Raw genomic sequence first — 144179 nt, forward strand, 5'->3', positions numbered from 1 at the left:
CACATGTCAGCAGCCCACCCCCCCCTCACGTCAGCAGCCCATCCCCCCTCACATGTCAGCAGCCCACCCCCCTCACATGTCAGCAGCCCACCCCCCTCTCATGTCAGCAGCCCACCCCCCCTCACATCAGCAGCCCACCCCCCTCACATGTCAGCAGCCCACCCCCCCTCACATGTCAGCAGCCCACCCCCCCTCACATGTCAGCAGCCCACCCCCCTTCACATGTCAGCAGCCCACCCCCCCTCACATGTCAGCAGCCCACCCATCACATGTCAGCAGCCCACCCCCCCTCACATGTCAGCAGCCCACCCCCCCCTCACATGTCAGCAGCCCACCCCCCCTCACATGTCAGCAGCCCACCCCCCTCATGTCAGCAGCCCACCCCCCCCTCACATGTCAGCAGCCCACCCCCCCTCACATGTCAGCAGCCCACCCCCCCTCACATGTCAGCAGCCCACCCCCCCTCACATGTCAGCAGCCCACCCCCCCTCACATGTCAGCAGGCTACCCCCCCTCACATGTCAGCACCCCACCCCCCTCACATGTCAGCAGCCCCCCCCTCACATGTCAGCAGCCCACCCCCCCTCACATGTCAGCAGCCCACCCCCCCTCACATGCCAGCAGCCCACCCCCCCAAACATGTCAGCAGCCTACCCACCCTCACATGTCAGCAGGCTAACCCCCCACCTCTGCACCAGCCCGTTTTTCACACCCACCCCCCACCAGCCCGTTTTTCACACCCACCTCCCACCATCCTATTTTTCACACCCACCCCCCACCAGCCCATTTTTCACACCCACCCCCCACCAGCCCATTTTTCACACCCACCCCCCACCAGCCCATTTTTCACACCCACCCCCCACCAGCCCGTTTTTCACACCCACCCCCCACCAGCCCGTTAGCCCGTTTTTCACACCCACCTCTTAGCTCAGCACATCCTCTCCCCGGTACTAAGCACCGCCCCTGGCATGCTGCTTTTCTGCTGCTGCCCCCGCGCACCACAAAACCCGGGGCTGGGAGGGAGAGGGAGGGGGCTGGGAGGGAGGGGGATGGGAGGGAGAGGGGGGGGGCTGGGAGGGAGAGAGGAGGAATGAATCGCCGCCATTTTTAAAAACTATTTTTTTAAACTTTTTTTTTTTAAATTTATTTAATTAATTAACTGCCGCCCGGCCGGAGTCATCGCGGGCCGCACAGAGAGGCCAGGTGGGCCGCATGCGGCCCGCGGGCCGTATGTTGTGCAGGCCTGCTGTAGAGTAAGCTTCTCTGCTCTCCTGGAACCGCACCCGTGCGTGCACAGAAAATATCAGCATCCAGGTTTAGAAGTCTTATTTGGTGTCTTGCAATCAGCTATGCTGGGCAGAGCTCAAGACCGGTCAGCTCCAGAGATGTGTGTTCTCTTGGTCAGACTCTCCTGGGAGTCTCAAGAACACTCCTCTGTCTCTCCAAAGGTCAGCTCTCAGTCAGAGCTAAGGAGTTACTTCCTGTCTCAACAGACAGGCTTTTGCAAGCAATCAGGCAGGTGGTGTTTATTAATTGACTACCAGCAGTTAACCACCACACTGCCAGATTAAAGGCACATTACTTGAACAGGGATAACTCCCCTGTTACATACCTCCCCTGTTTGTGGGAAGCTCGGGCTTGCCACGGCCAAAGCCCATCCTTCCACTCTCTTTCTAGATATCTCAGTGACTTGAATGAGAGTGGATGGAGAAAGAGAACCCACAGTAATGTTGGGATTGTTGCCCTTTCTCCAGTTTATTCGTGTCTCCTCCTGAAGGTGTTTGAGATCAGCACCCCTCAGTCGCTCGAGGAGGACTTTCCCAAAGTATAGTCTTTTTTCTACGTGCGCGGTCATAAGATTTCCCTCGCGTCGGGTGCTCGTCTTATTGTAGGCATACTGTATGGCAGCAGTTGCAGAGCATTTAAAAACCGCCCTTTTCCCACTCAATGGGGTTGCTAGTTTAGCCTCTTTTAGATTAAGTTGCAATTCCACACCCACTTCCAGAGAATGTCCCATCTTTTCAGCTTCATCAGCTAAGGATTCTTCTGGTTTTAATTCAGCACGTGTACCTTCTTTTGTTGCCTGCTGGGTGGCTAAAGGTTTTGCTAGTGCTTGTTTAGGTGGTTCAAATTTTGCAACCTTGTCTTTCAGATGAGCGGTATTCCCAGCTCTCACTGTACCCTTGTCTTCATGGGTTTTTGAGGCTGTGGGATACTGATGCTTAGTCAGGGTCAATACTTGTCCTTGTAGGACTGTAATCTTATCCGCGAGAGATCCCTGTTTTTTGAGTGCGTCTTGCAAGTCTCTTCTCAGGGAATTTATCTGCATGCTTTGCTTTCTCTGAGCCTGCCTCCACAATTTTATTGCATTGTGGAGCACTATGAACTTCTTTGCTTGGGCCGCATTTACTTGTTTCAGTTTCTGGACCTTCTTGTGCTCCCTTTTGTGCCGCGTCACCTGGGTTCTAAGCTTGGATTTTAGCGTTGCTTTGGTGATGCTCAGGGTAGCCTTCAGTTTCTCATACTGCTTTGCGGGGACATATTGGGTCATCAGACGTTCCTGCAGCAGCCTGCAGCTTTTCTTACTGCAGCATTTGCTGCTTTTCCTCAACATACTGGAGGTGTTTATGCAGACCTTGCAGTTGGTTCTGCAGTCGGTGCTCTGCTTCAAACTTTTCCTTGACTTCTTCTGTCAACTGAAAATTTTCTTCTTTCAGTTTTAAGTTTTCTCTTTTTAATCTTGAATTTTCTCTTTTTTCAGTCTCTGTATTCTCCAGGGCTTCTTTGCAGTCCTCCTTCCATTTACGCACATCTGCTTTGAGAATTACACTCTCCTGGCGTGAGACTTCCTTCTCTAGGTTGAGGGTCTGAAGCTCCTTCTGAGAGACTTTGAGATCTGTATCAAGATTACCAATAGTTTCTTTAGCAATGTCCAGCTCCTCAGTGAGACTGTGTAGTTCCTTTCTGGAAACTTCCAGGTCTGTGCGGCAGCTGTTGGTCTCATGATGTGAGGCATCAATCTCTATACGATGAGTGTGAACCTCTTGCTGGAAGACTGTCATCTGCTTCAGTGCCTCCTCATACTTCCGCTTTAGCGTAGCCACCATTTTATCCGATTGGCTCTGCTTTTCATCCATGGCGGAAATAGTAGCCTTTGCAGTATCTAGCTCAGTCTTGAGATCCTCCAATTCGGTCTTGGCCGCAGAGTAAATTGCGAGCACAGTCTTCTGTAGCTCAGCATTATTTTTTCTCTCCCTTCCCAAATCTTCACAGAGCAGATCACAGTCATGCCTGGCAATTTTCAGGGCGTCTTCAGGGCTGGTCAAGGGATCGTCACTCACTGGTTCCGGCTCCGCTTCCCTGGGATGACTGGTTGAGGGTTCCTCACTTTTGGCACTGGACAGGCACTTCTTTGGGGTACACGACTTCTGCCTTGGGCCCTCTGGATATTCGGTTAACCGCGTGACGAATTCTCCATTTTCTCTAGGCTGCAGGGCAACTCGGTCCCCCTTTTCCTCCACAGGATCTGCGGACGTGTCTGTTCCTTCCATGGTAAGTGAAGAACTGCTTTTCTTTTTCTTTTTCCACCTTTTTGATTTGGATGACACCGTCCCTTCAGGGATATTGGGGTCTCCATCTTCATTTGATATTTTAGCGGCTTCATTATATACGCCAGGCTTTTCTTGCAGTTGCTTTAGCTGACAGAAATATTGGGTGATCTGCTGCTCCTGCTCCTGCTGATCATATTCATCAAAGGGAGCGGTCTTTTCTGTTCGTGCCGAGTTCAGGCAGTTCGTGCCGAGTTCAGGCACCCCCACCATTCTTGGGGTGTTTTGTGGGTGTGACTCGGATCGGATTCCCCGTAATAAATAAAAGCTCTTTTGTAAATACAAAGTCTTCAGATTGTAACTACGGCACTTCCTAAAACGCAGGGCGAGAGGAAGGTCTTCCTCTTTATTGGACTGGAAGGGCCACTCTTCCGTGGGGTAGGGTTCATTACAGGAACGCTGCATCTTGTCCTCCATTTTTAGGCTATCAGGTGTAATTTTCTTCCTGACCTCAGGAGGCACTATTACAGCTGTTGCCACTGTATTTTCTAGAACCTCCAATTGTGGTAGTCCTACCGATGGGCATATTTTGCTTGTAGAGGTTGTAGCTCTCACAGGCATCTCTGTAGACTTTCTTTCTTGGGAATTTTTTTTTTTTTTTTTTCAATATCAGCAGTGCTGTGCATGCATTTTCTCTTATCAGGTATACAAGATGTGCAGTTGCTAGGTAAAAAAAAAAGTCTATTTGCTCTACACCATTTACTTGCTAGGTGCAATCTCTCCGCTTCAGCAACAGAATTTGGTTTTCTGCCTGAGGTCAGTAATTTTCAGTCTCATCTTTGGGTATTATGGCATTCACACTTCACACTTTGGGTGTCTGTTTTTGCTCCCAAGATATATAGGCAGACTTTTTTACTTGCAGGAAAAAAAACATTCTTTCATTCCCGGCAGGGTGACTCAACACTCAGCATTTGTTTGCTAAAAATTCCCCTGCTTCAGCACAGTCATATCAATTTTCACACTTTTCTGCCTAAACTCCATTCACAGCTGGTAGCCCTATGCGGTGTGGCAACCTTTATTTGCAAAATCAGTACCACTCGTGGGTCACCATCTGTATTCACTGCTTCAGCGAAACCTATCCCTTTTTAAGGGCTGACTCACTTCTTGAACTCTGACTATGGCTGGAAGGCAAAACCCCTATTTCAATGACCATTTTACACTTTGTGATAGGCAAAATAAGGTTTAGCTACTTCAGCAGTCTTTCTCCTCTAGGGATTGGGGCAAAGAGTCCATCTGTGGTTTTGTAAGTTTCAGTGCAGTGTGGTTTCAGTGGTGTGTCCCTTTAACTCTGATCTCTGCTGCATGAGGTTTTTTTTTCTAAGTTGCTTGTAGGCAAAAAGCATAAAAAAAAATTTCACATAAAAATCTCCTGTCCTTTTTAACTACAAAGACACCTCTTGTCCCACCTCGGACACCATATGTAGATGGACGTTCACAGAGGTACACAATTGGAGACTTTATAAGGTGAAATTATAATAGGCTTTATTGTGCCTTTTCCTTTTCATCAGAAAATCATCCAAACACAGGGGGGGGGGGGGGGACAAAGCTTCTATTCACTTGGGAGTATCTCTAGTGAAAATACCATGCAATTAATTCAAAACTCCATAAGTCAAGCATGTCTCGCAGCCCCAAAACATATAGCATGAAATAAGCAGATATAAGCAGTCTCTTAATTATGAAAGTCTTATCTGTTTCTTGCTGTAGAGTAAGCTTCTCTGCTCTCCTGGAACCGCACCTGTGCGTGCACAGAAAATATCAGCATCCAGGTTTAGAAGTCTTATTTGGTGTCTTGCAATCAGCTATGCTGGGCAGAGCTCAAGACTGGTCAGCTCCAGAGATGTGTGTTCTCTTGGTCAGACTCTCCTGGGAGTCTCAAGAACACTCCTCTGTCTCTCCAAAGGTCAGCTCTCAGTCAGAGCTAAGGAGTCACTTCCTGTCTCAACAGACAGGCTTTTGTAAGCAATCAGGCAGGTGGTGTTTATTAATTGACTACCAGCAGTTAACCACCACACTGCCAGATTAAAGGCACATTACTTGAACAGGGATTACTCCCCTGTTACACCAAGTAATATGTTTTTTGATAATGTATTTAAAATTAGACCATGTTATCATCACTGTTATCCAAATGTTCCCGGACATGAATATTTGTTATTTCTTCTACATTATTCGATATTGCCAAATCCAGTATTGACCCTCTACTGGTTGGTTCCTCGATAATTTGAGTGCAGGGATGTTATCGCCACGCAGCGCGCACCTGCTATGCGCGGCACCGACGCATACGCGCAGAAGCTTCCTCGCTCCTCTGTCTAAACGGCTACACCTGTGCTGTCTCCCTCAGCCAACCACAGCCAGGCATACTCCCGAGTATGCTACCAGCTATTTGGACTGTTCTGCCTTGTATGCTGAGCCTGCCCTCTGGCACATTGGCTGAGCATAACCTTGTTAATGTGCGCTGTTTTCACTGCAGTCCTGCCTCCTGTCTGAGCCTTGCCTGTCTTGTCCTGTGTTGCCTGACCTTGTTTGTTCTTTGAATTTGGGGAAGAACAGGTGGCCCCACATGGGGGCACCACGGACCTGTAGGGACCACCCGAGGGCCCCTAGACCCCCTTGGGAACCACCCGAGGCCCCTCAGACACCCGCGGGCCTACCCGTGGAGACCCCATTGTGGAACACGGTGACCTGCGGAGACCACCTGGTGGACCACGGCACTTGACGGGGACCACCCGTAGGCCTCCAGACTCTGTTTGAATCCTTTTGATGGGTCACTGTGAGGTCTACGGACACCCGTCAGACCCACCGGGGACTCCCGTGGGCCTGGGCTATTAACCCTGTATGTAAAATAAAAAATCATGTATTTATGGGGGGGGGGGGCACAGGGGGTGGGTTGTGTATTTAATAAATATAATGATGTTCATTGTGGGGCTGTGTATTGTTTTTATTGTGGGTACTGGGGGTGGGGGAAGGGGGTATTGACCCAAAGGGTATGTGGGTAGGCCTCCCGCCTGGGTAGTGGGTGAGGGTGGTTAGGCCTCACGGGATGGGTAGTTGGGGAGGGTATTTAGGCCTCCCGAGTGGTGGGTGAGGGTGGGTTAACCCTTTAATGACTATAGCGGTTAATGACCGCTATGGTGATTAAGGGGTTAGGGGACATTACATTGGCTCGTTTGACTGTTTTGTATGTTTTGCAGCACCGGTTGTTTTGTGTATGGCCACCCTCAGATCGTTCATCTTATGGCCAGAGTCAGAGAAATGTTCACCAACAGGACTGTCTCTTGTTCTGCGTGTGATGCTGTTGCGATGCAGGTTCATTCTCTTGTTTAGCCCCTGTCCTGTCTCACCTATGTGGTAGCAGCCCCCTGGGCATTTCATGCACATGATGAGGTACACAACATTGCTGGAGGAACAGGTGAACCTTCCTCTGATTTTGTACTCCAGATTCCTGTGTGGTATTTGTATTGTGTCTGCTGTATGGAGCATTGCGCAGGTTTTGCATCTTGGGTCCTGGCATGGTTTTGTCCCGCATTCAGTTGTACTGCTGTATACTTTACTCCTCACTATAATTTTCTTGAGATTATGAGGTTGTCTGTATGATATTAAGGGTGTTTCAGGGAAGGCCTTTTGCAGTCTTGTATCTTCCTGGAGGATGGGTTGTAGTTCCCTGGCGATCTTGCGCAGAGCTTCTAGGTGTGGGTTATATGTGACCACCAAAAGTACCCTGTCACTTGTCTCTTTCTTTTTGTATTCAAGGAGATCACTTCTTGGTATTCTGATGGTTTTGTGAATTTGCTGGTCTACAATTCTGTGGTTATAACCACGGTTTATGAAATCTGATCTCAAGGCTTTAATCCGCTGGCCCCTGCCGGCTGTGTCGAAGCATATCCGGTTGTATCGTATGGCTTGACTGTAGATGGTTGCATGTTTAGTGTGTGTCGTTCTGGAAGCTGTTGTCCCTCAAATAGCTGGCTCTGTCTGTAGGTTTGCGGTATACAGAAGTCTGTAGTTGATTGTTCATTATGGTGATGATGGTGTCTTGGAAATATACTTTGTCCGGGGAATGGGTGAGTTTGAAGTTGATGGTCGGGTCGAACGTATTGAAGTTCTCATGGAACTGTAGGAGGCCCTGTTCGCCAGAGGTCCAAATCAGGAGGATGTCATCGATGTAGCGAAGGTATGTAAGGGGTTTCAAGTGACATGTGGAAAGAAAGTCACTTTCCAGTTTTGCGCAGAACAGATTGGCATACTGTGGCGCCATCCGAGTGCCCATAGCGGTCCCGGTTGTGTGGAGGTATGTGTCATTTCCAAATGTGAAGTAGTTATTTGTCAGAATAAATTCAATGCATTTAGTCACTGTCTCTGTGAGTGGCTCCTGTGGTCCCAGAAAGTATCTGTAGGCTGAAATCCCATCCTCGTGGGCAATGTTGATATAAAGTGACTCTACATCCATGGTTGCTAGTAGTGTTCCTGTTGGGAGGGGGCCAATGGCATTCAGTTTGTTAAGCAGGTCGGTGGTGTCCTGGATATAGCTGGTTGTGTTCCTGACAAGTGGTTTTACAATGCCCTCCACCCAGCCAGAAATGTTCTCAGTCAGTGTGCCAGATCCAGAGATAATAGGGCGCCCAGGGTTACCCTCTTTGTGAATTTTAGGGAGCATGTAGAATGTGCCAGGTTTTGGGTTAGCTGGTATTAGGTCCAGAATTTGTTCTCTTGTGTGGATCGGGACTGTTTTATGATCCTGTTGAGTTTCTCTCATGTGTTTTTTTGTTGGATCCTCCTGCAGTTTGGTGTAATACTTTGCATCAGAGAGTTGTCTGTGCACTTCCCGCAGGTAGTCTGTGGTGTTCATTATGATCCCTGCTCCTCCCTTGTCCGCAGGTTTGATTGTTATGTTGTGGTTGGCCTTTAGCGATCCTCTTAGTGTCAGATTCAGATCAATGTCAGATTATATGTTTGTTCCTTTCTTTGTTCAGGATGGTGGTTTTAGCTCTGTGTCTAAAGCTTTCGATGTACCGGTCCAGTCAAGGCACCACCTTGAGAAAGGTCCCACTGGGGGACCGAAACGTCGGTTTTTGTGTCTTCTATCAAATATAGAACATTTTTGATTTACTTACCTGCGTGCTGTCCCTTGATGTCGTGTTGCAACCGGTATCGTATGGTCTGGTACATATATATATATATATATATATATAACAACAGGGGGTGCCCAGTGCTACATCCAAATGACAAAACATACATGGTAATAATTACAAGAAATAATGCTTCAGTACTAATAATAATGCTAATACTAATAATAATAAAATATGTTTTTTTAGTTAGATATTTTGGCCATATATATACACACGTAAGTACAATGTTTGAATCAGAGAGTCTCCGGAGCTGTTTCCCCTTAATTTCAGGTCTGGGAACCCACTGCTTCCCGAACTAAATAAAGGAGAGGCTAAAGAAGGAGAGTTTGAAAGTTAAGTTGGGTTTCTACAGTTTCGCATGGGAAATACTAACTTAGGCTTTTGATTTAATTTATTTTAAAAGGTGTTCTGTAATAGATGAGGGGGAAAATAAAGATAATAGTATCCTAGTCTTTCATAGTTACTGCTCCACTGAATCAATGATTTCCTCACTCTCTGGCCCCACAAACCTGTGCTGTTTTGTGCTGGGTTCATATTTTCTACAAGAGCAGGAAAAGTACTAAGATAGAAGGAGTATGGAGTTACAGTATGTTTTAAATGCACAATGAAAGAAATGTTTCAGTGTACATTCCCAAACTATATTATGGAGCATTAAAACAAAAGGCAGAAAGAAGCAATATTTTAAAACTTCCTCATGATATATGGATTTTGTTTGAGTGCGTGTTGTTAATTAACTATGCATAGTGCTTTTTCCATCCCCTTAAGACTGGAGTAAGGTATAAAACCTTTGATAATGGATCCTTATCATTTTAAAGACACATTCACCGGGCTTCTCATGGTGCGGGATTATTGCACCACAATCCCACGTTGACTTCCAATAACTTGAATGATAGCCAATATTCCATAACCCATATCAGAGGTTTGGAAAATCTCCCTTGTTGTGAGTGTAATGGTGTTTCCCCCACCCAATCACAGATAGGGGCCATTACAGTGTGTGTGGTGCATATACCTGCTGTCAATAAGAGGGCTGAGTCGTCTGCTTATGGTAGTGGGGACACAGGAACAGGCTTCTGTGGTTCATACCCCACATATCTCTCTAGCAGTGCAGCGCCTCCATCTGCCGTGGACTCCAGGAGCTGAAGGTGATCTCCCACGGCAGAACTTATTACCTCTCACCCAAGTAAGGTCACGCACCAGGCAGGAGTTATATTGCAAAACAGGAACAAGTTTATTACTAGTCTCTGCAGTAACAGTTACTCAGCAGTCTCTTGCCGGATACAGTCTGTCAGCATTCACTGTATGGTGATCCGTAGACCGCCACTACGGGCCAAGGGCACCCGAAGCCATCCTAACTCTTCCCCACCTTCCTAGCGGAGACAGAGGTACTGTATAATCACACCCACTCCTCCCTGCAGGGAAGAGCACATGGGTAGGCCCCAATCTCAGGCTCCCAATTGTGTGACCTGCCTTCCTCAGAGAGAAGGCACAACCCCTAACTTTTGGCCGGTCCTGCCCTTAAGTACAGCCAGAAGGTGGGCACCCCTTTGTCCCAGCTACAACAGGATATACCACCCTCTGCTGTCACTCAAGTGCAGTACCAAAAGTGAGGGGGAAGACCCCATACCAACTACAGGCAACCTGATAGTACAAGGGTTTACTGCCAGCCCATTGGATAGAATAGTAGCCCAGGGGATACCCTGCTACATGAGCAAAAGAGGTTGTTTACCCTATACATTATAGTGTTTTTTTCACAGAAAAAATCCTAATTCACACAATTATCAAAGTTTGACAAACAAGACCACGCCCATGGTGGGGCGTGCACTTGGGCAACCGTGCGTGTGGCTTCACGCGCCTCTCTAGCAGGAGCGATTTGTGCCCTCTAGGTGGATGAGACCAGGGGGCGTGTTGTGAGCGAGTCGTGGGCGTGGCTGTGACATCATGGAGCTGGTCTGCCCTCATTGGGCAAACCGCTCACGTGACAGCAACAAATTTGTTTGTTTCCTTGCGCATCGCGGGCGCCGTCACTTCTCGTTGTGCGCTCTAAGTTCAGCCTCATAGAGGCACTGTATTTTGATTGCGCTGCACGCACCACCTCGCGCTCCATCACGCGTTTTGTCGTGGTAACCATGGAGGCGGCCTAAACATAAATTCCAACCAGACTCTGAAAATAGGCTTTAGGAGGGTGAGGACATTTACAGGCGTTCAAGCCAATTTCGATACAACATTGTGTAAGTTCCAGCAATATTTATAGAGTTTCTAGGGATTTGTAAGATATTTCTGAGATGTTTGAGTGTATTAACAAAGGAGGGAGAGGGAGGAGGGGGTACGATACCTTTTTTTTGACCAACAAGAACAGGAGGGCCCCGGGTATACGGTGGGTTCCGTTCCAGAGGCCCGCCGTATAGTGAAAATTGCCGGAAAGCGAATCCGGCGATTTTCAGTTCTGCGCATGGCAAACCAGCATTTTCGCCGTTCTATGCTCTGCGCGTGCAAACTACAGTATGCGCGCGCAGGGCGGTCTGCACATGCGCGCAGGGCGCAAACGCCCGTTCTGCACATGCGCGGCATAGGATCCAACAAGGCGGCCCCCTTCTCGGTGCCGCCGTATCAGAGGAGCGCCGAGAAGCGGGGCCCTGCTGTAGTTGATATGTTGCAAGCTTTCCAACCCCTGTGAACTATTTGTTGGTCCAAAAAAGTATAATTATACCTACCGTTCTTTATTATTATTCTTTTTTTCACATTAAACTTCTCTCCGGCTAGTACTTTTCACATCCCAGGATTGCACACCTTTATATAATTAATCTTATCTAAACTAGTAACATTGATATGGGTTCTACCCAGCACATGCTGGCCTTATCTCCACACATCTCAAAGTAGACCGAAATAGTTTTCAGTACCAATGTACGACAATACTTGTTAGATTAAGGAGCGCAATGCCTACCAAAAGTCGCTTTTACCGGATCAATATGACTTCATCGTTGCAGAAACATACAAGGCTGGGTACACTGAGCAAGAATCTAACCTGGCCGTTAGAGTGGTGCAAACGCATCACATGTACATGAACTTCACAGTTATACAGTGAAGTAACAATAGCTAAGTTGAGGTATATATGTAAGTTGTAGTTCAACGTTCTAGTTGCCATATTGGTCATAGAGAAAAGTAGATTCGGTGTAGGTTGAGCATGTGACCTGTATATGGGACACGATAGGGGACAATCCCATATACATTGTACGGGACATCTGAAAACCGTAACACACAAAAAAAAGTTGTAGCAAAATGTGTCTGAAAAATATACTTTACTCTCCCCCAATCGTGCAACAGTTCAATCAGAGCCCAAAAGCATTATTTATTAAAGCTTTGCTTTAATATGCAAAAAAATACAGTCCTTAGATTACAGATAAAATATTATCACACGAACATATACAGTAGTTACAATAAATGGAGACAGTTTCTTAAAATATCAGGATAAAACATAAGCAGAAATACCTCTACAGTATGTTACAATATGTCATAGGTCCCTCCCAGAGAGGTCACTGGAGTAGAAGGGAATTCACGAGTCTGATCCCAACACACACCTCTGTTAAATTCTAATTTTTTATTCACAAACGCCAACAATTATGCGCAGAACTTTTTATGTTGAAGCACACATAAAACCCACCCCTGTCGTAAATCAGATACTTGGTTGACATTTACGACTTGAAACAAAAAAACATTGTCTTGCAATGGCCTCATGACTTTGTGGCCATAATACTTAGACCCCCGGGAGTCATATCAATAGGTCCATGCGAGTTTTCTGAATGTAACAATACTCATTTTGACCAGACTGCTCTTAAATTTGAGCGACAAATGGATATCTGTCTCTTGCCACCTCCTAAACATTTCAAAAGGGCAGTACAAAGGACTCAGGGTCATCCATTAAGGTTGGAGGAAAGGAGATTTCACCAGCAACAAAGGAAAGGGTTCTTTACAGTAAGGGCAGTTAAAATGTGGAATTCATTACCCATGGAGACTGGGATGGCAGATACAATCTTCAAAAAAAGTTTAGACATCTTTTTAGAAAGGAAAGGTATACAGGGATATACCAAATAAGTAAACATGGGCAAGAGGTTGATCCAGGGAGAAATCTGATGGCCAATTATTGGAGTCAGGAAGGAATTTATTTTCCCCTTATGAGATATCATTGGATAATGTGTCACTGGGGTTTTTGTTTGCCTTCCTCTGAAACAATAAGTAAGTACAGATATAGGATAAAGTATCTGTTGTCTAAATTTAGCATACAGTAGGTTGAACTTGATGGACGTATATGTACTTCTTTTTTAGCCTTATTGCATTCGTCTTTTTGCAACTGTTCTGAATATCTATTTGTTATATTTAAGAATATGTGCAGATCCAGGATTCATAGTTCATATCTTTTGAAGGATAAGGTTAGTCACGTCCTTTGGCACTCCATATAACTCTTCCAGGAAAGCCATATTTTAATCTCATCTCTGGCAAAACAAATGTTCTTATCTCTAGATTTTATCAGTCCTTTAAAATAGGCCTGCTTAAGGGTTTAACAGGCCATACAAGCATTTCTTGTATTGTTTAAAGGCAATCTGTAAACAATGTTAACCCCTGAAGTATCAGATTGACTCAAATACTTAATATCTCATGATATTATCATGACATTCCCTATTAACTAACGGGCAAAACAATGCTGCAGATAAATATTTGCTTTCTCCAGAAGCTGAGAAACTAGAAGCGTGCAATTAATTTCTTGCCAAGTTTGAAATACCAAACTTTTAGGGGAGCAATGAATTAACCCCTTCAAATATACGATGTTGTTCTGAAATATCTTTTTTTAATTAGGTTTGTATAAAGGTGTATTATGGGTAATTGTATCATCTGTATATTCTGTTTAGTAAAGTTCTGTGTCCATATACATACGATATTTCAGAAAGACTTGGTATATTTGAATGGATTAGTTTACCTTTCTTATCCATTTCTGCCTGATTAATGGTATGTGTGATTTCACACATCCCTGCAATTATCAAGTCCACATGATTGTAATTATACATCAATTGGAGACAGCTGAGAACCTAGGGTATTTAAGGGCTACCTGTAATGGGTAATTCATACTCCTGAGGAATCTGAGTGTATCAGCGAAACATGTCGAGTTCCTGGTCTGCAGGAAGAATGGAGAAGGCGTATCTGTGTTCCCCCGGATGACCAAAACCGGAAATGCTGATCGAGCGGTCACGGTGAGTGACCGAGCGGTGAGATGCCGAAAGGCAGTGGAGGTGGTGAGATTGCGGCAAAGCTGTCACTTTGGAGATTTTCTCCGCAATGTTTAAAAAGGCTCTTTCTTCGTGAATGCACATTTTTTAAAAATTTGTCACAACGTTTTTTATACTGTCTGCACTATTGTGTTTTTCTCCACTTTCCCCCAAGATTGATTGCAGTCCACAGATTGGCGCACAGTTTGGGATATGTTTATTTAATCCAACTACACGTGAGTAAACACTTAATAATAATAATAATAATAATAATAATAATAACATGTTCTTGTATAGCGCTGCTAGTTTTACATAGCACTTTACAGAGACATTTTGCAGGCACAGGTCCCTGCCCTGTGGAGCTTACAATCTATGATTGTTTTTTTGTGTGCCTGAGGCACAGGGACATACTGTAAAGTGACTAGCCACAAGGAGCCGACACCGGGAATTGAACCAGGCTCCTCTGATGCAAACTCAGTGCCAGTGTCTTTATGTGTCTTTATTCACTGAGCCTCTCCTTCTCCTCTTCAGATGAATTTGCAGACCACAGACCCAGTGTGAGGATATTGCACCATTGGTTTTCTTCTATATTAAACGACATCCACTGCTCCCCTAAAACGTTGAGATTCTATGTGTTTGGGACCAAGGAGACGGTTCCTTGGTGGGGTTTGAGTCAGGGATTATTTTGTCTATCCCCAGTGCCTTTATACACTTTTGTTGTCACAGATTATATTGATCTATTCACTTTTTATTAGTGTGTTAGCACTTTTATTTTCACTTTTGAATACTATATTATAATATCGCAGTTATATGTAGTTATTTCACTATATAAATGATATATTCTAATACTGTCACTTTAATATAATTAATATTCAAGCACTGGGAAGCGCCAACTGAGACCCTTTTAGATCACACAATTGAAATACGCTTTCTCTGTTCCTCTCCTCATGTTCTTTTCTTGGGCTGAAGAAATGTGTCCGGTTGAGCGATGTCTGCTGACAGTCTAAATAGCTAAAACTGACATGTCAATAGGGCATCAATGAAGGGGACTGCTGGTTTTCAGGCGTATCTGGGTGCTTTATAAATAGAGACACAGTGGCCGGTGCTATTCTGTCAGATAACGAGGGTGGATTAAAGCGTTATGAATGGAGATTTGAACATGGCTAACAAAAGAACTTTGGTCAACTCACTCCTGCTTTGTAGCGAAGCTCCATTTCCAAAACCGCCCGGGTGGGGGCTACCCAAAATTAAACTATCCCGAGCAGGCTTTATAAAAAAGTGACTCTCTTTGATGTTTTTCCTATAATTATGTAGCCCTGGTCTCCAGCAGCTCCTTGAGACCCCCTTCCCCGACGGCTGCTTCCAAGGGTGGGGGCCGGAGCAGGGAGTAGTGTTCTGCCTCCGCGAGCGGGCCGGTTGCCGGGGACGCGAACGGGCCATCGCTAGGGCCGCGACCGCGTCTCTAAGGTCCCGGCGGCTCGGTAAGCAGAGCGCCGCCATTACAGTTGCGTTGCGCATGCGCAAGGGCACCAGAGCGCCGGGAAGACCCCAGATAGATCGCGCATGCGCAGGAAGGGCACTAGAGTCAGTTAGAGTCGCGCGAGTGCCGGAGCAGAGTCGGGAAACAGTGAGGCAGCCCCAGATAGACTGTGCAGGCGCAGGACAAGGCACAGAAAGCCCGCGAAGCTGTAGCCTATTAGGGAAGGCTCCAGGCAAGGGACTACAGATCCCAGGAGCCTCTGTGTGCCCCACGTGATACCAGGGCCAATAGGGCTTAGGAAGTCTCAGAAGGTAAAGAGATACATTTCGTGGGTTTGGACCACGCTAGGAGTCAGAGTCAGGAGCAGCCCAGGGAAGGAGGTAGGGTGCAGGAGCCAGCAGCCCTAATGCCCAAGTTAGCCCTGATTCCCCACCAGGTTAGTGAGTGTTGCCAGGGACAGCCCTCAGGTTAGGGACCCTGTCACTTACTTTAGTTAGAGCTGGGGAACAGAAAGGGAAGAAAGGGACAAGTGGGCTTAGTGTTAGTCTGCAGTGCGTTGCTGCAGGAACTAGGGGGGAACTGCAGGTAGCGTGAGGCAACCGGGGGGTTCATAGCGGTAACCAATACGGGGACCATAGCCCAGGGTCCGCGTTGCGAGTAGTGTGAGGCGACTGGGGGGTTCATAGCGGTAACCAATCCGGGGACCATAGCCCAGGGCCGCGGTACGAGTAGGGTGGGTGCAGGGACCTACCTGCATAGGATAGGCAGCCCCGCAGGCCCTAGGAGTTTCCCCTAAGCCACCTAAGGTTGCTGTGCTGTAGGGACGGCCTATAATACAGTGAGTGTCACGTTGTTACATAGTTATATATGGACACAGCGGACGCTGCGTTTCCTGCTAAGAGGTTCGGACCCAAGTTGGGGTCCACAGAGACTATTTCCAGGGTGGGATCGCCCCTGGCAGTCCTCGTGCAAGGAGTCTGTCTGGTTGGGGATCAGATGGAGTCATCCTACAACTGATACTTTGCGAAGTGTTGCTGATCCGAGCACCGGAGTGCTCGGCAGGTACTATACGGTCATAAGTGCACCAACGGGCCCTTAGTGTAATAGTGACTGCGCAGTCACCCATTGCCTCTCTCTGCTAGAGTGCGGGACATTGGGTGGGATTCTTTGGACACTGGGTGGGATCACCTGGTGTTGGGGAAGCGTCCTGCGCGACGCTGTAGTAAGTGTCCCCTCGAGAGAGAGAGAGACACCTGTCATGATATGTTGCATGGTATTGTGTTATATGCTGTTCCCAGTAAATGGTATTAGTTATTAGACATCACTGTGTGTGAGTATTGTGATTGTCCTGCGAGGAACCACTCCCCCTCTGGTGGGAGCCATCGTAGGTGGAGGCGCTGGACCGAGTAAGTGATTACCCCTAGTATATAATTGCCCCAGGTTCCCCGTGGCGGAAGCTCAGCCCTCCTGCGAGCCAACAGGTAAAGCACCACACACCTGATAACATGGTATGTTCTCTGCACCCCCACACTATATCTGAGATTGGGGGGGGGGGAAACCCGTTACAATTATATGAGCCCATTGCTTTTTTTTGTCTTTTACATTATATCAGTAGAAGGATCGCCCTATAATTACTGATGGGGAAGGAATACCTACTCCTGGCTTTGCTGCTACTGTTACATCTAAGTGTAATGAAACTCTAAGGTGAGAAAATATGTGTAGCTTAGAATGTTTGAGTAACACCGCCGTGCTACAAGGTATCTTTAATGGTCGAGGTGGCTTAAAAAAAAGGGGCGATGTGCTGGCGGGGATGTGGTCAAAGGGGTGACATGTCCCACATTTGGTGGACATGCCCGGAGATCCAGAGGTTCTGGACCCGGATCCAGGGCCTCCTGATTGAGACTTTGTACTTAGAGGTCCCCTTGGACCCTCTGACCTACGTGCTGGGGAAACCAATTGAAGACCTCCCTGCCCCTATAGCCAGACTTTCATCTGCGATCCTTACGGCCGCCAGATGTTGCATCGCTGCGGCCTGGAAACAAGTTAAGGCCCCCTCCAGGAGAACAGTAATTACAAGGATAGATGGGGTCATGAACATGGAGAGACTGCAGCCATGCTGAGGCAAAGAATGCCTCAATTTTATAGAACCTGGGAGCCTTGGCTGGGGTCGGGAGCCCCGACACTGGTGCAAGCCCTACTGCAACACTAGAACCCTAACTACCGAGGGCCGATGCGCCCTCCCTGCCACAATCCCCCCTCCCGTCACCCCTCCCCCCCCCGCTTTTTCCCCATGTCGTTCCCAACTATCTACCCGCCCCTCGTCATCCCCTCTCTTTTCACCACTGTAAATGGAAAATAGGTTTATTGTGTGTCTCCAAATGCCTCTCTGTTATGTGCCGGTAATTTGTTTCTTTGACAAACTGTTCTGCCATGTTGTGATTGTGACAGCCTTCTGAAGAATTCTTCCAGGTCACTGCACTTCTTCAGAAGGCTGCGTCTTAAGGAGTTCTTCCACAACAGACACAACCAAGATTATGCCAACACGGCAGAAGGAGAGCCGCTGCACATGAGCAGGGAGAAGCAAAAATCAAACTGGATCCCACAAACTGGGCGCAACCCCACAGTGGAACGATACATTGAAAGCTTCAGACACAGCGCCAAAACCACCATCCTGGACAAAGTAAGGAAACAAACATATAATCTGACACTGATGGAGAGGAGAGCCATAGAATCGCTAAAGGCCAACCACAACATAACAATCAAACCTGCGGACAAGGGAGGAGCAGTGGTCATAATGAACACCAGAGACTACCTGCGGGAAGCACACAGGCAACTCTCTGATTCAAAGTATTACACCCAACTGCAGGAGGATCCAACTAAAAAATACATGCGAGAACTCAACAGGATCATTAAAACACTCCCGATCCGCACAAGAGAACAAATTCTGGACCTGATACCAGCTAACCCAAAACCTGGCACATTCTACATGCTCCCTAAAATTCACAAAGAGGGCAACCCTGGGCGCCCTATTATCTCTAGATCTTGCACACTTACCGAGAATATTTCTGGCTGGGTGGAGGGCATTCTAAAACCACTTGTCAGGAACACACCCAGCTATATCCAGGATACCACCGACCTGCTAAACATTCATTTGGCCTTCAACAGTGGACTGCAGCCACAAAGATGGCCACTACCTAGACCTGGTTTTCACTAAACTTTTCTCTCACCGATTTCTCCATTTCTCCTTTTCCTCTCTCTGACCATCACCGCATCTCATTTTCTCTCTCTCGCTTCAACCCCTCTCCATCTCCATCTAGCCCTCGTTTTTGCAGAAACCTGCGCTCTATTACCCAGCCAGCTTTTCATTCCACTTTACATTCCTCCCTCTCCTCTCTCAGTTCTGCTTCAGACCCTGACAACCTGGTCAGGAACTACAACTCTGCCTTATCCTCCTCTCTTGATCTACATGCCCCGCTTTCTCTCTGCCTTCCTCGCCCTTCCAACACCAGACCCTGGCTAAATTCCCACACACACATGCTGTGTTCCTTCACTCGCTCCTCTGAACGCCACCGGTGGAAATCTCATACGCTCGCAGACTTCCTTCACTACAAATTTATGCTGTCCTGTTTCAACTCTGCCCTCTGCCCTCTGTCAGGCTAAACAAACCTACTACCATTACTAATCAGCACACACAAGTCTAACCCACGCCGACTCTTTTCTGTCTTTGACTCTCTACCCAGACCACCCTCTACTGCTTCCTCTTCTTCCTCCATCTCACCTCAGGACTTTGCTGACTTTTTTAAGGAAAAGGTGGAATTAATACATCAGAACATCCCATCTGTTGCCTCCTCCCATCCCACACAGCTTCCTAACTCTCCTCCTACCTTTCTTGACTCTTTTTCTGCTATCTCGGAAGAGGATGTGACACTGCTGATCTCCTCTTCTCCCTCTACCACCTGCCCTCTTGATCCCATTCCTTCCCATCTCCTAAAACCTCTTGCTTCTTCTATAATCCCTATGCTCACACAGATTTTTAACTCTTTCCTCTACTTTTGAACCTTTCCCTCCTCCTTCAAGCATGCAACCGTTACTCAAAAACAGCAAACTTGACCCTACCTGTCCTTCTAACTATCGACCTGTCTCCCTCCTGCCTTTTGCCTCCAAACTCCTTGAACATCTTGTTTTCTCTCGCTTGCTCCACTTTCTCAACACCCATTCTCTCCTTGACCCTCTACAATCTGGCTTCCGCACTGCTCACTCTACTGAAACAGCCCTCACTAAAATAACCGACGACCTCCATGCTGACAAATACAGAGGTCATTACACTCTGCTCATATTACTCGACCTCTCTGCAGCATTTGACACCGTGGACTACCCTCTTCTCCTCCACATTCTCCATACTCTTGATATTCGTAACAACGCTCTATCCTGGATCTACTCTTACCTCTCTCATCGTACTTTGTGTCTCTTTTGCTAACACCTCCTCCTCTATTGATCTCTCTGTGGGGGTACCCCAGGGCTCTGTCCTGGGACCCCTTCTCTTTTCTCTTTACACACTCTCTCTAGGTGACCTAATCACATATTTTGGGTTTAAATATCACCTCTATGCTGACGACATACACATTTACTTTCAACCCCTGGCCTTACACCTGCTATACAGATCAAAGTTTCTGAATGTCTCTCTGGAATATCATCCTGGATGGCCATCCGCCGACTGAAACTTAACATGGAAAAAACAGAGCTCCTCATTCTTCCTCCCAAACATGGCCCTACTACCTCCTTCCACATTACTGTTGGAAATACGATCATTCACCCAGTAGCCCAAGCACGCTGCCTAGGGGTCACACTCGACTCCTTTGTCACATTCTCCTCTCACATTCAAAACGTTTCTAAAACTTGTTGCTTTTTTTGTAGGTTCCTGCTAAACGGAGGTTACCGTGTCTAGGTTGGCAGCTTGAATCATGTTTTGATCAAAAGATGCAACCAAATTACTCCTTTGTTACACAGACTTAGGTTCTGAATGTAAACATGTCACTAGTATATTTTAGCCCAATTAGTAGGAGTGGAAGAATTGTTCTTTGTTTTCCCTAAATGTAAGGCGAATCCTTTTACTAGCAGCATACTTCACAAAGGGAGGAGCACAGGTTACATAGTTATATAGTTACAGTTACATAGTAGATGAAGTTGAAAAAGGACATACGTCCATCAAGTTCAACCTATGCTAAATGTAGATTACAGATAATTTATCCTATATCCCTATTTACAGTATATTGATCCAGAGGAAGGCAAACAAAAACCCCAGTGACATATCACCCAATGATATCTCATAAGGGGAAAAATAAATTCCTTCCCAACACCAATAATTGCTAATCAGGTTACTCCCTGGATCAACATCCTTCCCATGTATACTTATTTGGTATATCCCTGTATAAATTTCCTTTCTCTCTGCCATCACAGTCTCCATGGGTAATGAATCCTACATTGTTACTGCCCATACTGTAAAGAACCCTTTCCTTTGTTGCTGGTGAAATCTCCTTTACTCAACCTTAAGGGATGGCCCAGAGTCCTTTGTACTGCCCTTGGGATGAATAGTTAATTTGAAAGCTCCTTGTATTGTCCCCAAATATATTTGCATATAGTTATCATATCCCCTCATAGATGCCTCTTTTCTAATGCAAATCTAATTTAGCTAGCCTCTCCTCATAAGTTAGATTGTCCATCCCCTTTATTAATTTGGTGGCTCTTCTCTGCATTCTCTCTAGTTCCATAATGTATTTTTTAAGGAGTGGTGCCCACAATTGTACTCCATATTCAAGGTGTGGTCTTATAAAGGGGCATAATAATGTTTAATTCACTTCCATCCATTGTTGCCCGCTTAATGCAAGATAAGATCTTGTTTGCCTTTGCAGCTACAGTGTATATACTGTGTATATATATATATCTATATATATAGATATATATATATATATATATATATATATATATATATATATATATCTATATATATAGATATATTTATATATATCTATATATATATATGAGCCTTGGGAAAGTCACTTCTGTGACGAAACGCATTGGAACGTGATGTCATTAAGCAGCTACGCAGTTGGACACACTTGGACGAATTGAATTCAGATTGATGCGCTACATTCGGGTACAGAGGGAAGCGTTGGATATACGCATCTGGTGCCCAAGCGAGGTCTGATATGATCATGTTGAGGAGAATCATTCCGTGCTCCACTAGGTCTGCACCGATTTGACATCTGAGACGTATTATACTCTATTGGTGACTATTATTTTCCGGCTGTTGGTTACTATTTGGACTGCCATTAACCAATATCTTCATCAGTGCTTATCCTCCCCCTCTATTTTGGCCTCCTTGCCCAATCTGTTTTATATATTCATGTATGTCACTTGCTTTTGATGCTGATTTATTTTATTGCATATTGATTGCTTTTAATCACACCAGTCTAGCATTAGTCTTTGGGACTACTCTGGTTATCTTAAACATTAAAATCTATTTAATATTTCATATACGGAACTGGCGCTTCTTTTTGTTTTGTTTCATGTAAATATATATATATATATATATATATATATATATATATACTCTGAAACTAATAATTAAACTAAACCTACGGTAAGTGTACTTAGGGATAAAGTGTGGTCTAAATAGATAAAATAATCACTCGCTTTGTATGGATGATAGTGATATGATTAAATCTTCCAATTAGAAAAATGCAATCAATTCTAAGTGCTATGTATATGTACAGTATACATAAATGTAAGTATAAAAATGATACCAGCTGAATACGAATGTATGGAAATCGACTAGAAAGTCATGTACCAAAAGGTGGATTTGTTGAGGAGTTCTTCAAAAGCACATGGAATAGTTCATCACTGGAGATGTTAGGTGGCTTCTTTAGGCCCGGGCCATAGATGTGTGGGGAGAGCGGAGGCGCGCTAACGCTGAGGCTCGCCTGCTTCAGTCAGCGCGATTGCACGGACTTGCAGGCGAGCCAGCGTGCGCGGGGGGAGCCGGGGGGAGGTGGTTGGAGGCGGGGCAGTGACGTCGCTGGGCCAATCGCCCGCAACGCACTGATGTCAATGTCACGGCGCCGACGTCACGGCGCTGTGACGTTGACGCTGCTGTGCAGTGATTGGAGGTTTTCAGCCGACAGCGCGCTGAAAAACAGCTTGGCGCTCGGCTGAAACCTCCAACGCCTCAGCCCGCCTGCGGACGCTCGCGTGAGCCCCCTCTCAAGGCATCCTCATTGAGGATGCAGGGGCTCAGCGCGGAGCATCCGCACGCCTCAGCACGGCTGGTCCATCTATGGACGCAGCCTTAGAGGATCGATACAATAAAGGGCAAGTGTAACCTAGTCTGGGCACTCTTGGATCACCTGGTTGATTTATGAGTAAATTAAAACAATAACTTTGTCAAGGAAAAATGTGTCCACTCCCAATTAAGCGATTTCTATACCAAGACAAATTTCCCTAGCCAATTCCAATCTGAGTTTCGTCCCAAACACTCCACCGTAACTACCCTGCTTAAAGTTTGCAATGAAATCCAGTGTGGAATGGAACGGGGACAACTCACTGGTGCAGTATTCTTAGACTTTGCAAAGGCTTTTGACAAAGTTTATCATGCTATCCTGCTTAACAAACTCCAGAGCTCTGGAATAGGGAAGCATGCTTTAAGCTGGTTTCAGTTCTACCTATCAGGAAGATCCCAACATGTGTCCATCTCAGGCTCTAACTCCAACCCCCTGGATATCACCTGTGGTGTCCCGCAAGGCTCTGTTCTGGGGCCCCTACTCTTCTCAGTGTTCATTAATGATCTTCCCACAGCTTGTAAGGAAGCCTCAATACACATGTATGCAGATGACACAATCCTATATGCACACAGCCATAGCCTCTCTGACCTTCAACACATACTTCAGTCTGAATTTTTGAGACTCGAAAATTGGATTTCCCAAAACAAACTGTTTTTAAACACTGACAAGACTGTAACAATGGTATTTGGGACCAAGACTAAATTTGTAAAGCTCCCAGTGATTGAGCTCCTGATTAGAACCAACGCTAACACCACCCTAACTCCTGTTACTAGTTTTAAATACCTGGGCTTATGGTTTGACTCCCACTTAACATTCAGAATGCACATTGATACCCTGACAACCAAGACCTATGCCAAACTAGGGGTACTTTACAGGAACAAATTCTCCCTACGTCTCCTGGTCAGAAAGCGTATCGCACAGCAGATGCTAATGCCAATTATTGACTATGGAGACATAGTATATGGCTCGGCACCTCAAACCCACCTTAGCAAACTTGACACCCTCTACAATTCAATTTGTCATTTTGTTCTCCAATGCAACTACAACACACATCACTGCGAAATGCTCAAAGAACTAGATTGGTCAATACTAGAATCTAGGCGCAAAGTTCACCTTTCCTGTCTTGCCTTTAAATTCTTCATGGGCAAGCTACCCAGCTACCTGAACAAGCTTCTAACCCCTACCACTTGCAGCACTTATCACCTGAGATCAGACTCCAAAAGACTGTTCATGGTCCCAAGGCTCAACAGAGTATCCGGACGTTCCTCCTTCTCCTAACGTGCACCCCAAAACTGGAACAACCTACCAGAGACCCTCACATCCACCACCAGTTTAAGTTCTTTCAAATCTAAGTCTGTCTCACATTTTAACCTGGTCTGTAACTGTTTCATACGCTCATAATATATATTTTCTTTAACTGTGCACGCAATGTCTTGTATATAATGTATACCCTGCTCATTTTTGTAACTGTACTTGTAACCATGTATTATTTGTTTTACTCTGTGCCCAGGACATACTTGAAAACGAGAGGTAACTCTCAATGTATTACTTCCTGGTAAAAATATTTTATAAATAAATAAATAAACTTTAATGATATCCAATTCAAATATAGGTGATTAAAATGATGATTAAACAAAGTTGTGATCCTGTTGTATAGACACTGGTAGTGTGTCCAAGATCCAAAGTAGAAGCGATAGATCAATATGGAATCTATAACCTGCTCGACTGTAGAACAGCTAAAATAGCCTGGGATACCAATGGTCCCACTAGGTGGCGTATAATAACTCGTGCCTAACGACACACTAGAGTGAGTATAATCTCACAAAACAAAACAAAAATAAAGACATTTTTATTAATTACATCAGCGACGACATTAAAAAATCTGTACATAGCGCACAGAATGCTAAAAGCCCCTATGGGGCGATTGGTGACAGAACCAGACTGAAAAAATAGCTAGCATGAAGACATCTATTAGGGAAGTATGCAACAGCACACATTGTAACTGGGTATAATACCAATGGCTAATCCACCCCAAGTATATATGATATATGCAGATGGTGCTTGTTAGTGTCTTCATGTCTATAACTAATATCAGTCTAAGTCAAAAGACGCGGTGGGTAATGTGTAATTGGAACCTAATATGTAATGAGAGCTCAGACCCCGTGTGACCAGTATTAATATAAGCACACTCAAAATGAGTACCTAATGTGTCCGTAATGAATACCGTATATAACCACACTCAAAAGGGATTTAGTAGTGTAGTGTAGAGTCTGTGAGGTAAATAGCGTTGCTAAACATAGTGTAATTCATATATGGCAACACAACTCTTCATGGCTCAAAATAGACACAGTATAATCACATTATTTACATAAGAACTGCGGCTAGAATGGTTATTTAATCACTGCCTACAGTAATGAGCATGATAGCTACACGTACATGAGCACGTATGTTATTATGGCTTAAATCATCACACGTGATATAGTGTTAGACAGAAGGACTCATTCCAGTATCAGTGAATAGCAATGGACAGATGAAATTAAATATATCCTGAATATGTCCTTGCAGTGTTGCCAATAATTAGCTACCAAACGTTTAGCATTAAACCACCGGTATTGCAACAAAAAAAACACTTATACAACCTGATGTGTCCTGGTGTATATACTACATTACCATCCGTAGGTTACCCAACACGCGTCAATCATATAAATAATAAAAATAACACATGTAACCCATATTCCTCCCCCCCTCTGGGAGAAGGACGGCATTACTATGTTAGTGTGGTGCTGAGGCATACCTGCTGGTTCAGGAGAGCTGAGTAGCCGCGATGGTAAGGGGCAACAGGACAGGCTTTTGGGTGGTCTCTAGGTTCTGCTCCTTGGTTCAGTGCCTCCAGCTGTGATGGGCTCCTGTTCGCAGGATGTCAGCTCCCACCACAGCACTCCGTACCCCTCCTGCCCAGGAACTGACACCCAGACAGAGGTATAGTGAACAGACAGCTTTATTGGACATGCTGCAGCCGCTCTTCATACAACAAAGGTGTTGAAGTCCAAAAACCCAGGACTTCAGGATGGTGCTTGCCCCGGTAGAATGGGGCCTTGAGTCTTGATGGTCCTCAGGCCTTTTGGCCTAGGGTGGGCCAGCTCATCCACGCAATGGGAGAGTCTCACAGCCCATGCTCTCACCTTGGAAGGCAGATCAAGACTACTCTAACTTTGCAATACCCACTGGTTAGCTTCAGGAAGGGGCGGGCTCATGGACTGTACCCATCACTGATAGGCACACACAGGCCATGAGTCACCACCTTGCTTCCATCACTTACAAGTGGGTGGACAGGGGGTAAATGGCCATAGATTAACATAGATCAACCCATGAAGGCCCTGAACTTATTAGGGACTTACATCACAGATACACTGTGGGGGGAAAGAGAGACCACTATACCCACCCTCTACCCATTGATTGGCATAGTGGTACATCATACCCATATAATATGGGTATGATAAGCCACTATAGCAGTCAATGGTCACACTAATAAAAAAGGCCAAAAGTACACAATAATAAAAGAAATACACAAGCACCTAAACACCCAATTCAATAAATAAAAGCACCAGCCAACCAATTAAATAAATAAATGCACTAGCCAACCCATTAAATACATAAATAAAAGCACTAGACAACCAATCAATTATATAAATAAAAGCACTAACCAACCAATAAAAATAAATAATTTAAAAAGTTTAACAATCGGAATATGACATAAAAACAAGCCATCTAAATTATAAACAATTTAAGCCAAACAATAAACAGTCAATAGAAAAAGGCATTAGCCAAAAAAAATGCATTGGCAGTCACTGTATTTATCTGTACCCTAAACGGCCACTTATTAATACATTATCAGTCAATGGGGAAATGAAAAACATAAAACTAAAAAAATAAAATAAAAAACCTGTACAACTAAATTCCATACATTCAATATTTTTCTTACCTTTAGAAGTGTTGACCCTCCGAATCCTAGCGATTCTGCAAGCTCTCATACCACGACGTCATCAAATTCAATCCAACGCCATCCACCTTGAAGATCCGGAACAGGTAACAACATTCATCTTTCTTTTATTTTCTATCACCGTGTTCTTCTTCATCTGTCATTATTTTTATCTTTTCTTTAATCTTCTATCTTCATCTGTCAATCCAAAACCCAATGGTAAATCCAGAACAGGATATTCTCTCGTCGTATTCTTCCTGTTAAATGAAGCGTCCAGGCCTTATATAGGGTCTGTGACATCACATTTTCAGGTCAGATGGTACAGCTGCAATCTGATTAGATGCTGTATCATGTGCTGCCTCCTTTTTTGTTAAGGATGTGACGTCATCTCCGAGGGAGGTACGTCACATCCTTAAAACCACATGTCAGTATCACATGGTATTACAGCCAATGGAATTGAAGACAATCCCATTGGTTGCTGTAACATGTGATAGGTTACATTAGTTCAAAAGGATGTGACGTCACTTTAAGGGATGATTTTCTGATTAGCTTGCTACACTACCTTTACATGACATCACATCCCCTCAAAAATAGTCACATGGTTATCCTAGCCAATCAGATGGTGTGGGAACCATTTCTCACTCAAATGTGACATAGGGCTATGCATACATACAGTGACAAGCAATACATTTTTGGCAAATGCTTTCTTTAATTTCTTTTAAATGTATTTTGGTTGTTTGATTTTAAATATTTATGCTATTTATTTTGTGTTTTGATTTTGAATTATGGGATGTTTTGTTGTGTTTTCAATTGTTTATTTCTGTTTTTTTGGTGTTTGCTTTTTAATTGAGGTTTATTTTTGGCCTTTAGCTTTTTAATAATGGTGTTTATTTGGAGTTTTCTTTTATTTATGTATGTTTTTTTTGGTGTTTTCATATTAAATTATGTTGCTTATTTTGTTTTTGCTTAATTGATTTCTGGTATTTGTTTGTGTTTACTTTTGTATTTTTGTTTATTTTGCGATTGTTTTGATTCAATTGGATTTTGTTGGTGGTTATAAATTTTTTAGGTTGACCATTGACTGCCATAGAGTTAAATCATGTCCATATTATATGGCCATGATGTACCACTGTGCCGATCAATTTGTATATTGGCATTTGGAATGTTTTTATTTTTTTAAGTGATGTGTTTAATTTCCGTCTGTTTTTGATTTCTTCGGAAAGTAAGAATGTTTTCCCTCATCTGTGGCTCTTAAAACAGTAATACAAGCTCTTTATTTATTGTTTTTTTTTTAGCTTCCCCATTTATTGCTATAGTGGCAAATTATGCCCATGTATGGACATGCTTTAACACTGTGCCAATTAATGGGGAGTGGGTTAACGGGTAGGGTGGGTGGGTAGCGGGGCAGGGTGGGTTAACCCCTTAATTACTATAGTGGTAACTAACCACTAAGGTGATTAAGGGGTTAGGGGCCATTAGATTGTAATTTTAATTGTATTGTTGATGCCCACGGAGGACAAGGATGGTGATGAGGATGAGGACGGCCTTCATCATGACAGGGGTAAGTGCAAGTTTTATTTACTTTATGCTGCTGATTTATGTTTTATTTTAAATGGGCAAATGCTCTATTATCCATATCTGGATAATATTATCCATATCTGGATAATAGTAATTAAAGACCATTGCTGAACTGTATTCATTGTGGGAGGGGGTGTATTTATAGCAATATATTGCAATTATTGTTTTTTCGGCACAGGATTGGTAATGCAGGCCAGCGTGGACCCCTGGATACCCGTGGGGACCACCCAAGGATGCCCAGACACCCGTGGGGACTACCCAAGGACCCCCAGACACCTGTGGGGCCCCCAGACACCCTTGGGGACAACCTGGAGGCCCCAGACATGCCTAGGTACCAGCTGGAGGCTCCTAGACTCCTGTGGGGACCACCCAAGGACCCCTGGACACCCACGGGGACCACCTGGAGGCCCCCAGACACCCACAGGGAATACCCAAGGACCCCCAGACACCCGCGGGCACCATCTGAGGATCCCCGGACAACCATGGGGCCCCCGGACACACACGGGACCACCTAGATGCCTCCAACACAACCGGAGGCCCCCGCCAGCCTCAGGATTGATACCAGTGCTGAATAAAAACCATGATTTTATGCACGTCTCAATATTTTTTTGCGCCAGCCTTTAGCATGTGAAAAAATATGGTGAGCTTTTAAACTCCGACAAACTTATCACAGCTTTGTGAATAGCAATTACTGGCAAAAAATGGCGGTTTTGCCATTTTTTGCTCTATCGGATGACTTTTTTTGTCTCTGACTGTTTAGGGGCGTAAAAATGCCATTATAGCATGATACTGTACTGTTATCACTGCTTTGGGAATAGCAGATCAGGCAGTATCACGCTATAAAGGCATTTATCGCCCACTAAAACAATTATCACTGCTTTGTGAATAGGCGCCGTAGTAGACCAGATTTTCAGGGTCTGGAGCAGAGCTGAGAGAGGACGGAGGAGCGTAAAATGCAATCAAAAGCTGGTAGGTTAATAGAGCGCAGGTTTCTGCAGAAACGAGGGGTAGATGGAGACAGAGAAGGGGAGAAGTGAGAGAGAGAAAATGAGATGAGATGGTGGTCAGAGAGAGGACAGGGGGAAATTAAGAAATCAGAGAGAGAAAACTTTTTGGTGAAAATCAGGTCTAGATAATGGCCATCCTTGTAGGTGCTGGCTGCAGTTCACTGTTGAAGGCCAAAAGAAAGGTTAGAGAAAGCGGGAAGCCCAAGGGAGCGAGGGGTCATTCATATGGCAGTAACATCTACAAATGTAACACCTGTCATTGTCGGCCATGGTGGGAGTGCACATTTACTGCAAGAATATATATATTTTTTTTTAATGTGCTGCAAAAGTTACACAATGTATGTACGTTCAACAAAGTATCCGGCCGCTCCTCCGTCTCTTACCGTGCACCCCAGAACTGGAACAATCTACCGGAGACTCTCACAGCCGCCACCAGTCTAAGTTCTTTCAAAACTAAAGCTGTCTCACATTTAGTAACTCACAGGTCTATTGTTTATCCCCACTCCCACTGGTGTCTCCATGGATAGTGTTATATTGTGTTATATACTGGATGAAGTTGTCTGGGGTTTGAGCACCCTAATAATTTTTTCTCACTGTAGCCATGCATAATAATGACTGCGTACATCTTCCCTGTTGGCAGTAAGCCCTGGTAAGTACAGGCCTGCCAACAGTAGTTATGGAGGTTTCCCCTCACACCCTGGTGTGGTGCCCTGTGTAAGGAAGGGAGTGGCTGTATGCTCTGAGTCCCTGGATAGTGACATCAGAGATGCGCCTGCCCCCTGAGGTACAAAGGGCACAGCACTGTTAGTTCGTGATGTTAGCCAGCAGTTGTGTGAAGCAGCTGGTCAAATGTATGCTACGGCATAAGGGATTGGAGGAATACTTTTGTGACCCTAGTGCAGTAACTAGCGGTAGCAGAGTGACCAATCAAGCCTGTCCAAGCCACACTGTGTCCAGGGACCTGGCGCAGTGGTGATCTCCCTAGGAGAAAGGGAATCCCACTTCAATACGGGAGGGCGTACCTGGCAAAGGGACAGCACGGAAAGATGTGCAGCTAGAGCCGGCAGCTGCATGGGGCAGTCTGCGACATCCAAGTCTATAATAAAGATGCCTTGTTCTAAGCAACCCCCACTGTGTGAGTGTGAGATTACTCTACAGTGGCGGTCACCACCGAGAAGGAGTTCCTCACCAGGACCATCTCCCTGCGGAAGCATAGATCCTGATGAGGTGGAGGCGCTGCACGTGAAGTAAGTTGGACTCGTAACCACTACCTCAGCGCCCTGTCCTAATGATATCCTCTAATAACACCAAGCGGGAGACTCAGGAGTCCTGTTACTTGCAGGTGCACCACCACACACGACCTTGTAATGGGGACCGGTTAGACCACACGGGCCAATGTGAGATTGGGTGGGTCAGACAAGGGGGGTCCAGCCGTTACATCACATTTTAAGCTGGTCTTTAATTGTTACACACGCCTACAATATATATTATCTCTAACTGTACATGCAATGTCTTGTATAGAATGTATAACCCTGTTAAGATGTATATATATATATCTTTATTTATATAGCGCCATTAATGTACATAGCGCTTCACAGCAGTAATACACGTCACAATCATATAAATAACAAATAATACAAATAACAGGTAATGGGAATAAGTGCTTCAGACATAAAAGTAACATTGTGGAAGAGGAGTCCCTGCTCCGAAGAGCTTACTATCTAATTATGTAAAGATGTGACAGGGAGTGTATGCAGTGGCACTGAATTACAACCTATTTGTCTATTAACTCAATGGTTCCCATTCCAAACAAACAGACATATGTAGTTAAAAAAAAAGAAGCAGAAGCAGCTTTGAATTTGGTGCTCTGGTGACTCAGTTGTCCCTCGTGCAGATCTCTCTTTGCTGAGCTGTTAGCCGGAGCCCAATAGCTGCATTTCCTCTTCAGTTCCCCGCTCTCCACGCTGTTAACCTGCAGAAATTGCTAAGTCAATGCTCTATTGATCAGCATGTTTCAATCAAAAAGACCAAGCCAGAAAACCACTTGCTCATCTGGTAGCTGTTATATCATTCAGATCCATAGGACGCTACTCAATGGTGACAGCTAAGCAAATTAGAGAAATCGTTCAGGCCTGCGCCGTGTTTCACTGTACAAAAGCTGAGCTTAGCATTAGGGGCTCCTAGGGCATATCAACCAATCAGGGCATTGCTTTGTGCATACATGTCTGGAGGAAATAACTGAGAGGGCATGACATCTAAAATGTTTGTTAACAAGTTATGGATGTTAATATATATTATATATAGAATCAACAGAGACACTCCGACTTCCGTGGTAACTTGCCTGGGGGCTGCAGATATTGGATAGATGAGATGTTTCTACAGATGTAGCAAGACTTACTGTCCCCAGCACTGTGGATGAAAAAGCAAAGGTTTGCAGTGCTGGGGGCAGTCTGTGGTGATCACGCTATGTGGGATCCATGCTTCTGAATGTGACCCCCTGTTTCTGTGCTGTTCAGTCTTGAGAAAGATCTTGGATAGAGATGGGCGAGCCAGTCCAAAGCCGAATCCAAAACCCGCCATTGGATACAATCTGCTGGTGGATATTAATATTCCACCTACGGATTCCGCAATCGATTGATGGATTTTAAGAATCCAAATTGAATCCACAGATTGGATTCTTAAAATCCGTCAGTGGATTGCGGGATCTGCGGATGGATTGTTGGTGTAAAAAAATAAAAAATCGGCAAAAGGAGAAACACTATTTTTTTTAAAACTGAACGGATTTTGACAATCGAATCTGTGGATTCCACAATGAATCCACCCGCGGATTGTATCCATTATTCGGCTGAATTTTGATCCACGAGGATTGAAACTGTAACAATCCCGTCTGCTGATTTTACACCTCTGGACGGATTTTAAATGGAAGACTCAGGAAACGGAGTTGGACTGGTTCACCCTTCTCTAACTAGCACCACGTTCATTGTAACAAAATGTAAGGATATGAATGTGCACAATGATGGATCATATTGATTATGTGTTAAATCACAAGGTTTCTTTAAATGTGAGCACAGAATGTCCTTACAGCGATGGAAACAAAAAAACAACCTTTAGACCTCAGGGTAAATCTGAAGAATTCCAAATCTCACAGATTATTGATTTCACAGTTTTATGATGTAACTTTTGGAAAACCCGTGGGGAAAACTGCGCATTGGCCGGACCAAACAATTACGTAAAACAGGGACGCTCAACTCCATTGAAGTTCCCGCCCACCCCCCAAGTCAGGTTTTCAGAATATCCTAGCTTCAGCACAAGTGGCTCACTCAGGGGCTTAGTCGAAGCACTTGTGCTGAAGCAGGGACTCATAGAGCCACCTGTGCTGAAGCAGGGATAATCTGAAGACCTGACCTCTTGGTGGGGGAGGGGGGTCCTGAGGACTGGAGTTGAGCACCCCTGACTTAAGCAACCAATTCATAAACATTAGAAAGGAATTTCATTGACACAGTGTTTCGAGACATTCAAAATTCCTGTGGCTTTAAGTATAAAGGGATTGAACACATTCATTTGGATTAAAGAGGAGGGGATACAAATAAGAAACTTTCCAAAAGAGAAACTTGCTGGATTTTTATGTAGCCAGGTCCCCCAGGTTTGCCCTCACCTCCGCTGCAGTGGGAGAGTCAGGGAGGGTTGCAGAGTGTGCAGGGAGCGCTCCGGTGTATAGGAGGCTCCGCGGCAGCCCGGACGCTCAGGGCGACGCCATTTTGATATTCGCACATGCGCAGTAAGTCTGGTAGGCGACGCCGCTTGAGAAGAGTTAGCGCATGCGCAGGAAGTGGCTGCAGTAGCGGGCGAAGCCCGGACCAATGGGAGGAGGGCTAGAGCAGGGGACAACAAGTCCCATCAGCGCTAGGGAGACCATGTGATGCCAGGGAGCCAATAGGGCGATAGGGGCTCTGCAGGAAGGATATAGAAGGTTACACAGGGGAGCACGTTGGGTCAGTCAAGACCAAGAAGGGGAAGAGGTAGGAGCTGTGTGTAGAGAGGCAAGTAGCCGCTACACTAGACCAGAAACCCCCATAGGCCCCAGATAGGCCCCTGAGTCACAGACAGCTGTGGTTGCCGTAGGGACAGGCCCTAGAATAGGAACCTGTCCCAGTAGTGTACAAAGTCAGGGACACAGTGGTCGCTGCAGTTCTTTATCAGAGGTTTGGGACCAAACCTCCTCAGAGACATTCGTATGTACCTGGGTGGGATCGCCCCTAAGGGACGTCACGGAAGGCATCGCGTCTGCGGATCCTTTGTGAAGATTAGTCTGCTGGTCCGAGTGCAGGATAACCCTACACCAAAGTGCACCAACTATAACATTCTCACTCTAGTGGCTGCACGGTCACCACACATTTGGGGTTTGGGTGTGGGACATTGGTCACGGTGGAGTGTCGCGTCCTGCGAGACGCTGTGGCTAGTTGTGTCTCTATTGGGAGGAGTACGTGAAGTGTATGCATATGGTTTTATGATTACCGTTAGTAAAGATATCTGTTATTTTATGTACCTGTTTGTATATCATTATAGTGGTGTCCTGCAAGGAACAACGCCCGCTCTGCTGGGAGCCATCGCAGGTGGAGGCGCTGCATCTGATGAGAAACAACATATACATATCGCCCCACGCTCTCCGTGGCAGAGGCGCAGGCCCTGCGAGCCAACAGGTTACACCGCATTAGCAGTCATACTGTGTTCTAGGGGAAACAGGGCTACATTTAAATTGAACACTTTGATTCCTAATGAACTAGATGAGGACGTAGATTTGATTCCCTTCATTCAAGATAACTAATTAAATTGATCCGTTCTCTATTTGCACACATACATTATGATGCAATTATATACAGATTTGGCATGATCTAACTGTTCTCTTGTTGATATTTCTCATGCTAGTTTATTAGGAATTTTTATATATGTACGTATAATACTTTATTCTCTGGGGGAGTATTATTTGATGCCCCCAAAGGGAATACTGTACTAAGGAATATTCCAACATGAAACTCGGTTGTGTATAAGACACATTTACGTGTTTTTGGTATACAGCAGATGATGATGTAGTTCCACTGGGCACAGTTGCAATTCGTTTTCAAAAGGAATTTACTCCTTGATAATTAGAGAGATTTGCATACTTTGTAAGGAATATGTATAGGTATATGTATAGGTATCTGTACCATGTTAGCCGAGTTTAATAATCAAAAACGAATAGACGATACCGTTCTGTGGCTAACGAAATGCTTTTATTTGTGCGAGCTTTCGAGACACTGATCTCTTCTTCCGGCGGTTTTACAATGGAAAAAGCAAGAAAGGTTTTTACTTAAAAACAGTGCGTCCTGGAATGTATCTGTGACTGAAGCCAATCCCTCCCCCCTGTGCAGTATGTGATTTATGACTTAAGATTGTAGCCCTTTTTCTGACACTCTAAAGAGACTACGGGTAACTGCACGCAACCTGTGGCTCCAGAAGATCTGAGCCTCCGCTAGCTGGGAGCCTGGGGTAACACTTATAGCGCAGCGCCTCCACTTACCCAGGATCCCCGTGATGTGAGATTCCCCTGGGCAAGAAACATACCAACACGATGCGTGCAACCAGTTTTACTGTATGCAATAATAACCTTATACTTTATATGAACCGTGGCAATAACACAATATGCATACACTTATAATACACTACTATACGTGTACTCTAACGCCGCTAACTGATAATGTCCTTATAGCATAAGTGGCTCGGCCACACCCCTAGGGAATATTGTCCTGTACAATAGTGGCTCAGCCACGCTCTTATGAGTATGTCTCTGTCCCGTCACCGCGTGCCCCACACACCGTGTCCATGAAATAATGATAGAACGATAGCTTTGTGTACTTAGGCCTTGGCCACTCACTAGTGTCCCCAAAGAGTTATGCCTAAGGCGGGATCAGCGCCTGTTTACCGGTGTTGGTGCACTTGATGTAATTTGTACCTTCCGGTCACGGCCGTGACCGGTACCACTTCGCAAAGGATCAGACGCATCCGACCCTTGACCTCCAGATGTCGCAGTGTCCAGCCGTCTGGTCCCAGATGACTGCAACCGCCGCAACTCTGTGCTTTGTCCCTAACCAGTATACAGTAAGGTGACACACTCTTCCACTATAGGACATCCCTGCAGCACAGCACAGCAGCCTACTGTGACTCAGGGGATACTCCTAAGGGCCTGTGGGATAGCGCTCCTATGCATGCAGGTCACGGACCCCCTGCACTCACACTACCTCCTTCAGCTCCTTCCAGATCTCCTCTGCCTAGCGTGGTCTCTCCCCCATGCTTCCCTTTCCTTTTCCCGTAGTCCTAGCCTTCTGATTGGTTCCTCCCGTCAGGTGACCACTCTAGGGCTCATGGGAGTTGTAGTTCCTCCACAGAGCCTTTCACTTACAGGCCCAGCGTTTGCGCGCTTCCATTGCGCATGCGTGACCTTTCCACTCTATCAGTGCCCTCTGCAAGGTTGTGCAACAACATGGCGGCGCCCTGTACAACCGTGGCGCCGCGGAACCTGCCACACTCCCTCCAAACACACATATGGTTCCTAACACACCCTTACAAGATGTTAAATGGTCCCTGAATGTTAGTGATGTAAGAGTGTGTGTGTGTTTGTGTATGTGTGTGTATATATGTGTGTAAATATAAATGTATAAAGTGCCCATAGTGTACTGGATAGCACGTTACAAAAGGTGTGTGTGTATACCAATGGTGTGGGTAGGTGTATAAATGTAAGAGGGTGTTGCATTACTATAAATGTGTGTAGATACTATGTTGTCCCTATTGGTATATAGAATAGAATTACATTGTACATATGTATGTGCAAGAGACCACTGTGTGTGCATTCATATAGCGCAGTATGTGTAGTCATGGCCTTTAGCAGTCATGGGAAGAGAGTACTCTTGTGTCAGGGTAGTGACTCATGAAGCTGCGGTCCCGGTTTGGGCCACCGCTAAGTGTCCAAACCAGTTGCATAAATTTGTATTCATGCAACCGTCTCTCTTTCGGTGTTCTAAGATTACCTTTGAGTATGGCCAGGACGCAAGATGCAAAACCTGTGCAATGCTCCACACAGCGGGCACAATACAAATACCACACAGGAATCTGGAGTACAAAATCAGAGGAAGGTTCACTTGTTCCTCCAGCAATGTCATGTACCTCATCATATGCATGAAATGCCAGGGGGCTGCTACTACATAGGTGAGATGGGACAGGGGCTAAACAAGAGAATTAATCTGCATCACCAGATCATCACACGCGGAACAAGAGACAGTCCTATCAGTGAACATTTCTCTGACTCTGGCCATAAGTTGAACGATCTGAAGGTGACCATACTGATTATTATTTTGCTTCTAGACAACACTACTCAATTTACATAGGAATGACACTTGCTAACATTCCTGCCTTTCATGAGTGTGTGCATGGCCCTTGATGAATGGGACCCCCATTGTGATCCTTTACTTTAACTCCATGACTTATCATGGCAGCTTAAAACCTTACTGGTCCATGCCCGGTGGGGAACTGCCATTTCCCCAAGGTTACTGGACACTTGACTTTCCGTCATGGAACTGCCACTTCCACAGGGGTATTGACTGTTGATCTGCTGGCCAGGCAGCTCCCATGACATCCTGGGGCCTTCTGTGTGTTACCCTCTGTTGCATGTCTGCATTCCCTTTAACATAGGGACATGCATCTCTCTTTTGGTCATGCTAATGGATCCTGACTACATGGGTACTGTCCCTGACTGAACACATAATAAATGGGGGTTCTGATCTGCACTCTAAATGTGGAAGTACATGCCCTACCTTTATTCCCCGAGGTCCCACCACTCCGGCCATTCTGACTTCTGACACTCCTGGAACCTGCCTCCCCAGAAGTCTCTCTGCCTTTTGTACCCCCTTTGATACAGCACCTCTGTGTCACTACTGGGCGGGCTAGCATCTCCTCTCTTATTAACCCTGACATTACTTCTAGTAAACCCAACAGAGGGGGGAGTTACATAAAATGTATAACACCTGTTCATTTAATGTAACCATGTATTTGACACAATACTGTAACTTGAAAACGAGAGGTAACTCTCAATGTATTAATGAGACGGTGAGGAGGTAACCAGGCAAACAATAAAGGTATTATGACCGGCTAGTTTTCTCTGATCCATATTAAGGGTTTCAGAGTGTCAGCTCTTGAACCTGTCTGTTGTACATGAAATGCATATGATTGTATGACAATAAAGAATTTGTGTGTTTTATCTTTCCAGGAGTGCTAACCAGTGGAGATTCAGAAGTTATGAGTTTCAAGGGGATTTTTGCAGTAAAAGTGTTGTCAGATTGTGTCTAGGTAGTCGGGGTCCAGGGTTGCTGGCCACCCCAAAAATGTATACGGGAATCAGGTCAGATTCTTGGAGACATATAGACACATAACCCCAGTCAAAATCCTCCCTTGAAAACAGTTACATTACTCACCGCCAGGGTTCTCTGCTTCAGCACAGACCAGGAAGGTAAATGGGGGCATAGGGTTATGTGTATCCAGGTTACAGTCAGGGGTCCCTAATTTATTTATAAAATGTTTTGCCAGGAAGTAATACATTGAGAGTTACCTCTCGTTTTCAAGTATGTCCTGGGCAGAGAGTTAAGACAAATAATACATGGTTACAAATACAGTTACATAAGTGAACAGGGTTATACATTATATACAAGACATTGCATACTGTACACAGTTAAAGAAAATATAGATTATAGGCGTATGTAACAGTTACAGAACAGATTAAAATGTGAGACAGCTTTAGTTTTGAAAGAACTTAGACTGGTGGTGGATGTGAGAGTCTCCGGTAGGTTGTTCCAGTTTTGGGGTGCACGGTAAGAGGAGGGGGAGAGGCCGGGTACTTTGTTGAGCTTTGGGACCATAAACAGTCTTTTGTAGTCAGATCTCAAATGATAAGGGCTGCATGTGGTAGGGGTGAGGAGCTTCTTCAGATAGATGGGTAGCTTGCCCAAAAAGTATTTGAAGGCAAGACAGGAAAGATTAACTTTGCGCCTAGACTCAAGTGATGACCAATCTAGTTCTTTGCGCATTTCGCAGTGATGTGTGTTGTAGTTGCATTGGAGAACAAAACGGCATATTGAATTGTAGAGGTTATTGATGGTCCCCCAGTATATGCCCAGGTTCCCCCGAACCAGTATAGAGGTTCTGGGGGTTACTCCAGTTGCAATTTTTTGGAAACCTAAATCCTATTTTCACTAAAAGAAGGAGATACAGCCCTGAGAATGAACCTAAGCATCTTTTCATTCTACTTTGGGACTTAGAAGAAATATGGTGAAAAATATTTTGTGTTTCATAAATGTGTAATAGCCCAGAAGGCTACGAGGTCTAAGTCAGATTTGCAGTGTGTGAGGGATATGGCTAGTGGGAATAAAAGTATAGAGTCCCTTTCTATCACTCATAGCCAAAAGACAGACAGAATAAAAGTGTAAAGTATATTTTATTAAACAGGCATGTTTAAAATGTATTATGCTTGTGCACTGTAAAATAAGCTGGGACTTTCAAAGCTGGTATCTGAGTGAGCCAGATGGCTACCAAACTGTGGTCTACTCAGGGTCCGGACTTGAAAGTCACAGATGCTGCCTGAGGTGTGAAGAACATTTGGGCAGGATGGTTAGGTGAAGTTCCCACGTTCTGGGATCAATACAAGCCGTTCGGCTAGCATTCACTCCCCAGACCTGGAGGTACCTAGCCCGTCGGGTGGCTTCTGCATGACAAGTGGCTAAGGTGGCAAACTCGAGCATGCCCTTGTTTCATTCAGAAGACCCGTTTGCCCGGCTTCAGAAGAATGGCAGGCATCTGATTGGCTGGTTGTAACGTTCCCAGGCTGGGATTGGCTGTAGTATTTTATGAATGAACTCCAAAATACTATAAGAAACCCTGCAGCCAATCCGGTGTTGAGATTCACTAAGGTTTGAGCGCCAAGACAGCAGCGGCAAATTTGAAATCACCAAAAGATGCTCTTGGAGAAATAGACGTGAGCCGGCATCAGAAATATCAAGGCGAGACATTTTCTAAGTCCCACTTTTCGGGGCCAACCTCTGAGAAGAGAACGTAGAGGTCGTGGCTGGAACTATAAGCCGGAAATAGTACCAGGATGTTTGGTGCTATCTCCCGGTCAAGGGATTTCAGTGTCTCCTGAGCGGACAAAGAGGTGGCGTCAGAAACTTCATGCCAATTTGAGTTCCAGGACTTTTCGGGCTAAATCCCGGTCAACTTCAAACTTTGTTTTATGAACTGTAGAAGCTAGGAAAGTTTATTTTTTCCCCCAGAACCCCAGGAAGTGTCTTTCTCTTGTAATTTGTAATCCACTGTGTGTACGTCTGTTTCAATGAAATAAATGACAATTTGTTTTATCATTTGGTTTTGCTCAGTGATGTGATCCCGGTATAAAAGTGTCTCCCGTGACAATTACTTCCTGGTAAAAATGTTATAAAATAAAATTACATGACGTGGCTGACGATTGGGAACTGACGTAGTCACAAGAAGTGTGGGACCGAGACGTTGGGGGTCAGCTCATTCCATTGGATTTCTGCGTTGTGGAAGTATTTTCTTCACCTGGACAATGCTAGCCAGCTGCATCAAGGGATCCAGTTTTCCACCTCAGAGGGATCTATGTTCTGCGCATTTACTTCACTACTCCTTGTTGAATAAGATAAATGGAGTCGTTAACTGCCAACATTCCAAACACCCTAATAACTATATATATATATATATACACATTAGATAAGTTACGGTGCGTGAAAAAAGTGACAAACAACCCTCCACTGTATAGCATATAGCAAATGAACTATAACTTGTGAGCACATTCTCATGTCTTAGACAGGTCTGCAACCCGGCGTTTCACCATTATCGCCTAGCATACAGTGCTTCCACTGCAGCAAGGTTATTCTGGGAAATTACATGCAAATGAGCAAAGTGTCACCTTTTGCCTCAAATCCATTTTCAGATGAACCCCTATAAGCTGCATTACCCAGCCTTTCAGCACCGCCTGGTTTAAGATTAAGGTTGCCTATCCAAGCTTCAAAAATGTTGACTAGAGAGGCTAAATGTATTAAATATAACATAGAGTAGACTTCGGCGTGACAAATTCCAACCCTACAAGTCAGCAGTATCACTAGTCAGCAATTCTACATTAGCAAGTCCTGGCCCGGGTAAAAGATAAATGAACTATTATGTCCTTTTTATGTCGAGGTTTAGGGACTGCCTTCAGAGGAGTATAACATTCACTGGTTTAGAACTGTTACTGAATTTGGGAACATTTTAGGTCACTTTGGGAGCAGTATATTTGGGGACAAATCTATTTTATTGTATACATACCTGTCACAGGAGACCAGGGATTTACACCTTTATACCGGGATCATATCACTGAGAAAAACGAAGGAGTAAAACAAATCGTGATTTATTCCTTACAAACAGATGCACACACAGTGGATTACAATATAGAGGAGAAAACACACTTACTGGGGGTCTGGGCTACAAAACTAAACTTTCCTAGTAGAAATAGACCATAAACAAAGTCTTTATGTTGACCGTGACTCAGCCTGAAATGTCCTGGAACTCAAATCGGCATGAAGTTCCTGACGCCACCGCTGTATCTCTTCCGGAGATGCCAAAATCCCTTGACCGGGAGATAGTAGCAAACGTCCTGGTACTCTTTTCAGTTTGTATTTCCAGCCGTGACCGCTACGTTCTCTTCTCAGAACTTGGACCCGAAAAGTGGGACTTAAAAAATATCCAATCCAAGCCTGAGAACTTTACAAACAGCCAATCAAAGGGCTGCCAGTCTTCCAAAGCCAGGCAAGTGGTTCTTCTGAATGTAACAAGGGCATGCGCGAGTTTGCCACCTTAGCCACTTGTTATTCAGAAACCACTCGCTGGGTTAGGTGCCTCCAAGCTAGCTGCAATGGCTGGCATTGTTTCCCGGATGTGGGTACTCCACCTAAGCATCCTGTCCAAATGGCTTTAACACCCCTGGCAGCATCTGCAGCTTTCAAGTAAGGACCTAGGGTAGAATTAGTGGCACCACAAATAGGTAGTTCACTAGCCCCCCGTAGAGTATAGTTTTTAAAGTCCCAACTTATAAGTATAACACATTTATAAACTTCACAGTTTAGTAAAAATATACTTTTACACTTTTACCTTGTCTAAGTCTTTTGGGCTATGAGGGGTGAAATGGGACTATATATTTTTATTCCCACTAGCCATATCCCTTGCACACTGTAAACCTTATAGCCACATTGGCTATAAAACATTTTTTGAAACAAGAAAATTATTTCTTATTTTTCTTCTAAGTCCTACAGTGAAATGAAAAGATGCGTAGCTGCAATCCCAGTGCTGTAGCTCCTTCCCTTAAGGAAACCTAATTTTCATTAGAACCTAAAAAACGCTTGGGCACATTCTCAGGGCTGTATCTCTTTCCTTTTCTGAAACTCGGACTTAGGTTTCACAAAACCTCTCGCAACTTAATATACAGTTGGAGAAACCCCCCATGGCATATACTGGGGGAAAATCAATAGAAAAGGGTGATCTGGCACACAATCAATGAAGCACTATAATGTCACCTGCCGGTGCCCACAGATCAAGGGGGGTCGTCCTACCAGGTCCCCAAGTGGTATCAGGGTAAAGAGAATAGTCCAGGCACACGGTCTTATCACAAAGTAGAGCATTTAATCCAGCATAAATCCAACGTTTCGGCTGGACACAGGCAGCCTTTGTCAAGGTGAGCTACTTTGTGATAAGACCGTGTGCATATACTGGGAGAACCTCACTAACCTAGGAAACCTTGACTGTTCCCAGGATACATGAATCTCTATGCCCTCATTTACCTTTCTGGTCTGTGCTGAAGCAGGGAAACCAAGCGGTGAGTCGCGTAACTGTTTTCAAGGGAGGATTTTGACCGGATTGATGTGTCTATATGTCTCCGGGAATCTGACCTGATTCCCGGATACATTTTTGGGGTAAGCCACAACTCTGGGCCCCTGTGACGATTCAGGGGATTCCTGCTTCCCAATGTGTCCCCGTCACCCCTATTCTCCCTGCCTCTGACCCTTTTCCTCCCCCTCCTCGTTCATCTCTCCCTTCCTCCTCCCGCACCCGTTCCTCTGCGCCCTGCCCGGACGCACGTCCAGCTGTCACGCGCGTTCCCCACAAGGTGCGCGTTTATCCCCAAACTCCCGATCCCACCTTCGGCACCCAGCGCTCGCGGCAACTCTCTATTCCCTCTCCCGTTATGTTACCTCCTTCTGCTGCGCCTCCTGCCCCCTTGCAGTCCGTGGCGAGCGCCCCCGCGGCCCGACGCTTCTCACGCTTCCTTGCACACTGTGCGCGCGCATCCAGCTCTAACAGAAGGCGCGCGCACACTCTCCACTTGTAGGTCTTCCCTGAGCCCTGGTTCCGCCCCCCATAGTGTGCAAGCTATTTCCCTGTCGGATTTACCTGTCTCCTCCTCACTCTTTCTGACCTATCTCTGCAACCCCTCTCTCTACCCTCTGCTCCTCCTCTCTCTCATTGGTGCTCAACCCCTCACTCTACCCTCTGCTCCTCCTCTCTCTCCCATTGGTGCTCCCTCCCTTATAATCCCTGCCTGTCCTCTAGCTCATTGCTCTGCGTAGCTTCTTCTGACCCCTGTGTGTACAGTCTCTATGCTTGGCTCTCTTGTCTCTTTCAGTGCTGTTTCCTGTCCCTATTTACCTTTGGATCTCCCTGGCTTGAACTCTGCTTTGAATTGGATTACCCTGCCTTCTCTTATCCTCGAACACTGGCTTATGGACTTGTTTACGCTGCTCTCTATTACCCCTGAACTCTGGCACACGGACATTACTATCCAAACTCTCATTCCCTGGACATTGCAAGTATCTGCTAACCTTTTCTCTACAGGCCCGGCAACGCATTACCACACTCCGGGCACGCCCTCACTGCTGTGGGTGCGTGTTATAACCTTACCCACCTCAGTACTGGGGACTGGCCAGGTCTGCGGGCATACAGGCGTTACATTATGCAGAGCCCAATAAATGCAGACCCCCCTGAGGTGGGCCAAAGTGTTTCCTTGGAACATTTACAATTTGTCAGTAGCCAGTTAACCACTGTTTCGCAACAGCTTGCTAACCTGTCTCTCCAGGAAACCCCAGTGGCTCCGTCACCTCCTGTCTCAGTGACCTACGGTAACTCAGGACCACGTATACCACCTCCCAACCGGTATGATGGGGACCCTCTCGCTTGCCGTGGATTCCTTAACCAATGCGAGGTGCAATTTGAAATGTCCCCCTCTCTTTTTCCTACCGGCCGTACCAAGGTGGCCTACATTTACGCCTTACTAACCGGCGACGCCCTCGCTTGGGCCTCTCCCCTCTGGGAGCACAAACCTGAGTTGACCCAAGATTACCCTAAATTTAGGCATGCATTCCAACAAGTGTTTGGCACTCCCGCACGCCGGGAGACGGCCGCCTTTTCTTTGTTTCACATCTCACAGGCACGAAGATCCGCAGCTAAATATGCTATAGAGTTCCGCACTCTCGCCGCAGAGACTCAATGGAACGACTAGGCACTTGCCGCAGCATACTGGCACGGTCCGTATGATACGTTAAAAGATGATCTCGCAACTCACGCCCGGCCGTCCTCCCTGGAACACCTGATTACTCTCAGTATACGTATGAATCAACGTACCTGTAACAGGGGAGTAATCCCTGTTCAAGTAATGTGCCTTTAATCTAGCAGTGTGGTGGTTAACTGCTGGTAGTCAATTAATAAACACCACCTGCAAAAGAAGGTCCAGAAACTGAAACAAGTAACTGTGGCCCAAGCAAAGAAGTTCATAGTGCTTCACCATGCAATAAAAATGTGGGAGCAAGCTCAGAGAAAGCAAAGCATGCAGATAAATTCCCTGAGAAGAGACTTGCAAGACGTACTCAAAAAACAGGCATCTCTCGCGGATGAGATTACAGTCCTACAAGGACAAGTATTGACCCTGACTAAGTGTCAGTATTCCACAGCCTCAAAAACCCATGAAGACAAGGGTACAGTGAGAGCTGGGAATACCGCTCATCTGAAAGACAAGGTTGCAAAATTTGAACCACCTAAACAAGCACTAGCAAAACCTTCAGCCACCCAGCATGCAACAAAAGAAGGTACACGTGCTGAATTAAAACCAGAAGAATCCTTAGCTGATGAAGCTGAAAAGATGGGACATTCTCTGGAAGTGGGTATGGAATTGCAACTTAATCTCAAAGAGGCTGAACTAGCAACCCCATTGAGTGGGAAAAGGGCAGAGAGACAGCTTCAAGAGCGGAAAACTCAAAGGGCTGTTTTTAAACGCTCTGCAACTGCTGCCATACAGTATGCCTACAATAAGACGAGCACCCGACGCGAGGGAAATCTCATGACCGCGCACAAAGAAAAAAGACTATACTTGGAAAAAGTCCTCCTCGAGCGACTGAGGGGTGCTGATCTCAAGCACCTTCAGGAGGAGACACGAATAAACTGGAGAAAGGGCTCCAATCCCAGCAGGACTGAGGGTTCTCTTCCTCCATCCACTCTCATTCAAGTCACTGAGATATCTAGAATGAGAGTGGAAGGATGGGCTTTGGCAGTGGCAAGCCCGAGTTTCCCACAAACAGGGAGGTATGTAACAGGGGAGTAATCCCTGTTCAAGTAATGTGCCTTTAATCTAGCAGTTTGGTGGTTAACTGCTGGTAGTCAATTAATAAACACCACCTGCCTGATTTAGATTGCTTACAAAAGCCTGTCTTGGGAGACAGGACATGTGTTTCCTTAGCTCATACCTGAGCTGAACTTGGGAGAGAGAGCAGAGATTGTCTTTGACTCTCACAACAGTCTTGAGCACTGCCAGAAGAAACAGCACAGCTGCTTACAAGACACAGGGAAAACTTCTAAACCTGAATGCTGACACACCCTGAGGGAAGGGAGCTGAACCAGAGAAGATTTTCCCTCCAAGGAACAAATAAGACTTTCATTCTTAAGAGACGTCTTATATCTGCTTATTTCATGCTATATGTTTTGGGGTTGGGAGACATGCTTATCTAAGGGAGTTGTGAATTAATTGCATAGTATTTCACTAGAAATACTCCCAAGTGAATAGAAGCTTTGTTTCCCCCCCCCCTGTGTTTGTATGGTTTTCTGATGAAAAGGAAAAGGCACAATAAAGCCTTGTTATAATTTCACCTTACAAAAGTCTCCAATTGTGTACCTTTGTGAACGTCTGTCTACAGTACCCAAGAATGACGTCACGAGCGACACTGTTCTCGTTCTCTTTCTCCCTCCTCTGTCTCTCACAGGTCTCCTGCTACGACCTTCCTGGCTTTGGATGCTCCTGAACTGATGCAAATCGGTAGCCAACAACTACAGGCTGCGGAGAGAATGAGACATCATCAGAAGGGTCTCTGTTTCTATTGTGGTCCCCCAGAACATCGGCTCCAGAACTGTCCCCTGAAGCCAGGAAACGGGAACACCCAGTAAATGTAGAGGGGCTTTTGCTGTGTACAATCTCTTCTTGCCCCTCTCTCCCTAAGGATCTCCCAAAGAAACTCCTCTTCCTGTAATGCTGACAGGCCCTAACCTTCTATTAGAAGTAAAAGCTTTCATTGACTCCGGGTCTGGCGGCAACTTCTTGGATCACACCTTCGCCTCTGAGAATCAAATCCCTTTGGTCAAGTGAAAAGCGACTATTGGACTTGAAGCTATCAACGGACGTCCGCTTCAGCCAGCCTTCATCATCTGGGAGTCCATTCCTCTTATGTTGACCACGGCAGATGGCCATAAGGAGGTAATAGTTTTTGATGTCTTCCATTCCCCCACGGTTCAGGTCATTCTAGGATTGCCTTGGCTGCAATTCCACAAGCCACGCATAGATTGGACCGACACCTTACCTATCCAGTGGTCTTCTTCACCTGAGCCTCCGTCTACCACTCCTCCTGCTGCTGTGCTCGCTGGTATGGATTTCGTTCCTTCCAACCTATCTATTCTGCCGAAGGTGTATCACGAGTTCCTGGATGTTTTCAACAAAGTTCAAGCTGAGGTACTGCCTCTCCATCGTCCCTACGATTGTCCGATTGATTTAATTCCAGGAACCATCCTCCCGAAGTCGAAGTCATATCCTTTATCCGTTCCTGAAACTGAGGCTATGACATCTTACATCCAAGAAAATTTGGAGAAATGATTCATCCGTAACTCTACTTCCCCCACTGGGGCAGGATTCTTCTTCGTGAAGAAGAAGGATGGATCCCTAAGGCCCTGTATCGACTTTCGCGAACTCAACAAAATTACGGTAAAAAAAACGATATCCTCTTCCCCTAATTTCTGAACTTTTCGACCGTCTACAAGGAGCCTCTATCTTCTCCAAACTCGATTTAAGAGGGGCCTATAATCTCTTCCGTATAAGAGAAGGGGATGAATGGAAAACCGCGTTTAATACGCGATCTGGACATTATGAGTATCTAGTGATGCCCTTCGGGCTATACAATGCTCCTGCCGTTTTCCAAGAGTTCATGAACGATATCTTCCGGGACGTATTAGGAACATTTGTTATCATATATTTGGATGACATTCTCATTTTCTCTAAGGATTTAGAAGAGCACATTCGCCATACCAAACTGGTACTCTCTACGCTTCGTGCTAATCGCTTATATGCCAAGATGGAGAAATGTTTGTTCCACCAAACGGCCACAGCCTTCCTAGGCTATATTATCTCTAACCAAGGTTTTTCTATGGACCCAGAAAAATTTAAATCTGTCCTCGACTGGCCGCTGGCGATTTCTCTCAAGGTCGTGCAGCGCTTTCTTGGCTTTGCCAATTATTACCGGAAGTTCATCCGTTATTTTTCTTCCATTCCTCTACCCATCACCCCCCTGACTAAAAAGAGTGCTGACCCTACGACTTGGTCTCCTGAAGCCATTGATGCCTTCGAGTTTCTCAAAAATGCCTTCGTCTCTGCACCCATCCTACGACATCCTGATACTTCGCTTCCCTTCACGTTAGAAGTTGATGCCTCTGATGTAGGAGCCGGTGCAGTACTCTCTCAAAGATCCTCTCCCCAGGAGAAGCTCCATCCCTGCGTTTTTTTCTCTCTGAAATTCTCGCCAGCCGAGAGAAATTATGATGTTGGGAATCGTGAGCTACTGGCCTAAAATTGGCTCTTCAGGAATGGAGACATCTTTTCGAAGGTACCAAGGAGCCTGTTGCCCTCCTCACCGATCACAAAAATGTATTATATATTGAAGGGGCTCGACGATTAGGATCTCGTCAGGCTCGGTGGTGTTACGATTGTGCTCGCCACAAACCGGGACCGGACAGCGGGGCTGAGGTGGGGTTATATAATCACCGACCTTAGTCCGCGCAGACTGATCCGGAGTGCGCAGTTCGTAGTCGTACGTAGCAGGGTCAGGATTTGAGAAGGCAGCATCGTCGTTATTCAAGCAGGAGTTCGGCAACAGGTAGTCAGGAGTTCCCCGCTTCAGCTTAGGAGCGTGAGCGCGGGAGTGGCCTCTTCGTGAGGAACGGCCTCGGCCCATGACGCGGTCTCAGCAGGAGGAGACAGCAGGCTGGCCGTAGTACACCGCAGGGCAGCGTCGGGAAACCAACGCTTCAGCACAGAAGTCAGGAACGGGCCCCCGCATGGGACTAGCAGGCGGCCTCAGAAAACAACGCTTCAGCAGAGAACTCAGGAACGGCCCCCCGCATGGAACTAGCAGGCGGCCTCAGGAACTAGGAACTAGGGATAAGAACTAGAGAAGTTAGTACACCAGGATACAAGCCAGAGCGGCTTGTGGCAGAGACTGTAACGTCCAGGGTAGGAATTATGCTCGGCACTGTTTCAGAGCCAACGCCCAGGGTATAAAGGGCGGAGATCCAATCACAGGAGGAGGGTGCCTGAGCACAGAGCAGAAGCTGCAATGAGAGACAGCACATGTGCCATTGATTGCCAGAGGAAGCTTGCAACTGCAGATGTCTGCAAGGCTATAGTAAAAGCCAGGAGTGGATTCCTTACAGTACCCCCCCCCCCCCCTTTAGGTGACACCTTCGGACGAACAAGGTCCATCACAGATTTGGGGGACATGGAGTTGTTTCTAAACCTCCTTAGGCGAGAGGTGGTGTTGAAAGCCCACGGTTTGTTGGGATTCCTTACAGTGCTCCCACCACTGGGTGAGAAGCCTGGGTGGGCAGGACCATTCATAGGTCTGGGAGACATTGAGTTGTTCCTGAAGTGTCTCAGGCGAGATTTAGGTCCAAAATCCAGGTGTACATTGGCGAGTGCCGCAAAGAACAGTGGTGGCACTTCGGTTTTTGGTACACGGGCAATGGGACCAGGGAACTCCGAAATAGCGACATCAGAAGGGCAGCAGCCAGGTGTCCGGAACACAGGACACTGATTGTCGGACAAAAATGACATTGGGGAATTCGGTGCAGACAATGGCTTTGGTGGAATCAGCATGTAAGAAGTTGCGAGAGTCTGTTGCTCCCAAGGAATTCAGGGCGGTGGTTAGCGAGGGTATTGGGCGGGCGGGTTCACTGCAAGATATTGGAGCAGTAGTCTTGATACGAACCAGACTTGTAATCCCAAGCAATTCGAGAGAGCTGGTAGTAGTGTTTACGTAATTGTTGGTTGTGGTACATGTAGTTGCAGGATCCGCCTCCTTTGGCCTCTGAAATTTTGGGGGAATCAAATCCGAAGTTATGGCCTTGGCGAAGGGCATAGTAAGCATCATGGAGACAGTAGGGGATAGCACATCCAAACCCATAGTGGGATATCAAGAACAGGGATGGACGCCTCAGGCAAAGCAAACAGGTCCAGCATGAGTATCTTCGTCCTAGAGAATGAAGACATGCAATCCAGAAAGGACACTTCAGACACCGCACAGAAACCTGCAAGTAAAGACTCTGTTTGAAAGGTGAGAAAACAGATCTTATCCGAGAAAGCAGGAATCCAGGTAAGTGGTGCAACCAGCTTAGGAATAGAAGTCTTGGGGTTAACACTGGGTACCTCCAACACAGAGAAGGAAAACAGAGCACTAGAGCTTGGCTTAGGAGTGGAGGTCCCAGGTACCCAGGTCTCGCCTGATACTGTGGGAGAAGAAATGCGAGATATTACTGTTTTAAACATAGGGTTCTTAACATCGGTAGCTCCAGGCACCTTCCTGAGAGGTAACCCAAGTTTTGTAACAGGACAGTCAATAGTAAGTACCCCAAGTATTGTGGGAGACACAGGGAAATATAATTCCGTTTTAAAGACGGGGTCTTTTGAAAAAAGAGACACAGCGGGTATTACTGAAAGTTCCAAATGCGATACCCCTGAGTTCGTGGTAGTAGACATACAGTCAGTAGTGGATACCCCAAATACTGTGGGCAAATCAGTGTGAAACAGTATTATTAAAGGAGTGGATATCCCAGACTTAACGTCATCTTTAATCATCCCGGAGGCTGTGGCATGATCCATGAAAGAAACTGGGGTAGACTTTCCAATAGAAACAAGGGACATCTTGTTTGTCACTGAAGTGGGTGATTGAAAACCAGCAGGAACTGAACTAGCTGCTGTAATAAGATCAGAGAACATTGTGCTTGTTTCTAAATTGGGTCCCTGAGAAGCCCTAGTGAGAGCATCAGACTCCATAGGAGACTCAGTGACAGGGGTCTTAGAACCAATTAAAGGAATTGCAGGTATCACAGACTTAATAGGAGAAATACCTTGCAAAACAGGAATCTTAGAAAAGGTGATAGGCATCTCACAGACTACCATAGAGGTGGAGAGCAGGCAGTCAGTCTCTACCTCAGGAGTCAGAGAGAAGCCAAGGGTTAACACAGGGAGTGCTGGGGAGACCCTAGAAGCCATAAGGGGAGACTCGGAGCGTAGTAAGGGATCAGGGGCAGATAAGCTGATCTCTGAAGTGATAGCCTGAGGGACCGTAGAAGGGACGCTAATAGCTGTCACCAGTCCCAAGGAGACAGACTTAGAGTCAAGGACAGGAAGTGAACCAGGGAAGGTTGCTTCTACAACAGAAGTTTTAGCAGCGGCAGAGCTTAACTCAGCGGCTGCTGGATAACCTTTAACTACAGTGAGAAGGGACTGCAGGTTCACAAAATCAGGGGAAAAGGGAGTTTGAAATTTGAAAACCTGATCCATCAAAAAGGAGGGCCCTAACTGTAATTGTACTAAGTGAGTCACAGCAGATACGCTGATCTCAGAAGGGGTCACTTGGAAAGGGGCATAATATGTACTGTTCGCTTTTAACCCTAGGATTTGAGAAGAGGAGAACACAGACAGTACAAGGGGGCAACCACAACTGTGCTGGTCTCTGAAGTGGGTATTTGGGAAAAAGAGTCTGGGACATCAGAAACGACTACAGATTCCACGGAAACGGGTCTATGCTCAGAAGCAGGGATTTCAGCTCTCTGAGTGACAGACTGGGTAAGCGACATACCTAGGAGTGGGGATTCTGCTAACAGGCTTAGGGAAGCAAACGGTTCCAGAATACTTTTAACTGGAGCCAGTATTATTGCCGAAAGTTCAGGGGGCAAAGCCCCGAGAATTTTAGCTGAGTCAGGGGACATAAGGGGTTCATCCTCTGAAATTAAGGAGGTGCCCTTGACTGGCGGACTACAGGGATTTACCAAGGGAGGTTCACAGGGCTGACCTGCAGGGGTTAACATAGGAAAAACCTCAAGGGTTAAGTTAGGCTGTACCTGAGAATCAGGAGAAGATACGCTAGTCTCCGAGAGTGGGGACATAGGGTTTTCAGCTTCTTGCCCTAGAGACCTCAGCTTAGTCTGCGGGATACAAGGGTTAACAATGGGGACCTCAAATAGCAGACTAGCAGGGGTTAAAACAGAAATAACCTCGGGAACAGAGCTTAGAAATTCTGGTTTAGAATGAGAGGGCAAACAGGATTCATTCTCTGGTGCTAGGGAAGACACACTGACCTGGGGGATGCAGGGATTTACAGTGGGGGACTCATAGGCCTGACTAGCAGGGGTTAAGACAGGAATAACTTCGGGGAAAGAACCCAGGGAGGTTAACTCAGGACTAGGGACCGTGGCAGCTTCTTCCTTAGTGGGGAGTGACAGGGAGATGGTTTGACCTTTCTTAGGAGAGGGTGGAAACCCCACAGGTTTAGTAACAGGACTGGCAGCATAGAAATTGTGATTAGAAAGTGCGTAGGCAGCGAGAAGAGGGTCCCGCTCACTTAAGATTAGGTCAAAATCTTGGTATAACACACGGGCGGCATCTAGAATCTGATCTAGAGTCTTTCGATCTGGGGTGGAAATAGCAAGGTGCATCTGGGAAGACAGGACCTGTTGAGTCTTTCTTTCCTCTTTAAATTGCTGAGATCTAGTAAGGAGTTCTTTACGAATCAGTCTTTCCAGAGGGGTTAAACCTTTATATAAGAACTCACTCTCAGGCGGAGGCAGTCTCTCAAACTGGTATGGTCTTCCAAACAGGGACTGGTCCGCAGCCTGGGACATAGGTACAGTAAAAATTTTACCAACCCCCGCCACGGCGCAGTCCGGTTTTGTGGGGCCGAGCATACTGTTACGATTGTGCTCGCCACAAACCGGGACCGGACAGCGGGGCTGAGGTGGGGTTTTATAATCACCGACCTTAGTCCGCGCAGACTGATCCGGAGTGCGCAGTTCGTAGTCGTATGTAGCAGGGTCAGGATTGGAGAAGGCAGCATCGTCGTTATTCAAGCAGGAGTTCGGCAACAGGTAGTCAGGAGATCCCCGCTTCAGCTTAGGAGCGTGAGCGCGGGAGTGGCCTCTTCGTGAGGAGCGGCCTCGGCCCATGACGCCGGTCTCAGCAGGAGGAGACAGCAGGTTGGCCGAAGTACACCGCAGGGCAGCGTCGGGAAACCAACGCTTCAGCACAGAAATCAGGAACGGGCCCCCGCATGGAACTAGCAGGCGGCCACAGGAAACAACGCTTCAGCAGTGAATTCAGGAATGGACCCCTGCATGGAACTAGCAGGCGGCCTCAGGAAACAACGCTTCAGCAGAGAAGTCAGGAAGGGGCCCCCACATGGAACTAGCAGGCGGCCTCAGGAACTAGGAACTAGGGATAAGAACTAGAGAAGTTAGTACACCAGGATACAAGCCAGAGCGGCTTGTGGCAGAGACTGTAACGTCCAGGGTAGGAATTATGCTCGGCACTGTTTCAGTGCCAACGCCCAGGGTATAAAGGGCGGAGATCCAATCACAGGAGGAGGGTGCGTGAGCATTCCTCCAATGATAGGGCACAGAGCAGAAGCTGCAATGAGAGACAGCACATGTGCCATTGATTGCCAGAGGAAGCTTGCAACTGCAGATGTCTGCAAGGCTATAGTAAAAGCCAGGAGTGGATTCCTTACAGGTGGTCTCTGTTCTTCTCCCGTTTCAAACTATACTATTTCTTATATTCCCGGTACCAAAAATATCAAAGCAGGTGCTCTCTCTCGCCAGTTCGCCACGGAGAACGACTCCAATGAATCCGCTGAATCTATCCTCCCCGCCAAGTGCATAATTTCTGCCAGCAATTTTGATATTTGGATGAAATCAACAAAGCCTAGGTTCACATTCCCAGGAGACTTAAGGTGCCTGAGGGACGCTTATACGCAGCTCCACGTTTTCACCACACAATTCTTCTTTGGGGACATTCTTCTAGATCTGCCGGCCATCCAGGCTTCAAGAGAACAGCGGATCTTATTAAACGGACCTTATGGGGATCTGGGATGAACAAAGACATTTTTGATTTCACCAAAGCTTGTCCGGTCTGTGCCCAGAGTAAATCCGCTCATCACAAACCTTCTGGGCTTCTCATGCCTCTTCCCATTCCGGAGCAACCTTGGAAACATATCTCTATGAACTTTATTGTTGAGCTTCCCAATTGTAACGGAATGAATACCATTCTTGTTGTGGTAGATAGATTTTCCAAGCATTCACACTTTATTCCCCTCAAGGGCCTCCCTATTTCTGCTACTTTGGCTGATATTTTTTCCAAAGAAATTTTCAGATTACACGGTGTTCATGTTTCAATTGTTTTTGACAGAGGTTCTCAATTCATCTCTAAATTTTGGCGTGCGTTTTCTCAGAGACTTGGGATTTCCCTTCTATTTTCTTCCGGATATCACCCTCAGACCAACGGTCAAACTGAGAGAATGAATCAGACCTTAGAGCAGTATCTCAGATGTTTCGTCTCCGAGTCTCAAGACAACTGGGTGGATCTTTTATCATGGGCCGAGTTTGCAATTAACTCTCTTAAAAATGAATCTACGCAAGAGTCCCCTTTCTTCATTAATTTTGGATTCCACCCTAGCAGTCTTCCCCTCTCATCTTCTCCTTCTGGTGTTCCCGCAGCGGATTCTCATGTCTCTACTCTTCAAAACTCTTGGAGGAAGATTCTGAAGACTCTACAAACTGCCGTTTCTAGACAAAAAAACAAGGCAGATCGACGAAATCAACGGGTCCTTCATTTAAACCCGGAGATAGAGTGTGGTTGTCTTCAAAAAATATAAGGCTCAAGACCCCGTCTCTGAAATTGGCCCCGAGATTCTTGGGTCCCTTCAAGATACTGGAAAAGATTAACCCAGTCGCTTATCGTTTGGCACTTACACCACCATGAGGATTCCTTCTATTTTCCATGTGTCCCTGCTCAAACCTTTCATCCAAAACTCCCACTTTCCGGACCGTTCTCGTAAGCCAAACCCTGTGACCATTCACGGACAGCAGGAATACGAGGTTCATTCCATAATCGACTCCCGTTGGTCCAGAAACAACTTACAGTTCCTCGTTCATTGGAAGGGGTATGGCCAAGAGGAGCGTTTATGGATTTCTTCTCGTGATCTTCATGCCCCCAAACTCCTCTGGCAATTTCATCGAAAATTCCCCCAGAAGCCATGACAGGATCGCCCGGAGATCGATCCTCAAGGGGGGGATACTGTGACGGTTCAGGGGATTCCTGCTAACCAATGTGTTCTCGTCACCCCTGTTCTCCCTGCCTCTGACCCTTTTCCTCCACCTCCTCGTTCATCTCTCCCTTCCTCCTCCCGCACCCGTTCCTCTGCGCCCTGTCCGGACGCACGTCCCCCACGGCACGACGCTCCTCATGCTCCCTGGCACACACTGTGCGCGCGCATCCAGCCCTTACAGAAGGCGCGCGCACACGCTCCACTTGTAGGTCTTCCCTGAGTCCTGGTTCCGCCCCCCATAGTGTGCAAGCTATTTCCCTGTCGGATTTACCTATCTCCTCCCTCACTCTTTCTGACCTATCTCTGCAACCCCTCTCTCTACCCTCTGCTCCTCCTCTCTCTCCCATTGGTGCTCAACCCCTCACGCTACCCTCTGCTCTTCCTCTCTCCCCCATTGGTGCTCCCTCCCTTATAATCCCTGTCTGTCCTCTAGCTCATTGCTCTGCATAGCTTCTTGTGACCCGTGTGTGCAGTCTCTATGCTTGGCTCTCTTGTCTCTTTCAGTGCTGTTTCCTGTCCCTGTTTACCTTTTGATCTCCCTGGCTTGAACTCTGCTTTGAATTGGATTACGCTGCCTTCTCCTATCCTCGAACACTGGCTTATGGACTTGTTTACGCTGCTCTCTATTACCCCTGAACTCTGGCACACGGACATTACTATCCAAACTCTCATTCCCTGGACATTGCAAGTATCTGCTAACCTTTTCTCTACAGGCCCGGCAACGCATTACCACACTCCGGGCACGCCCTCACTGCTGTGGGTGCGTGTTACAACCTTACCCACCTCAGTACTGAGGACTGGCCAGGTCTGCGGGCATACAGGCGTTACAGCCCCGACTACCTAGACACAATCTGACAACACTTTTATGGCATCCCCCCCCCCCCCCCTTGAAACTCACAGCCTGAGAATCTCCACTGGTTAGCACTCCTGGAAAGTTAAAACACACTTAAAATCTTTATTGCCATAGAATAACATTAATTGCAGGCACAATACACAGGTTGAGGAGCTGACACTCTAAAACCTGAAACAGGGTTCAGAGGTAACCAGCCGGGCATAATACCTTTATTGATGGCCTGGTTACCCCTTCACCGTCACAAAACCAAAATGCAGTAAGAGTTTAAACGAAGTTTATACTAATAAGTGTTCACAAATTGATATTTGTAATCCAATATCTAGTCCCTCGCTTAAATTAAATGACTAAATCTAGGTAGTGGTCCTGTGTGCCTTTCTTGTTTGTGGGAGGGTTCTACCAGTGGAAAGGTTGTTATTAGCAATTTAATACATTTCCTCTGTTCCTTAGGTCTAAGGTGGTATAAATTTCAGCGGCAAAAGTGACCCAGCACAAAACAAAATATATACCGTATGAAAAAAGAGTTCAATGTTTTAATTTTGGTGCTAATTATTTCCCCGGAGAGAAGTGGAAGAAAAACAATTGAATTACTCTGGGGCCTATGTACCGAGCACATCACAAAACTGCACAATACTCGCACCATGATGTGTGTAAGTGGGAAACTGCGCAATACTCGCACCGTGATGTGTGTAAGTGGGAAACTGCGCAATACTCGCACCGTGATGTGTGTAAGTGGGAAACTGCGCAATACTCGCACCATGATGTGTAAGCGGGAAACTGTGCAATACTCACACCGTGATGTGTGTAAGTGGGAAACTGCGCAATACTCGCACCGTGATGTGTGTAAGCGGGAAACTGCGCAATACTCGCACCGTGATGTGTGTAATGGGAAACTGCACAATACTCGCACCATGATGTGTGTAAGCGGGAAACTGTGCAATACTCGCACCGTGATGTGTGTAAGTGGGAAACTGTGCAATACTCGCACCATGATGTGTGTAAGTGGGAAACTGCGCAATACTCGCACCATGATGTGTGTAAGCGGGAAACTGTGCAATACTCACACCGTGATGTGTGTAAGTGGGAAACTGCACAATACTCGCACCGTGATGTGTGTAAGTGGGAAACTGTGCAATACTCACACCGTGATGTGTGTAAGTGGGAAACTGCGCAATACTCGCACCGTGATGTGTGTAAGTGGGAAACTGCACAATACTCGCACCGTGATGTGTGTAAGTGGGAAACTGTGCAATACTCGCACCATGATGTGTGTAAGTGGGAAACTGCGCAATACTCGCACCGTGATGTGTGTAAGTGGGAAACTGCACAATACTCGCACCATGATGTGTGTAAGCGGGAAACTGTGCAATACTCACACCGTGATGTGTGTAAGTGGGAAACTGCACAATACTCGCACCGTGATGTGTGTAAGTGGGAAACTGTGCAATACTCACACCGTGATGTGTGTAAGTGGGAAACTGCGCAATACTCGCACCGTGATGTGTGTAAGTGGGAAACTGTGCAATACTCACACCGTGATGTGTGTAATGGGAAACTGCGCAATACTCGCACCGTGATGTGTGTAAGTGGGAAACTGTACAATACTCACACCGTGATGTGTGTAAGTGGGAAACTGTGCAATACTCACACCGTGATGTGTGTAAGTGGGAAACTGCGCAATACTCGCACCGTGATGTGTGTAAGTGGGAAACTGCGCAATACTCGCACCATGATGTGTGTAAGTGGGAAACTGCGCAATACTCGCACCGTGATGTGTGTAAGTGGGAAACTGTGCAATACTCACACCGTGATGTGTGTAATGGGAAACTGCGCAATACTCGCACCGTGATGTGTGTAAGTGGGAAACTGTACAATACTCACACCGTGATGTGTGTAAGTGGGAAACTGTGCAATACTCACACCGTGATGTGTGTAAGTGGGAAACTGCGCAATACTCGCACCGTGATGTGTGTAAGTGGGAAACTGCGCAATACTCGCACCATGATGTGTGTAAGTGGGAAACTGCGCAATACTCACACCGTGATGTGTGTAAGTGGGAAACTGCGCAATACTCGCACCATGATGTGTGTAAGTGGGAAACTGCGCAATACTCGCACCGTGATGTGTGTAAGTGGGAAACTGCGCAATACTCACACCGTGATGTGTGTAAGTGGGAAACTGCGCAATACTCGCACCGTGATATGTGTAAGTGGGAAACTGCGCAATACTCGCACCGTGATGTGTGTAAGCGGGAAACTGTGCAATACTCGCACCGTGATGTGTGTAAGTGGGAAACTGCGCAATACTCGCACCGTGATGTGTGTAAGTGGGAAACTGCGCAATACTCGCACCGTGATGTGTGTAAGTGGGAAACTGCGCAATACTCGCACCGTGATGTGTGTAAGTGGGAAACCTCGACCTCAGAACCAGACCTGACTACCCTTTGCCTGCCACCTGCCTTGACCTTGGAACCAGACCTGACTACCCTTTGCCTGCCACCTGCCTTGACCTTGGAACCGGACCTTACTACCCTTTGCCTGCTGCCTGCCTCGACCCCGGAACGTACCTGATTACCCCTGCATCCCAGGCCTCTGATCCCAGGCCAAGGTCGGTCTATTACCCCCTACCTCTGCCCTGTGGGTCAGTATCCTGTTTGCAGTCAGCAACGTTACAAAGACTAGGTGCCGTTCTTGCTCAACTTCAACTTAAATTAATTATTAACTACAGAAATGTATTAAGGGCAAAATCTGGAGATTTAAATTGAGTGATACACCTAAATTCAGCTAAAGTTACTGTGTTGCTGAATGGAAAAAATACAGATTGATAAAACGTGCTTTGTGTACTTATAGCCCTTTTCCAATAACATTTGCTTTCATTTGTATTAGATTTATGCAGCTACCTACGTATCTGTAAAACAAGAGGCACATTTTCTACGCTGAAACATCCAAATAGGAGGGTGAAAAAGGATGATTAAATTATTATCCAATGATTTTCACAAATTCATAAATGTGTGTATTCAAGACACAAAAATTCCAAAATGATGATATATGACAAGTGATTTACAGAAAATGATAAAGTGAGTTACAGTAAGTGGCCCTGTTTGGAACCAAACCCACAATCGAGTATGTTTTGAACTAACACCTTAACTTATTCACCACAACATTCTCCTTGGTAGATAGGTATCATACAGATGTAGCGAGAACAACTGTGTCCGAGATCTACTGTGTCCGACACCTACTGTGCCCAACACCTACTATTCCAAGACCTACTGTGTCAAGACCTACTATGTCCAAGACCTACTGTGTCCAAGACCTACTGTGTCCAAGACCTACTGTGTCCAAGACCTACTGTGTCCAAGACCACCTGTGTCCAAGACCTAACTGTGTCCAAGACCTACTGTGTCCAAGACCACCTGTGTCCAAGACCTAACTGTGTCCAAGACCTACTGTATCCGTGATCTACTGTGTCCGGCACCGGGGCAAGCTATGTGAGCACAACTGCCCCAGCGCTGGAGGATTATTGCTCGGAAACATGTCCAGAAACATGGACCCCCCACCCCCCGTGGCAGCAATGCAGGGGCAGGCATTGTGTTCGAAGCCGAGGCGTTATGCTTTTCCAGCTGCGGCTCGAAGACATTGAGTATCGCTCCATTTGTATCTTTCATGGATGGTAGAACATTGGTTTAAGATAGTAAAGGATGTTCTCATTGAAAGTAAAAATTCTTCAAGGACTTCTAAGAACTCTTGTTTCTTTCCAAATCACAGCAGTGGTGGGATCTTCATTTGCGGAAGAGGAAAAGGACATTTATCTTGAGAGGAGGTCATACATTACAATGCCTTTCCCATAACTTTTCCTGATGGATTTCCATCCGATTGGTGATCTGAAAGTGATGAAGAGAAGACCGAAGTCTCTTGAACACACCACAGACTCTGAGCCTTGCTCAATAATCCCTTAGATTTATGGCACCTAAATGGCAGGGAGAATGGAGCTCAGGGCAAATTGGAGTTTATTTAATACAAACTGCATTAGCGAAGCATACATTTCTCTCCCTAAATGAGAAGGCAGCAGAGTCATCTTCTGCTGTATATAACCGTGCATCATTTTTATTCTTCTATTCTGCCCACTTACAGTGACTGATGCTTCACTCCTTAGAGGTGGAGAGAATTACACCTGCTGTAAACACCACACTGCTGAATTGCCTAGACTGACACGCCACAGGTGAATGAATGGGAATAATGCATTGTTAGAGAAGAACTAGCATAAGAGAAAATACTGATATTATATAGTCACCGATGTACACACGGTAACAGTTTTTTGAATCATTATCATTGATTTATAGAGTACCAGCATATTTCAATGAAAATATTATATATTAAAATATAAAAGACAAAACTGTACTCATATAATTAATTTCTGCACTGATGCCTCATTTTCAAAGAATACAGTATGTATTTGAAGTAACTTTTGGACATTTCATGTGAAAATGTTCCTAAATATCTAACTTGACTTTTAGGGTGGTTTTATTGGCCTTAGCTCTGTCCTAACAATCTCTTGTTTCCTTTCCTAATTGGTCGACTGATACAGATTTAATTATATGTTTCCTATTGTTTTTTTTATTGTATTATACTTATTTGATTTCACAGTAAACAGCAAAATATAATCCATTGAATATGTCAAAGCCATTCATTTATTTTGATCCTATACGGGTGTAGCAGATATAATTGCACTCATTAACGTGGGAAACCCCATTTTTTGCAATGTTGTGTGTGTTGCGTTCCATTTTCTACATAGCGCGTTCCATAGCATGTGTTTTTATACATCTTTATTGTCACCAGGTGATACTGGGAGTAAACGCTATTGCGCATGCGTGCCGTTTGTTAATGGTGTCCGCTTTGTAATATACACACTGTTTAATCCTTACAGTAGGGACTTCACATGTTTCTGTACAGCATGAATGCGCATGTGCAAACACTATCCCCATTCAGTACTTTACTTTTATCATCTTTGCCCATGCGTTGGTTTGTGCGTTCAATCCTTACATGATACAATTAGAGCATGCACATAACATAGCACTCACTAGCTTGTGCAATTAAACTGCACTGCATACTGCAGTAGATATGAACAGCATCTACTGTCCCGTGTTCTAAAGGGTCTTCTATTGCAGTACCAAAGAGCAATGCCATAATTATACCAAAAAACGACGGACCGCGCAGCGCAATAACAAATGGCTTGAATGCAATAAAAGTTTACATACCAAGGGCAACGCACGTGCAGACATGAACTGCAGGGCCGCAGACCAGAGAACAGGCCTGGGATTTTGTTTTCAGAAGGCGACGGCCACGTCATGTGAGCAGTTCAGCTATTGAGGGCAAATCGCTCACGGCCACGCCTCCGCCACACCTCCCTGTCTCCTCCGGTTGCCTCCTGTCTGCATTATGCATTTATAAAGATCCCTCAACATGGCAGCTGAGGCAGGACATGTGCCTCTACCAACATGGCCGCCGAGGCAGGAAGTCAGCCTCATTCAGGATCGACTAGGATCTCCCAAAATGGCCACCGAGGCACGATGTCTGCCTCTACTAACATGGCCACCGAGGCAGAAAGTTAGCCTCATTCTTGACTTATTGCCTGCACCTGCCAGCTACCCTCATAAGGCTTCATTTGAATTTGACTGCAGGGCCCCCCGCTGTGTTAATCCAATGGGCCATTAGTCTGGCTGCAGAAATCTCAGAGAAATGTTGCAGCTTTACTGTGAGATAGCCCCAGATTTTCCAAGGAAAATAATTTGTTTACATTGACATGTCTTTGAATTTGAGTGTGTTCATGCATAAATATACCGTTACATACACCACACTTCATGGAGGAGGTTGTATTAATATTAAGCAAATGAAAATCTCCCCTCCGGATCATTACTGTCATCAGGTCACTATGGGAGAACATCAGATGAATGACCTGATTTCTTGTCTGAAATCAGATCTCTGCTATTAAACAAATCCAATTTATCAGCACTGTCCCCAGGCATGTAAATTCAGTGTAAGATAAAAGAAGGAGTGGGGGAAGGGTTAGGAACAGTACCTGTGAAGAGGAAAAGGCACCCAAAAAATATTATAAGCTCACGCGCCTGAAAAATGTTATATACAGAACTGCATAAATTATCAGTACTGTATGTATATATATTGCTGCAGTGGAAGTGCTGTGTGTTGGGTGATAATGGGGAAAGGCGGGGTTGCAGACCTGCCTAAGACATGCAGATGAGCATACAGCTGTATTTACATTTATATATATATATATATATATATATGTGAAAAGAGAAAAAAAAGAAAACAGGCGCACACCTAGTGCATTAACGTTATAACAAGTGTTTATAGAACATTAAAATCAACAAATGCCCACTCACAAAAGTACGATTTAAAATAGCAGATATGAGATTGGCTCTCATGTGCCAGAAGTGCTGTCCGATCAGGGTAATGGTGTCCGCTCGCGTCTCTCATCCATGCAGTCAGATACCGGAAGTGACGATTCTCCAATTCGGCGCCTCTGCACAGGAAGTCCCTCCGGGAACCAGCAATAGCCACACCAAGTTCTTAGTGCTAGTAAACCAACACGGGGGAGCAGGAACCAAACTTTAGCACCAGCAGCAACAGATAGACATGGGCACGTGACGGCTTCTCACAAACCACGCCCTACGCGTTTCGTCATCAATGATGACTTCATCAGGGGTGACCCATTGGGTGCCCTCTTACAGTATTTATAGGAAGGCAATTTGCATAACTAATTAGTCAATTAGCTACAATAGCAACACATGCATTTTAATAAAAACAGAATAATGGTTTAAACGGACCCAATTGAAACTTCTGAAAGTATATCATAAAGATCATGACACAAAGGTATATATATAGCCCTATTTGGGCTCATGAATTGGTAATAACAACTTTTTTTACATAAGTTATTTGACCCACTGTCAGTCTAACTTTTAGAGGGATAAAGAGTGTAATCATATTCAGACAAGGTACAATTACATAAATTGGATGAAGTTAATGATTATAGACAGTGCTCGACAAACCCGGTCGCCCACTCGCCAGGCGCGAACGGAAATTGGCTGGTGGCCAGCTACTTTTTCCCCCTGCTCTGCGCAAATTTTTTTTTTTTTAAATAAATAAATAAATACAAATATCCTCCTGGCTGATTGGCCAATTGGTCGTGACGCGGAATGGAGCCCTTCTCTGCAGGGGTAAGTAATGGCTGCTCCCTGTCTCCTGCCCGCGCTTCCCCCCTCATCCCCTCCAGTCTCCGCTCCTGTCGGGCAGGAGATGACAGCAGGGGATTTCCCCCCCTGTCCCACGGTTCCGCTCCTGTCCCTGTGGCTGCACGCGCGGGGCAGGAGATGACAGCAGGGGATTTCTCCCCCCTCCCCTGTCCCGCTTGCCCTCTGGTTCCGCTCCTGTCCCTGTGGCTGCACGCGTGGGGCAGGAGATGACAGCGGGCGATGTCTCCCCCCCCTCCCTGTCCTGCTTGCCCTCCGGTTCCGCTCCTGTCCCTGTGGCTGCATGCGTGGGGCAGGAGATGACAGCGGGCGATGTCTCCCCCACCTCCCCTGTCCCGCTTGCCCTCCGGTTCCGCTCCTGTCTCTGTGGCTGCATGCGTGGGGCAGGAGATGACAGCGGGCAATGTCTCCCCCCCCTCCCGTCCCGGTTGCCGTACGATCCCCGCTTTCCCCCAGTGCCCGTGGCTGCTCCCGATGCCAGCAGGGGTGTTCCCCTCGGTCCCCGTGGCTGTCTCCGCTTCCCCCTCCATTTCCGCCCCCCCCGCCCCCCCTCAAATGTAAAAATAAATAAATAACAAAAAAATATCCTCCTGGCTGATTGGCCAATTGGCCGTGACGTGGAATGGAGCCCTTCTCTGCAGGGGTAAGTAATGGCTGCTCCTCGCGCGCTCGTTCCCTGTCTCCTGCTCGCGCTTCCCCCCTCATCCCCTCAATCTCCGCTCCTGTCCCTGTGGCTGTGGCTGCTCGCGCGGGGCAGGAGATGACAGCGGGGGATTTCCACCCTGTCCCGCGTGTGCTCCGGTCCCGCTCCTGTCCCCGTGGCTGCACGCCCGGGGCAGGAGATGATAGAGGGGAATGTCGTCCCTCTCCCCCTCCCCCTCCCGAACCCGCTTCCCCTCTGGTCTCTGCTCCTGTCCCCGTGGCTGCTCGCGCGGGGCAGGCTATGACAGCAGGGGATTTCCCCCCCTCCGGTTCCGCTCCTGTGGCTGCACGCGCGGGGCAGGGGTGTTCCCTTCAGTCCCCGTGGCTGTCTCCACTCCCCCCTGACCTCCCCCCCCAACGAGAGAGAGTGTGAGTGTGTGTGTGTGTGTGTGTGTGTGTGTATGAGCGAGAGAGAGTGGTGTGTGTGTGTGTGTGTGTGTGTGTGTGTGTGTGTGTGTGTATGTGTGTGAGAGAGAGAGAGTGGTGTGTGTGTGTGTGTGTGTGTGTACACGTGTAGGACACCAGAGGCAGTCATCCCCCCAATCAGTCAGTCATCCCCCCACCTCACCCACTCAGTCAGTCATCCCCCCACCCCACCAAGTCAGTCAGTCATCCCCCCACCCCACCCACCCAGTCAGTCATCCCCCCACCCCACCCACCCAGTCAGTCATCCCCCCACCCCACCCACCCAGTCAGTCATCCACCCACCCCACCCACCCAGTCAGTCATCCCCCCACCCCACCCAGTCAGTCAGTCATCCCCCCACCCCACCCACCCAGTCAGTCATCCCCCCACCCCACCCACCCAGTCAGTCATCCCCCCACCCCACCCAGTCAGTCATCCCCCCACCCCACCCAGTCAGTCATCCCCCCACCCCACCCAGTCAGTCATCCCCCACCCCACCCAGTCAGTAAGTCATACCCCCATCCAGTCAGTAAGTCATACCCCCCCACCCAGTCAGTCAGTCATACCCCCCCACCCAGTCAGTCAGTCAGTCCCCCCACCCAGTCAGTCAGTCATACCCCCCCACCCAGTCAGTCAGTCCCCCCCCCACCCAGTCAGTCACTCCCCCCCCCAGTCAGTCACTCCCCCCCCACCCAGTCACTCCCCCCCACCCAGTCAGTCAAAAATCAGTCATCCCACCCCCCTGCCCCCTGCCCCCTGCCCAGTCACCCCACCCAGTCAGACAGTCAGTAATCCCCACCCAGTCAGACAGTCAGTAATCCCCACCCAGTCACAGTCAGTAATTCCCACCCAGTCAGACACCCCGTCACCCCACCACCCCACATCACCCCACCCAGTCACCCCATCCAATCACACAATCCCCACACCCAGTCACCCCATCCCCACACCGTCACCCCATCCCCACACCGTCACCCCATCCCCACACCGTCACCCCATCCCCACACCCAGTCACCCCATCCCCACACCCAGTCACCCCATCCCCACACCCAGTCACCCCATCCCCCCACAGTCACCCTCTCTACGTCTCTCACCCTCTCTCCGTCTCTCCCCCTCTCTCTCTCGGTTTCTCCCTCTCTCGGTTTCTCCCTCTCTCGGTTTCTCCCTCACTCTCTCTCACCCTCTCTCCGTCTCTCTCTCACCCTCTCTCCGTCTCTCTCTCACCCTCTCTCCGTCTCTCTCACCCTCTCTCCGTCTCTCTCTCACCCTCTCTCCGTCTCTCTCTCTCACCCTCTCTCCGTCTCTCTCTCACCCTCTCTCCGTCTCTCTCTCACCCTCTCTCTCACCCTCTCTCCGTCTCTCTCACCCTCTCTCTGTCTCTCTCACCCTCTCTCTCCGTCTCTCTCACCCTCTCTCTCCATCTCTCTAACCCTCTCTCTCCGTCTCTCTCACCCTCTCTCTCCGTCTCTCTCACCCTCTCTCTCCGTCTCTCTCACCCTCTCTCTCCGTCTGTCTCACCCTCTCTCTCCGTCTGTCTCACCCTCTCTCTGTCTCACCCTCTCTCTGTCTCACCCTCTCTCTGTCTCACCCTCTCTCTGTCTCACCCTCTCTCTGTCTCACCCTCTCTCTGTCTCACCCTCTCTCTGTCTCACCCTCTCTGTCTCCCAATCTGGATCTGGATATTTTATTTACCCTGTATATCTTAACTGCCCTATACTACTCCGAAATAACCTATACTGCTTTCTTCCAAATCTGATTCAAGCTTCACACGGAAGACATCGGAACCCCCCCCTAACCCAGAAGACAGGTAGGGAACACCTCCCCTCCAATGTATAACATTGCGGAAATGAGGTACCTGGACATTGAGGGTCTGCGGATCAGGTAAGATCCCAGGTGGGATTGCTGCTTTAAATATTGTGAAGCAGGGGCATCCAGGCACTAGTTAAGGGGTGCAGGAAACTAGTCATTCACATCTGGCTTTTTTTTCTAGATTCGACATTTATACACACACACACACACACACACATATACACACACACGGAATAATTGTAGTATAATGTAATACAATAAATAAACTTATGTCAAAAACGAATGTTCTTACTAGGAATTGATTACATTTATTTCATTTATGGTTTTTTTAAAATGCGGGGCTGGGGGCGGGATTGGAGGCGGGGTTGGGGGCGGGACTAGAGGCGGGGTTGGGGCGGGACTAGGTGGCGAGTAGATTTTTTGGTTCGGCGAGTAGATTTTTGGGTGATTTGTCAAGCACTGATTATAGATGATAAAGTAAAACAATTATAAATTGATTAGCTATGAGAAATCTATATAGTAACAAAGAGTTAAGCAGAGTTAAACAACTTAGATTGTTGTTGTCCACGCGCCTAAACGGGCACAGATTAATACATTATCAGTCAATGGGCAGTGAAAAGCATAAAAAGAAAAAAAACTATTAAAATACAATTACATACATTCAATATTTTTCTTACCTTTAGAAACGTTGACCCTCTGAATCCCGGCGTTTCTGCAAGCTCTCGTACCGCGACGTCATAAAAGTCAATCCAACGCCATCCACCTTGAAGATCCGGAACAGATTACAAAACTCTTCCTTCTTTTATCTTCTATCACCTTCTTCTATCTTCTTCTGTAATTATTTTAATCTTTTCTTTAATCTTGTATCTTCTGTCTTCATCTGTAAATCCAACCCCATGGTACATCCCAACGGATGTTGTCTCGTCGTCTTCTTCCTGTTAAATGAGGCGTCAAGGTTTTATATAGGGCCTGTGACGTCACATTTTCAGGTCAGATAGTACAGCTCCAATATGAGTGGACGCTGTATCATGTGTGTAACAGGGGAGTTATCCCTGTTCAGGAAATGTGCCTATAATCCAGCAGTGTGGTGGTTAACTGCTGGTAGTCAATTAACCAACACCACCTGGCTGATTAGGTTTGTTAGAAAAGCCTGCCCTTGAAACAGGAAGGGAGATTTTCCTGAGTCTCACAAATTGTGGGACTTACCATAGGAACAGATGTCTTGAACCTGCCAGAAGAAACTGCACGCTGCTTGCAAGACATAGGGAAAGCACCTCTGAACCTGAATGCTGATATAGCCTGAGGAAAAGGCAGCAACCCAGGAACAGAGAAGACTTTCCCTCCAACTACAAGAAAACAGATAAGACTTTCCTTTATAAGACTTTTTGTATATCTGCACATATCAAGATATATGTTTGGGACTGGGAGACATGCTAATCTAAAGGGAATTGTGGACTGCATAGGTTTCACTAGAAATACTCCCAAGTGGAACAGAAGCTTTGTTTGACCCCTTATTTGCATATGTTTGGATGATTTTCTTATGTTTTTTAATTTCACCTTAAAAAAGTCTCCATTGCTTACCTCTGTGCACATCCTCCTACATATGGTGTCAGAATTAGGACTGAGGTGGCCCTTGAAGTTAAAAGGGGCCCCGGAGATTGCCTGTGATTTTTTTTGTGCTTTTTGCCTACAAACAGCCTGAGCAACATAAATAAAGATCTCATGCAGCAGAGACCAGAATTAAAGTGATACACATCCAGGCAGGAAATCTACACTGCACTGAAGAAAACCACAGATGGACTCTTTTCCCCAATCCCAAGAGGAGAGAGAGACTGCTGAAGCAGGTAAGCCTTACTTGCCTACCACAATAAAGTGTAATATGGTTGTTGAAATAGGGGTTTTGCCTTCCAGCCGTAGTCAGGGTTCAAGAAGTAAGTTAGCCCTTAAAAGGGATAGGCGTTTATTGTTTTCAAATGTTTAGCTGAAGCAGTGAATACAGATGGTGACCCACGAGCGGTACTGATTCTGCAAGCAAAGGCTGCCACACCACATAGGGCTACCAGCTGTGAATGGAGTATATGCAGAAAAGTGTGAAAATTGATGCAAGACTGTGCTGAAGCAGGGTAATTTTCAGTAAACAAGTGCTGAGGGAAAAGTTGCCCTACCGGGGGAAAAGGAATTGCTGAGCTGTGTAAAAGGTATTCCAAAGCCAATTGCTGAGTGTTGAATCGCCCTGCCGGGAGTGAAAGAAATATTCCACAGCAAAGAATATATATATTTTTTTCTGCAAGTAAAGTCTGTCTATGAATCTTGGGAGTAAAACAGGCACCCAAAGTGTGAAGAGTGAATGCCATAATACCCAAAGTTGAGACTGAAAATTACTGAACTCAAGCAGAAAACCACATTATTTGGCTGAAGCTGAGGGATTGCACCTAGCAAGTAAATGGTGTAAAGCAAACAGAAGTTTTTACCTAGCAACTGCACATCCAGTATACCTAATGAGAGAGAATGTGTGCACAGTACTACTGATATTGTAAAACTTACCCAAGGAAAGAAAAAGAAAAAAAGTCTACAGAGATGCCTGTGAGAGCTACGACCTCTACAAGCAAAATATGCCCACCTGTAGGACTACCACAATTTGGGGTTCTAGCAAATACAGTGGCAACAGCTGTAAAAGTGCCTCAAGAGGTCAGGAAGAAAATTACACCTGATAGCCCCAAAATGGAGGACAAGATGCAGCGTTCCTGTAATTAACCCTACCCCACAGAAGAGTGGCCCTTCCAGTCCAATAAAGAGGAAGACATCTATTACGGGGAACCCGAACCGAGTCACACCCACAAAACACCCCAAGAATGGTGGGGGTGCCTGAACTCGGCACGAACCGAAAAGACAGCTCTCTATGATGACGAATATGATCGGCAGGAGAAAGAGCAGGAGCAGTAGATCACCAAATATTTCTGTCAGCTAAAGCAACTGCAAGAAAAGCCTGGCGTATATAATGAAGATGCTGAAGTATCAAATAAAGAAGGAGACCCCAGTATTCCTGATGGGACGGAGTCATCCAAAACAAAAAGGCGGAAAAATAAAAAGAAAAGCAGTTCTTCACTTACCGTGGAAGGAACAAACACGTCCGCAGATCCTGTGGAGGAAAAGGGGGGCCGAGTTGCCCTGCAGCCTAGATAAAATGGAGAATTCGTCCCACGGATAACCGAATATCCAGAGGGCCCAAGGCAGAAGTCGTGTACCCAAAAAAGTGTCTGTCCGGTGCCAACAGTGAGGAACCCTCAACCAACCATCCCAGGGAAGCGGAGCTGGAACCAGTGAGTGTCGATCCCTTGACCAGCCCTGAATATGCCTTGAAAAATGTCAGGCATGACTGTGATATGCTCCGTGAACAATTGAAACAAAAGAAAGATGATTACACAGAGCTACAGAAAAATAACGTGAAGCAACAGAAAGATGTGCTCACAATTTACTCTTTGGCCAGGACAGAATTGGACGATCTCAAGACTGAGCTAGATGCTGCAAACACTACAAAAGCCACCATAGTGGAAAAACAGAGCCAATCCGATAAAATGATGGCTAAGCTGAAGCGGAAGTATGAGGAGGCACTGAAAGAGATTGCAGTCTTTCAGCAAGAGGTTCACACTCTTCGCGTAGAGCTGAATGCCTCACAACAGGAGGTCAACAGTGTCCGGACAGAGGTGGACGTATCTCAGAAAGAGGTTCATATACTCCGCAGAGCACTGGATGCCTCACACCATGAGACCAACAGCTGCCGCACAGAACTGGAAGTCTCCAGAAAGGAACTTCACAGTCTCACTGAGGAGCTGGACATTTCAAAGAAAAATATCCTCCATCTTAACTTAGATCTCAAAGTCTCTCAGAAGGAGCTTCAGAACCTAAACCTGGAGATGGAAGTCTCACGCCAGGAGACAGCCCGCCTCCAAGCAGATGTGCAAAAATGGAAGGTGGACTGCAAGGAGGCCCAGAACAGTACAGAGACTGAAAAAGGAGAAAATGTAAGATTAAAAAGAGAAAACTTAAAACTGAAAGGAGAAAATTCTCATTTGACAGACTACGTCAAGGAAAAGAAAGAAAAGCTGCACGAGCTTAAAGAAATAAATAAACTTTTGGAAGATGAGAAGTTTGAACGACTGCAGAACCAACTGCAAGGTCTGCGTACGCACCTCCAGAAGGCTGAGGAGAAGCAGCAAACTCTGCAGGAAGACAATCTGCAGGCTGCTAAAGAAGTACAAGTGCTGCAGGAACGTCTGATTACCCAGTATGTCCCCGCAAAGCAGCATGAGAAACTGAAGGCTACCCTGAGCATCACCAAAGCATCACTAGAGGCCAAGGTTAGAGCCCAGGTGACTCGGCACAAAAGGGAGCACAAGAAGATCCAGAAACCGAGACAAGTAACTGTGGCCCGAGCAAAGAAATTCACAGTGCTTCACAATACAATGAAAATGTGGAAGCAAGCTCAGAGAAAGCAAAGTGTGCAGAAAAATTCCATGAGGAGAGACTTGCAAGATGCACTCAAAAAACAGGGATATCTCGCGGATGAGATTACAGTTCTACAAGGACAAGTATTGACCCTGACCAAGCGTCAGTATCCCACAGCCACAAAAACCCATGAAGATAAGGGTACAGTGAGAGCTGGGAATACCGCTCATCTGAAAAACAAGGTTGCAAAATTTGAACCACCTAAACAAGCACTAGCAAAACCTTCAGCCACCCAACAGGCAACAAAAAAAGGTACACGTGCTGAATCAAAACCAGAAGAATCCTTAGCTGATGAAGCTGAAAGATGGGACATTCTCTGGAAGTGGATGTGGAATTGCAACTCAATCCCAAAGAAGCTGATCTAGCAACTCCATTGAGTGGAAAAAGTGCAGAGAGACAGCTTCAAGAGCGGAAAACTCAAAGGGCTGTTTTTATACGCTCTGCAACTGTTGCCATACAGTCTGCCTACAATAAGACGAGCACCCGACGCGAGGGAAATCGCATGACCGCGCACCCAGTAAAAAGACTATACTTGGAAAAAGTCCTCCTCGAGCGACTGAGGAGTGCTGATCTCAAGCACCTTCGGGAGGAGACACGAAAAAACTGGAGAAAGGGCTCCAATCCCAGCGGGACTGAGGGTTCTCTTCCTCTATCCACTCTCATTCAAGTCACAGAGATATCTCGAATGAGAGTGGAAGGATGGGCTTTGACCATGGCAAGCCCGAGCTTCCCACACACCGGGGAGGTATGTAACAGGGGAGTTATCACTGTTCAGGAAATGTGCTTCTAATCCAGCAGTGTGGTGGTTAATTGCTGGTAGTCAATTAACCAACACTACATGGCTGATTAGGTTTGTTAGAAAAGCCTGCCCTTGAAACAGGAAGGGAGATTTTCCTGAGTCACACAAATTGTGGGACTGACCATAGGAACAGATGTCTTGAGCCTGCCAGAAGAAACTGCACGCTGCTTGCAAGACACAGGGGAAAGCACCTCTGAACCTGAATGCTGATATAGCCTGAGGAAAAGGCAGCAACCCAGGAACAGAGAAGACTTTCCCTCCAACTACAAGAAAACAGATAAGACTTTCCTTTGTAAGACTTTTTGTATATCTGCACATATCAAGATATATGTTTGGGCCTGGGAGACATGCTAATCTAAAGGGAGTTGTGTACTGCATAGGTTTCACTAGAAATACTCCCAAGTGGAACAGAAGCTTTGTTTGACCCCTTATTTGCATATGTTTGGATGATTTTCTTATGTTAAAGAAACAGGCGCAATAAAAGCCTTATTTAATTTCACCTTAAAAAAGTCTCCATTGCATACCTCTGCGCACGTCCTTCTACAATGTGCCTGCCTCTTTTTTTTTCTCTAAGGATGTGATGTTATCTCCAAGGCAGGTATGTCACATCCTTAAAACCACATGGCTATATCACATGGTATTACAGCCAATGGGATTGAAGACAATTCCATTGGTTGCTGTACCTTGTGATAGGTTACATTAGTTCAAAAGGATGTGACATCACTTTAAGGGATGATGTCACATACTTTTGAACTAATGTGACCTATCCAATCAGATTGGAGCTGTACCCCACATATAACGGGAAGAAGATGACGAGACAACGTCTGTTGGGACTTTCCATGGGGTTGGATTGACTACTGTTGGCTTGTGGTTTTATAAATTAATTGATTTGTTGGCTAGTGCTTTTACATATTGAATTGCTTGTATGGCTAGTGGTTTTATTTCTTGAATCGTTTGTTTGGCTAGGTGTTTATTGAATTGTATTCTTATATTTTGGAATAACATATTATTATTCTGCTTATCTCAAAATTCGATTTTGAGATAGATAAATGTTATTGATGTGGCTTACTATTAGGCTTTTTAGTTCTTTTATTGTTGGGGTGTTTAGGTTCTTGTGAATATATTTTATTAATGTGTATTTTTGGCCTAGAGGCCTCTTTATTCGGGTAACCATTGACTGCTATAGTGACTAATCATGCCCATAATATATGGGTATGATGTACCACTATGCCAATCAATGGGTACAGGGTGGGTATAGTGGTCCCAGGGTGGGTGGTGAGGCCTCCCAGGTGGGTAGCAGGAGAGGGTGGGTTAACCCCTTAATTACTATAGCGGTTGATTAAAGGGCTAGGGGCCATTATTTTGTATTTTTTCTTGTATTCTTTCTGGCAACGGAGGACATTGGCCTGGAATATGCTGATGAGGATGCCATTCATGATGGCAGGGGTAAGTAGAAAGGTTTATTTACTTTATTTATGCTGGCTGGCTAATGTTTTATTTAATAATGGGCAAATTAGCTATTGTCCATATCTGGATAATAATTATTTTGCCCATTACTGTATGTGTTGGGGGGGTGCGTTTGAGGGGGTGTAAATATTTAAATGTATTGCAAAAAAACCAGGATTGGTACCGTTGACCAGCGGGGACCCGCGGGAACCACCCGAGGGCCTCCAGACACCCACGGGGACCACCCGAGGACCCCCGGACACGCACGGGACCACCCTAGTGCCCCCAGACACCCGTGGAGACCACAGAAGGAGCCCCAGACAACTGCGAGGAAAACCCGAGAGCCCCCAGACACACGCAGTTACCACCCTAGGGCCCCCAGACACCCGTGGGGACCACCTGAGGGCCCCCAGACACAAACAGGGATCACCTGAGGGCCCCCAGACACCCACAGGGACCACCCGAGGACCCCCGGACACACACGGGACCACCCTGGAGCCCCCAGAAACCCATGGAGACCACAAGAGGACCTCCAGACAACTGCAGGGAAAACCCAAGAGCCCCCAGACACAAGCTGGGACCACCCAAGGGCCCCCAGACACCCGCGGGGACCATCTGAGGACCCCCGGACACCCACGTCCTCTGGCATTAATCATGTGGGGGTAGAAGTGAGTATTAGTGTTTATTGTGGGTAGAAGGGGTGGGTGAAGGATGTATTTGGCCCTTGGTAGGTAGCGGGAGGGGTTAAACCCTTCATTGCCTTAGCGGTTAGCCACTAAGGTAATGAAGTTGACTGTAAATGCATTTTTATTGCATGGGATTCATTGTGCTGGTATTATTGGGTTTCAGCTCACCAGCCTCACTCCAACTTTTCCTGGCATGAGGATTTTGGGAGAAACTCGCCATTTTAGAGCCGCGATTAGCCTCGATAAGCTAATCACACCTACTAGAATTGCGCGAGTTTCAGAACCTGCTGATAAATGGCTTATCGCAGCTCACTCAGCGATATTTTTTTTTGAAGGCTCAAAAATTTGGCGATTCATTTTTTTAATCGCCCACTTATCGTGGCTCATTGAATTGTAGTAGGCATTTTGGCCGAAAAGTGCTCGATAAGTGGCTTATGAACGCTTAAGCATAGGCCCCATAGTTACTGATTTTATCACTGCTTTGTGAATAGGCCCCTTAATCTCTAAATGCGCTATTCCACACTATCTTTGTGAGTGTGCTTATCTAGAGGGTTTTAATTTTTTGTACCAATAAATTTGAACACAGATTTACACTATGTGGCATGCACTTTTTCTCTCCTCATTTATATAGCATATAAAAAGATCACTTGTGAGCACATTCACATGTCTTAGACAGGTCTGTAACCCTGCCTTTCACCATTGTCACCAGTCTACAGTGCTTCCACTGCAGCAAGGGATTCTGGGAAATAACAAGTCTACGGCGCCCGGGATAGCATCTGCCACAATTGTGGCTTCTCAATCAACCAGCCCCCCCTCCCCCCCCCCCGCAGCATCAATCCATCGGTGCTACACCCACCATAGTCACGTGACCACAAGCAACTGCGGCATCAAAAACGTTGTCTCGCTAAGCCTGTATGTTAGTTAAATCTTACATATTAACTGTACTATTACATTCATCCAGACACTGCAACAGCGTTTGGATGTGAGTAACGTCAAGATTAGCTATGACTTAATCATGTTTTTGGGATTACCATATGCATTGCTTATCCCTAAACCTGATGTGGCTGGGATCCCTGAGGAGTTCGCTGGCATTGGCCACGTTGGCGGCTTCTAAAAAATCATGGAAAGATTGGTGTTCTTTTCTGGGGTACTTCACGAGGCAGATGATAACACGTTGTAAGGTATTATTATTATTTTTGTTCTGGCTAAAATAGAGGTTGAATTAACTTGGGTTTCTGTTATTCAGCTATCCAGATGCTTTCAAATATTTTGTTATTAATGTAACACCCCTACCCCCCCATGGAGATTTGCAGGTCTTATGGTGTTAGTGGTACTGTGGTGCCCACTTGTTGGTTTTAAGGAAGATTGAGTCTCCGCAATGTTGTAGGGAGTGGGACATAGGACAGTCTTTTCTGGATGGTGCAGCGCCTCCATCCTACAGGAACCTTTAGAATATGGTACTCACAAGCAGAGAATGGTACAACTGGATTTATTGGTGGACCGGCACATACTCCATATTCCTCTCATGCAAGAGAGATGAATTCCCTGAACCCCTTCTCAATCCAGGTCACTGCCACCTCGCAGCTTGCACTCCTTCCAGTGGTCAGAGCTATGCTCGCAGGACCATTTTCCCTTGACTTGACCCCCAGGAGCTTGAGGCCCATGGGCTAGTCTTAACTCCCTTACCCCCGGATGGGGCAAAGTAGACACACCCCCTACTCCCTAAGGAGCTAGCTATACTGGGAAAGAGCCACTACATTTGAAAGGGATCCATCTTTTATACCAGGGGAGTGTCCCACTCCAATGTTCCTCAGTAACTGGCAAGTACCACTGCAGTGAGACCCCCCCCCCCCCCCCGGCACATGATCCAGCGGTTTCCAGACAAGCACCTGGAACCCGCAACAAAATAACATCCCGGTAATGAGGCTCACATGCTGGCCCATGTGAGAGGAGTTTCACCCCAACACTGCCTGCTCATTACCAGGACTTATAATAATAGGGCCAGGAATGTATAGCATGTGGCGTATGGCTACATTAAATTAGTTCAAGGTTAGAGAGGGGGTAGTTACGGGTGAGAGAAGGCCAGTTACTCCTCCCTTGTTGATATATTCTCAAGTTTGAAAAACGTTTGATACTTGTTTTATGGGTCAATTTTGTTTAAAGCAGCTTCTGCATCATTTGTTATCTTTGCAGCGTTGCTACTGAGTATGTGGCTGCCAAAACCCCCAATGTGGGTGGTTTTGCCTTCAGGATTTTAATTGCCAGGAGATTGTTTGGTCTGAAGTGGTTCCTTGTTTTAGGTGCTAATTTTGAAAGGAGTTTAAACCCTTTGAAAGATGTTGCAAAAAAAGTTAAACATGACCATATTTGTTTTTATAATATCTTTGAGCCCTTTTAACTCTTTGAGTTCCGGAAGGGCTGTTGCACCGGAAGTGACTGCAACGTCACTGATGACCTCTGGATGACCTCCTCTTCTGTTCCTGTTTTGGCAAATGAAGTTCAGCCACAAGAGAGCAGAATGCGACCCCCCTCACCCCCACCTATACAACGAGCGCAAAGCCATAATGTGTTGTGGCGCCTGGAGTGCCAGACCCCGCGACGATCATTGGGCACCCAAAGGGTTCAATTAAACATATTGATATGGAAACGGGCGGTATGGGCCTTCATTGAAATGATTGATTCCATTTTGTCAGGATATATTTAATTTCGGTTTGCAGGGTGACATTTAGAGCTTTATTTGACATTGGCGGGCAAGGTGGGTCTGAGTCCAATTTGATTCTTCAAATGGACTGGGGGTGAAGTATTTTATTGATGTCATTTATAAATTAAGTGCTGGGCTCTTGGCTAGGAGGCAGAGTTTGGCGTTCTAAAAATATTAAGATTTATTGTCCCTCATGGTTGGTAGGCGAGGGATGTCTTGTTGTTAAGTTTAATACTACATCCGTGTTACAGATAACATGTAATGCTGTGATCCTACCAGCATCGTTACCTTATTGCTGTCTCTTTGTTAATAAAGTTATTTGGGTGAGAGGGAGGGCCGAGGCGTTCTGTACTGCACACCTACTGTATTATTGGTAGGGTTATTTACAGTATCAAAGCCTGCTAGCTACAAAGCTGGCCCACATTTATGAAGGAAAAACATTCCCACTGAAAGCAAAATATTTTTTTTGGGGGGGGGGGGGGGTTGAGAAATCCGGTGCTCTGGTTTTGAAGTGAGGAGTAGAAATGGATGAAAGCTCAGCTGGGGTTCACCAACATGGCAACTTTTTTTGTGTGGAAACTTTGCCCCAAAATTATTTGCCATGCTACAAAGGGCAATGTTCAGGTGAAAGACCCCTAATTGGGCACACTGCCCTTTATATATTGCCATTATCCCCAAACTCTCTGCGTGATGGTGATTCAAACGACCATAAATGTAGAGAAAAAGATAACATACAGGGTGCAGTAACGTAATCTCTGTAATCGTAGTCTCTGTTTTATGTTGTATAAAGTTTTTATTACGTTATTGCACCATGTATGTGTAGCCCTGCTTCCTAGTGAATGCAGTACGCTACCAATGCTGTGTACCTGTAGGCTCGCAGGGCCTATGCCTCCGCCACGGAGAGCCTGGGGCAACTCGTATGAATTTTGATAACCTTTACTTGGTGCAGCGCCTCCACCTGTGATGGCTCCCAACAGAGTGGGAGTTGCTCCTCGCAGGACACTAATACATATATATATATATATCACTCCACACACACACAGCATGTAAAATAACCAAGAACTTTACTACCGCAACCATAACCTTGCATATAATCAACGGGTGTCCCTCCCTAGAGGAGACACTATACTACTGCGTCTCGCAGGACACGACCCTTTCACCGTGTACTCCCACACTGTGTGTGTTTCCCCACCCTCAAGTGAGATATGTGTATGTGATTGCGCAGCCACTATGTCCTGATGTAGATATATGGTATAGTTGGTGCACTTGATGGTGTTACCTGCCGGGCGCTCGGGCGCCCGGGCCTGCCAAGGAACTTCACAAAGGATCAGTCGACGGATGAAGTCCGGGACTACCTTCCGGGGCGATCCCACCCGGTCGGCTGCGGCTGCTGCTGTTGAGGTCTGAGCCCAAACCTCCAGCTGGATATTGCAACAGTCTCTGTGGGCTGTACTTACTTCTCCGGTGAACACTAAGGGGAACTGCAACCTATCTGAGGGCCGGTCCCTACTTCCGCTCCACTCTACAGAGACTCAGGGCCTAACTGGGCCGGGGTATGTGGCCTAGTGTAGGGGCTGATGGCCTCCCTACACATAGAGCTCCTTCTCCTTCCTCCTCCGGTGCGGCTCTGCCCCCGTGCTCCCCTGCGCAACCTTCAAACCCCGTCCTACCGATTCCTGGCTGCCCTATTGGCTCCCTGGCGTCACCTGGTCTCGCTATGCCTGCTGGGACTCGTAGTCCCGTGTGCTCCACCCTATAGGAGCCGCTCCTCTTTAGCGGGCTTTGCAACCTCGGACTGCACATGCGCGACCTCTGCTCCATCGCCACCTCCACGGCCCGCCGCGCTTGCGCAAACATCCAACATGGTGGCGCCCTGATCGCTCAGATCACTGCGGAGCCCCCGCATACATAGATATATGGGTGTGTCTGGGGGACCTGGCTACATCTGGTATCTTTTTCTCTACATATATGGGTGTTTTAATCACCATCAAGCATACTCCTGGAAGGGAGAGTTAAGTATTCCAGTATCCCAGCATTGTATTCACTTGCATGAAGACTGGTGTTACTACGGATCCCTCTATACAGTTTGTCCTACCTGCTAACATCACATTCCGGAATACTCTTTTCAACATCTTATCATCACTACACTGTGTGGGAATAAGAAGTTGGTCACATTCATCCATTGAAGTTATGTTTTCACTGTTAGGTGATTTATATTAATAATTAAATGTATGTATCACACTGAGACAAATTTTGTGTCATTTTTATAACATGTCCGCACAATTTTGTGAACTCATCCGGAGAACCAGCGCCACTGAGGACTTTCTTTCTTTCTTTCTTTCTTTCTTACAAGCATCTCAAAAATTGGTATGCCAGAGCCTGTTTCAGAAGTGGAAGGGGATGTGACTTTGTAAATTGTTGCTATAGAAACCAAAAATCCTTGTTACATTATAATACATTAAAAATGTCATTCAGAGTTGTTTTTTAAAAAGAAATGGTACACGTATTTTCTCATAGTACAGAACTGATTTATTACACACGTAGGATATTGCTTGGGCTGCAGCTTTAACGCAAACAATCCTACTGTATCCTCTGTCTGATAAATCTGGTGCCATATTTGTGTCCCTCTTTTGCAGCCAGGATTATATGATACATAACCCACGTAGAGGGGGATGACAAAAGACTCCCGGATGAAAAACAGGGGTCGGGTTTAAACACCAGATTTATAAACGAAGAAGATTCCACTGGTTTTAATAAGAATGTTTTTCAGTCTACATTTGGTGCACTTAATTTGGGGAGACTTTACTACATCCAGCAGACCACATACATGTAATAAAAACATAGAGAGATCAGAGGGTTCTCACTCATTACTAAAGTCTTCAGCTGCAAAACCTCTGTAAATGACGCGGTGGGAGGCGGCCCCTACTGACTCTGTACGTTCTGCCTACTTACCACTTACATTGTAAGCTCTTCGGGCGGGGACTCCTTCACCAAATGTCTACTTTTACGTATGAAGAGCGTATTCCTATTATATCCCGTGTATTACTGCTGGGAAGCGCTATGCACATGGATGGCGCTATATAAATTACAATGTACATCCACACATACAAAACCAGAGCAAAAGCAATGCAGAATATTACAGTAGGGGGCTCAACTCCAGTCCTAAGCCCCCCTCAACAGGTCAGGTTTTCAGAATCTCCCTGCTTCAGCACAGGTGGCTCAATCAGTCCCTGTTTCAGCACAGATGGCTCAATCAGTCCCTGCTTGGAAGACTGAGCCTCTGATTGAGCCATCTGTGCTGATGCAGGGGTTTCCTGAAAACCTGACCTGTTGGGGGTGGGGGGTGGGAGGGCGAGCGCTTGAGGAAATGGAGTTGAGTACAATACCGTGCTAACAAAGGGATTCCTTGTTGTAATGAATCTCATTGAAAGCAATAGGAGTTTTTCTCTCTCAGAATGCACGGTGACACACGGTGGAAAACAGCGGCAGAGACCATAACACATGGACGTTAAGAGATGAAAATTATGCAATGTGTGCCAATTTTGACCTTGATACATCACCCCATATTGGTGTCCCGATTGGCACTATTGCAGCTTAATGAATAACTCCTAATCTGTTCAATAGTATAGAAACGAAAGTGTGTCCCTATATCATGTGCGACTGTGACTGTGTGAGTGTGTGAGTGAGTGTGTCTGTGTGTGACTGCGTGTGTGTGATTGTACCTGGGTGTGTGTAAGTGTGTGACTGTGTATGAGCGTCTAACTGTGTCTGACTGTGTGCAAGTGTGTGACTTTGTGACTGTGTGTGATTGTGTGAGTGCTTGACTGTGTGAGTGTGTGACTGTGTGAGTGTACTGTATATGTATGTGTGTGATGAGATGTCTGTGTGTGACTGTGAGTGTACAGTATGCATCTGTTTTTGGTGTGTCTGCATGTGAGTGTGTGACTGCGTGAGTGTACTGTATGCATCTGTGGTTGATGTGTCTGTGTGTAACTGTGTGCCTATGCTATGTGTGACTGTATGTCTGTGTGCCAGTGTGTGACTGCATGTGAGTGTGTTACACTGTGAGTGTGCTGTATGCGTCTGTGTAACTGTGTGTTCGTCTGTTACTGTATGTCTGTGTGTGTGTGTGTATTGTGTTTGGTGTGTCTGTGTGTCTGTATATATGTGTGTGAGTGTGACTGTGTGTAACTGTGTATCAGGGTGTTACTGTATGTCTGTGTGAGACTGCGAGTGTATTGTATTTGTCTGTGTTTGTGGTGTCTGTGTGTGACTGTGTGTGTGTGTGTGTGTGTGTGTGTGTGTGTGTGTGTGTGTGTGTGTGTGTGTGTGTGTGTGTGTGTGTGTGTGTGTGTGTGTGTGTGTGTGTGTGTGTGTGTGTGTGTGTGTGACTGTATGTAACTATATATCAGTGTGTTACTGTATGTCTGTGTGTGACTGTGTGTGTGTGTACTGTATTTGCCTGTGTTTGGTGTGTATGTGTGTGACTGTATGTCTATGTGTGAGTGTGTGACTGTGTGTAACTGTGTGAGTGTGTGACTTCATGTAAGTGTGTGAGTGTGTAACTGAATGTAACTGTGTGAGTGTGTGACTGCGTGTAACTGTGTGTGTGACTGCGTGAGTGTGTGACTGCGTGTAACTGTGTGTGTGACTGCGTGTAACTATGTGTTTGTGTGTGACTGTGTGTAACTGTGTGAGTGTGTGACTGTGTGACTGTGTAACTGTGTGCATGTGTCACTGTGTGTAACTGTGTGAGTGTGCGACTGAAGTTAACTGTGTGAGTGTGTGACTGCGGGTAACTGCGTGAGAGTGTGAATTCGTGTAACTGTGTGAGAGTGTGACTGTGTGTAACTGCGTGTGTGACTGCGTGTAACTATATGTTTGTGTGTGACTGCGTGTAACTGTGTGAGTGTGTGACTGCGTGTAACTATGTGACTGTGTAACTGTGTGCCACTGTGTGTAACTGTGTGAGTGTGTAACTGTGTGAGTGTGTGACTGCATGTAACTGTGTGACTGTTTGTGACTGTATGTAACTGTGTGCAACTGTGTGAGTGTGTGACTGAGTGTAACTGTGTGAGAGTGCGCATGCGTGTAACTGTGTGAGAGTGCAAATGCGAATGCGTGTAACTGTGTGAGAGTACGAATGCGTGTAACTGTGAGAGTGCGAATGCGTGTAACTGTGTGAGAGTACGAATGCGTGTAACTGTGAGAGTGCGAATGCGTGTAACTGTGTGAAAGTGCGAATGCGTGTAAGTGTGTGAGAGTGCGAATTCGTGTAACTGTGTGAGAGTGTGAATGCGTGTAACTGTGTGAGAGTGCGAATGCGTGTAACTGTGTGAGAGTGCGAATGCGTGTAACTGTGTGAGAGTGTGAATGCGTGTAACTGTGTGAGAGTGCGAATGCGTGTAACTGTGTGAGAGTGCGAATGCGTGTAACTGTGTGTGTGTGTGTGTGTGTGACTGTGTGTAGGGGATGTTTTTCCATGTACAGGTATCTGCTGCTCTAACGTGTATTCTGCCACAAAGAGAAAGGAGGGAGACATCTCACCGTCCCTGTACTCTGCTCCTCTCACTTTGACAGGCTCTGAGCACATTTAACATTAAAAAAAAAAACCCCAGAGGTAAGCAGGACGCTCCGAAAAAAAACAGCAGCGTGGGGGGATAAAAATAAAAATCCCTGACCAGGCAAAACAGAATCCCCAAACTTCCAGCGATAAAGCTTCCTTCATTGTGTGAGAAGGCCCCAGGAGGGGCGTCAGCGGTGATTCCTAGAAACCTCATGCAGCAGAATGCAGGATACTGCTGGCAGGTCTAATGAAGTTAGCAGCAGCAAACGATTAGGTTAGCAGTTCCTCGGGGAGCAGCCTCCGAGCTGATGGAGTTGAAAGCAAAACGGCAACTCAATTGCATTTCATTTCAATTTGGTCACAGATACAGGGATGGAACTGGGACATCGTGGGCACCACATCTTTCAAGATATCTGCACTTTTGCTTCACTGTCTGATCTGCTTCGTGCTCTGGGCTCACCCACAGTTCAGTCAACGAGTGTCTTATCAACAGGCAGATGCTGTAGGGCTGCTGTTTCTCATTCTTTGGGATTACACTGATTTATGAAGCCAATGTTCCCATATTTAAGGGAATTACCCACTTCTCTGGTGTAGCTAGATCACTTTATTGACCCTGTTGCTGCCCTAACTCTGTAATACATTTCTGGATCTGACACATAACTCTACCTCCTTAGCAATGTTTTATGCATTAGGGATATGGAGTAATATGCCACTATTGTTCGATTCAGAGATCCGGGGGTCCGGGTATCCAGGCAATCTTAGCATAAAACTGGGGGCAGATTTCCTATTTCGTCCCGTTTTCCTATTTCTTCCCGTCTATCCAAGTGTGCCACTTGTGTCAGTAGGAGGGGTTGGGAAGGAGGTAGTTAGTGCACATACTGTATTATCATGAGATGTCTCACATTCTGCACTGTTCTTTTTCTCTTTCACTTGTCCCAAACAATCCTTTCTATCTACAATGGTGTAACTCTGCATCAGATGTGGAGAAACTGTTCTTACCTACTGTATGCTGCAGCTATGCTGTGCTATGAATTAGCAGGTGTGACTGGTATAGGGCAGGGGGCTGAACTCCAGTCCTGTAACCCCCCTAACACAGGTCAGGTTTACAGGATATCCCTGCTTCAGCACAGGTGGCTCAATCAGAGGCTCTGTCTCTGTCGCAGTCAAAGACTGAGCCTTTGATTGAGCCAACTGTGCTGAAGCAGGGATATCCTGAAAACCTGACCTGTTGTTGGGAGGGGGGACGTGAGGACTGGAGTTGAGCACCTCTGGTAAAGGGCACCATTAACCCTATCACTGCCATGCATTGCTGATGCTGACCCCTCTACGGGGTAGATCCACAGATGCGAAACCATTGGCTGTTGGTGGTCTCACTAGCATAGGCTTAATGCCATGTTAAAGTTAGCACTGGCTTGGGTTAGCTTCATACAACGTGGCATCGAGCCGGTCTGACCCGAAGGCGGCATTACTCCCATCAAGACCTTGAATAAGGAGTTTCATTAAAGTTAGAAAAGAGAACACAGGAGGGGAAAAGAACCCTGTGAGTAACAATGGGTAAATCATATCAATCTGTGGTCTGACACTGACCCAGAGCCTGTAACAGGCCTATTCCAGGGCCTGGGTGCGAGTAACGCCACATTGAGCTATAACCTAACTAACGTTACCTATAACAGAGCTCTGTGGATATCCGTCATTAGAGGGGACACTCCCTTTGCATGTCATCAGCACTAACGTCCATTATAGGAACGCAAGGGCTCGTTATGACCAAAAACAGCACTTAACGTCTCGTTACTGAGGTTTGAAGATCTCCGTTAGCACTTAACGAGATATTAGTTAATGTCTCGTTATGTCCCTAAGGGAGCTCTGAGGATCTGCCCCAACAAGAGAAGGAGTTAGGAAGGATGCGAGTTTATAGTCATTTTCTCTGCCTAACTGCTCTAAGAAGTAACATCTTTTTGCCACTAATAGGTTCATATTAATGGAGTTTTATTCAAAATACATAGATATCACACGTACTAGAGGTGCCTTTAAAAGTAATGGTGCTGCACCAGATTTTATGAAACTCAAGCTGCTTGTTTATTTTTGGGGGTATTTTGTTTGAATAACTTAAACTGTGGGGAAAACCACAGTTCTCAAAATATTAGTAGAAGTTGGAGACAAAATAGCCAATAGAGTCAGATGCACTCTGACGACCAATAGAGGATCACAACATCATCAAGAGATTAACCTTTTTTGGTGACCCTGTGGTTATATTTGTATGTTTTTTTGTGCCATCTACAGTATCTTGGTAATTGGTGGATCCCAGGAGGTGGTGCACTGTATGACAGCAGATCGGCTCCAAGGGGACCTCAGATCAGGTAGTATATAAAATATAGATACCGAAAAATGGGAACAGCCACCTTTAAACATTGGGCTAAGGAAGTACAGTAGTTCTACATTGTCCGAAGCATCAGTTCGGGACAGTTTTCAGACAAAACAAATCCCCATTTACTTCAATTGAGATTTTCAGCCGAAACATGCTTGAATGTCCTCCTTGTGCAATATACAGTAGCATGCACTCCCTAAATCTATTTAGACCACATTTTGGAAAGGTTGATGCAATCCTTGTGTTGCGAAATCGAAAGGGGGGGATTTCTAAAACCAATCCCTGCAAAGCAGAAAGTGGAACTACAAATTTGTACCGTCAATAAAACAAAGTAATTTTTGGACCCCGTGTTGCAGCCGTGAGCCTTTGATACATGTAGAACACAGAAAAAAGTGATAAAGTGAGACTAAGGGGCCTTTTCTATAAGCCTCGATAAGCCACTCAGTAAGCCTCGATAAGTGGGCAATAAAGGCATAAATTGCCCACATTTTCAGCCGCCAAAAAACAATCGCTGGGTGAGAGGCGATAAGCCACTTATCGGCAGGTTCTGAAACTCGTGCAATTCTAATAGCCTCGATTAGCTTATCGAGGCTTAATTGCGGCTCTATAATGGCGATTTTCTCCCCAAATCCTCATGCCAGAAAAAATTGGTGTGAGACTGGTGAAAAGCTGCTAAGAGGCGGCGAGACGGGACTTAGAAAAAAAAATGCTTTTTTCCCTCATCAGATTCATGCCGGGAGTCTCCGGAGGTGATACCCATTAATATCAGCACCGGAGACCCCCGGCATGAATCCCATGCAATAAAAATGCATTTACAGGCAACTTCATAACCTTAGAAGGCTAACCGCTAAGGAAATGAAGGGGTTAATTACCACTGACATATTTAATGTAGGTAGCAGGGGTGGATGAAGGTGGTATTTGGCCCTTGGTGGGTGTTTAGGCCTTGCGGGAGGGTTGCAGGTGGAGTTAACCCTTTCTTTAACTTAGCGGTTAATAGCGCTAAGGTAATGAAGTGGTTAAACCCTCTCGCTACCCACCAAGGGCCAAATGCCAACTACACCCATCCTCGTTACCCGCAATAAATATTTGAAAACACAACAACCCTACTATCCACCTCCTCTACCCCCCACCCAAACACATACAGTAATTGGCATAATTATAAAATCAAACATTAGCCAGCCAGCATTAATAAAGTAAATAAAACATTCAACTTACCCCTGCCATCATGAAGGGCGTCCTCATCAGCATACTGCAGGTTCTTGTCCTCCGATGCCAGCAAGAATACAAAACAAATACAATCTAATGGCCCCTAACCCCATAATCACCTTAGCGGTTAATAACCGCTATAGAAATTAAGGGGTTAACCCCCGTACCCCGCTACCCACCCGGGAGGTCTAACCACCCACACCGGCCTCCCTATACCCAGCCTGGTCCCCCTATACCCACCCTGTACCCATTGATTGGCACAGTGGTATATCATACCCATAAAATCTGGGCATTATAAGCCACTATATCACTCAATGGTCAACCTAGTAAAAATAATTAAGGTCAAAAATAAACAAAAATCAAAGAAATACACAAGCACCTAAACACCCCAACAATAAAAGAACTAAAAACCCTCAACTACACATCAATTACGTTAATCTATCATTAAAACAGCAAAATTATTCCTATTATGTTATGCCAAAACATAAGAATACACATAAATAAACATCTATCCAACCAATCAATTAAAGAAATAAAATCAGTAGCCAACAAAACAAATGATTAATTTAAACGTAGCCAACCAATCAATTAAAGAAATAGAACCACTAGCCAACAAAACAAATAATTAATTTAAAATGCTTACCAATCCTATAATGTACTAAAAACAAGCCATCCAAAATCAAAACAATTTCATCCAAAATTATAAACAGAAATCGAAAAAATAACAATCAATAGAAAACAAGCATTTGCCAAAAAAATGCATTGGCTGTCGTATTTATCTCTACCCTAAAGGGGCACAGATTAATACATTATCAGTCAATGGGCAATCACAAAAATAAAAATTAATGAAAAAACATGAAAAAAAGACATTTACATACATTCAATATTTATCTTACCTTTAGAAGTCTTCACCGTCCAACTCACCGGCGTATCTGGAAGCTCTCGACCCGCGACGCCATCACTGGCAATCCAACTCCATCCACCTTGAAGATCTTTCTTTCTTTAATCTTCTTCCGCCTTCTTCTATCTTCATCTGTCATTATTTTGTTCTTTTATTCTATCTTCAATCTTCATCTGTCAATCCAAAATTCCATCGCAAATCCACAACGGATGTTGTCTCGTAGGCTTCTTGAGGTAAAATGAGATGTACAGGCCTTATATATGGCCTGTGACATCACATTTTAGGGTCAGTTGGTACAGCTCCAATCGATATATGCCCATGTACAGCACATCCTTAAAACCACATGGCTATATCACATGGTATTACAGTCAATGGGATTGCAGACAATCCCATTGGTTGCTGGACCATGTGATAGGTCACATTAGTTCTAAAGGATGTGACATCATCCCATAACGGGGCTTGTATCTCGGGAAGCAGGGGGTCCCCGGACCTCAAATCATCGTGGTTCTGCTCCAGAGACCCCCTGCTCATCTACACTAGTATTAAAATGAATATAAAAACACATCGATCTCTGGCGAGATTTGCACAGGTTGAGCCTCTCTCTGTGTGCAGCTCTCTCTTCAGCTAAAACAAATTGCCTGATTTGGCCTTTTGAGAGAGCGATCATCAGATCGCCGGCTCCTCGCCCGTTTTGGGAATTTTGCTACCACAGGTAATCAAGGCTTTTTGAATGCCAAAAAACAGGCGACGAAAACGGCCCAGCGATTTTTTTTTATGAAGGTTTATAGAATTGGCCTCTTAGGTCTATCTTGGGTTCCTGAGTGCTCACTAGAGATTTGGGAACCAGTCGGATCCGTTTCCCGGAATTTTCCAAATTTGCCATCCAAAATCCGTTCTGCGGTTTCAAATCCGACCGATGGATTGTTACAATATCAATCCGCACGGATTAATCTAAAACCGCCATTGGATACAATCCGCAATCGGATTTTAAGAATCCAATCTGCATATTCGGCGCTCCGTGTGCGGACTGCGGAATCCGCGGATGGATTGTCTGTGTTAAAAAAAATCAAAAGGCTAATCACCATTTTTGAGATTGATCATCTGAAATCTGTGGAACGAAGGAACCAGCATATCCAGGGCCGATACAAATCCGCCCCCAAAAATGTTCCCATCTCTAGTGGTTACAAATTCTTAAATCCTTAATCAGAGCACAATATCCATTACTGGAGATGGGTGAAACATTCAAATTCGCTGCAAATATGGTGTTTTTTCACAAGCGCTAATATTTTTCGGATTGCTGGGAAAAACAAAATGAGATTAACTTTATCTTAAAATAGCTTTTAAATATTCATGCGAATGTATGCAAATCCGACAGGTGCAACTAGATGCTCTTTCAATAAGACCTGAACATTCAATTTGCGCAGAACCTGAAATATGGGTTTTGGAGGAGAGGGAGAGAGAAATGGAAAGAAATAGGAGTCATTTGCATATCCTATTAGCATATTTCCCCGACATCACAGGGCGAGCAGGGTGGTTACCTTTGGCCTTGCGCCTTTGAGGAGCCCCCCGCTCCCTCCTCTCCCTTCTCATGTTGGCGCCGGGATCCAAATTCCACCTGGCAGGAGAGCTGGAGGAGGGACCTGGGGAGTCCCCGAACTGGCGCACAACCTCATTGCAATTAAGCCCATGGTAGGGAGGGAGGCGGTGTGTGTAGCCTGGAGAGGTCTTACCTTATGCGGAGCAGCTTTCTCCAGCATCAGTTTCCATGACAACATGACATCGTTACGCCGTGACATCATTACGCTGCAGGAGGATGGCCCCGCTGCCGCCATGTCGCCTTGGGCCCCAACAAATATAAAACCGGCCTTCTCGCAAGAGTGCCCATTTTTTGGGCACAGGTGTCTCTCCACGTGTTACAGAGTGGGTCCAGTGCTCAGACACAAGTCCAATCAATCATATAAAAATGTAACTTGAATTCCGCAACCTCCTTCTCATGGACTAAATATAATACAAATAGGTAGCAGTGTCATGGGACAAATGGTGCCTAATGGTGCAAAAGGCAATAGATCACCAAACATATAGAGAACAGGCCCAATTAACATCTCACAAATTGAAGTAAATATTTCAATTAATCACATTGCCCAGGATTGTAGCAGAAGGGGTTAACTCACTTGTATTCCTGAGTATCCATTGTCCATTCTGGTGGACAACTCTCCACGTGTTGTCTAAAGTTGTGTTTGGGGGATATATATAGCACTGTCTCTCTCTTCTCTCTCTCTCTCTCTTCCTCTCCCTTCCTCCAGCAAAACCCATATTTTCAGTTCTGTGTGTATAGTGGCCACCGCCGGTATTGCATACATTCAGATACATATTTTAATAAAAACTTTGCAGCTGAATATCTGTTGGTGGAACAAATGTTTAACACACATTCCCAGGTAGCTGAAACTCCTACACCCACCCCATCATGAATATATATTTATGTCAAAAAAGAATGCTACTGAGCGTGGCAAATGTATACAACAAAAAACAGGGGTGCCCAAAGCTACATCCAATTGACAAAATATTGTATAAGTATAAAGTTTAAATACTTCAATAATAATAATAATTACTTGGTTATTTAGTTAAACCCTTTGGCCAAAGCGTCGTTAGCCTGCATGCCAACATCAAGGTAAAACCACATTAATGCAGGTCCTACACTACACTGTGAACCCTCCCCTTACCTCTGTATGAGGGGAAAGAACCATAGTAGGCCCTGTTCTTCCAGCAAAATGAAAAGACCTCCAAAGTTAAAAAGTTGAGGAGGAGTGAGCTCTTGGGGGAGGTGCCACCTACCTCCATACAACTGTTACCAGTCAGAAATTGATTAACACACATTCCCAGCTAGCTCAAACTCCTACACCCACCACATCATGAATATATATTTATGTCAAAAAAGAGTGCTACTGGGCATGGCAAATGTATACAACAAAAGTCAGGGTGGAACATATGTTGACAGAAATTTGGCTCAATAATCATGGGCTGGGTTTTTACAAATTTGCCCATCTCTATCCAATTCCTTCCTCTTGTAGCTACTAATTATGATGATATATTGTATTGTTCATAACGAGTTGTTGCATGCAAAAAACTAAAATAAATGTGACAATACATAATATAAAAAAATGGTAACCTCATGATAACAGGAGACAATAATGTCCTATAGTACAAGCACTAACGATACTGAAGTTTACTTGGCCACGGGTGCATGACTGGCGATAACCTCACGCAAAGGGGATTCAGTATAACCCATATAACCCATCATGGCAAAGGTCGTAGATTGATGATTTTGAACAAATAAATAGCTTGTTGTGTATTGAAACCACTGGAGTGCCTTCATCTCTTGGGTTAAACAGGGGACAATATACAGACACGCCAGTGGGAGACACTTGCTTCAGAGCTAATTCTGCATGCATCTGCAACAAGTGACACAATGAATTCATGTTAATAACACCTTGGACTTTACGGATTATTTCAAAATATGAAAATGTGGACAAATAAAGGCCAGAGACTTGATGCATCCCATTATAACATTCGTATAACTCCTTATTCATATAGCCAGTCCATCCCATTATAACATTCGTATAACTCCTTATTCATATACCCAGTCCATCCCATTATAACATTTGTATAACTCCTTATTCATATACCCAGTCCATCCCATTATAACATTTGTATAACTCCTTATTCATATACCCAGTCCATCCCATTATAACATTTGTATAACTCCTTATTCATATACCCAGTCCATCCCATGTTATTGACTATCTCATTGTTTGGTTTCCCCTTTGCTTTTTGCAATGGAGGAAATGCCGAGGATACCGTATAAAATTGGTAGTGTAGGACCTGCTGAAAGGGTTAACTTGAACTGGTTGCAGGCTTCACATGCTTTGCCGAAAAGAGTGAACTAAATGACTTATGACAAGAAAAAACATATAGAAAATGAATGCAATAATTGGTCGTAGTAGATCTGGATTGGGGCGTCTTTGTTTACTAGCTGGATATGTATTAAAGTCACCTGTCAACAAAACGGGGGACACATATACAGCAACACAAATACATTAAATCTATCAAAGGAGAAAATCCCAGCGAAAGCAATGTTTTTTTCCCTTCTTTTGCCTTTTTTTGTGTACCAACTTTGCAGCCGTAAAAGACTGAAAAATAACCCCCATCAAAGTCTCCTGGTTATCTCAAATCTATCCTTTGATAAACTGGTGCAATCAGGGAGACCCCAATAGACCAGAGGTGCTCAACTCCAGTCCTCAAGACTCTCCTCCACCCCCTCCCCACTAACAGGTCAGGGTTTGAGGATATCCTAGCTTTAGCAGAGGTGGCTCAATCAGTGGCTCAGACAAAGGCACTGATTGAGCCACCAGTGCTAGAGCTTGCATATCCTCAAACCCTGACCTGTTGGGGGGGTCTCGAGGACTGGATTTTAGCAACGTTGCCATAGACCATGTGATATGCTCTACAGCAGTGTTTTTCAACCAGGGTTCCAAGGAACTGTTGGTTTCCCAGGGCTTCCCCAAAGGTTTCCCTGCAATTTTCAGGTCATTTGAAAATTATATTAAATACTGAAGAATTTACAATGCATCTGATCTCAGGCGCGCTATTAAAGAGGGTTGGGGTTCCTTACAATGCATCTGATCTCAGACGTGCTATTAGAGAGGGTTGGGGTACTTTACAATGCATCTGATCTTAGACATACTATTAGAGAGGGTTGGGGTTCCTTACAATGCATCTGATCTCAGACACGCTATTGGAGAGGGTTGGGTTTCCTTACAATGCATCTTATCTCAGACACCGTTATTAGAGAGGGTTGTGGGTTACGCAGAATCTCATTTAGTGCTCTTTAACCAAAAAAGGTTGGAAACCACTGATCTACAGTATCAGACTGGACTGACCTGCGACCGCCACCTAAATAAATCAGGTGGTTTTGTTAAAAAAAAAAAGAAGAGAGCGAATGGTAGAAATGGAAATAATTTGCCGATATTTAATCAAAGTGTCAAAGACTTTATAGACAGGCTGTTTATCATTATAGACTTGTTCTCGGTATTAACAGAAAGGGATATAGGATATTGACTCATGCTGGTGATGTATGTGTAAGGCTGAGGCTCACTGGAAGGGATGAGTTCCAGATGAGTGAGCAATACAAGGGTTAATTAAACACAATGGGGAGGATGATGATAACATGATTGTTAATGGCTGCCAGAGAGATATCCCATGACGATGAGAAATGTGTCACTGGATCAAAAGTATATTCATGTTATTTCACCCTTTGAGTGTCGGAGGGGATTAAATGGATGCCCATGTCATTTTAATTACAGTATTCAAAATAAACCTCCAGGGACAATACTCTAACATAAAAACCACAGAAACATAACAACAGATAGCAGATGAGGACCATGTTATTGTTTAGATGTACGTGGAGAGAGAGGCCTGTAGATTCAGTGCAAAATGTTCCTTAAGGGCAGTGAGCAGACACTATGCTACCAACATCCCCAGGCAATTACTAAACTTCCAACAGGATCACACATTAAAATAGTATAAAGCAGGGGTTCTCAACTCCACTCCTCAAGACCCCCTTAATTCTATTGTTTTTGTGTTATTTTTGTGAGCGTTGGAAGGTTTGTTTCATTTTATCCCTTAGGCTGCCATTGTTTGATTAAGGACTGCTGTCCAACTTTCCTTGGATCCCATTATATCTACCTACGTCACTCATTGGTTAATCCTTTTAAGTGTCTTCCCGCAAGGGATCTTCTTTGATCATTTGCGGGCAACGGTCTGCATCTAAAGGTCATTACAACTCTTGACCTAGGCTAACATTTGGAGTTGTGTAATAGGCACACCTGCCTCACGGGCAATTTTTAGGCTTAGCGCTTAGTGTATGTTATTACTCCGTTTTGTTAATCCTTTTAACTGCTGGCATAAAGTCCCCAATAAAGACTGCAATCCAGCCCCCAACTGTTGCCGTGGTGAGCCGCTCTTGTCCTCCTCTGTTCACCCGTAGTCGGAACCCTCCAGTGCGCTGTCCGCGATGGACAGAGAACATAGAGCCTCCTGCCTTCTCAAGGTCCCTTAAGGAGAAAGTGCCGTGAGCACGAAACATGTCGTCTCTTTTGCACATATCCACATGATCCATTTTCATTTTTGAAGTCACCCTCGTTCTCTTCATTCTCATTGGTGGTGCGTCACAGTTTTTCTCTATCCTGCTTCAGCGCAGGTGCCTCCACCAGTCCCTGATTCAGCACAGGTGACTCAATTAGTCCTTGCATCAGCACAGTCTTGAACTAAGCCTATGATTGAGCCACCTGTGCTGAAGCAGGGATATCATGAAGACCTGGCCTGTTGGAGGGGGCTTGAGGACTGGAGTGGCGCACCCCTGATTTAGGTCATAAATAAAGGTGGCGTTACTCCCAGCCTGTCCCTGAAATTGGGCTGAAAGAGAGAGAGACCACACAGTTAAAACATTGAGTAGCGTTTGTATAGCGGCAGTGAGGATACTGAAGCAGATACAGCACATGTACAGTACAAGCACAACCAGGACTGGTAAGAGTTTCTCTTTAAAGGCCGGAGGCTCTATATAAAGGCAGGAGGCTCTATATAAAGGCAGGTGGCTCTATATAAAGGCAGGAGGCTCTATATAAAGGCAGGATGATCTATATAACAGCAGGAGGCTCTATATAAATGCAGAAGGCTCTATATAAATGCAGAAGGCTCTATAAAAAGGTAGACGGCTCTATATAAAGGTAGAAGGCTCTATATAAAAGCAGCAGGTTCTATATAAAGGCAGGAGGCTCTATATAAAGTCCTATGTGGACAAAAGCTCTAAACAACCTACAAAAATGGGGAAAAGTCCGATTGAATGCAAAAGGATTGTTCTGCCCTAGAATCGGACCACGTTTTCCTAGTTACAAGGGGGAGATGTTCCACAGCAAGAAAGTTCCGGCGGAGGTTTGTTTCGGCGGAGGTTTGTTCCGGCGGAGGTTTGTTCAGGTGGAGGTTTGTTCCGGCGGAGGTTTGTTCCGGCGGAGGTTTGTATCGGCGGAGGTTTGTTCCGGCGGAGGTTTGTTCCGGCGGAGGTTTGTTCAGGCGGAGGTTTGTTCCGGTGGAGGTTTGTTCAGGCGGAGGTTTGTTTCGGCGGAGGTTTGTTTCGCTGCACTGCTCCTTTTTCTGCTCGCGTTTCTGTCAAATGTAATAAAGCATTTCTTACACTTGATGCAAATTGTGAGACAGAAATGATTACGTCACCACAGACATGGTGGATATTTTTCATGCACTTTACCTCAATTGTGCCCCCCCCCCCCCAATTGGGCCTTGATACATCACCCAAATATGTATTAACATCTCCTGGCGGCAAAACGTGGGCAAAACTGGATGAACACCGAATATCTGCTGGAATAAATATCGGCTGTTTTATTTGTCCCCGTTTTGCAGCTCGGAGACTGTGATCGTGAAGCACTTTGAGTCCAATTAAGAGAAAAGCTCTATATGAAATAAAGTTATTAATAAACTACAGATATAGCAGGTGGCGTTGTATCTGTGGCATTGTATCTGTGGCATTGTATCCGTGGTGTTGAATCCATGGCACTGTATCTGTGGCACTGTATCCGTGGCACTGTATCCGTGGTGTTGTATCCGTGGCGTTGTATCTGTGGTGTTGTATCCGTGGCATTGTGTCTGAGACGTTGTATCTGTGGCGTTGTATCCGTGACATTGTATCCGTGGTGTTGTATCTGTGGCGTTGTATCCGTGGCATTGTATCCGTGGCGTGGTATCCGTGGTATTGTATCCGTGGTGTGCGCCAGCGGGTGCAATAACGTATCAGCCCCTTCCTTTTTTCGCCTAATAGTGTGTCCCGTGAGAGCAACAACAACTGCTACATCTGTACACCAGATATATATCAATATATTATTGAACAGTAAATGTATTATTTCTGTAACACCATAGTTAGTATTCCTAGTCAACCATTTGTAATATTTCTATACTAAATACTATATTTCTATACAACCATTTGTAATATTTCTATACTAAATACTATATTTCTATACAACCATTTGTAATATTTCTATACTAAATACTATATTTATATACAACCATTTGTAATATTTCTATACTAAACACTATATTTCTATACAACCATTTGCTAGTTGCTACTATTTACAAACGTTATCCAGCGCAAATCAAACATGACACAGTTGTGACATTGTATGGCTCGGCGTGATTTTGCATTGCTTGATAAACGGCCCCGGTGACGTCTCGCTGCCGCAAGGATCCTATAAACTGACAAATGAGAAATATACATCCAGCAGCAGAATTTATGAATTGTCCCCGGTGGTTTCATCATCAACGCGGAGGGCGTGAAAAGGGAGGTCCCAGAGCAAAGGCCATGTTAAATAGATCAAAACCGCGACACATCAAGCCACAAGAAAGAAACAAATACAAAGTGACAAGAATCAATACATCTTTGCTGTCCAGCCTCCGTGTGCAACGCGGACATTGAGAAGGGCCGTTTTTCCATTGGACAGAGTCTGTGTGTTCCTCTTTTTCTTTTAAAGATCACCGTGACATTGGGTGAGAAATTAGATTCCCGATTCCCAGTCTTTTTTCCTTTGCCTCCAGGGAAGGTTTTTTCTCTATTGTAATTCAATAACAGATACACGGAAATGCTGCATTGCCAAGTGTTCAGCTGGCTATAAGAAGGTGACTTAGAAAAAGATAAAAGGATTAGTTAGGGAAAGAGATATTCCCAGTTTTAACATGACTTGCTTTGTGATTGTTGACTGAATCATGAGGTCAGGTCGAAAGATAAGGTTTTAAATAGAGTTGAGCGTTGTTTTTCGGCGGCGTTTGCATCCGCTGCGAAGACGCTGTGACTCACAAGTTCGACTTTTTGGCGAGTTTGGAGAAAAAAAAACGTCGCCTTTTTTTTAATTTTATTTTACGAAAAATGTCGGTAAACGAAGGCAAAAAATGGGCTTCGTTATGCAAAAGTGAAAATTCACTCCAAACTGAAGTGGACATCAACAATTTGCTTCGATGAACTGTATAAGAAACAGCGGGGGGGGGGGGGGGGAAACAGCGAAATAGAGATTTATGTGGAATTGCATGGTTTCGCACGCTTTTTGAATAACATAAAGTTTGAACGAAATTGTCAGGGTTTGCAACGAAGTAGAAAGTTTCTCTGAAAGTACGAGCTGAACGTTGCTACCTTTGACCACCCCTAGTTTAGCTCCGTCTGGACATATATTTTTGGAGTAATGGAGTAAAATGATCTTGTGCTAATACCAAAGAACTCAACTTGATAACTACTTCTGAGGGTGGATGGTATGCCGCTAAATTACTTCTCATAACTCCTGGGGGGGAATGGAAATATGACCAATGAAATTATTAACTTATCACAGGAGATTACAACTGGGGGGATGGGGGAGCGGAGATAAAGTGATTTGCCAGACATCACACAGAAAGGATGCGCTTATAGGGCCGGCAACAGCGACGCGACAGTGACCTCACGCCGCGGTCGCTGGAAAAATCAAATTGACTTGACTTCCAGCGATCGCGACCAAGCTGTCACGCCGTCGCGCCGCTTCTACGATAAACGCATTACATATTAAATACATTTGTTTCGCCGCGACATCGCGTCGCAGTACTATAAGCGCGGCCTATGACGATTAACGTATTGAAGTCTCAGCTGCTACATTGAGGCAAAATTGTAGCAAAACACCGTGGGATTTTTTACTTTGATACATCTGTTACAGGTCTAATACTAAAGGTGACACTGTGTGCTCATTAAGATGTCATTTCCCAGAATCCTTGGCTGCAGTGGAAGCGCGGTATGCTATAAGATAATGGGGATCTCCCCCATTGGGGGTTGCAGACCTGTTTGAGACGTGAATGTGCTCACAAGTGATATTTGTATTTGCTGCAGGTTTGATACTGTAACGTTGCCGACGTTTTTGCAGCTGGAAGATCTGGGCGTGCTATGTATCAAAATCTCTAGGCCGCAACACTGCGGCAAAATCAGTGCTGAAAACTTTATACCAAAACACTGCAAAACCTGTAGGGCACTATTAGCTGTTCACTAATAATAATAATAATAATAATAAAATCTGTAGGAGAATCCGAGCACTCACTCAACCACACACAAATGCTTCGGGCGCCCGGAAAGCCGCTCGCAGAAGGGAGATGAATATAATAAATGAAACCTCCAAGATGGAGAAAGAACCCGACACGCCAGGGGTCTTTGCAAAATGTTGAAAAATAAAGTCCTTACTTGTCTGGATGCGTCGCTCCGTTATAAGTTCTAAGTAGGTTAAAAATGGTCCACAGAATCTGTAGGAAAATGTGCATTCACTCGACCTGGCACCCGAGGCATTTGTGTGTGGTCGAGTGGCTGCACCTTTTCCTACAGATTCTGTGGACCATTTTTAACCTACTTAGAACTTATAACGGAGCGACGCATCCAGACAAGTAAGGACTTTATTTTTCAACATTTTGCAAAGGCCCCTGGAGTGTCGGGTTCTTTCTCCATCTTGGAGGTTTCGTTTATTACACTAATAATAATATGCAGTATAAAGCTATTTTACTGCCTGTGTTGCTGAGCATTAAGGTCGTGCTGGAGATTGGAGGTCATCTTTAACAAGCCAGAGAGAGTAAATGTCTCAATACCCGTATATAACACTGACACTAGTTAATCTATTCAAACTGTGGTGAGACGTATCCAAAATCAGAAAGATAGGTTCGTAAATTCTGCATACACCTATGTGCCACAAAAAAAAAACCCATTTCCTTTAAGCTTTCTGTTCCAGGGGTGGCCAACTCCAGTCCTCAATGTCCACCAACCATTCAGGTTCTAAGGATATCCCTGCTTCAGCACATGGGGCTCAATCAGCATGACTGTGCCATTTGTGCTGAAGCAGGGATATCCCTAATACCTTGTCTGTAGTTGGACATTGATAATAATAATAATAATAACACGTTCTTGTATAGCGCTGCTAGTTTTACATCGCGCTTTACAGAGACATTTTGCAGGCACAGGTCCCTACTGAGCCGCTCCTTCTCCCATTGATGACTGGAGTTGTCCACCCCAGGTCTATGAGATCTGACACGTTGGGTTCCCATAGACATATACAGATGTAGCCAGTCCTGCTGTCCGTGGTGCTGCCGCAGAGAATGTGAAAGTCTTGGGCGCCGGAGACAGTGTCTGCCGCGGTTGCACTGCGGAGGCTCCATGCTTCTGAATGGGACACCGCGCCGCGTTAATACTCAGGTGACCGCCGCACCAGAGACTGTTAGTTTAGCTACATCTGTATTATTGTTGGGGTCTTTTTACTAAGATCTCCCGGAGGCAAAATTGGGGCAAAATCTGTGTTAAAGAATTGCACCAGATTTATCGAAGGAAAAATTCCAGTTGCTTGTAATCTGATTCCCTTTTCTGATGAATACGGCTCTGTTTCTTGCCCTGGTTTTGCCCTGATTTTGCCCTGGTTTTGCAGCTGGGTGACTTTAGTAAGTAGACACCTAACTGTTATATTTGCCCTGATTAGATGCAGCAGACAGGTATTTTACTGGAGACCCAAGTGCTCTATCTATATATCCTCTGAAACCCATCCCCCAAAACACGTGGAGAGATACATGTGCACAAAAAGAGGTACTCTTGAGATACCTGCTACATATGCTAATCGGATAAGCAAATTATATTTCAATGCCTCTTATTAACATATATCCCCGTTTGTATTGAGGGGATATACATTATATAGCACTTGGGATTCTATTAAAACGGGTTTCTCTTTCTCCCCCTCTGTCCTCTCTCCTCTCCCTTATCTCTAGTTCTAAACCTCCACTCTCCTCTAAGCCCCTTGCCCCCTCTCTCCACTTCACTGCCCCTTTCCCCCATCCCCCATGCCCCCTACCTCTGCCCCCCTCCACCCCTCACTTTCTCTCTCCCCTCCATCTCTCTTTTTTTCCTCTCTAGTAAAACTCACATTTTAGTGTCTGGAGGGAGATATCAGCTCCTTTAGGTAAGACAGGTGTAACGCGAGTCATGTTAAGCCAATTAGCAAAGCAGTGCTAATTTAACAGGGTGCTAAGCCTAGGCTAATAATATAACTAGCCACACTGAACATAGCATCCGTAACTGAGCTTTGTGTATCTGCGTCAATGTAGCTGAAGGGTTCATCATGGTAAGATAGCACCTTTTCCGACCTTCAGTTAGAAATGTACGACCTTGCCAGTGTTCCACTCATACTATTTAACAAGTCTTAATATTAGCGATAGGTTCCATCAAACATTATGGCACCAAAGTTCTGAAAATGTCACTGGAACATGTCTAGTGAATTTCTCCAGCTAATCTATATTCAAACAATATCCAGATCCTGAAGTAAGACTTTCTCTCTCGCAAAACATTATTATTTCAGGCTATGGAATTGAGTTTGTCTCTTACAGGGCAAGCTGAATCTGGGCTAATTTTCCTTTGGCGTCTGCTAAAAGCAGGGATACGGGGTGAGAGCAGCCAGCATGTCAACACACAGATAAGAGTCTTACTAAGCCCTGTCCTTTCCTAAGTCCTCTGCCTGTGAGTCCTACATCAGACAGGTTCCGACTTCCTGAAACAGCCGTCTCACCGTGACTAAGTCTCCGCTGGCGGTCAGCTGCAGAGGGAGCCTCACCCACACACAGAGGGACCCTCCCCCACACACAGAGGGACCCTCCCCCACACACAGAGGGAGCCTCACCCGCACACAGAGGGACCCTCCCCCACACACAGAGGGACACTCCCCCACACACAGAGGGACCCTCCCCCACACACAGAGGGATCCTCCCCCACACACAGAGGGATCCTCCCCCACACACAGAGGGACCCTCCCCCACACACAGAGGGACACTCCCCCACACACAGAGGGAACCTACCACACACACAGAGGGACACTCCCCCACACACAGAGGGACACTCCCCCACACACAGAGGGACCCTCACCCACACACAGAGGGATCCTCCCCCACACACAGAGGGACCCTCCCCCACACACAGAGGGACACTCCCCCACACACAGAGGGAACCTACCACACACACAGAGGGACACTCCCCCACACACAGAGGGACACTCCCCCACACACAGAGGGAGCCTCACCTGCACACAGAGGGAGCCTCACCCGCACACAGAGGGACCCTCCCCCACACACAGAGGGACCCTCCCCACACACACAGAGGGAGCCTCCCCCGCACACAGAGGGACCCTCCCCCACAGACGCTGAACCACAGGATGCTCAGCCGCTGGCCACTGCGCCACGGTAAATTTAGTTAAGGATTCATTTAGCGAGTTAGGGGGTTTAAGGGTAAGGGTTTTAAGCGAACTGGTTAGGTTTTTAGGGTAGGGGATTAGGGTAAGGAGTTAAGGTTTTCAGGGTAGGGGATTAGGGTAAGGGGTTTAGTGTAAAGGGTTAAGGTTTTTAGGGTAGGAGATTAGGATAAAGGGTTAAGGTTTTTAGGGTAGGAGATTAGGGTAAGGGGTTAAGGTTTTTAGGGTAGGGGATTAGGGTAAGGGGTTTAGCGTAATGGGTTAAGGTTTTTAGGGTAGGGGATTAGGATAAGGGGTTTAGCGTAAAGGGTTAAAGTATTTAGGGTAGGGGATTAGGGTAAAGGGTTTAGTGTAAGGGGTTAAGGTTTTTAGGGTAGGGGAATAGGGTAAAGGGTTTAGAGTAAAAAATTAGGTTTTTAGGGTAGGGGATTAGGATAAGGGTTTACGGTAAGTGGTTTCAGGGTAAGGAGTTATAGAAAGGGATTTTAGGGTAAGGGGTAGGGTTAGGAGTTAATCTTTTTAGGGTAAGGGATTAGGGTTAGGTGTATAGTCTAAGGGGCTAGGGTACAAGGTTTTAAAGTGAGGGGTTAAGGTTTTTTGGGTAGGTGGTAGCATTATTGTTAGTGGTCAAGATTCTGTTTTTTGTAGGTTATGGGATAAAGTTAGGGATTTACCTAGGCAGATAAGCAGCCAGTGCTGAGAGGTTCCAGCGGCGAGATGAGTATCGGCTAAACACCGGCAGAGATTTGGACGCGGGAATATGTCCTAGACTTCCTCCTTAAGGTCAGTGCAGCGGCTCACACTGGCACAGTAATGCACGGTGAGATACGGGACATTTGGCTGCAGTACACATAATAACTCTTTAAGCTGCAGACTGACTTTTGTACAGAATGACAGAATATGGAATGTAATGAGATCTGAGTGTAGCACATTTTCCCCCACACCGAGTGAGAACAGGCGGCTACCGTGTGTTCTGGTGCGGTGCGTACCTGGGAGGATGGAACAGGAAGCCTTGAGAAACACCGCGGTTGTATGGGGAGACATCAAGACAGGTTCTCAGTACTGGTCTGGCATGCTGAAGTGCCTCCAGCCAGTGAGGATCCTGGTGCAGACAGGATGGTCCACACTGGCACACATATAATGTCCCAGGAACTCAGCCACAATATATAGTCCTACTGGGTTTATTAATGGTACATCAGGTTCAAGAGGATATCTCTTTCCCTCTGTCTCTCTGCGAATTAACCCGTGTGGGGATTTATAACAATTCAGCCACGGATTGTGGAATACACAGATCGGATTCTTAAAAATCCATCCGGATTGTATCTAATACGGATTTGAATTCATCCACACCAATGGATTTTGGTGGGGGAAGACGGATTTGGTCTAAAAAATCCAGGCAGTCTGAGAAACGGATTTGGACTGGTTCACCTGTCTCTACTGAGAAGGAAAGAAGCAGAGGTAATTCTTGTTGCAGTTAGAGTTTGGGGCGGTTTTTCTCTGATCCGGCATTCATCAGAAAGAGATTTTCCTAGATCTGGTGGTCGAATAAAAGGACTCAATCTACTTATTCATGGAGGATTTATAGAGCTACATTATATAATGTAGGTCACAAGACTATGCCTAGATCTAGACACTCGCATCTCAAATAGATCAGGTAGGCTTAGGAACTTTTAGAGAAGGGGTGGGAAAACTGGTGGGGGCAAAAAAATTTCTGGGTGGGGGCACAGTGCTTACAGAGGCCCTGCGCTCTTCCCCACAACATTTACATGAAATGCCGGAGAGTGCGCCAGAGTCCTCTGTAAGTTTCCTTACCTTGTCTCCGGCGGCTATTGGCAATGCGTCGCCATGGCAACGTGGGGTCACATGACATCACGTTGCCATGGCAACACATGTGGCATGACGTTGTGACATCAGAAACGCTGGAGACAAGGTAAGGGGAGGGGGTGCAAGCATGGGGGGAGAGCAGACATTGGGGGGCGCAGAGGAAAAAGTTTGCTCACAGTATTAATACCACACCTAACCTATGCTATGACAAACCCATTTTAATTATCATCACTATTGATTTATTTATAAAATGTTTTACCAGTAAGCATTACATTGAGAGTTACCTCATCCATCCATATTAATATGTATATGTTTTCCAGTACATGATAAATTGCCATTGACAGGAACTTAATCAGGTTTGCAGTGAGTCCATAATATATGGACACACTAAAAAGTTAAGTTCTTGAAGATGTTACCCACCAAAAGCATAACCAGTGTTACCTTCTCAGCTTCTCCGAAAGGTAACATAGTCCAGCCAATATGAGCTGGTGTCAGTATCTTACCTTTCTATTAGTATTACTCTTATGTGGAGAATGGAGACGACCAATAGTATCAGTGAATCCCTTTGTGGACTAAATAAGTCTTTCCCCTTTGATATACATATCCATATCCACCATTGTGCCTCTGATGGTACTTGATATCTAGATGTTTATTCTCGGATAACAGTTGTAGGGGTTAGGTACTCTGCAATTGACCATTCTTTGATGCCTTCATGGCGCCTTATTTCTAAACTTGGTGCCTTCAAAAACATTAGCCTTGTATTTAAGAGTGAAATCAATGATAAATAATGTACAGATGAAGCCCCTTTAATAGTTGTATCTGCAGTTCTTTATTTAGTGACCGATTTTTGGAAGACGACGGATTTAGCAGAACATAGCTATTTTTTCACCCCAGAGATATGTAAATGTATGTATTTATTTTATTTATAAAATGTTTTATCAGGAAGTAATACATTGAGAATTACCTCTCGTTTTCAAGTACAGTATGTCCTAGGCAGAGAGTTACGATGACAAATACATGCTTACAAATACATAGTTACATTACGGAGATGGGTTATATAATATTCACAAGACATTGCATGCACAGCAGGGCTACGGTCCCAGTGCTCACTGCTGCACGCGCACCTAACGGCGCATGCACGAGTGAAAGCTGTGAACTGTGGTCTATTGAGGAACAATTGATGCGTGGGGTTGCGGCCATAATGGCGGGAGGGGTTGCGGCCATAATGGCGGGAGGGGGCGTGGCCATGATGGTCTACTATACCTGCACTCCTATTGGTCCCCACTATCTGCCCTTCCATTGGCTGTCCGCCGACCATGTGATCGCGTTGGGGCAAGGAAAGGCAAAATTCGTGTCTTCCTTGCCTGCGGACGCATCATCGCGCTTTGCACGCACACACGGCGACTGGGGACTGCCCCATGGAGGGCTGTGCTCTGGTGTGTGGCGCGCATGCAGTGGCCACTGGGGACCTGGCCTTAGAGATAATATATGTTATTGGCGTATGTAATATTTAAAGACAGTCTATCTTGGCTGTGCCATATGGCTGTGTAACATCTTAAGTGTCACATGTAAAGTGTCTGTAGAGTTAATTTTGGAGTTGAAATTGGAGGTGAAGTCTCAAAGATACTCTGGACTCTGCACAACAACAACTACTCTGCAACTGTGAGAACTAAATGCTGTGATTATTTGTACTCTTCCTATCCTCCAATACAGTACCTGGTTTAGTCTCTAGTGCATCTCACTATGCCCTCCCTATTGCTTTTTCTGTTTAATGTTTCCTCATTCCTTTGTAAACGTTTTTGTTCTCTCCAACTTCCCAACTCCCCTCCTATCCACATTTCTACATCTCTCCTCCCCTCCACCTATGCCTGTGCCCATACACTGCACCATTATTTATACACCTCCCTCCAAACAACTTATTTACCCTTCAATAAAAAGCACCCACACAAATCTATTCACACCCTCTATCTACTCCTTCTATCTGCTGGGCATCTCCACTAATCCTGGACCACTCATATACACACCTGCTCTCATCCACGCCTCCCTGTCACCTCTTCCCCTGCTAATTTTGTTAATACTGACTAACCTTTAAAACTTGCCTCACAAATCAAACATCCCAACAGCCTGCATCATGGCTATTGTCCCACACTCACAGTCACTCCTACCAACCATTGTGGCCAAACACTGCCATCCACTGCACTTATTCCCTCACCTCCTGTTTCTGTAAGTCTCCCAACATACCACTTAGATTGCAAGCTCTTCGGGCAGAGATTTCCTTTCCTATTGTCTGATTTTGCTGCGCTTATTGTATTATTATAATTCTCTCTACTGTATTCTTTGTGAAGCGCTGAGTACACTTTTTGCTCTTTAAATAAAGATATACATACATACGTATGTAACAGTTACAGACCAGATTAAAATGTGAGACAGCTTTAGTTTTGAAAGAACCGAGACTGGTGGCGGCTGTGAGAGTCTCCGGTAGGTTGCTCCGGTGTTGGAGTGCACAGTAAGAGAAGGAGGAGCGGCCGGATACTTTGTTGAACTTTGGAACCACGAACATTCTTTTCGAGTCAATGTGCCGTGTTACTTTCCAGGAATTTCTGGAGATTTTAAATTAAACGGGCAATTATCACAAAATCTTAAACAAAACGGCTGATACAAATTTGTTTAAAACAAAAGATGGCAACACCTTTTTCATAAGGCGCTCGTATATTCATGAAAATCAGCACACACAGCATGCATATCATATAAGGGGTTTGATTGCTATACAATAGCAACACTGTTAGGCTATATATGTGCCAATCATGTAATGGTGTGACTGTTTTATGCTAACCTAACACATGCAATGCCTTATATATTTAATTCCTCCGAAGCTGAAAGTTGTAATCACTGTCAGATTATGTGTAATGATATAATAATTTAGATAACATTTTCATGTAGAGCATTATGAAGACTATTTAGGCACTCCCTCATATTCTGTATAACCCAGACAGCTGACGGTGAAGGATAGTTGCAATAGTTAGGTATCAGTATAAAGGAGGGAGGCACGAATCCAGACCTGTCACTAGGCAACCACTATTAAGGCCCTGCTCTTTCCTCCCCCCTTCATCCCCTCACGAGTCCCACTCCTCCCCAACCCTCCAATTTTCCTCCCCTTCCCCTAGGTTTCAAGCAGGGGGCCACCGGAGCTGAACCACATTCATTTCAGCTCCAGGGACCCCCTACCTCCATAGGGTATGCTGGTATCTCAGCTGTTTAAAGCTCCCCCATTCGGTGGGCCAATAAGGAGCCGTGATGTCATCCCTTGTGGCTTCCTATTGGCCCACATGATGAGGGACATTTAATCTGCACTGAGAAACCGGCACTCCTGACTGAGTTCCGGTTGGAAGGAGGTTGTCCCGGAGCTGAAATGAATGCAGTTCAGCTCTGGAAAATCCCTACTTCAAAGATATTAAAATAGGGTTGACAAGAGTTGCCGCACTGATCCATGCTGAGCCTTTGCGGTGCCTTACCCGAGGTAAGCCTAGGAACAGGCATTCCATTTACATTCCAGCTGGAACATTCAAAACTGACAGTGGACAAGTCAATGGGCCAGGCAGCATACAATCAAGGATAGCAATAGAGCCTAGGAGTGGTGGCAACAGTATTAATATATATATGTAGCCCTGGTAAGAAATGGGGCTATCGTTCTATCTTCCTCCTGGTATAATTCCTGATAAGGGCAGGTTGCCAGGAGTTATCATGGGTTTCCCCCACGTCAAGCACTTGCCCTGAATGGTGGAGGTAGGTCACCTGACCATGTGTCCAATCAAGAGACATAGAGATCATAAAGAGCAGTGCATTTCCTGCTGAGATCATAAAGAGCAGTGCATTTCCTATTTAGTGTGTGTGTCAGTCTGACAGTAGTCTGTCAGTGTTTCAGAGTTGTGATAGTGTGTTAGTGAGGAGAGGAAAGGAGCAGCTCATGAGTAGAGCTGCTATAGCTATAGTTAGTGAGGTGGAATAAATACCTCTCATCCTGCTTAGGGGGTGAGGGAAGAGCTAGCCCCACTCTGGATGCCCTTTGGTCCAGAGTGGCGGCAGGGACCATCACAAGGGAGAACAGTTAGTTGACTGTGCATCAACTGTACCTGTCGACTGCTGCTGCCCAAGAGAATAAAGAGTCTGCTGGTTTGAAAGATAACCTTGTGTGAGACTGGAATCTCTCATCCCTTGGAGGGGGATTTCTGTGGTAGGGATTCCACCCCGCGTCCCTGGGGTTTACTACAGATGGAGGCGCTGCACAATTGAACGAGAACGAAGGCATTCACCCCTTAGGGGGCCCGATATGCAATTGGGGGGGTATAGATGGGTTATTGTTGGAGGCGCTGCTGAGATAAACAGGGCAAAAAAAACACATAAACAGCGCACAACGCTCATAGTGCATTAAAATGATATTATTGGATGAACAAAAAACAAGGTAGGTAATCTGCGTACATCAGATAAAAATTAAAACCGCATGTCAAGGGATAAGGTTACCCGAGCGCCAACCAGCAGGAAACACTCCTCTCCAACACGCTGTCGTCAGGTGTATCTATCGGAAAGGTAAGGTCCTGGATCATCACACTCGCGCCCAGGGATGGTGCCCAAAGGTAGCCTGTAGAGTAACTGCTACTGTGAGTGTCCAGATCTCGTGCTGGTGGATCAGGCAGAAGTTTTGAGGTCGAGGTAATGCAGGAGTTCAGGTACTCCGTGGTTGAAACCACCCAACGCCACACAGTGGCACAGCCATGAAATGAAGCACAGCCATTCTGATTGGCTGGCATCATTCCCTGTAAGTGACGTCATGTCAAAAAAAAAAATTAAAGTCGGAACATGGTTTGAACAGCCAATCAGGTGGCTGTTAAACATTTTGAAGCTAAATGTGACGTCACAAGCCCTATTTAAGGCCGTGACGACTCATTTGAGCCCAAGAAGACGACGAGACAACATCGGTTGGGTTTTACCATGGGTTTTTTTGGATTGACAGATGAAGATAGAAGATAAAGAAATGGTGACAGATGAAGATAGGAGAAGGTGATTAAAGAAAGAAAAAGAAGATTTGGGTACCTGATCCGGATCTATTCATTGGATTAGCTGGCTGCTGTTTTTATTGACTTTATTTATGTATGCTAATGCAGTGTTTAATAATGGGCAAATAATCTATTATCCATATCTGGATAATAGTAATTTTGCACATTATTGTACGGTATGTGTTAGGGAGGAGGGCGGGAGGGGGGTCGTGTATTGATGTTTGTTAATTCTTTTTTTAATATACATTTTAATTATAGTGTACATGAGCAGGGGGTCTCCGGAGCTGACCCGCGTTGGTTTCAGGTCCGAGGACCCCCTTCAGGAGATACAGGCCCCGTTATGGGGTGCTGGTTTCCCCTGCACTTTCAAGCGTCCGCGTCATGTGACGGGGACATTGAAATTCTGCAGGGGATACCGGCACTCCATAACGGGGCCTGTATCTCCTGAAGTAGGGGGTCCTCGGACCTGAAACCAATGCTGTTCAGCTCCTGAGACCCCCTGCTCATGTACACTATAATTAAAATGTATTTATTTATTGTACGATCGCCTGTAACAGCCTTGCATGGAGATGGCAAATCTCCATGCAAATGTTACAAGCGGCCCCCTATGAGCGTTGTGCGCTGTTTTTGTGTTTTTTTGCTCTAGCTCCTGGGGGTGTCTAAGCCACCCTTGTTTCCCCAGCTGCAGACGCTCCATACGATTTAGATCACGTAACTTGATCTTTTTTCACCAACTGTTTTATTCACTATATCCACTTGGTTATTGTGTATTTTGTATTTAGGTTGATTTTTAGTAGCACACTATCACCCTTTTCTTGAGATAAACAGGACAGGTTTTCAGCGAAGCAGAGCTGAAAGTAGTATGTATACTTTCAGAGCAAGTGCTGCAGAAGGATGGGCATTTTTGAAGACATGGGGTAGTCCGGAGAGACAGTCCTCTCGCACAGTACACCCTAGGTGCCCTAAGAGGGTGATGTAAATTTGGGTAGAAGTAGCTATACCTGTTCTAGTCTCCTTGAGGCAGATAGTGTAGGATTCCTGTGGGGGTAGCCTGTTAACAAGGCCAGGGACTTCAGCATAGGGTCTGCACTATGAGTGGCCAAAAGTAGGTTGACGCCAAGTACTTAGGAATGCCAAGTACACTAGCCAGTATCCATAAAACACACCACAGAGTGCTTGTAATGAACTGTCAGCAAGTGTGGTGTACAAGGAGAGAGTTTTGCCTAGCCTGGGGTATGCCATGCATTATATTCACTGGTTAGAGCACCATTGAGAGTAGTAAGTGTCTAGGAACGAGTTGCACCATAGGCACTGAGAGTAGCGCTATCGTGGGCTTAGAGGGCTCACTAAAGATGGCGGTGAGAGATACATGTGCTCTGCGGGGCATGGAGGAGGTTAAAATGGCGACTGCTGCGCCATTCACAGCAACGCGGGTTGCAGTCGATCCAAAATGGCGACTTCCGCCAAGCCTAGATCGCGCACGTGCTGCATGCAAGCAGGCTGCAAGAGAAATGTGGCGAGAGATGTGCAAGGGTTTGGCGCCAAAACCCGAACCCCAGCCAAAAGAAGGGAGCGGCGCCAAAGCCGCACCCACCTGTGCAGTGACTGGCCGACGGACGAAGCCACGTCACCCAAAGAGAGAGAGTGCCCCTCCTCTTGTTTCCACCAGAGGGAGGGGGCACACTGAGAACCAATCCCAACAGTCCTCCCTAGCGGAAGGAGAGACAGGAAGTGAGGCTGAGGAACTTCACTTCTGCTTGGCTGGTGAAGGAGAAGGAGCTAAGAGTGAGAACAGTGAGCTAAGCGAATCAACCCCTGCGCAAAAGATGGCTGACTTAAGCGTGACGACTTATCAGCTTCCAGGAGGCCTCCTGGTTGTAGAGGTTGATGGCCGCGAATATCTGCAGTGCCTGTGCATCCAATGCAGGTCACCTGGACCCGCCCCAAGTACTATGGCACAGTGCCAACAGTGTGGCACGTTCTACCTCTGGCCTATCGAGCCATGCCCTACAATAATGACCCCGCAAGATGTCTTTCCAGCGACGCTGATCGAGGTGGAGGAGGCGGATGCGAAGGCTGCCCTGGTCCCATATGTCACCCCTGCGGTAGGGACCCAGGCCCAGCCACCAAGAGATGTCCCGACGGAGGAGAGCGCGACCGCAGTGGAGGTACCGGAGCGGGCCCGTTTCGTACCCATACCCACTGGCGGTGCCGCAAGGACTCGAGGTGACTCCCTCACGGAGGAGTTGTTGCAGTCCTTGTCGGATGATGAGAGAGACAGCCTGTCATCGGTGGTGATGTTCCGGCCGGCGGACCACCCCAGCTGTAAAGAAGAGGTTCCACTTACCCCTGAGATGGATCAGACGAGTCCGGAGACCCCCGACGGCGAGCTCTGGTGTGGCCTGAAAAGCGTAGAACTCCCACGGCCGTGGCGACTCCCAGTGCGGTGGAGATGGGACCCGAGACGGCTCCGGAGGAGCCAACGAGCATAGCAAGACAGCGGAGTGGTAAGAGGACACCACCCCCTTATTCCCACCAGGTGAAGGAGGAACCTGTGAAGAGAGAAGGGCTTGAGGCCTACCTGCCCGTCCGTGAACCTGATGGTCCACCACGGCCCCTTCCGGTCCTCGACGCACTTCCAGTGCGGGACCAAGGAACGGATGGAGATTCTGCTACGACCAACGATGACGTCACTTCCGGGTCAGACTGGCGCAGAGGCCCGGAAGCTTTGATTGCTTCAATAAGGAGAGCTGGGCTGGAAGCCGAGTTCGAGGACTTCAAGGCCCAAGTAGCCAAGCGGGGAGCCCGAAGAGCTGCCGAGAGACAGTAAGAGAGTACCAACCGGTCGTGGCATCGCCCAACTCAGAGACACTGTGATGGACTATGGCGATCATGTGGTCACCGCCCATAGCGCCATTGCCCCGGCCACTGCCCCATCACGTGCTATGCCACGGGTCCTAGTGGGAGTGAGCTGGATAAGACGCCCAAGTTTTCAACTGATTGACGGGATTGGGTGATAAGTGATGAGGGTTCTGATGGGGAGATACCATTGTCAAGTGTTGTACATGTACCTAACCCCACTGTCTTTAATCCTGTTCCAAGAGGTAGGGCCCGAGTGTCCCAGTCTACTACAAAAGCGGGTTCTGTAAGTCCCAAACCACCTAAGATGAACCCCACGGTTTACAAGAATGTTCTTAGAGGGAGGCGTAAAGGCTCGCACTCTACAGAGGCAGCGACATCTGGTGTATCCTCCAGAGCAGAGTCTGAGGAAGATATGAGTGTGTCATCCTCATATGAGCACCGAGATAAATGGTGGGCACCGTTATTCACAGGGTATCATGAGGGGATGGACCGCACCAGATTTGTATTAATAAAGAAAGATATTTTAGATCACTGGTGGGACGCAGGCACCTATTCTCCACAGGTGGTTGCCGATGAGTTAGATAACAGGTGGAGAGACATTATGCAAAAAGTAATCACCCCCAAAGGCTCATCTATTTTGTATGATGATATTGCGCCTGAGGAGCCAAAGTTCTGGGTACTGCCAGGAAAAGCTGGGAACCGGAACCTTACTAAGTTAAGTAGAGCAGATAGAGCCATAGCGGTGAGATACCGGCAATCTCATGGATATGAGTTTCCATACGTGCAAGAGCCGATCATGCAGGAGATCGAGGACCAGAGAGATACCTGGCTCAGAGATGCAGTCCTTGAGCACTTAAGAATTAAGTTTGGTAGCACTGCCTACATAAGGAAAGACAAAATATGTTCTGTAATGAAATCTTGGAGTACAGGCAGGAACATATTCATGCATAACATATTGTACAGACAGGAGAATGGGCCTGTGCAACCTTTCTTTGTTAAGATAGTGGATCACAATGGGCGGGAAGTGAAGAAGCCTGATCCCCGTCATTATTATTGAGTTAGGGTTCTCCATGTTGGGAGTTTCCCACTGTGTTATGTCGCCATCATGGGTGTTACAGTCTCGTGTACACAATTTTAACTAATTATGTTTTGTATGTTCACAGATTGTTCACCTGCAGGATGGTCCAGCAAATTAGGTCCAAGTGGGGACCTTTGGATTTCCACCTGAGGGAGAGTGTAGCCCTAGTAAGAAATGGGACTATAGTTCTATCCTCCTCCTGGTATCATTCCTGATAAGGTCAGGTTGCCAGGAGTTATCATGTGTTTGCCCCACTTCAAGCACTTGCCCTGAATGGTGGAGGTAGGTCACCTGACCCTGTGTCCAATCAAGAGACATAGGGGCGGTGCCTACTGAGATCATAAAGAGCAGTGCATTTCCTATTTAGTGTGTGTGTCAGTCTGACATTAGTCTGTCAGTGTGTCAGAGTTGAGATAGTGTGTTAATGAGGAGAGGAGCAGCTCATGAGTAGAGCTGCTATAGCTATAGTTAGTGAGGTGGACCAAATACTTCTCACCCTGCTTAGGGGGTGAGGGAAGAGCTAGCCCCACTCTGGATGCCCTTTGGTCCAGAGTGGCAGCACAGACCATCACAAGGGAGAACAGTTAGTGGATTGTGCATCAACTGTACCTGTCGGCTGCTGGAAGGGGGATTTCTGTGGTAGGGATTCCACCCCGCATTCCTGGGGCTTACTACAGATGGAGGCGCTGCACCATTGAACGAGAACGAAGGCATTCACCCCAGTAACCTGTTCCTGTTGTTCCCCATGTCATTGCGGGAGACTCAGGCCCTCCTGTTGCCAGCAGGTATGCACCACACAGAGCATATAGCCAGACCCCGGAACACCTTAGGGGGCCCAATCTGCAATTGGGGGGGGGGTAGATGGGTTATATATATTTAACTAGTCACTATTAACAGGTGTAGTTTCAGATGACTGGAGAAGAGAACATTTAGGGAATACGGAGGCAGGTGACTGCAGGCTAGTTAGCCTGACAATTGTAGTGGGGAAATTAATGGAAAAACGAATGAAATAATGAATTGTTAAATATCTAAAGACTAGCAACTTACAAGAAAATTATCAGAGTGCTAGGTTGTGTAGGGAAACTGGAAAGGTATTATCTGCAAGTATTAGCTCCAATAGCGTTGCCAGGGCCCAGCACTACAATCTACAACCAGGCATTGGGTTGATGAGCAAGATTGGGGTGCTACCCCCCCCCAATGCTCCCCCCTTTTATGGACTGGTCAACCCTTTCTCACTCTCCCTGCTTTCTCACTCTCCTCCACCTCTTTCTCCCCCCCTCTATCTTTCTCACTCCCCCATCTATTTCTATCTACCCCATTCTCTCTCACTCTCCCCCTCTCTCTTACTCCCTCTATGTATCCTCATTTCTATATTCCCCTCTCTCTCACTCCCTCCTCTTTTGCTTAATCTCCCATCCCACCCTTCCCCATCCCTCACCCCCTCTCACTTTTACCCTCCTCTCTCACTCATGTGCCCTCTCCTCTTCCGCTCTCACTCATGTGCCCCACCTCTTTCGCTCCCACCTCTCTCCCTACTTGCTTCCTCTATTTCTCCCCCCGTATCTCTCCCTCATACCCTATTTATCTCATTCCCCAGTTCTCTCTCACACCAGGCCCCTCTTTCTCTCCCACTCGGCCCACTCTCAATTTCTCTCCCCTCTCCCACCCTTCCGGCCCTAATTGTTGAGCGGGGGCTTCGTGCCCTACCTGGTGGGGAGGTAGAGGCCCACCAGGCCATCGATAACAGGCATTGAGCACCATTCCCAGTGAAGCCTAACTACCGCTCTCCCCTCCCCCCCCAGATTAACTGCATAAACAGGTAGCGATGTCACTTTATAAATCAGTGGTAAGACCTCACCTAGAGTATTGTATTCAGTTCTGAAAATCATATCCCCCAAATAAATATCTTTCCTAACAAGGGCTACCAGACCGGTGCAGCATAAAACCTATCAGGAAAGACTAAAAGGCCTCAATATGTACAGCTTGGAGGAGAGATATTTTCAGATATATAAATGGTTCAACAAAGCACAGAACGTATATTTCAGAGAAAGAGAAGTGCTAGAAGAGAAAGATCTGAAGCGGCAGCGTGGCAGCAGGCTCGGGAGAAACGGAAGGAAGAACTTCTTCATGGAGCAGGTGGAGGATTCTCCCAACAGTGGAGGTCAATCAGTGAGGAAATGTAGAAAGGCTTGGGATATATATAAGGCTACATCTTAAAGGGGAAATAAAGCTAAGAATCACATAGGGTGGGCCCAGTGATTCTTATCTATTCCATGTTAGTTTATAGTGTAATCTTCGCGGCAGGGAGAGTTGGGAGATATCACCGTGGTGGCACTTGGTCTTTGTCACTCTGCGTTGATGATGAACCCACTACGGAAAATTCATAAACTCTGCTACTGGGTGTATATTGTGTTCATTGTCAACTTCTAGCATCCTTCCCACAGTCCCAGGAACCTATTTTATCATGCTGAAGGAGCGGCTCAGTGAGTAAAGACACTGACAGGTAAAAACGACACTGAGTTTGAATCAGGGGACCCTGGTTCAAATCCCAGTGTCCACAACCTTGGGCAATTCACTCTATCTCCCTTTGCCTCAGGCACCAAAATCATAGATTGTAATCTCATCTGGGAAGGGACTGTGCCTGTAACGTTCCTATGTGCTGCGCACTGCGCACTATACTGTCTTTGTGATGCGCTTTGAGTCCCATTGGGAGAAGATTATGATTATTATTAAGCAATGCAAAATTGTTCAAAGCCATAAAATGTCACAATTCTGTATACAATAATACATGTATTGCTTACACACACAAAAATATATACAATATACAGACTGTGACAGAAATCAGGGAAAGGTAATAAATTCGATGTACAGATGCAGCCACCAGTATCCGATCACTTGCCTGGGTAAAAACTAAGTAATCTCACAGTAAATTTATACAACAAAAAACAGACAAAGCTACCTCCAATGTGATAAAAATACACAGTACAATACCTGCCGGTTAAGGAATCTATTATGGGTCTTCCCCCTCATACAGAGGTATAGGGAACAGAATGAAGTGTAGTGAAGGACTTGCAGTTATTATGGTTACACTTAAAGGGAACTCCCGCATAGCTAAATCATGAACCATGAAGAGGTGCTAACTAGGTAGGGAATGAATGTACACAATAGAAAAGGAAACCTAGTGTATAAGCACTCTCACAACTGAATGTATAATGATAATGTTAAAATACTTTATTGGCAAACAATGAATAAAAAAATGGGGTTTAAAATAAAGAATATATCAAACAGCACGTGACTGTGATCATTGGTAACATAACTGTAAGTAGTTAAGTAGTATAAACATATGGAGATCCTTGATAGATATTCAGGATCTTGTGCTATATATATAGCTTCTTATAGATATGGAGGTAGGGTCGTGATACAACCACCATATGAATAATGTCTCATCCAAGTAGAGATGTATATTGTCAGAACGAATAATTGTGAACGCTCTGAGTATATGGTGACATTCATATGGTGTATATATTAATACATCTAGGCAAACAATGCAAAGATATGTGTGTGGCTACCTGTTGTGTAGGTTAGTGAGTGGATGGTGGGTAAAAGTGCTGTTTTTCCGTAAGGGTAATACTAGTGGAGGCACTCCGTAACTAAAAGCCCCTTGAGCCAGGCCCTGAAGAAGCGTTCATACGTGAAACGCGCGCGTCGGCCACTTACCCACTCACATACGCGGGAAGCTTTCATTTTGAATGCAGCATTCACTGACACTGCTTCAAGCTGCGATACTCCAAGCGTCCTGCGTGCGGTTAATACTTTGATCCTACGTGTCAGATTTACATAGTAGGATCTCTCTGATTTCAGGGGCCGTGTATTTACCCACTATCCTAGCTAGGCATGTCCTCGAACCTATCAGCGCTGATATATTAATGATCAGCGCTGATATAGGGACAATGCATTGTCAGATATATGTTTGTATATGTGCTCTATCTGTTATACCTATCTGATTTCATTATCTTGCTGATTAGGGTGTCCGTGTGGGCTATTGGTCTACACTGACCTTACTGTATGGCACTTTCCTCCTGCTGGGGATCTGCCTTGATCAGCTGTTCCATGCCGGTCTACAGGAAGCATTAGCATCATTCCTCGACTGTTTAACTGATCCTCCAGAGTGACCCCAAGTAAACTCAGCCTGTATTGAATGCATACCCTATTTGAGGAGGTCTTAATTGGATAACCATTGCCTATCACTTACATTCCCGGCTGACAGGGTTCAAAGGGGTCCTATCTCCTTTCTGGTGCTCCGTTCGTGAGAATATCTCGGATCAGCAGTCAATCAGTGTTTCGTTTGCATTTACCTACAAATACTTCCCTAACTGGGAGGGTCTGTGTGGGTAACGGTATATACTATACTTACCTCTGCAAACAATACCTACCGCATGTTGAAGATATATACGATCAGCTGTTCATGCCTTCAGCACGGCTTAGCTGCATATCGGAGTTCTTACTGCCATTACCTACCATTATTTCCCTGACTAGTAGGATTTGTGTGGGTTAATGGTATATACTATATTAACCACTGCAACTAATACTTACCATATGCTGAGGTTATATATGATTAACTGCTTATGTTTTTCACTGAGGATGCACAAGTATCTTTTCTATTAGCCCAGTAGCCAAACCCTACAATTTTTCTATGCTACCTAGGTTCACACTATATGCCAAGGTACCCTAATCATTTAATTGCGCATATACCTGCAATCCCTGGTTATACGGCTCAAGGGGCTTTTAGTTACGGAGTGCCTCCACTAGTATTACCCTTACGGAAAAGCAGCTTTCAGTGTGTAGATGACTGGGGTTTACCCACCATCCACTCACTAACCTACACAACAGGTAGCCACACACATATCTTTGCATTGTTTGCCTAGATGTATGGTGGTTGTATCACGACCCTACCTCCATATCTATAGGAGGCTATATATATAGCACAAGATCCTGAATATCTACAAGGATCTCCATATGTTTAAACTTCTTAACTACTTACAGTTATGTTACAAATGATCACAGTCACGTGCTGTTTGATATATTCTTTATTTTAAACCCCATTTTTTTATTCATTGTTTGCCAATAAAGTATTTTAACATTATCACTATTCATTCAGTTGTGATTGAGTGCTTATACAATAGGTTTCATTTTCCCTTGTATACAGTTATTATGGTTTACTTAGACGATTTGGTGTGCAAGCTTATGATGCTTTGGCCAAAATATCTAACTAAAAAACCATATTTTATTATTACTAGTATTAGCATTATTATTAGTACTGAAGCATTATTTCTTGTAATTATTACCATGTATGTTTTGTCATTTGTATGTAGCACTGGGCACCCCCTGTCGTTTACATATATATATATATATATATATATATATATATATATATATATATATATATATATATATATATATAGTTATATATATATATATAGTTATATATATATATCAGAGACTGCGACTATTCTAAAATAAACCAGTGGCAATCACTAAAAAGACCCAGGTACATTCTGGATACATGCTTTAAACTTTCCTTAAACTAGCCCCAGCATTTCTGCATTGACTAATGGCCCATCAGATTAACAGCGGGGGTCCCTGGCAGTCTCAAACTGAATGGGACTGCCAGGGACCCCTGCCGTGTTAATCCTATGGGTCATTAGTCAGTGCAGAAATGCCTTAAACTTGCCTTAAACTAGCCAGGTTACACCCAGCACATACCCAGAATGTACCCAGGCTAGTTTAAGGCTTTAGAATAGTCGTGGTCTCGTCTGTATATATGTATGTGTGTATATATATATATACATATATATATATATATATATATATATATTTATATATGTATATATATTACAAACCATGATGTAAGTTCACTTGACATACATAAGAATATCAGTATTCAGAAAACGATTTATTTTGATAGTGTGTTTCTTATATAGTGCTAACATTGCACTGAACATAGACTTACACATGCACAATGAATATCTGCCCAAACAATGTTTGCAATCTAATTTTGGTGCCTGAGATCATAAGGAAGTGGCACTTGGATTTGCACAGTCTCACCCACTTCAAAGACAGGTACAATACCGCCTTACTACTCCTTCCTTATCTGCGATGCAGCACACCACTTCAAAGTGGCTTTTTACACCGGCGAAGGCGTTGTCGGTGTCCTTCCCCTTGACTTCTCATCGAGGAGCTTTAACCCATTCCCCAAGTCACATAAACCCCCCCCGATATTCCTCGTTTTTCAAGATACTTAATGTCTTTCAGCCGCGCATAGTTTATGGAAAAGTCGATCGAGGAATAAATAGAAATGTTTCCGCAGGTGACATCCATTTTTGCTTAATATGACACATCCACTTCCACTTCTCCCTCTCCGTTTAATTTGTCCTGTTTCGAAACCAGTATAATTTTTGTTGTACTTTTATGTCCACTGCTGAGTTTACTTTCTGTAAATTCCCCGTCCCTTATGACCATTTCTGGGAAGCTATATATTTCCTTCCCTCGCTGGTGCGCGCAGCTCAACGTTCTTTTTACAGTCCTTCGAATACGCTCTCTTCCAGCTGGGTTGATGAAAGTTACTGACCTAATCATAACCTATTAATTACAACTGTAAATTCTTGGACGTTCCACATAGCAAATGCCACGCTGAGAACCGTCAGGTTAAACTGGGATTTCAGGAACTTTAAATCTCACCTCGTGGCAGCTTGGAGACCAGCGACACAGTAATGTAATAATGCTGCATTTAAATCCCAATGTGAAATCTCTTGGGGATTGTTGTAAGTGTGACCTTGTATCAGTTGTATCATTCGTAGACATGTAAAGGCGTTAAACATGTACTCTAAAGCTGAGATTATAGTGGCTGCGGTGACCGCCAAAACAAATACCTGTGTTCCGTTGAGGTGCACATAGCGGGCACGATCGCGACCAGGCGGAGGCGCGACGTAGCGGCAGAATCCGGGACAGACAAATTAATTTGTTTCTCCATGCAATGGCCGCGTTACGTCGGTGTAACGGGAAACGGTTCAGCCAATCATGGCGAACCGCTCATGTGACGTCACAGGCCATGGTTCCGCAACGCCCCCCATCGCTTGCATACAGTGCAGGAATTAGTGAGCACGCATCGTGCGTGTGATGTCACGTTGCGAGCGCCCTGCAGCGGCCAGTATAATCTCGGCCTAAGTAAGTGTAGCACTTCCTTTACCTCTGTAGGGAGCCAGTCCTGTGGCTCGGGAGGAATCAGGGAAAGTTGCAGTGGCCATCTTGCGGTTGGCACCGTGTGTTATGTTTGGGCTGTGTGTAACGTGGCTGTTGCCATTTAATAGTTGGCGCCGCCAGAAGGGGAGGTCCTGGAGACTAGGAAATCCTCATTGGGACTGGAGGCAGCAAGGCCAGTGCTGAGGCAGCCGTGGAAGGAGGAGGTAGTGTCCAGGGAGCAGTCAGCTTCCTGGACTAGGCCAGACTTTACCCCCTAGGCCCCGGGTAGCCCCCCTCATGGTAGCTGAGTGTGTGAGGGATCGTCCCAGCATACGGATAACCCGTAGTAAGGTCTCTGCAGTGGAGCAGGACACCAGACAGTGCCGTGAGTTACTCCGACTGGAGACAGCACCTCATGCGCGGCCTGGATGTGAGGCGAGAGGGGATTGGTGTTGGAGACCCCGTGCCATGGTACATGACCACCCCTATCTTGGAAGCATCGCCTGGTTAGGACTGAACCAGGAAGGTAGAGTGCACCAACGATACACAAGGGGTAGCGCTGCCCTCACATATACACTTGGGACAACGGGAGGCTCTGATGGACACAGGGTTAACAGTGCCCAGGGTACCCTAAGTATTGGGGGGAGACAAGCACCCTTATTATTGGACTGTTTGTGTGTTATCACATTGCTGTGTGGCATATTGTTTCCTTTGCTATACTGTGGGATCACAGTAAAGACCTATTGCAAAACCTGTGTGAGTGTGATTTCTGGGGTATACAGTATAGGTATACCGGTTCCCGTGAGGAGCTATCCCGCCAACGCTGGGATCTTCACAGCTGGAGGCGCTGCACCCATTCACCCCAGGCTCCCAACATGTGGAGACTTAGCCCCATGTAAGACATCAGGTAACACTGTAGCACATAACGCCTGCAGCTTCCCTTAGTGATAGGGAAGGGGTGTTACATAAGCATTAGGTTATCTGACTTTCCGTTGTCACAGTAGCTAGACATACTGTCTCTGGGACAGTGTCTGCCGTGTTGGGGAGGGGGGGTCTATGCTTCTGCATAGGACCCCCGCAGAATTACTCTTCCGGGGTAATGGCAGCTTCAGTCACATGAGACATGGATAGGGCCACGAGAGAGGTAGGAGAGTAATTACAACTGTCCCGGGCCCAGCGTCTGCAGGGGACCGACCAGCTAGCGCTGGAGCTTGGGTCCGGCCCCCAACATCCGTATCTGGCTGCTGAGCCCCAGCTCTCCCCCCTGCAGGGGGCCTCCCTCTCCCTGCATAAGCCCCACCCAGCACAAGCCCCATCCCTGTGTGATGGTGAGGGGGTAACCAGGCTCAATAATAAAGGTTAAGCCCACTTGGTTACCCATGATCCATATGTAAAGGTCCTAGAGTGTCAGCTCTTGGACCCAACTGTCGTATATATATCACAGAGACTGTGTAGAAATTATGCGACAATTCAGTATTTTCTGTATTTTGCCTTTCATGGGGTGCTGGACAGCGGAGCTTGCGAGGCTGTGAGTTCAATCAGATTGTTGCTATGTAGCAGGGTTCCCGTGGCATAAGGATAGCGGAGCAGCTACAGGTGGGCACAGGGCCAGGGCAGGTAGGGTCCCTACAGGATAGTGACATAGCTCTTTCCCAGACTGGTTTGACGGAGAAGTGACGGTCTGTGCTTGTTAGCTGGTCTCCCGCTGTTACAGAGACATGCCAGTCTCTGGGCAACATGCAGCCTGGCCTGCAGAGGTGCCCCTTCACGGTTGTCTTGGTTCACCAGACACTGGGTGGGGGGCAGAGGGTGGCAAAGGAGAATGCCCAGCGGCCACATTGGTGCCCTGCTCTGCAGGACCTGGACTTCACAATCCAACGTGGCCAGGACAGTGTACTGGACAATGCCGGAGGACAATTTTGCCTGGACAACCCCTCGGGACTTATGTGCTTCAAGGATGCCAATAGTGTCCCAGTGCCAGGGTGGGCAGCTGGGTCACAAGGCACCCATTGAGCAGGGGAAGTGTGACGGGGGAGGGGTGCCAAGCGAGTAATAAAGGGGTCACTCCCATTAGGCACCCCCTTCCACCGTCTGGGAAGTGAGGGGTTAACCCGAAATATACTTATGATACATATGTTCCCCTGCTTCACAACCAAAAGGTACGTCCCTTTGTTATCCTATTCCCACATTTAGATGGAATTCATGTATTTTTATTCCCCTGCCTCAGGGCAAACGGTGTTCTATTTGATAGAAAGGTATATGGGTACAATTAGTGGTGTTTGAACCTATACAGTGTATGCAGCAACCACATACACTGGGATCAGGTCGGGAGGGAAAGGGTTAATCGCATTAACATGTTTATTGCCCTTTGTCCCCTTTCCCGCCTTTGCAGTCTCCATTTTGCAGTCTCTCCACAGGTCGCCATTGGAGCCCCATGTAACCCTATGGAGATTCTGGCGATTTGGGCCCGATTTCGCAGAAGACCTGCAGGTGGCGCCCGAGAGGAGGAGCGGCGGTTCCCCATTGAAAGTAAATGGAGTAATGCATTTCAATGGGGATTCCTTGAAGCCGACCTCCATGGACGAGCTGGCAGCCAGCCAGACCGCAGAACCACAAAAGCGGAAATTTGTCTTGAAAGAGCTTTGATCAAATCCCAGTCCAGTTCACGTTCAATTGGCGTGGGAAACTTAGGTTCTAGGGCACCCCGGAATAAAATTCTTTTTGCCCCTAAACCCTAGGAAACCCCTCACTCGACCCCAACCAAGTCCGGCAATCAATGACCCCGCTAAAGGGTCGCGCTCGCTACAAGGGTCGCACCACTGACTCTAATGGCGGAGGTAAAAGCCGCAAGGTAAAAACAGCTAAGTCAAAATGTGCAGAAACATGAAACCCATAACGCCGGTTCTGTTCAGCCTAGAGGGCTGAGATTTGGCCACCATGTAGTCATTGTTCCGGCATGATTGCATGACAAATGCCGACCCTCTCGGAGCAACAGGACGGAGTCAGTGTAATGGTTAAGTTTGGGTTTCTTCTATTGACTTGCATGGCAGAAAAAAGCCACTTTTGTAAATGTGCTTTTTAAACTGTATTTGTGTAACTCCGGTCCGGTGGGTCGCAGCGAGCTGAAACTTGGCCACCATGGAGAGTCCACTCCGGCATGAAGGTCTGGAATTTTCAGCCCACTCGGCCCTGCCGGACGGATCATTTTAATATGTTTAGATATTAAGAAATGTACTGTCTTTTGGGTCTGGTATTAAAGCCCGCAAAGATACTGGCTCTGCTATATGTTAATGTTCAGGGGATGACCATCTGTCTACAACAGACCCCCTGATCAAAGGCTTCCCCACCCTGTTTGTGTAGTCTAGGGTGGAGAAACGCAGGGCTTGAGTGGTCTGTAAATGTTGTACTTCACACTCACAGATAAAGGTTTTCCTGTCCAGATATTCTTCTGGCAGACTTGGAGGCGCCTAGCCTTTTGGGAGGGGGTTAGGGAAATGAGCTCCTGATTAGAATAATGCCCACCCGTGGGCAGGTATTACCTTGCTCCCACGTGAGGTGGCAAGGGGTAATTGGGTGGAGGTAATTGGTAACCAATAACTGGCACCCAATGTTAGGGTATAGGGCTGAAACTCCATATAAACGAGTGTAAGTTCTATTCCCAGTGTCTTCGTTTTTGTCATCGTTTGTATCCTGTATTGCTGAATGAATTGCCAATCCCGTTCCTGATTGCTTCATTGACCCAAACCCTAAGTAAGTGTTCATATTCCGTGTGTTATTTGTATATCGTGTGTGTTCACCTTCTTCAAGGAATAAACTATATTTATCATATCATAGTCGCATTTGATGCAACCCAGAGATTTTTGGTGTATTATTATAACCCTGCACAAGCTCCCGTGACAATGGGACACCCCAAAGGTGTATCTGGGAAAAAGGTAAGATTCTCGGGCACATTGAAGCACATTGCTCCTGCAAAATCCTACCCTGGAAACGTTATTGCGACTATGTTCAAGAGCTGCAAGGGTTTTTATTGTGTGGGAACAGTAAAGTCAGGGGTGTGCAGTGTGCCAGGGATAAGGCTGATAAAAATAGAGAACACATTCTTATTCTATCCCTGACACCGGACCAGAGGACATACCAGTTAAAACACACAGACACATAAGCAAAGAGTATTTTATAAAAGGTTCTGTTTAATAAATGTGAATGCTTGTAACATTATATGTGTGGCTGTGGGATTCCAAGTCTGTTGTTCCATGAGACCAGATGGCTACCAAGCTTGGCGCCACTGAGTCTACTCGAGACCCGGAGTTGAAAGCCTCAGGGATGCCAAGGTGTTAGAACAGGAGGAATACTATAGTTATACCTGAGTAACTCCATCCTGGGCTAACAAAGGGCTATCCGGCGACCATTTGCCCTTCCCCAGACTCTGCGGAGCCTGGACAGCAGGTGGGCTCGATATGCTAAGAGGCAGAGGTGCCAGGTCGGCGAATGCCACTTAGCAGAATTCAAATTGGTGCCCATCCGGCTTCAGAATACCGGCAAATCGGTGATAGGCTGGCAGGAGAATTCCCATGCACTGATTGGGTGCAGTGGTTCTGAATTGGACTCTAAACCTATAAGAAACCCTGCAGCCAATCAGGACCTCAGATTCCAAGCGCCAAACCATCAGCGGTAAATTCAAAGATGCTCTGTAAGGAATAGACGCGAGCCGGGTTCAAAGATTTTGACTGAAGAAATTTTCTAAGTCCTGCTTTTTGAGGACGTAGCGGTCGCGGCTGGTATTGCACGCCGAATTGCGATCCAGGACTTTCGTGAGTACCTACCGGTCAGTGGAAAGGGCTCCTACAGAGGTCATTTGTGATAATTTCATTTAAAGGAAGATTGTATTCGTTAGCCCTGTTCCCAGTAAGTGTGTTAACCGTGTAAACTTTGTTACTTTGTGTGTATGTCAAATGCTGGAATAAAGTACAATTTATTTTACTGCTGTGTTCAGTCAGATGATCCCAGCAGGAAAAGGTGTTAAAAACCCTGGTCTCCCGTGACACTCCGCACTACGGGTGGGGGGTTATTGTGTATTATTATATTAGGGGGTTATTGTGTATTGGGGGAGGGATTATGTATATTGCAGAGAGAGGTGGGGGAGGAGAGAGAGGGGGTGTGGGAAGAGGGAGAGAAGGGGGTGTGACTGAGGAGGGAGAGGGGATGTGTGAGGTATAGAGGGGGGCTCACATGACTGCTGACACTGGAGGATGGAGGGTGGGACAGTGGGCCCCGGGAAAGCTGTCTGTGGCCTTGTTCACAGAATATGGAATGCATTGGCAATCTGTGTTCTGTAATCCCCCTTTTAACCTCTCCGATGCCAGCGGGTTTGGAAGCTGAAATGGCTTTCGAAGGAATGATACTGTACTCTTAGAAATATTCCAAAAGGTTCCCAAATAAATTCACATTTTATTGTTCAGTCTTTCAATATTGCAGGACGATGACTCTTTTCTGACTGAAGTTGCATTCAGAAATCCTTTAAATAAAGATCTCAATTTGAGTATAATCAGTACTTTGAATATGTTGTCCTTAATTTAAGGTTACATAATTACATATATAGTTACATAGTAGATGAGGTTGAAAAAGACATAGGTCCATCAAGTGCAACCTATGTTAAATTTAGACAACAGATACTTTATCCTTTATCTATACTTACTTATTGATCCAGAGGAAGGCAAACCAAAAAACCCTTTAAGGGAAAAAATTAATTCCTTCCTGACTCCAAGAATTGGCAATCGGATTACTCCCTGGATCAACATCCTTCCCATTTGGTATATCCCTGTATACCTTTCCCATCTACAAAGATGTCCAACCTTTTTTTGAACAAATCTATTGTATCTGCCATCACAGTCTCCATGGGTAATTAATTCCACATTTTAACTGCCCTTACTGTAAAGAACCCTTTCCTTTGTTGCTGTTGAAATTACTTTTCCTCCAACCTTAAGGGATGGCCCGAGTCCTTTGTACTGCCCATGGGATGAATAGTTATTTTGAAAGTTCCTTGTATTGTCCCCGAATATATTTGTATATAGTTATCATATCCCCTCTTAGACGCCTCTTTTCTAATGTAAATAAATCTAATTTAGCTAGCCTCTCCTCATAAGTTACATTGTCCATCCCCTTTATTAATTTGGTGGCTCTTCTCTGCACTCTCTCTAGTTCCATAATGTCTTTTCTTAGGATTGGTGCCCAAAATTGTACTCCATATTCAAGGTGTGGTCTTATTAATACTCCATAGAGGGGCATAATTATGTTTACTTCCATTGCCCGTTTGATGCAAGATAAGATCTTGTTTGCCTTTGCAGCTACTGCATGACATTGGACACTATTGCTAAGCCTGCAGTCTACAAGCACTCCTAAATCCTTCTCCATCAAGGATTCCCCCAATATATCTCCATTTAATTTGTAAGTTGCCTTTTTATTCTTGCATCCCAAATGCATAACCTTACATTTATCTGTATTAAACCTCACCTGCCATTTATCTGCCCACGTTTCCAGTCTCTCCAAGTCCTTCTGAAGAGAAATGACATCCTGCTCTGATTCTATTACCTTACACAATTTAGTATCATCAGCAAAGATGGAGACTTTGCTCTCGATCCCAACATCAAGGTCATTAATAAACAAGTTAAAAAGCAGGGGTCCCAGTACCGATCCCTGAGGTACTCCACTCACGACTTGAGCCCAACCTGAAAAAGTTCCATTTATGACAACCCTCTGTTGTCTGTCCTTTAACCAGTTTTCAATCCAGGTGCATATATTATTACTGAGTCCAATTTTCTTTATTTTGTACACCAACCTCTTGTGTGAAACCGTATCAAAAGCCTTTGCAAAATCTAAGAAGACCATATCAACTGCATTACCCTGGTCAAAATTCCTACTTACCTCCTCAAAGAAACAAATAATGTTAGTTTGGCAAGATCTATCCTTCATAAATCCATGCTGACTATTACTAATAATTTTTTTCCATTAGGTATTCCTGAATAATATCACGTATTAAACCTTCAAGTAGTTTCCCTATTATTGAAGTTAGGCTTACAGGTCTGTAATTTCCCGGTTGTGATCTAGCTCCCTTTTTAAATATACAGTAGGCACCACATCTGCTTTACGCCAATCTTGTGGTACTGAGCCTGTGGAAATGGAGTCCTTGAATATTAAATATCCAGGAATAGAGAGTCAAGGGGTGCTCCAATCTTGTGACAACTAGATCATCAAGAACAAATCTTCATGGACCCCAATATAGCAGTGTGGGTTTAAATGAAATGGCCTGTGAGTCACTCATAACAATATGTAGAATTATATCCTCATGGTAGCTTGTACAGTCCAAGTTAGAGTACTCAACTATAGTGGTCAAACATAAAGATATATAATCCTTACCCATTTCTGCTGTCTCTAGGGGTCCACTGTGGCATGCCAGCCATGGAGGTAATCCAGATACACGTAGAACAAAGAGGCAAAAGGCGCACTGCCAGGGAGTCGGTTGGTGAAATAATAAAATCCATTTATTTCAGAACATATCTGATAAAAAAACATCACCCCAGGGGGGGCAACAAGCAACCTCCTACGCGTTTCGGACGGGTAGGTCCTTGATAAAGGACTCCCTGGCAGTGCGCCTTTTGCCTCTTTCTTCTACTTGAATATTAAATATAATGGTTTGGCTATTACTGAGCTTAACTCCTTGAGAACTCTTGGATGTATGCCATTGGGGCCAAGTGCCTTATTTACTTAAATTTTTTCAAGTCGCTTATGAACTTCTTCCTCAGTTAACCAATTGTTCATTAATATGGAGGTTGTGGCTTCCTCCTGCGACACTACTATTGAACTTGATTCCTCCCTGGTAAACACAGAGGCAAAGAATGTGTTTAATACCTCAGCTTTTTCCTTATCTCCAATAATCTGCCTACCCATCTCACACTGAAAGGGTCCTATATTTTCTTTTCTATTTTTTTTTGTTATTAAGGTACTTAAAGAACTTTTTAGGGTTGAATTTACTTTCTATTGCAATCCTTTTTTCATTATCCATTTTTGCTAATTTGATTGCCCTTTTGCAATTTTTTTTACATTCCTTATAATTCTGATTCGATGTCTCCGTCCCTTCTGACTTAAAGAATCTAAACGCCTTCCTCTTCTTGTCCCTTTCCTCCCCTACCTGTTTATTTAGCCACATTGGTTTTGACTTATTTTTTTTGTACTTATTACCCAAGGGTATAAGTGCAGCTATCGTACATTTTCAGAAAACATATATTTCAAAGACTCATATGGTAGGTAAAAGCAAACCAGAGATTCAGGCTTTCTGACATTTGATGCTTTTCTCTTCTGTGCATAAAAGAGCAGATCTCCTCACAGTATCTTTTAGATAAAGATAAAACAGTGGCCATTACGCAGACAAACTGAAACATTCCGTTACAATATTGAGCTGAGCAACTTCTACCATAAATCTTTGTACAGCAATTTCCAGAATGACTCATGGTTGCAACAGTAGAAAGCCTCGATTTGCTGACACGAAGAAAATCATCTAGGAAGAGACCATTTTGGCGTTGGGTGAATTTACACTAACTTCAAATGAGTTACCAGTAGAGATGGACGAATTCTGTGGGCGGATTTGGATCTGACGTGGATCGACCGGTCTCTTTGGATTTCCAAAGATCAATTCCAAAAAGAGCTATCCGCCTTTTCTGGATATTTTTTTATCATTGACAATCCCATCTGTGTATTCAGGAATCCGCTGGGGAATTGTAAGAAATCCACCAGCGGAATGCCGGATCCACAGATAGGATTGGTAAAATCCACCGGCGGATTGTATCCAATGGCAGTTTTTGATTGATCCGCACGGATTGAAACTAGAACAATCCGTCTACAGATTTTACACCGCGGAACGGATTTTGAATGGAAAGCTCGGGAAATTCTGCTAGTTATCAGAGCTTGTGAAATTGTTGAGTTAGGCTTTGGAGCCCACATATGAAAAGCTATTACAAGTATTATTGTATTTCAATTAATCAGCTTGTACAGTTTAAGAACTAAATATAATGCCTTTCTTCATAATAGTGAAATACTGTGTTAAAGTTGCCCAGAACCAGCAAAGATAAACACCATTATATGAGATGGTTTTATATGAGAAATGAGTGTTTAAATTAGTCCAATAGGGGGAAACTGTAATATAATGTAATGGTGCGTTTTATGTGACACACTTCTCTTATCTGATCTTTATACACTTACCATGCCAATTGGTTGCTTAAACTGAGGAACAATAACATACCTGGGGTTATATCCCTTTCAAAATGTAAAAAAATATTTAAGAAAAAGTTATACTGTATATCTTTTTTTTAAAGGAAAGGTGTACAGAGATATACCAAATACGTTAAATATAGGGAGGATGTTAATCCAGGGAGAAATCTGATGGTTATTACTGGAGTCGGGAAGGAATTGTCTTTCCCGTAAGAGAAAATTGGCAAATGTTTCACTAGGTTTTTTGTTTGCCTTCCTCTGGATCAATATAATTACCAATATGAGATATATATCGGAGTTTACTAAATTTAGCATATAGTCGATTGAGTTAGGCGGGCATATGTCTTTTTTCAACCTCATCCCCTATCAAATTATATAACTATTTAAATAGAATATGTCTCTTTCTCTTTTAAGTTTGTATTCTGATGGTGAACTGAGCAGAACAGAAATACAGAAACTTACATCAGATAGCAAACTGAGCCACGTGTGCCCCCATTATGCGTCATTTAAACCAAGATTTCACCCAGCACCATAGAAACACTTGTTGACGCAAGTGAACTGGCACTCCACTGGGCATCGTTTAACACATTTATTTACAGCATTAATACTTAAGTAATAATTGTTGCGAAGCAAGCACACAGGAATCAAAACTGTAAAAAGCTTACTCTGTTTTAATCCATAAACAGAGCAGGTACAAACCTAATGTGACATTTCAGGGAACAAGTGTCATTCTCTCAGACCCTACACCTTGAAGTAGCTTCCCCACTATTGATGTCAGGCTTACAGGTCTGTAATTCCCTGGTTGTGATCTAGCTCCCTTTTTTAATATAGGCACCATGTCTGCTTTACGTCAATCTTGTGGTACTGAGCCTGTGGAAGTCCTTGAATATTAAATGTAATGGTTTGGCTATTACTGAATTTAACTCCTTAAGAACCCCTGGATGTATGCCATCTGAGCCAGGTGCCTTATTACTTTAATTTTATCAAGCCACCTATCACAAATACAGGGTGTCAGGTGCAGACTGGAGCTCATTGACTGCTACAGCAGGCAAGGAGAGAATGCAAGAACAGGATCACTAGCTTGGTTCAGGGCAAGCAGTGATGTAGCATTGTCGCGGTCACGTGCAGAAGTCAGAGGCAGGCACCAAAGAGGCATCATTGGAGTCACTCACAGAGGTCAGGGCAAGCAGCGAAGTAGCATAGTGAGGGTCACAGGCAGAGGTCAGGGCTGGCAGTGAAGTAAACAGATTAAACAGAACAGGGATCAAATAAATACAGGGAAACAGCCAGAAGACAGGTGTAGAGAGGATACTGATAGAGAGCAAGAGGAAACAGCGGAGGGGGAAGCCAGGAAAGGCATGAGCAGCAGCACACCCGGTGGACATGTAAGGGAACTGTGGACAGAACATGTCAGTATGAACCTTCCACCACCTACACTTCTTCCGCACTTAACCAATTGTTCATTAATAAATAGGTTAAGATGAGTTAGGGATGAGTTAATAGGCGCAGTAACTTTGACTACATCAGTAGCTGCTGAATAGAGATGTGAGAGCTTGCCGAGATTTCCTAAGGTTGTGTTTCAATGGAACTTTCCAAAGAATTCCGTTCAAACTTTAGTTCCAACTTTTTGGCCTCAGCAGTTCTAGTAAAACTGCTATTATGCTTATTAAAATTATTTTTAATTAAATATTTAAAATATATATATATTTAATAATTACATTGTATGCTTCGATTTAAATTGGTCTATAAACCTGCCTTCAGCGCCACTGTCCATCAGTGATGTTTGGAACTGAGAAATAAAGGAAGGAGGGACTAGCTTGCTGGTTGTTGGGCTTGGAAATACAGTAGGAAGTAGCAAGGCAGGGAAGGATTAAACAGTCATAATTGATTTTTATTCTGATTGTAATGGCTGTTTTTATTTATTGATGGGGGACACTCGCCCGCAGTGATAGATGCACCAGTTGCTTTTGCTGGTAGCAGCATCAGTAACACTATAAGCTCACCTCCTGCGTGCATGCCTGCTGCTGTTCAGCCCATGTCCGGTGATAAGGTTGGGGCTGAGTTGAGCGTAGAGGGGGTAATTATTCCACCTTCTTCAATGTCACTCAGTCTTTGGAAGTAGCTCTGACTCAGAGGAAGCAGGTCAGAATGAGGATTGGCTGTTTTTTTCCATGTTAGTCTCATCTTTATCATCATCCTCAACTGATGCCATCTTGCTAGTGTCAGTGAGTTTCATGCTTCCTCTGCCCAAGCACATCTGTCACTCTGACAGGTGTGTGAGCAGTATATGCAGCAACTGCTTGCAGGTAAGGGTGGCGGATGCTGTAACAAGTGTGGGCCATGTTAGCAAAATCATATTTTATTTTACATCTTGCTACTTTTTCAAGAATTATTTTCTTCTTCACCACTTTCTGGGTTGATCATAGAAATGTAACATTTGGTGTCAGATAAAAACCTCTGTCCCATCTAGTTTGTATTGAGTTAAAAAATATTAAGGGTGGGCACTGTCACTCGTGATTTGGTGCGGGTTTTTCCAAAACTCAATTTATTGGTGGGGGGGGGGGGGGGGAACTCAAATGAAGTAGGAAAATGCTAAAATACCATATTTAATTGTGATAAATACTTAGAATACGTATAGAATGATGAACACAATATGGAAACTACAATATTATAACTGAAAAAACTTCAAATAATTAAAAAAAATTAAGGCAAGTATTGTTTAGAGATAGGAACGTGTCCTTGTGTTCTGGGTTTGGTTCTGCATCCTTTATGGATATGGTTCTATTAATTCTTAGAGTTTTACGGCTGGATTTGGTTTTTGGAAGGTACGTTTCTGACACGTTCTCAGATTTCAAACACAGTGTTTTGCCAATCTCTAAAAAATATTACCTTTTTTTTTTTATTTGACGTGTAAATTATTTTTATGCAAATATGTACGAATCAGCAGTTATTTTCTTTTCCTTTCATTAATCATTATGAATTGGTGCTGTCTGAGACTCCACTCCTACTTATTTTTCTGTTTTCATGCCACGTTGGTAAAATCAAATGATGTATACTGTAAAGTATGACATCTTAATATTTTTGCAAGAAGCTTTCAGTTCAAGGCGCCATTGACGTAATAATAGCCACAGCCAATATTTTAGCTTTTGAACACTGACAAAAAAATGACATTGGATATGCACTAACTGGGCAATAGTTCTGTTCTTTTCAACAAGAAAAGCAACAATCTCATTACTAGTACACCTTGTGGTAGTTGTTGTAATATATCTAACTCATGTAAGGGAGTAGTGCTGTTTTGTTTGTTGGAGTTCTAAACTACATTGTCACCTTTACCCATACTGTATATGCTAATGATGAATATTGTTGAAGAACATTGTAATTCTAGTGTACCAAACAATAGTATAGTGAAGTTACACCAATGGAGTGATATTATTATTTTTAGTTTACAATGTACAGTATCACCCCCCTCTCATCGTGCTCTCTCTTTCTCCTTGACTTCCGTGCCTACACTGCTGTGGCCACACACACAGCTAGGTAGCTACACTCCTCCCTGCTCCCTTTTACAAACATAGACAACCCCCTTTTTCGAGCTGTTTTAGGCTGACATGTGCTATGCACGCCTATTCACTATATTATTATTATTATTATTACGAGTCATTATTTCTATTGTTATTGCAAATGCATGTATACAGTGCATGTCATTTAGCAAGCCATTGTGTACCATATTGGAAGTCAAATGAAATACTCAATGATGTAATTTCGTTTCTCAATTTGTTTCTAGACCCTGCTGCTGTACATATATGGTATCCACCCCTGCTCCACTCCATAACTTGCTGTGGTCCAGTGTGCAATCATTTATTCCATCATCCATTAAGCAGCCTCACAGTCTTGTCCCAAAGGTGTGGACTAGACATCTGAAGGTGGTTCTCCATGGAGGAGAGACAAAGGGAAACAGCCACCTGATTGTGTTACGGTCCCTGATGTGATGCTACGTCCTGTTAAGCTAGGCCATGTTTGAGTTCTGTGCCCTGCCACATGCCCCATTCCTCCGCTCCATTAATCATTGGGACCCTAGCATTAGTGTGTAATGATTAATCGACTCCTCTCTCAAGTTGCCTCAAATCTTGGCAGACAGAATGGACCAGACAGCCAGGGCTCTGTCCCATGGTGGACAAAAAAGGATGCAACCAGAATCCAACTGTGCTCTGATCCCTGATGTAGAACTAAGCCCTGCTATGTTAGGCCTGAGGCCTGCTACACCTGCACCACAACTCCCCGGGGTCTTAACTCCAGCCATGGCCTTGCAAACCCGACTCAATACTCGACAACTGGATGGAAAACAGCAGTACTTAGAGTGGCAAACTGTAATACATTATAATATTGCACCAAGCAATCCCTCCCTATCTACTCTTACAACCACAACTCCACTGAAAGTCATATTGTAGTTACATGGCAAAAAGAAAAAAAAATAGCTACTTAGAGAGATGCAAAAAACCCCTCCCCGTAAGAACTGTGCGTCAGCACATGAAAAGTGCGCAGGGTTTTAGGGACGCCACGTCGGCAGCGTCAACGTGGGAGGCTACACACACCCGGAAGCACTCTGCAGTACTCCAAGACAAACGGTCCTATAGCGGTGGCTCATGAGACTACTGCGTTTTATTATCACTGCATACTATGTAACCGTTTCATGTTAGACAAATTACAACATAGTTTCTAACTGGCTGGTACCTCTCTTGCAAGAGAGGTACTTCTTACACCCGACAGTCATGGAACATCTTCCCTCGCATCTTGCATTACTGTTATTCCCTGACTAGGCCACCCAAGGGCATGAGGTCCTTGAGGCTAGTCGCCACACCCTACCCCCTGACGGAGTAAGGCCCTCACTCTCTGGGGAGAGTGCTACAACCTCGAATCGTCTCTCTAAATTTGGGTCAGGAGCCTCTCATATACCTGGGGAGGGGTTAGTGACCCTGCCCCAAACTGGGCTGGTTTTAGAGGAGGTACTGGTGTCACGCCATACTACATGCCATTAATACTCCCTCCACCCCCCCCCCCCCCTCCCAGGTATGTCGCTCCCAACTCCTATCCAGTCTGCACCTGACTATGGCAACAATCTAGTTAGTGTGCCAACGGACTCACATCCTGGCCCATGTGAAAGGGATTTAACCCTGGCACTGCCTGCACTTACCAGGACTTACATGCTAGGGCCAGGAAAAACATAGCCAGGGGCACTAGGATATATAGATATACACATACTGTACACACACACACACACACACACACACACACACACACACACACACACACACACACACACACTAGTTGTATATACAGTATATCTTTTTCTTAAACTACAAGGTATGATAACATGGCAGGGGAATAAGAGCACTTCACATAAAAGTGCATAACATATTTTGATAAGGGAAGAGTTGGCAATGTATGTGGCATTATGGGAGATTTACAGAGATTGTAGGCATGGCTTGTTGTATTCTGGTAAGAAGAGAGTTGGAGGGGCTGGCGGCATTGGGAAAAGCACATACAATGAGGAAGGTCATAATGAGATATTAGAGCTGGGATAGACAAAGCGATAGAGTGCGGTAAGAGTGTGAAACCGTGAAGGAAAATCAGAATGTAACGGGAAGCTAGCAGAGGAGGGGTACAGGGGCTAATCAAAGAGATGGTGTGATTTACATCAACACATTAATGAGCCCCGGCTTCTATACATCCAGCTTGTGATAAACAATCTTGGTGAAGCACATGACTTAAAGCTGTTGGCTGTCATATGCATTCTATACTGTCAGTGTGAAAACCAGCCATCATTAATAATGATAACGAAGTTTCGTTAACTGGACACAGATTGGAAGTGGTATAGGAAATTATTGATGAACTACAAAGTGTTAATGCAATCTGCTTGATGCATAGACTCCATAAACGTTATTGGAGCTATATATCAAGAAGTCTGTATTAACACTATTTAGCCTGTTGGGGAATTACTCTTCTGCATTACATGTAGGAGTTTTCTCAAGTTTGATGCATCTGACGCAAGTCTAAGCGATGCATAAAAATATGGTTAACAGAAATGTTATGACTGTACTGATCATCCTATAGTGCAGGAGTAGCCAACTCCCGTCCTCAAGGACCACCAACAGGTCAGGTTTTAAGGATATCCCTGCTTGAACACAGGTGGCTCAATCAGTGGCACAGTCAAAGACAATCTTGTATTGACCCTGAAAATATTTGTACATGCAGTAGTTATTATATCCCATCTTAGACGCCTCTTTTCTAATGTAAACAAATCTAAATTAGCTAACCTCTCCTCATAACTCCAATTTTCCCTCCCCTTTATTAATTTGGTGCTCTTCTCTGCACTTTCTATAGTTCCATAATGTCTTTTTTATGGAGTGGTGCCCAAAAGTGTACTCCATGTTCAAGGTGTGGTCTTACTAATGCTTTATACAGTGGAATAATTATGCTTTCTTCCTTTCCATCCACTCCCTTTTTAATGCAAGATAAGATCTTGTTTGCCTTTGCAGCTACTGCCTGACATTGGGCACTATTGCTAAGCCTGCTGTCTTGAAGCACTCCTAAATACTTCTCCATCAAGGATTGACCTCAGTTTGCCCCATTTAATTTGTAAGTCGCCTGTTTATTCTTGTTTCCCAAATGCATAACCTTACATTTATCTGTATTAAAACTCATCTGCCATTTACCTGCCCAGGTTTCCAGTCTATCCAAGTCTTTCTGGAGAGAGGTTACATCCTGCTCTGATTTTACTACATTACACAAATTAGTGTCATCAGCAAAGATGGAGATTTTGCTCTCCATGCCAATCTCAAGGTCATTAATAAACAAGTTAAAAGGCAGGGTCCCATGAGCCTTATAACCTGTATTTTATTCTCTAACCTTTTGTGTGGCACCATATAAAAAGCCTGTTCAAAATCTAAGTTGACCAAATCAACCGCCTTGCCCTGGTCTAAATTCCTTATTCATGTTTATTTGCCATTATTCGGTAAATATTTCTTCCCCATACTGTACAACAGGTGACTGCTTTTAGGTTTAGTTTTTGATCCCCTGCTCACTGATTTTTTTTGATAGTCTTAATGACAAATATCTTTGAAGTCTGCATGGAAAACCACTCCGACGTCCCAGCAGGGGTGGAGCAAATGAGAATAAATAGCAGATCACTCTGGGGATGTATTTAGCCCTTTTACATTTTAGAGGAAAATTACCATATAGTGGGTAATCTTCCCAGGTATTGGGAATTCTAAACCTCGTAGCAAAGCTTTTTTTAAGGAAGAAGAACTTCCGGACATTTCCCCTAAGTCGACCAACCTCCAGCGTCTGAACATGACCTCTTGTTCTAGCACCTCTTCCTCTGAAGTATGCTTTCCTTCTACACCTTGTTACCACCCTTAATATATTTGAACGTTTCAGGCACCCTCCTGTGTAAGCTGCACATATTAAGATCTCATTCTTCTGTGATATGTTTTATGATGTATTATAAACCATGTACATTTTTAGTAGCCCTTATTTTCACAATCAGTGATTTATGTCCTTGAGGAGATACGGTCTCCGGAACTGAGCTAGGTGAGGTCTTACAATGATGTATAATGTGGCATTGTTACATCTCTCTTTCTGCCGCTAATACCTCTCCATACACAACCTAACATCCTGCTGGCTTTCCCCATTGCTATGTTACATTGCTTACCTACTTTTATGTCAGCTTAAATAATGACTCTTTCGTCTATAATACTTGACATTATAGTGCCATTAATTGTACATTCTGCCTTTGGATTTTTGTGACCCAAATGCATGATTTCGCAGTTAAATTGTAGTTGCCACACTTTTGACCATTTGTCTAACCCACTTAAATCATTAATCATCCCCCCCACCCCCTGGAGTGTCAACTGGGTTGCATATCTTTGCGTCATCTGCGAAAAGACACTGTTTCTTTCTGCAATGTTACTAATAAAGATATTAAAGAGAAGTGGTCAGACCAGCACAGATCTCCGAGGTATTCCACTGGTCACTTACTCCTCCAATGTGTTTAACATAACTCTGTCACCTATCCTTCAGCCAACATCTTATCCATTCAACCCCCTTAGAATCCATTCCCAAGCATTTCAACGTACAGTATTTACCCCTGAATTTAGAGCGCTGCTGTGGTAGGATACATATTGGGGTGTGAGGAGGATGGCTGAGGTGAGGAGCAATGAAATGTTGGCACTGCAGCCCATGAATTATTAATACAACATTTATTCCATAGCAACATAGGTAATAAGATTTGTTCTAAATGAACCCTTTGTCCTTGAACAAGAACTTGGAACTGTATTGTAGGTTCCATTCTATATTACCTTGCTAGCTATTCCAACACCCCACCAAGTGTACTACTGTACCCCCTCTGGGAGAGACCCAGGAACACCTTGAGGGTGATTTCTAGACATGGGCAAATAATTTGGTCGGATTTGGATCCACAGCGGATCGACCGGTCCCTTTGGTCCACGGATTTCCAGGGATCAATCTCAAAAAGGGCGATTCGCGGATTTTTTTACTATTACCAATACACTCTATGGATTCCGCAACTTGTGGACGGATTTGCAGAATCAGATCCATGGATTCAGCAGGATTCTTACGAATCCGCCAACAGATTTGCTGATCAGCGGGTTGGATCCTACGAATCCGTTAACGGATTGTATCCCATGGGGGATTTTCGATGAATCCGCGCGGATTAAAACAGACCAAATCCGTCTGTGCATTTTACACCGTGAAGCGGATTTGGGGGAAAATGCGCCAAAAATCCGGTGAAACGGATTTGGGCGGATTCGTCCATCTCTAGTGATTTCATCTTCCAAGCTTTTTTTTGAGTGCATTATTTTTTGTTATAGACCCCTATGTTATTACATAAGTTCTGGGCAATTTCAATAAATCTCTTTATGTTTTGCAAAACCCCCTGGCGCACAATCTTGGTCCCCGTCACACACTTGCCCTGCCTCGCTTGAACCTGCAGTTATTTTCTTGTACCCTGAGGGAAGACACAGAGCCTGAGCAACTATTTCCTAAATAATTGTTGAAGTGAAACTTCTTTGCTGGGACCTACAGGGTTTTCATGGGGAAAAAAATCCTTGTCCTGTAACGAAAAACCGTAACGCAGGTGAAATCACGGAACTAATGGGCGCGCGCCCGTCACGCTCGCGCAAAAAAAAAACAGCATTGTAGCCCGCATGGAGCTTACACAAAATGCATGCGCACAAGAAGGGGGTGTGAGACCGTATGCGCAACACGGGCCGCGGGCATCTGTGTATGTGCCCCACTGTCCGTTTACCTCTGCGCATGCGCACCGCGGGCCTCTGCGCCTGCGCATCGCAGGCCTCTTCGCATAAGCAACACGTAAACCAGACCGAGGGGGAGAAGAGGAGCCAGGGAACACCGGACAGGGATAAAAAGGAGCCAGAAGGGAGGGACCGAGCCCCGGGGCTGCGAAAGAGCCGCGTCCATCGAGGCTGAAACACACACACAGAGTGACACACACACAGAGTGACACACACACAGAGTGACACACACACAGTGACTGTGACGGTGAGGGGGTAACCAGGCTCACAATAAAGGTTAAGCCGTTTGGTTACCTCTGATCCATGTATTTGGGTTTGGGAGTGTCAGCTCTTGAGCCCAGTGATTGTCCATGCATTCTGTAAAATTATGCGACAATAAAGAATTTCTGTGTTTTTACCTTTCCAGGAGAGCGAGCGAGCAGAGATTGCTGGGCTATGAGTTTCAGGGGGGGGGGTTTACGAAGAAAGTCTTGTCAGAATGTGCCTAACTAGTCAGGGTCCAGAGTTGCTTGATACCCCAAAAATGTACCCGGGAATCAAGTCAGATTCCCGAATACATTGAGGCACATTGCTCCAGAAAAATCTCCCCTTAAAAACGCTTGCACCTCCTAGGATTCCCTGCTTCAGCACAGACCAGAAAGGTAAATGGGGCATAGGGATGTGAGGTGTCCCTGAACTTGTCAAGGGGTCCCTAGGTTAAGGGGGACACCCATGTAATTCCCAGATCACGAAACAGCGAAACGCGTGGAGTCGGAAGCGCCCTGCTGACGCCACTCACCTGCACTGTTCTGTACCTGGGATCCCCTTCATTCAGTGAACTCACCCGCGCCGCGATACCGGAAATGAAACGCCGGCAAACCGGAAGTGACGCGACGGGAGATTCGTGCAGAGGGGGTGAGAATTGAGAGGCAGAGTTCGCTTTTCCTATGTGCCCAGTACATGTTTTATTGATGTAAGCATACACCTGTATGGTTTTTCTGAGATTAAAATTGTCATTTTATACGGTACACACTATGTTTGGCTTTCCGTGTTCTCATATAGATACGGCTGCCATCACATCATTGTGAGTGACATCCAGATATCCCCAAGAACCCTAAGATACAGAGAGAGAGGATCTACACGAATACACTACATCATTCATTACCCACTTGAGTTTGGGTTACATGCTCGTTGATTTCAGATAAAATGTGAGTTCTGAATCTATAGAAGTCTACTGAATTTGGAGATACATCTATAGAGACTGTGTTGCACTATTGTATTTATTTTTCATTCCACATATCCACCACTGAATGAGTTGCGCTCACCTTCAACTTCCACTAATTCCCAGATCACCCTGAACCCGTATAGGGGTCCTGTGTAGTCCAACCATACGTAAGGCTGTGAGGGATTTTATAAGTCCATTTTTATAGTGTATTGGGAATATGGCTAGTTAGAAATAAAGTGCAGCTTTTTATTCTATTCCCCATACCAGCAGACTTATAATAGTTTAAAGTGTATATTTTTATTAAACAGTGTGTTTTAAAACATATATGCTTGTGCACAGTAATATGAGCTGGGACTTTCAGGTCCAATGTTCTGAGGGACAATTTGGCTACGAAGCTTGGTGCCACAGTGTCTACACAGACAGCGGACATGAAAGCCTCAGAGGATGTCAGAAGAGTGAAGACCATTTGGGCAGGATGGCTAGGTGAAGTATCCACGTCATGGGATGAATGAAAGTCGCCTGGACTACCATTTGCCTTCCCAGCCACAGAGGCACCTAGCCTAGCGGGTGGCTTCTGAATACCAAGTGGCCAAGATTGCCATCTTGCACATGCCCTTGGCTGATCCAGAAGAAACCGCTTGCCCGGCTTCAGGAGACTAGCATCGCTCTGATTGGCTTGCAGGAAATTTCCCACGCTCTGATTGGCTGTAGTATTTCATGAATGAATTCTGAAATACTATAAGAAACCTTCAGCCAATCCAGACTTCAGATTCTAAGTGCAAGAACAGCAGCGGCAAATTTGAAATGACCAAAATATGCTCTAAAAGAAATAGCAAAGACACCGGCCCTTGAGGCTAACTCCTCCGCCCAAATCACTTTCACACCTTGGCAAGCTCTGTGGCTTTCAACTCCGGGACTCAAGCAGACTTGGTGGCACAAACTTGGTAGCCAACTGGTCTCTCGGAACCATGGACATGGAAATCCCCAGCTCATGTAAAGTGCATAAACATATATACCATTATACGCAATGTTAAAATAAAAATATGTCACAATTTCTTCTAAGTCCCTCGTTTACTAGGTTTGACTAAAAAAAGACGCGCACGTTCCGTTTCAGCGCTCCTAGACCTTCCTGTAAGAAAATGTTTTAAAAGTTGAACGAAATAACGCTTAGGTTCAATTTCAGAGTTACTTTTCTAAACACATAGGAGTTTGGACTTATGATAATCAGCCTTGCAACCTTATCGATGATTGAAGTACCCCAGAACCTCTATACCTGGTTCTGGTGATCTGGGCATATACTGGGGGGTCCCCCACTAACCTAGGGACCCACGAACTGTACCCAGAATACACATATCCCTATGCCTCCAATTTCCTTTCTGGTCTGTGCTGAAGCAGGGAAACCTGGCGGTGAGTCGCGTAACTGTTTACAAGGGAGAATTATGACCGGAGTGCTGTTTCAATATGTCCCTGGGAATCTAACCTGATTCCCCGGATATATTTTTGGGGTGGCCAGCAACTCTGGATCCCTTCTACCTAGACACAATCTGACAACACTTTCACCGCAACACCCACTTGAAACTCATAGCTTCTGAATCTCCACTGGTTAGCACTCCTAGAAAGGTAAAACACACATAAATCCTTTATTGCAATACAATCACATACATTGCAGGTACCGTAAATGGGTCTAAGAGCTGACACTCTAAACTACCCAATATGGCTCAGAGGTAACCAGCTGGGCATAATACCTTTATTGATTGCCTGGTTACCCCCTCACCGGCACAGGGCCAAGTTCTGTGAATTGAACGTAGCCGTCACGGCTGGGATTACAAGCCGAATTTAGTTCCAGGACAATTGGAGCTAACTTCTGGTGAACTTATTTCAGCACCTCTGGTGCAAAGACAATGGTTGCGTCAGGAACTTCAGGCCGATTTGTGTTCCAAGACATTTCGGGCCAGGTCCCAGTCAACGAAAAACTCTTGTTTCCAGTCTATTGAAGCTAGGAAAATCTATTTTTTTGCCCAGGTCCCAAGTAAGTGTGTATTTCTTATGTAGTTTGTGTTCCATTGTGTGTATGCCTTTTCATGTGAATACATTTACAATTTATTTCATCAACTTGTTTTTCTCAGTGAATGATCCCGGTAAAAAGGTGTAAATTGTCTGGTCTCCTGTGCCATTACCCTAGCCCACCACTCACAGGATTGAGAACATTTTGGGGGGTATACTTAATTTTACAAGGGAATTTATAGGAGGTGTTGCAGAACAAAAACTAGACCGGTCTAGAATAATTTAAAGGGGGGATACACAGATTCACTGTGAATTACTGTGGACTGAGTCTGAAGGTAGAATTAATAGAGGCTACCGTGTTGTGTGTGTAGTTTGAAAATAAACTTTTTGTATGTGTTCGGGTACATGCATCGGAGACAGCGATTCGTGCTGTGCCTCTACAGAAAGAATCTGAAGGCCCTAGGATTTTAGGATATTAGTTGTGAGCTTTGATACCACCGTAGAAAAAAAAAAGATGTCTCAAGCAATTGATGGTAGTACCTTGAATTGCTATTGAATCCACAGAACATAACGTAGGATTCAGTTACACGATATTGTGCAGACACCACACACTCCTTTTCCAATGCTATTGTCGGGACAGTTAAAAGGGTCCTTAAATTAAAGATATGTCCATTGGTTAACCAAACTGCAGGATAGATGTTTGCAGGTAGAACACAAAGGAATATATTACCTCAGTCAATGCAATATTAAGTTGAAATACACACCTGTACTGAGATGGTGGCAATGGAAAACGGGTTTCCCCATTTCTGAATCCCAATCCCTTTTTCAACTATTCTTCTTTCAGAGTTTTCCTAAAAAAACCAATATATATGTAACGGATTTTCTGGCCTGGCTGACCCACCCAATCTCACATTGGTCCCTGTGGTCTAACCAGTCCCCATTACATGGTCGTGTCTGGTGGTGCACCTGTTGGCAACAGGACACCTGAGTCTCCCGCATGATGTTGTGTGGGGAATGTCAACCCAGACAGGCAGCTGAGGTAGTGTGTTAGAGTCCTACCTACATACAGTGCAGCGCCTCCACCTCATCAGGATCTCTGCGTCCGCAAGGAGATGGTTCTGATGAGGAACTCCTTCTTGGTGGTGCCTTCCGCTGTGGAGTAACTTCACACTCACACAGTGGGGTTGTCGTGAAACAGGGCATCTTTATTGATGATGGTATGGGCAGACTGCCCCTCGCAGCAACAGCTCAGCCGCTCATCCTCTGTGCTCTCCTTTCTGAAGGTTTATCTGCCCTCCCAATGGAGTTGGATCACCTCTCCCCTCAGGGAGATCACCACCTGTGCCAGGTCCCTGGACACAGTGTAGGCCCTGCCAGCCTTCTGCTGCAGGTCAGGCTATTTGCTGCAGAATCACGTTAGATTACCCTTGATCTTGAACATATACTTGCATATATGCTGCACACTAACTTTGGGCAGTGCTGTGCCTTATATACCAAGGAAATGGCTCCACCTCCTGTGTCACTAACAATGGACACAAGGTCTGTTACCACTCCCAACATGTACATATGACACCTCACCAGGGTGTGAGGGCAAACCTCCATGATTAATGCTGGCAATCCTGTATACTTACCAGGCTTACTGCCAACATGAGAGAGAACTGTATACCATTTTTACCACATGGCTACATATATATATATTTATATATATATATATATATATATATATATTTTTTTTTTATATATATATATATATATATATATATATATATATATACATATACATATACATATACATATATATATATATATATATATATATATATATATATATATATATATATATATATATATATATATATATATATATATATATAATGTGGTGGGTTTTGGGGTTGTGTGTTTATTAATTGTGAAGAATAGTTGAAAAACTGACCTAAACAATCAAACAAACAGCAGTAGTAATAAGAAATATGTTATGCAATTAAGGCCTTCAGAGGCAAGATAGGGAATATTAGGTCTCTAGAAAGCATAATATTATGTAACGGTATTTCTGACCCGGCCTGACCCACCCAATCTCACATTGGCCCCTGTGGTCTAACCGGTCCCCATTACAGTGTGGTAGTGTCTGGTGGTGCACCTGTTGGCAACAGGACTCCTGAGTCTCCCGCATGATGGTGTATGGGGAGGACCCGTCCAGACAGGCAGCTGAGGTAGTGTGCTGAGTCTCACCTAGTTCCAGTGCAGCGCCTCCTCCTCATCAGGGTCCCTGCGTCCGCAAGGGGATGATCCTGTTGAGGAACTCCTCCGTGGTGCTCCTCTCTGTACACTCATTCCACACATGTACACGAGAGGGTTTCTGAATGAACACATCTTTATTGAGTGATGTGGGCTAGCTGCCCCTCGCAGTTGAGATCTAGCCTCTCATGATTATTCACTCTGCTTCCCTTCAAAGGTGATTCTCTCCTTAATAGGGATTCCCTATCCCCGCAGGGATCACTGCCCTGTGCCAGGTCCCTGGACACAGTCTCCTCTGGAGTTACTATCACATAACTAACACTCTGGCGGAACTTGAACTCCTCTCTGAAGTAACTAGCACTAGAACTAACTTTTAGACACAGTGCTGTGCCTTATGTAACTTCTGAGGCTGACACACCTCTGACATCACTAACCATGGAGTCAGAGCATGTGACCAGTCCCATCCATACACAGGGCACCCCACCAGGGTGTGAGGGCAAACCTCCATAATTACTGCTGGCATGCCCACACTTACCAGGCCTTACTGCCAACAGGAGAGATGACTGTAGGCATTTTACATGACCGCTACATTCTCCCCCTGGTGAATCCCATCGGCCTCGCTGGGACCTAAATTTGTACGCCTTCTTCCAGGAAGCACTGTAACATATGACATAATCATGTTAACTTTCACATACAAATTTTTTCATAATACCATAACAAAATGACTACAGTACATTCCGCCAAGCCCGCCCCGACCAGCAGCCACAAACCCGCGTAATGTATCAGTACCTCCTAAAAATAGTGATTCGGGTCAGGCTTCTTGACCTCTCTCCCGCCCATATCTATGACCGTGACGTGATAATGCCTAGGCAGTCCCCTCTCAGGCCTATATGTCACCCTATGCTTATAGATATTTCGGCCAATGCCCCATACCCGCACTAAGTGCTCTATGCGCTCCTCAGCCTTCTTTCCTATTACGGAACTCCCTCTCCCCACTAGGTGCATTTCTATGGCCTCCCTAAGCCACCTATCCCGGTTGTCCTCTATCTCATCCATGAGAGGCTCAGGGACATACGGGTACTCCAACCCGTGGGAAGATTTATACCGAGCCACTATGGTTCTCTCGGCCCTACTAATCCTAGTCAGGTCAGCCTTACCTGCCCTCCCAGGCAACACCCATGATAGGGGCTCATCAGGATCCACGGGGTCTGATAGTATGCTAGGACCCATAGGCTCTATTTCCCTATTCTCAATCTGCAGCCATCGCTCCTGCAGCTCTCTGTCCCTCTGTTCTGGGGTAAACTCTCCCACAGCCCACCAGTAGTCCACTACATCCTCTCGCCGGATGAGGAACCGAGTGCGGTCCATCCAGGCGGAGTACCCTTCAAATAATGGGGCCCACCAACGGCTCTCCTTAAATCTATCTGACCTCCCTGACTCCCTATCATCGTCTATGGAAAATATCCCCGATGACCGTGCGGATCGTGGCAGGAACCATCTGGATGACCCCGGGGCCTGTACCGCTTGTACGGGTGCTGTCGTGGCCACTCTCAACTCTCCCCCTCCCCGAGAATTGCCCTCCGTAGCGCCACTGCGCTGTCTTTCCCCAGTCCGTCTTTCTTCCCCCCTTGGTGATAAGTCCACAGATTCCAAACTAGGCGGGGAACCCGGGGACCGTGTAATTGGGGCAGGGGTTTTAGCTAGGGCGGGGTATTGGGCGGAGGGGCACGGGATTGGACCCCATGGGGTTACGACCCGTTCCTGGCTGTCCGTAGACTGGTCCAATGAGGATATCTCACCCTCCTCAGTCCTTGGATCGCCCCTCCAACTCCTGGGCCTTGAAGGTGATAGGGGACCTTCCCCCGATCGCCGAAGCGTCGCTGCACTCTTCCTTGGGGTTCCGCTGTCGCCACCGGAAGTGATGTCCTCCCCGGAACCGGAAACACCGTCATCGCGGGTTGGACCCCCATTCGGGATCTCTTCCTCAATGACGACATCCGGAAGCTCCGCCGTCGTCCTCACCGGAAGTGATGCCGTCTCTCCACGTGCGCCTGCGGCCTGGCATGGCCTCTCCGCTCCTACACCGTCTGCTGAGGCAAGGTAAGTGAAGGGACTCCTCTTACCCATCCGCAGGGGTGCCGGCGTCTCTCGTCCATCGCCGCCACGTTCTGAGGCGGAGGGACTCCGTCTCTCGGCTCGCCGATCTGCGGGGGACGTTCTGTCTTTTTGACAGCTGCTAGTACCACGGGGTGTCGTCCTCCCCGGTTCTATCCTGGGCCTCGCTGTTACCTCCGCAAGTTCCCGGAGATCCTCGTCCGAGTATTCTCCCTTCTCGGTGCGGTCAGGAGGTGCCCCGACTGCTGCGGTTGCGGCCGACCCAGCCGACTTGACCGGCTCCAGTCCCCTTTCTCCGGGACTCGCACGTCCTATCCACAGTGCGCCAGGGGACTCGGCAGTTCACTTAGCCTGGTCCCCCGGGGGGTCAGCCGATTGTATCGGAATAACCGTTGGCATAGGCCATAAGTATAGTGTCCCGCAAATGGGGCAACGTGCCGCCGTGTTGACTGTGCCTCCGGGCAGCCCGCATTGTAGGCAGAGCCCGACCACCGTCTCGGTGTTAGCCACCCTTACTACCAGTAGCCCGCCGGGTACTGAGTAGGGCTGAGTGGAGACCATAGTTCCCACAGCGGAGGGGCAGGCCATTCTTTTGGTAGGGACCACTTTCAGTGTGGGTCTCTCCAGGTCAGTGGTTCCTCGCAACTGACCGGTAGAAGCTTCTGGGCCAGCCACTTCCTGTCTCGGCTCCTCCTTTCGCTGACATAGCTGGAACCCGCCCCCAGGGGTTGCAATTATGGGCGGGTCCCACAGGGGAATATCATGCCCCTTAATTAAGGCCGCGCCTTTCTCAGTCCTGGTGGGCGCTGTCTGCGTTTTCGCGCCAGTTTCCTCCTCAGAGCTGGACTCTTTTCCCGCGGCTAGTTCCCGCCTTCTCCTTGCAGCAGCTTTGCGTGCAAAATATCCCTCTTTCTTGCAAATCGTTTCCGCGGCCGGAACTACTTTTTGTAGTGGCGCCGTCTGGATATCAGTCCCTGGGCCCAGTGGGTGCATTCCCACAGGCCATAATTGAAAGTCACTCCCCCTGGTGGAAATCAGTGGAGGGTCCCATAGA

The sequence above is a fragment of the Ascaphus truei genome, chromosome 2 (genome assembly GCF_040206685.1).
Source record: "Ascaphus truei isolate aAscTru1 chromosome 2, aAscTru1.hap1, whole genome shotgun sequence".
Classification (NCBI taxonomy): Eukaryota; Metazoa; Chordata; class Amphibia; order Anura; family Ascaphidae; genus Ascaphus; species Ascaphus truei.